Here is a 144,179-nt window from a genome sequence, read left to right as displayed (position 1 = left end):
TTTTTTATTGTATATATTTTGTAAATATTGTTTTCTTTGTTCTTCTTGGTTGGTGCATCTTTTTATTTTTATTTTTTGTATAATGCACTTTTGGTTTGTTTGAATTGGTCTTGGTTGTGTTATTCTTGTTTACTGGGTTTTAAAGCACACGGACACGAATATAAACCTTGATCTCTGGAAAGGCCCTTCTGTAGCATCTTTAAGTTGTACACCTTTAACAAACAGGCTGTTGATAATTGTGTGACTGGTAGGGCTCTGGTAAAAACTTTGCAGAAAGATGTGGATAACTGTAAAGTGGGTTAATTGGCTTTTTCTAAGGATGTTAACATGCTAGAGCTTGCTTTTAAAGAATCGGCTACCAGTAACATCAGTAAGAAAATTAGTTCGGCAAGAGGTGGACGCTAGCTTGGCAGGGTTGGAGAACAACGTCCAGGAGGCCCTAGAAAAGCTGGAGAGAGCATTCACAGATTGTTTTCTGCAGAGAGATGCGATGGGGCAGAAGCAACTGGAGAAGCTACGTCTCACTAGCTGTCTTCCTCTCGCTGACCACAGGCGAGCTCCCCTACATCATCAGCCCCTTCTGCACAGCCCATGCCTAGCACTTCAGTCAGGGCACCCGAGAAAAAGGGACCACTCCCAGGAAGTCAGGTCACTGCTGATGTTCTCCCATTTGTTGCAGCTCATTCATCCAAGCTGCATACATCATACAGCTGACTGCTACGTCCTCCTGTCCTCCACAACCACCCTTTTGCAGGGGGTTTCCACATTTCAGAGACTCTATAGAGACAACTGCCAATGCAGAGGATGCGACATTCTTAACAACAGAAACCCCAAGGTGGCTGACAGTCTCAGACCCACAGGGAGGGCAGTGGAACAGTAGGTGAAGAGGGGATCGAACATGGAAAAGGGGGGTAAAGCAGACAAGGGTGACGAGCAGGAGCTGAAGGCTCCGCACAGCAAGAAGGGGGTGAAGAAAGACCCTGAACGGTCGTCAACCTCATTCCTAGCAGGTCCAGCAGGACGATCACCAAATTCAATTCAATTCAATTCAATTTGTATAGCGCTTTTAACAATTGGCATTGTCCCAAAGCATTTACATTTACATTTAGGCATTTGGCTGACGCTCTTATCCAGAGCGACTTACATTTTTATCTCATTAAACATCTGAGCAGTTGAGGGTTAAGGGCCTTGCTCAAGGGCACAACAGTGGCAACTTGGTGGTTGTGGGGTTTGAACCTGGGATCTTCCGAACCGTAGTCCAATGCCTTAACCCCTGGCCCCCAGCTTTACACAATCAAAAGAATTATTTAATTTTGAATGGAATTTGAATGTGTATGAATCAAAATCGTCAGATAGTCCCTGGTGAGCAAGCCAAGGGCGACAGTGGCAAGGAAAAACTTCCTGGAATGGTACTAGGAAGAAACCTTGAGAGGAACCAGACTTAACAGGAAACCCATCTTCATTTGGGTGAAACAGAGAGCAGAAATTGATCTGCATTCATAGTGTGTTAGTTGGCAGGCAGTTCAGCGTAACAGTTAATGTTAATTGATGTTAATATGGAGTCCAATTAGTTATTGAAAACTCAGGTAGACTTGTATGAAGTTCCAGTCCTGAACTATCGAACAGTCAAGTCCTCAGAAAAACAGCTGCCAACACCAGTCGAGGCCAGAACTGTCTTCTAGGTAGAGAAAACCATCCCCAGAAACAAGACACATCCCAAAGAGACACACAGGGGATCCATGTGACGAGATCTCCAATCAGAAGCGGGGCACCAGGATGGGTCAGACCGGTCCGGAGGGCAGAGGGAGTCTGGATCACTGGCAGCTCAGGAACGACATGTGTAGCTCGACAGAGAGAGAGGGAAGGAGAGAGAGGGGGAGAGAGCAGAAGAGGAGAGATAACAGTTCGGTCTGGTCACAGACATATAATGTGTAATGTAAATGTATATTTACTGTAGAGTGCAAGCAGAGACTCCGGCAGGACTTACTATGACAGCATACCTAAAAGGGAGAACCAGAAGGAAACACAGACATGAGGGAGAACTGAGATGTAAAGCGACCAATCACCTCACCGCCAACAAACCTGAGTGATCAATGAGAGTGAGGAAGACAGCATCTAAACATACCAGTTCACCATAATACTCTACGTCCATAAGTCCCCCAGATCTGCTCCTTTACCTAAGGCAAATCTATTTATAAAAATGCTTGATTAAATAAATAGGTTTTTAGCCAGGACTTAAACACTGAGACTGTGTCTGAGTCCCGAACACTATTTGGAAAACTCTTCCATAATTTGGCGGCTTTGTAAGAAAAAGCTCTGCCCAACTGTAGTTTTCATAATACTGATAAGCAGCCTGCATCCTTTGATCGAAGTAGGCGTGGCGGTTCGTAAGACACTAGCAGTTCTCTCAGATACTGCGGCGCGAGACCATTTAATGCTTTATATTCAAGGATTCAAGGAGCTTTATTGTCATACCAGCACACTTCCATGTTCTGGTACGAAATTAGGTCCCATTTAAGCCACAGAGATAGCATAGTAATATAAATATGAGGGTGTAAATATGTATATACATGAATATAAATAAGAGCAGTCAGAGATATATTATGCAGGAAATTAGACATAAACTATACATAGTGTATTGCACATTTTCAGAGGCTGTATTGCACACATTGTATATTCGACTTATAGGTTTATATATGTATTTCACCATAGAGTTATATATTACACTAAATGTTTGATTGTGTTTAATGGGAGAGGACCTACAGAGCACGGCTAGAGTTCAGCAGTCTAATTGCTTTAGGGTAAAAGCTGTTTTTGAGCCTGGTGGTCTTGCACTGAAGGCTCCTCAGCCTTCTGCCCGAGGGAAGAGGTTGAAATAGAGCATGTGCAGGGAGGGTGGAGTCCTTAATAATGCGGAGGGCTCTTCCTCTGCATCTTGCAGTGTACAGTTCAGTGATAAAGGGGAGCCTGCTCCCCACTGTCCTCTGTGCAGCCTTAACTACTCTCTGCAGGGCTTTCCTCTCAGCTACGGTGCTATTGCCATGCCACACAGTGATGTAGGAGCTGATGATGCTTTCAACCACTCCTCGATAGAAACTCTTCAGAACCAGGCTTCCAAGCCCAGCTCGTTTTAGCTTCCTGAGGAAGTAGAGGCACTGGTGGGCCTTTTTAATCAGGCCCGAGGTGTTGACGCTCCAGTTTAAGTCCTTAGCTATATGGACGCCTAGATATTAAAGCTGGAGACCACTTCCACAGCTGCTCCATCAATGTGTAGGGGAGAGGAGTTCGCTTGTCCTTTCTAAAGTCCACCACCATCTCTTTGGTCTTTTTTACATTGATGCAGAGGTTATTTCCCCTACACCACTGTACCAGTTGTTCTACCTCCTCTCTGTAATAGGATTCATCGTTGTCAGTGATGCGTCCCACTACTGCTGTGTCATCTGCGAATTTGACTATATGACAGCTGGAGTGTTAACAGAGTGAACAGGAGGGGGCTCAGCACACAACCTTGAGGCGAGCCTGTGCTGATGGTGATGGTGGAGGAGATGGTGTCATGGATCCTGACAGTTTGAGATCTGTTGGTCAGCAAGTCTAGGACCCAGTTCCCTACTAAAGGGCTTAAGCCAAGAGAGGAAAGCTTTAGAATTAATGTCTGTGGAGAGATGGTGTTGAAGGCAGAGGAAAAGTCCAGGAAAAGCAGGCGGACGTAGGAATTCTTATTTTCCAGGTGTGTAAGGGCTGTGTGGATCACTGATGAGATGGCGTCATCTGCAGAGCGATTTGTCTTGTATGCATACTGATGGGGGTCTACAGTGGCATCGATGGAGGCTTTGATGTGAGTCATGACCAGCCTCTCAAAGCACTTCATGACTACCGGGGTAAGAGCTATGGGGTGGTAATCATTCAGACAAGTCACTGTTGAACACTTTGGGACTGGAACAATGGTGGCAGTCTTCAGGCAGGTAGGAACAGTCGCAGTTGACAAAGAGGTGTTTAATGTAGCTCTAAATGAAGCTAGTCCTCCTGGATACAGCTACATACACCAGCCTCGGTTAACTGGTAGAGGAGGAGGCGTCGCAGTTATTCACAATGATAATTTGACTATTGTACAAAAACACGGACACAAATTTAATTCATTTGAAATTCTTTATAGTAACATAAGTGTATTTAACTATATTAAGTCAGCTCAGTCGATCCCGCTAATTGTCATTTACAGACCTCCAGGGCCGTACTCGCAATTTCTTAGTGAATTTGCAGATTTCCTCTCAAACCTAGTCGTTTCTGTAGACAAAATGTTAATTGCTGGAGATTTTAATATTCATTTTGAAAACCCAGAAGACCCTCTGAGAACTGCATTTATGTCTATACTGGACTCGGTAGGAGTAAATCAGTGTGTAGTAGGACCCACTCATAAAGCAGGTCACACTTTAGATTTAATAATATTATTTGGATTAAGTATAAAACATTTATTCACAATACCACTATCTGAAGTTATCTCAGATCACTATCTTGTCACTATCCGCTCGGAAATTAGAACGTAAATGGCGTCAAACTAAATTACTAGTATTTCAAATAGCATGGAAGGAGAGCATCCTGAACTATAGAAAAGCTCTTAGTGTAGCTAGATCAACATATCTCTCCACTCTTATAGAAAATAACAAAAATAATCCTAGATTCTTATTTAATGCTGTAGCCAAATTAACCAGAAATAAGACCACTGCAGAAATCTCCACAACAACATCATGCAATAGTGAGGACTTCATGAACTTTTTTAATAATAAAATTGTAAATATTAGGCATACAATTGAGGTTTTGAAACCGAACAATGTAATTGATGCAGATGTTAATCTAGCCATGTCAGACCAGAACCTAGAATACTTTACTCCCCTTGAAGAGAATGAACTAATTTCACTCATCTCTTCTTCAAATTCATCAACCTGTATATTAGATCCTGTACCGACACATTTTCTTAAACAGATAGTACCAGCAATAATAGAACCCCTGTTGAGAATAATTAATTCTTCACTTAGCATTGGATATGTTCCAAAATCTTTTAAATTAGCAGTTATCAAACCAATAATTAAGAAACCTGACCTCGACCCCTGTCAGCTGTCCAGTTACAGACCAATATCAAACCTCCCCTTTATCTCTAAGATCCTGGAAAAGATAGTAGCGGAGCAGCTATGCTCATATATACATAGAAATGGCATACATGAACTGTATCAGTCAGGATTTAGGCCTCATCACAGTACAGAGACAGCGCTCGTTAAAGTAGTAAATGACATTCTATTGGCCTCTGATCAGGGTTGTGTAACTATGCTTGTATTACTTGACCTCAGTGCAGCTTTTGACACTGTTGATCACGCTATTCTTCTTCACAGATTAGAAAATGTAGTGGGAATTAAGGGTACAGCCCTCTCCTGGCTCAGATCCTATCTGACCCATCGTTATCAGTATGTAGACTTAAATGGTGATTATTCTGCATGTTCTCTAGTGGAGTTTGGCGTTCCGCAGGGTTCAGTTTTAGGTCCACTGCTTTTTTCCCTTTACATGCTTCCTCTGGGCAACATAATCCGTAAGCATGGTATTAGTTTTCATTGTTATGCTGACGATACACAGTTATATGTCTCAGCAAAACCTGATGAGAAAAAACAGCTTACTAAAATTGAGCAATGTGTGCAGGACATAAGAAATTGGATGCTAATTAACTTCCTTCTGCTAAATCCGGATAAGACAGAAGTTCTAGTCATAGGACCGCATACAGCTAGGAGTAAAATTTTAGATCACACCGTAACTTTAGATGGCCTTTCTGTTCCATCAAATGCAACAGTGAAAGACCTTGGTGTGATTATTGATTCCAGCCTTTCATTTGGAGCACATGTAGATAATAGTACCAGGATAGCATTCTTTCACCTCAGAAATATTGCCAGAATAAGAAATTTATTGTCGCCAAACGACGCAGAAAAACTAGTTCATGCTTTTATCACCTCTAGGTTGGACTATTGTAATGCCTTACTGTCTGGTTGTTCAGCTAGATGCATAAATAAGCTTCAGCTAGTCCAGAATGCAGCAGCGAGAGTCCTCACTAGAACCAGAAGATATGAGCACATCACCCCTATCTTATCTTCACTCCATTGGCTCCCTGTGAAATTTCGCATTGATTTTAAAATACTACTCTTGACATATAAAGCATTAAATGGTCTCGCGCCGCAGTACCTGAGCGAAATGCTAGTGTCTTACGATCCGCCACGCCTACTTCGATCAAAGGATGCAGGCTGCTTGTCAGTACCGCGTATTATGAAAAATACAGCTGGGGGCAGAGCTTTTTCTTATAAAGCCCCAAAGTTATGGAATAGTCTTCCAAATAGTGTTCGGGACTCAGACACAGTCTCAGTGTTTAAGTCCAGGCTAAAAACCTATTTATTTAGCCAAGCATTTTTATAAATAGATTTGCCATAGGTAAAGGAGCAGATCTGGGGGACTCATGGACGTAGAGTATTATGGTGAACTGGTATGTTTAGATGCTGTCTTCCTCACTCTCATTGATCACTCAGGTTTGCTGACGGTGAGGTGATTGTTTGCTTTACATGTCAGGAAGCCCTCATGTTTGTGTTTCCTTCTGGCTCTCCCTTTTAGTTATGCTGTCATAGTTAGTCCTGCCGGAGTCTCTGCTTGCACTCTACAGTTAATATTAGTGCTGTCAATCGATTAAAAAAAATTAACTAATTAATCGCACAATTTTTTGCAATTAATCGCGATTAATCACAATTAAAAGACTGAAACTTTTTGGATATTTAAATGTAAATAATTAATGTAAACTCAAGACAATTAAACTATTTAAATTCAAATATGATTGTTTATTGGAATTTTTGTTTAACTTGTAACACAGATTTTCTCATGTAAACAACATACCTGCAATAAACCATCAATATTTTCCAAATTAAATGTTGGCTTGAAAGCCATATTTATTACAGAAATAAAAACACAGGTATGTGCCATTTGTGTCATTTGAATTTCAAAACAATCAATGCAATTTACATTGGCGAGGCCCTGTAGAGATTGTTTCGGTGGGGTGTTTTGCTTTTAAGTGATATGTCAAAGACGAATTACTTCTCTGGTATTTAAATTCGGCTTTGCAAAATGTACAGATTACTTTTGTTTTATCCACAGAACCATCCGGCAGAGTTTTATACTGAAACTTTCCGTCTAAAAGTCCTTCCTTGGTCTTATCCATACTTCTTTGCACGTTGAACACACGTCGGCCACAACAGGAAATAAAAAAACTGCAACCGCGTTAATTGCGTTAATTTTTTTTAATGCGTTAAATATTTCAAATTAATCGCATGCGTTAACGCACTAATTTTGACAGCACTAGTTAATATACATTCACATTATACATTGTGTGACTGTGACCATACCTAACTGCCATCTCTCCTCTTCTTCTCTTTCCCCCCCTCTTTCTTTTTCCTCTCTCCTCCTGTCCCCCCCTTTCACTCTTTCTCTCTCTCTCTGTCGAGCTACACATGTCGTTCCTGAGCTGCCAGTGATCCAGACTCCCTCTGCCCTCCGGACCTGTCTGACCCATCCTGGTGCCCCACTTCTGGCTGAAGATCTCGTCACATGGATGCCCCGTGTGTCTCTCTGGGATGCGTCTGGTGTCTGGGAATGATTCTCTCTACCTAGAAAATGGTTCTGGCCTTGACTGGTGTTGGCAACTGTTTCTCTGGGGACTTGACAGTTCGATAGTTCATGACTGGAACTTCTTACAAGTCTACCTGGGTCTTCAATAACTACCTGGACTCCATATTAACATCAATTAACATCAGCTATTATAGCTGAACTGCCTCCCACCCTACACACTGTATAAATGCAGATCATTTACTCTTTCTGTCTCACCCAAATGAGGATGGGTTCCCTGTTGAGTCTGGTTCCTCTCAAGGTTTCTTCCTATTACCATCTCAGGGAGTTTTTCCTTGCCACTGTCGCCCTCGGCTTGCTCACCAGGGACAAACTGACCATTTTGATTCATACAAATTCACATTTCATACAAACTTAAATAATTCTTTTGACTATGTAAAGCTGCTTTGCGGCAATGAAAATTGCTAAAAGCGCTATACAAATAAAATTGAATTGAATTGAATAATATGTCAGTTAACACTTCTGACAGCTGGTGAGCACAGTCCTTAAGTACCCTTCCTGGTATGTTATCAGGGCCTGCAGCTTTGCGGGGGTTAATTCTTTTTAGAATCCTCTCTATGTCGGCTGTTGTTACTTTAATAGAATGAGTTTAGTATATTAGGCAGGGCATTGTGCATCTTTGGTGTTGTAGTCTGTGATGCATTTAATGCCCTTCCACATACTTCGCGGATCGTTGGACGTAAGGTGACCCTGGATTTTTTGAGCGTATGTGGATGTGATGTTTGTATACACAGAGTCCAGAATGTTTTCTCCCCGTGTTGGAATTTCCACATGCTGGTGGAATTTGGGAAGAGTGTCCGTCAGTTTCACGTGATTGAAGTCCCCCGCAACCACGTAAAATGCCTCCGGGTGTTTAGTCTGCAGCGAGCTGATGGTATCATGAAGCTCCTGCAACGCTACGCTAGCATTAGCACCCGGCGGGATGTAAACAATGGTGACGTACACAACATTAAACTCCTGCGGCAGATAGAATGGCCGACACTTTGTTGTCATGAACTCTATCGACTCGGAGCAGTGACTTTTAACTAAATTACTGCTTGTACACCAACCTTCATATGTCAAAAGTAGTATTATAAACTCAATGAGAAATTTCACAGGGAGCTAATGAAGTGAAGATAAGATAAGTGTGATGTGCTCGTATCTTCTGGTTCTAGTGAGGACTCTCGCTGCTGCATTCTGGACTAGCTGAAACTTGTTTATCTAGGATCTTACTTCTAGATGTCCTGCACACATTGCTCAACTTTAGTAAGATTGTTTATCTCATCAGGTTTTGCTGGGACATATAACTGTGTGTCGTCAGCATAACAGTGAAAACTAATACCATGCTTACGGATTATGTTGCCTAGAGGTAGTATGTAAAAGGGAAAAAAGCAGTGAGCCTAAAACTGAACCCTGTGGAACACCAAACTCCACTAGAAAACATGCAGAATAATCACCATTTAAGTCTACATACTGATACCGATCGGTCAAATAGGATCTGAGCCAGGAGAGGGCTGTACCTTTAATTCCTTCTACATTTTCTAATCTGTGAAGAAGAATACTATGATCAATGGTGTCAAAAGCTGCACTGAGTCGAGTAATACAAGCATGGTTACACAACCCTGATCAGAGGCCAATAGGATGTCATTTACTACTTTAACGAGTGCTGTATCTGTACTGTGATGAGGCCTAAATCCTGACTGATACAGTTTATGTATGTCATTTCTATGTAGATATGAGCATAGCTGCTCTGCTACTATCTTTTCCAGAATCTTAGAGATAAAGGGGAGGTTTGATATTGGCCTGTAATTGGACAGCTGATAGGGGTCAAGGTCAGGTTTCTTAATAATCGGTTTAATAACTGCTAATTTAAAAGTCTTTGGAACATACCCAATGCTGAATGAAGAATTAATTATTCTCAACAAGGTTTCTGTTATTGCTGGTACTATCTGTTTAAGAAAATGTGTCGGTACAGGATCTAATATACAGGTTGATGAATTTGCAGAAAAGATGAGTGAAATTTGTTCATTCTCTTCAAGGGGATTCTCTTCAGAACCTAGAATCATAAAGTATTCTAGGTTCTGATCTGACATGGCTAGTTTAACATCTGCATAACTTACATTGTTTGGTTTCAAAGCCTTCAAATTTTTATGCCTAATATTTACAATTTGATTATTAAAAAAGTTCATGAATTCCTCACTATTACACAATGTTGTTGTGGAGATTTCTGTTCTAAAAGTGTGAGCCATGCTGTAAGCTCCTGAGCTTACCTACTTTTTCTGTTACAATTGGGGTGTTAAAACCCAAACATCTGCTAGAATAGACCACTATTAAGCAACCTTTAACCAACTGTTCTACCTCAACAACCAAACATCATGAACAAAAGCATTAAAAAATCCACCTCTCCTGAGCTTCCCTACTTTTTCTGTTACAATTGGGGTGTTAAAACCCAAGCATCTGCTAGAATAGACCACTATTAAGCAACCTTTAACCAACTGTTCTACCTCAACAACCAAACATCGTGAATAAAAGCATTAAAAAATCCACCTTCTCATATTTTGACACACTGACATGAAAATTCCACAGTCAGTTCTAAAAGTGTGAGCCATTCTGTAAGCTCCTGAGCTCCCCTACTGTTTCTGTTACAACTGGGGTGTCAAAACCCAAGCATCTGCTAGAATAGACCACTATTAAGCAACCTTTAACCAACGGTTCTACCTCAACAACCAAACATCAAATTGCTGCAACTGAAGAGGGTGTTGAAGGGCATGCAGTTAGATGAGGTCATTTGTAGGACTCAAATTTGAGTGAACATGTAATCTTAGTCCTAAACTTGAGTATGAAAGTCGCATCATCCGCTCTTGAAGAGCACTGTTAACCTTGTCTAATGCACTGCTTGTCTAATGCATAGAATGAAAAATAATACGATCCATAGGGCCAGCGCACTAAGGGGAATTAACTCAAGTGGTAGAGCGCTTGCTTAGCATGCAAGAGGTAGTGGGATCGATGCCTGCATTCTCCAGTGTGACCACACAGCCAGATGCTGAGAGCTGTTTATTGATTCCAGCAGTGACTGGGTTATAGCTCTCCTCTTAGGAAGCAAAAACATATCTTTAACTGCAGTTTAGGTCAGAAGCACCATCTTTCTTGCTAACATGGAAAACTGTTGCAATGGCCCGTGCGGGGATCGAACCTGCAACCTTGGCGTTATTAGCACCACGCTCTAACCAGCTGAGCTGACCCCTGCATTTTCACAAGGGGATCAAATGACCACCAATATTAACATAACTGCTCTATGAACCACACTAGAAGTAATTGACCTTACCTGCTAGAATAGTCCACTATTAAGCAACCTTGAAACAACTGTTCTACCTCAACAACCAAACATCATGAACAAAACTAGAACATCATGAACTACACTAGAAGTAATTGACCTTACCTGCTAGAATAGTCCACTATTACATTATTTCTTGAGATCAATCAAACACCAGGGATGTCCTCTTCAACTATATGGGAGTCACTTAAGGCATATTTACGAGGCCAGATAATTACATATTACGCAAGGAAGAATAAAAATGACACTGCTCGTTTTAAAGAGCTGGCTGATGAGATACTGGAGCTAGATAGACTATATAGTTATGTACCCTCTGCAGACATAATGAAAAAGCGTATACTTTTGCAGACTGAGTTTGATCTCCTGTCAACGAGGCAGGCTGAAAATCTCACGGTGGAAGAAATAGCCTCAGCAATTGGATCTATGCAGAGTGGCAAGTCACCAAGACCGGATGGCTTCCCAACAGATTTCTTTTCAGAGCAGCTTTCTCCTTTACTGTTATCAGTTTTTGAAGAGTCACTTTCAGTAAAATCCCTACCACCAACCATGCGTCAGGCAGTTATTTCATTAATCCTTAAAAAAGACAAGAACCCTCTTGAGTGTAGCTCATTCCGTCCAATCTCCCTACTTAATACCGATGCCAAAGTGCTTGCTAAAGTCCTTGCGCGACGTTTAGAGGGGGTGTTGCCCTCCATCATATCACCTGACCAAACGGGTTTATTAAGAATCGTTATTCTTTTTTTAACATCAGACGACTTTTAAATATTCTTTATGGCCCCTCCCCACCTGGCACACCGGAGGTAGTTCTCTCATTGGATGCAGAAAAGGCATTTGACCGTGTGGAATGGGGTTATCTTTTTAATACTCTGGAGAGGTTTGGATTTGGTCAAAAGCTTATATCATGAATAAAACTTTTATACACATCTCCGATAGCCGCTGTGCGTACTAATAACAGCATATCTGCTTATTTTGAGCTTCAATGTGGCACGAGGCAGGGATGCCCTCTGTCTCCACTTCTATTTGCAGTCGCAATGGAACCACTTGCTTTAACTTTGAGACAAAGAGCTGATATCCGCTGGATGTCCAGGTGGTGCTCCGAAAACAACGTGGGCTTTATTGATAATTGGAAGACCTTTGAGGGCAAAGCTGGCCTGTTAGGGCGGGACGGTGTCCATCCCACTCGGGAAGGTGCTGCTCTCATTTCTTGTAGTATAGCTCATAGTCTTAGAAAAGGCCTAGTTAATCGGTGACAATCCAGAGCCCAGGCCAGGGAGCAGACAGACAGGCTAAACCAACCGTCTGCTAGCTGCATAGAGTCGTCACTCAGGGTTCACTGTATTGAGACTGTGTCTGTTCCCCGAGCTAAAATCAAATTTAGAAAGACTCAGAAAGTCTGTTTTAGTAATTTAATTAGCATAAAGACCACAAACTTGGATCAGACTGAATGCGCAGCCGGCACCTCTGATCTGAAGCTAGGACTGTTAAATATTAGATCTCTCGCATCTAAAGCAGTTATAGTTAATGAAATTATCACAGATCAGGAGTTTGATATACTCTGTTTAACAGAAACCTGGATTAAACAGGACGAGTATGTAGCTCTAAATGAAGCTAGTCCTCCTGGATACAGCTACATACACCAGCCTCGGTTAACTGGTAGAGGAGGAGGCGTCGCAGTTATTCACAATGATAATTTGACTATTGTACAAAAACACGGACACAAATTTAATTCATTTGAAATTCTTTATAGTAACATAAGTGTATTTAACTATATTAAGTCAGCTCAGTCGATCCCGCTAATTGTCATTTACAGACCTCCAGGGCCGTACTCGGAATTTCTTAGTGAATTTGCAGATTTCCTCTCAAACCTAGTCGTTTCTGTAGACAAAGTGTTAATTGCTGGAGATTTTAATATTCATTTTGAAAACCCAGAAGACCCTCTGAGAACTGCATTTATGTCTATACTGGACTTGGTAGGAGTAAATCAGTGTGTAGTAGGACCCACTCATAAAGCAGGTCACACTTTAGATTTAATAATATTATTTGGATTAAGTATAAGAAATTTATTCACAATACCACTATCTGAAGTTATCTCAGATCACTATCTTGTCTCAATTCAAGTGTGTCACAATAATAATGTACACACAGCGCCGCGCTACCGTATGAAACGTACATTCACATCAACTACCAAACAGAGTTTTATCAGTAATCTCCCAGAGTTCCCAACTTCGATTAGATCACCGTCTGACCCCACAGAACTCGATCAGGCGACTGAATATTTAGAGTCGACATTTCGCTATACCCTAGATAATGTAGCTCCAGTCAAAAGAAAAATTATTAGAGATAAAAAACTTGCTCCCTGGTATAACGATCACACGCGCACTTTAAAACAGACCGCTCGGAAATTAGAACGTAAATGGCGTCAAACTAAATTACTAGTATTTCAAATAGCATGGAAGGAGAGCATCCTGAACTATAGAAAAGCTCTTAGTGTAGCTAGATCAACATATCTCTCCACTCTTATAGAAAATAACAAAAATAATCCTAGATTCTTATTTAATGCTGTAGCCAAATTAACCAGAAATAAGACCACTGCAGAAATCTCCACAACAACATCATGCAATAGTGAGGACTTCATGAACTTTTTTAATAATAAAATTGTAAATATTAGGCATAAAATTGAGGTTTTGAAACCGAACAATGTAATTGATGCAGATGTTAATCTAGCCATGTCAGACCAGAACCTAGAATACTTTACTCCCCTTGAAGAGAATGAACTAATTTCACTCATCTCTTCTTCAAATTCATCAACCTGTATATTAGATCCTGTACCGACACATTTTCTTAAACAGATAGTACCAGCAATAATAGAACCCCTGTTGAGAATAATTAATTCTTCACTCAGCATTGGATATGTTCCAAAATCTTTTAAATTAGCAGTTATCAAACCAATAATTAAGAAACCTGACCTCGACCCCTGTCAGCTGTCCAGTTACAGACCAATATCAAACCTCCCCTTTATCTCTAAGATCCTGGAAAAGATAGTAGCGGAGCAGCTATGCTCATATATACATAGAAATGGCATACATGAACTGTATCAGTCAGGATTTAGGCCTCATCACAGTACAGAGACAGCGCTCGTTAAAGTAGTAAATGACATTCTATTGGCCTCTGATCAGGGTTGTGTAACTATGCTTGTATTACTTGACCTCAGTGCAGCTTTTGACACTGTTGATCACGCTATTCTTCTTCACAGATTAGAAAATGTAGTGGGAATTAAGGGTACAGCCCTCTCCTGGCTCAGATCCTATCTGACCCATCGTTATCAGTATGTAGACTTAAATGGTGATTATTCTGCATGTTCTCTAGTGGAGTTTGGCGTTCCGCAGGGTTCAGTTTTAGGTCCACTGCTTTTTTCCCTTTACATGCTTCCTCTGGGCAACATAATCCGTAAGCATGGTATTAGTTTTCATTGTTATGCTGACGATACACAGTTATATGTCTCAGCAAAACCAGATGAGAAAAAACAGCTTACTAAAATTGAGCAATGTGTGCAGGACATAAGAAATTGGATGCTAATTAACTTCCTTCTGCTAAATCCGGATAAGACAGAAGTTCTAGTCATAGGACCGCATACAGCTAGGAGTAAAATTTTAGATCACACCGTAACTTTAGATGGCCTTTCTGTTCCATCAAATGCAACAGTGAAAGACCTTGGTGTGATTATTGATTCCAGCCTTTCATTTGAAGCACATGTAGATAATATAACCAGGATAGCATTCTTTCACCTCAGAAATATTGCCAGAATAAGAAATTTATTGTCGCTAAACGACGCAGAAAAACTAGTTCATGCTTTTATCACCTCTAGGTTGGACTATTGTAATGCCTTACTGTCTGGTTGTTCAGCTAGATGCATAAATAAGCTTCAGCTAGTCCAGAATGCAGCAGCGAGAGTCCTCACCAGAACCAGAAGATATGAGCACATCACCCCTATCTTATCTTCACTCCATTGGCTCCCTGTGAAATTTCGCATTGATTTTAAAATACTACTCTTGACATATAAAGCATTAAATGGTCTTGCGCCGCAGTACCTGAGCGAACTGCTAGTGTCTTACGATCCGCCACGCCTACTTCGATCAAAGGATGCAGGCTGCTTGTCAGTACCGCGTATTATGAAAAATACAGCTGGGGGCAGAGCTTTTTCTTACAAAGCCCCAAAGTTATGGAATAGTCTTCCAAATAGTGTTCGGGACTCAGACACAGTCTCAGTGTTTAAGTCCAGGCTAAAAACCTATTTATTTAGCCAAGCATTTTTATAAATAGATTTGCCATAGGTAAAGGAGCAGATCTGGGGGACTCATGGACGTAGAGTATTATGGTGAACTGGTATGTTTGGATGCTGTCTCCCTCACTCTCACTGATCACTCAGGTTTGCTGACGGTGAGGTGATTGTTTGCTTTACATCTCAGGAAGCCCTCATGTTTGTGTTTCCTTCTGGCTCTCCCTTTTAGTTATGCTGTCATAGTTAGTCCTGCCGGAGTCTCTGCTTGCACTCTACAGTTAATATACATTCACATTATACATTGTGTGACTGTGACCATACCTAACTGCCATCTCTCCTCTTCTTCTCTTTCCCCCCCTCTTTCTTTTTCCTCTCTCCTCCTGTCCCCCCTTTCACTCTTTCTCTCTCTCTCTGTCGAGCTACACATGTCGTTCCTGAGCTGCCAGTGATCCAGACTCCCTCTGCCCTCCGGACCTGTCTGACCCATCCTGGTGCCCCGCTTCTGGCTGAAGATCTCGTCACATGGATGCCCCGTGTGTCTCTCTGGGATGCGTCTGGTGTCTGGGAATGATTCTCTCTACCTAGAAAATGGTTCTGGCCTTGACTGGTGTTGGCAACTGTTTCTCTGGGGACTTGACAGTTCGATAGTTCATGACTGGAACTTCTTACAAGTCTACCTGGGTCTTCAATAACTACCTGGACTCCATATTAACATCAATTAACATCAGCTATTATAGCTGAACTGCCTCCCACCCTACACACTGTATAAATGCAGATTATTTACTGCTTTCTGTTTCACCCAAATGAGGATGGGTTCCCTGTTGAGTCTGGTTCCTCTCAAGGTTTCTTCCTATTACCATCTCAGGGAGTTTTTCCTTGCCACTGTCGCCCTCGGCTTGCTCACCAGGGACAAACTGACCATTTTGATTCATACAAATTCACATTTCATACAAACCTAAATAATTCTTTTGACTATGTAAAGCTGCTTTGCGGCAATGAAAATTGCTAAAAGCGCTATACAAATAAAATTGAATTGAATATATCCATGGTATTTAACGGGCAGGATTGGAACATAAGGTTTCGCTTTATGCAGACGACATGTTATTGTACTTGTCACAACCCCTGACAAACTTACCTAAGTTAGTGACCCTACTTACAGAGTTTGGCAAAATATCTGGCTATAAAGTTAATATCCAGAAAAGTGAACTAATGACTATTGGTGATGGGGTCAGTCTGTCATCTTTAAGCTCAATTCCCTTTAAGATTAGCCCTAAAAAATTTAAATACCTTGGGATTTGGGTTACGCATGATCATAAAGACTTGTTCGGAGCCAATTATCCACCTCTCTTATCCAATCTTAAACAAGATCTTGAGCGTTGGGACCACCTCCATCTTTCATAGGGTGGAAGAATTAATACAATAAAAATGAATGTATTGCCCAAGTTTTTGTATATTTTTCAGTGCCTTCCGTTATTTTTAACAAAGTCTTTCTTCTCCAAATTAAATAATCAGATCTCAACCTTTATTTGGAATGAAAAAACACCAAGAATTAAAAGAAGTATACTGCAGAGACCTCGTGCAAAAGGAGGGATGGCACTTCCAAATTTCATGTATTATTACTGGGCAGCCAATATAAGAGCGCTGTTGTTCTGGTTAAATAATGACATTAATCCCCCTGTTTGGACAATTCTGGAGGGGGCCTCAGTTAGGCCCACTTCTCTAATAGCATTATTGTGTTCTAAAATACCATTTATTCAACCAATCTCTAGTTTGATCTCTAATCCAGTTATTATACATTCAGTTAAAATCTGGAATCAATTCAGACTATCGTTTTCCCTTAAGGAGTTACCACAGGCTGCCCCAATTGCTAAAAATTACATGTTTGTTCCATCTATGATGGATGATGCCTTTAAAGTTTGGGCTAGAAAGGGTTTGGTCTCATTGTCTGAACTCTATATTGATGGAAATTTTGCATCCTTCGAACAGTTGGTGCAGAAATACGACATTCCCAAATCACGTTTTTATAGGTACTTGCAGCTTCGGAACTTTGTGGCATTGAATTCTAATAATTTCCCATCATGCCCTCCACTTTCTTTATTAGATTCAATATTTGAATGTAAATCAGTCCAAAAACAAACTATACGCAGGATTTATGAAATACTCAATATGTATGATTTAACACCCTTAGCCTTACTTAGGAATAAATGGGAGACAGATTTAGATGAGCAAATTTCAGAGGAAATCTGGCACAAAATAATACAGGGAATTTTCTCATCATCCATTTGCCTTAGACATGCTGTAATACAATTTAAGATTGTGCATCGTCTACATTGGTCAAAAGTCAGACTCTCTAAGATTAAGACTGATATAGACACCACGTGTGACAGATGCAGACAGGCTCCTGCAACTCTGCTGCATATGTTCTGGACTTGTCCAAGACTCTACATGTTCTGGACCAATATTTTTGAGACTATTTCTGAAGTATTTGGAGAGATAGTAGAGCCAACTCCATTTGTTGCATTGTTTGGTGTGCCTCCAGAAAACACCAGTTTTAACCAAAGGGAAATAAAAATATTGGCCTTCTGTTCCCTTTTGGCTAGGAGATTAATCTTGACTAAATGGAATGACCCTGATCCACAAACATTTAGCCACTGGATAAGGGAAGTGATGCACTGTCTTAGACTGGAGAAAATTAGGTATACAGTTAGAGGGTCTACTGACACATTTTATAGTATTTGGCAGCCTTTTTTAACTTTTGCTGAGGTTATAAACGCAGATAAGATAGTACCGTAAAGGAAGTGTGTGTGAAGATTACTTATTATTATTTTATTTATGGACATCTGATTGTTATGGCATCTTTGTGTTTGTCTGGTGTTGGGGGGGGGGCATCTGCTAGAATAGACTACTATTTAGCAACCTTTAACCAACTGTTCTACCTCAACAACCAAACATCATGAACAAAAGCATTAAAAAATCCACCTTCTCATATTTTGACACACTGACATAAAAAATTCCACAGTCAGTTCTAAAAGTGTGAGCCATGCTGTAAGCTCCTGAGCTTACCTACTTTTTCTGTTACAATTGGGGTGTTAAAACCCAAGCATCTGCTAAAATAGACCACTATTAAGCAACCTTTAACCAACTGTTCTACCTCAACAACCAAACATCATGAACAAAAGCATTAAAAAATCCACCTTCTCCTAAACTTCCCTACTTTTTCTGTTACAATTGGGGTGTTAAAACCCAAGCATCTGCTAGAATAGACCACTATTAAGCAACCTTTAACCAACTGTTCTACCTCAACAACCAAACATCAGGAACAAAAGCATTAAAAAACCCACCTTCTCCTGAGCTTTCCTACTTTTTCTGTTACAATTGGGGTGTTAAAAACCAAGCATCTGCTAGAATAGACCACTATTAAGCAACCTTTAACCAACTGTTCTACCTCAACAACCAAACATCATGAATAAAAGCATTAAAAAATCCACCTTCTCCTGAGCTTCCCTACTGTTTCTGTTACAATTGGGGTGTTAAAACCCAAGCATCTGCTAGAATAGACCTTTAAGCAACTATTAAGCAACCTTTAACCAACTGTTCTCAGATCAGAACCTAGAATACTTTACTCCCCTTGAAGAGAATGAACTAATTTCATGCATCTTTTCTGCAAATTCATCAACCTGTATATTAGATCCTGTACCGACACATTTTCTTAAACAGATAGTACCAGCAATAACAGAACCCCTGTTGAGAATAATAAATTCTTCACTCAGCATTGGTTATGTTCCAAAATCTTTTAAATTAGCAGTTATCAAACCAATAATTAAGAAACCTGACCTTGACCCCTGTCAGCTGTCCAGTTACAGGCCAATATCAAACCTCCCCTTTATCTCTAAGATTCTGGAAAAGATAGTGGCGGAGCAGCTATGCTCATATCTACATAGAAATGGCATACATGAACTGTATCAGTCAGGATTTAGGCCTCATCACAGTACAGAGACAGCACTCGTTAAAGAAGTAAATGACATCCTACTGGCCTCTGATCAGGGTTGTGTAACTATGCTTGTATTACTCGACCTCAGTGCAGCTTTCGACACCGTTGATCACGCTATTCTTCCTTAAAATGCCAGGCTAAAAACCTAAGCATTTTTATAAATAGATTTGCCATAGGTAAAGGAGCAGATCTGGGGGTCTCATGGACGTAGAGTATTATGGTGAAATGGTATGTTTGGATGCTCTCTTCCTCACTCTCATCAATCACTCAGGTTTGCTGACGGTGAGGTGATTGTTTGCTTTACATCTCAGGAAGCCCTCATGTTTGTGTTTCCTTCTGGCTCCTCCCTTTTAGTTATGCTGTCATAGTTAGTCCTGCCGGAGTCACTGCTTGCACTCTACAGTTAATATACATTCACATTATACATTGTGTGACTGTGACCATACCTAACTGCCATCTCTCCTCTTCTTCTCTCCCCCCTCTTTCTCTTTCCTCTCTCCTCTTGTCTCCCCCTTTCACTCTTTCTCTCTCTCTCTGTCGAGCTACACATGTCGTTCCCGAGCTGCCAGCAATCCAGACTCCCTCTGCCCTCCAGACCTGTCTGACCCATCCTGGTGCCCCGCTTTTGGCTGAAGATCACATGGATGCCCCGTGTGTCTCTCTGGGATGCGTCTGGTGTCTGGGGATGATTCTCTCTACCTAGAAAATGGTTCTGGCCTTGACTGGTGTTGGCAACTGTTTCTCTGGGGACTTGACAGTTCGATAGTTCAGGACTGGAACTTCTTACAAGTTGTCTTGGGTTACTTTGCTGTAACCCTGTTCCCTGAAAAAGCGGGAACGAGATGCTGCGCGAAAGCGCTATGGAAACGATTCCTCGTGACCGGTTGTGAAGCACGTCTGTGTCAAACACGCCAAACACTTTGGCATCTATAACCTCAGGCAGGTGACGTCAACCGATGAGGTGCACCTGGAGGTTATAAATAGGCATGAACCGGAAACACCCTCAGGTCAATTTTGACTGAAGGATGTCCAGTCACGCATGCAGTGTGGCATTGTAGTGCAGCATTTCGTTCCCACTTTTTTAGGGAACAGGGTTACAGCAAAGTAACCTGAGACGTTCCCTTTCAAAAGCTACACTCGATGCTGCGCGAAAGCGCTATGGGAACGAGAATACCCACTCCGCCGCACTGCAAGTGTCTGGACCCCCAGGGTTGTGTCGTGTGCGCACAGTACCCCCAAGGAGTCCTAGACCCCGCGAGCCTGGCATCCAACCATGACGCCTGACCGATGTCTAGCGGAAAGGCAGCCTGCTGCATGCCATGTTTGGAAGCCCCTCTTGCCGGAGCAATAGATAAGGCAAGCTTCCTGATCGGACGGCCCTAATCACTAGAGGCGAAGTATGCCACGCGCCTCATAGGCTAGAGCACGAGCATCTTTAACCCGACTCGTCTAATGGCGCCCAATGACCCTTGGGCCGCGGCCCCACGACATATGAAACCCTGCTCTAATTTACGGCCCTGGCTCAATGCAGAGGTGCGCTGTAAATTGAAGAGCATGAGCTGGACACAACGAATGAAGACTTACTGCTCCGGAGCTAAAGGCGGTGGACCGAAGGCTTCAACTGTGGGAGATAGTTGGGTAAGAATGCAGAACGGCTTTTTTTTTTTTTTTTGCAGAAACTTCCAGCACTGTAACAGTTTTGCAGTGGACTGGGTCTACATGTTTTAGGTCCTGGAATGTAAAAGATCCTGAAGGACAGAATTTGTCCTGTCCTTCTAGGCAAGGGCACTAGCATCTCCAACCCAACTCGTCTAATGGCGGCTGCCCTTCGGCCGCGCCCCCAAGACGTATGAAACCCTGCTCTAATTTACGGCCCTGGCTTAATGCAGAGGTGCGCTATAAATTGAAGAGCATGAGCTGGACACAGCGAATGAAGTCTTTACTGCTCCGGAGCTAACGGCGGAGGACAGAAGGCTTCGACAGTGGAAGATAGTTGGGCTGGAATGTAAAAGATCCCGAGGGACAGAATTTCTCCTGTCCTCCTAGGCTAGGGCACTAGCATCTCTAACCCGACTCGTCTAATGGCGGCTGCCCTCCGGCTGCGGCCCCAAGACATATGAAATCTGCTCTGATTCACGCCACTGGCTAGTGCGGTGGTGTACTGTAAATCCTAAGGAGCATGAACTAGACGCAGTTAATGAAGTTTTACTGCCCCGTAGCTGTAACGGTGGAGAACAGAAGCTTCGAAGACAACTGCAGGAGATAGTTGGGTGAGGATGCAGAATAGCTCTAGCTAGCCAATGGTAAAGCCCAAGCACAATAAGTAGGCTGATGAGGCCCGTGAATAAGCCTGCAACTAAGGGGTGCTTTTCACCAGCCCCATCAGTCAGGACGTAGGCGAGGAGCGGCTACGTATGTTCTGAGTGCTAGGGCAAAAGCCTGAGGTAAATTTTCTTGCAGAAGCTCCAGCACTGAAGCAGTTCGGCAGTGGACTGGGTCTGCATGTTTTGCCATGTCCTAGTGTAGTTTTCCACGCTAGGACATGTTAACCTCCTGACTGCTGGAGGGAGTATTTCAGGGCCAGAAATAGAGTCATCATTTTGGGGCAATTGATGTGCCACACGAGCAGATGACCTCTCCAGATCCCTTGGGCTGGGCGGCCATCTAAGGCCGCACTCCGGCCCCTAAGGGAAAAACGTCTGCCGTTAGCAACTTGCGACGACAGGACGGACCTAGAGTGGGACCCAGGGTCAAGGACGAGGGTCTGAACCACATAAAAAGGGTACAAAGCTCCAGGCGCGTAACCCTTATTACCTCTGGGGATTGGCCCTTGGATGAAATCCCCAGGCACTTGGGAAAGTTACTTCCTGCTTAGCTTGAACTTCTTTAGAGTGTTCAGAATGGACTCGACGCGCGCAGGAGACAGCTGTGCCCGTATTGCGGTCGGATCTCACATGACACTCAATGTATGCTTTGTGTAGGAAAAAGAATGCTTTCCGTGGCGTTGAGACTCGATCCTAAAGAAAACGAGGTGAGCTACAATGACATGTTGATGCCAAGGCGCTAGCTCCATGCTCTCCGAAACACCAATGGTGGCGGAGATTGAACCACGGCCTCCTAAGGATGCTGGTCCTCTTCATAGCTTCGTACCTAAAGAGACAGAGCTGGCAGTAGGTTCCCCGCTGCCAGCCTCTCTAAAAGGTGCAGCTCTCAGTAGGTCAGTCTGGTCTGCCTGCAAAGCCATCGTGTGCAGGGCTGCACCAGGCTGACCCGCTGCCTGAAAAATCTTCTCCCACCAACGAAGATGTTAGTCTACACGCTTGGTAGGGAGTGTGGATTTTTCCCAAGAGGATGAGCTCCCAGGGGAGAGATAGCCCGTGAGCGTCTCTCTGATCTGGGACATCATCATAAAGGACCGCGCTTTCATTCATGACATTGGAACAAATCAAATGTCAATAGCACAAAAACACAGGATAAATATGGCTTATTCCATGAAAGAGTTAAATCATGCAGGTCGCCAGGAGGGGAGGAGCCATCATTGAGGCCCCTCCTCCTCCGGCCACCCGACAGACACCTGTCGGCTGACCGTGAGCGTTTGGGGGATTTATTTAATTAATTTATTTTAATTTTTACCGCGAATCGAGGTGTACGCGTCGGACCGCGCGTTACCACCTCTAACACAAACTAGCTCATCACTAGAGGAGTGCTCTGGAGTGATAGTTTCCATCTCCGCGGAAGCGAGAGAGAAAGTTCTTCCCCCCTTCACAAGAAGCGCCGAAGCGCACTGGAGAAGTGGAAGGTAAAAGACTCATAATCCGGCAGGAGAGCGAGAGAAAAGGAAAATCCTGTCTCGCGCACCTCGGCCAGACTGCACGCCAGAAATGCGCTGCGGGTCGTGGTTTCACTTTAAGACGGCGAACCCGAGCGCGCGGGACTTTAATAGGGAGAAAATCGCAATACTTACCTGCTCCCTGAAGCCCGAGATAGCGTGCTCCTCCCCCAAACACTCAGACAGAAACGCGAAGATCGCCCTCAGCGAGATATTCTTCTACACGGAGGGACGGACTCGTTTCTAACTCGGCCATCTTTCTGGTGAGTAGTAAGACACTTCTATTTTCGCTTTCTGTTAAAATGCTTGCACACACGCACACACACAACATGGATCCTGAAGAGAAAATGATCTGAGGGTGTTTCCGGTTCATGCCTATTTATAACCTCCAGGTGCACCTCATCGGTTGACGTCACCTGCCTGAGGTTATAGATGCCAAAATGTTTGGCGTGTTTGACACACAAGTGCTTCACAACCGGTCACGAGGAATCGTTTCCATAGCGCTTTCGCGCAGCATCGAGTGTAGCTTTTGAAAGGGAACTACAGTGGAACCTCGGATTACGAGCTTAATTCGTTCCGGAAGTGGGCTCGTATTCCAAAACACTCGTAAACCAAATTTAGTTTTTCCATAGGAAATAATGGAAACTTAAGTTATTCGTTCTACAGCCCAAAAAAATAAATACATAAATATAATTAATACAAAATATAAAGTAAAAATAAAACAAAATAACCTGTACTTTACCTTAAAAAAATTTAAAATTAAACCCCGACAGATAAGGGTTTTCGTTTGTGCATGCAGAGTGTATGTGTGTAAAATGTGCGCGCGCGCGCACACACACACACACACACACACACACATTAACGGATAGACCGTTTTTAAAACCATTTAAAAATTAGCAAGGAACATTCCTAGTCACACTCACGTGAGCGCATACTAACAGGATCACTGCTGTAAGTAAAACAACAACAACAAAAAACAAATTAAACAGCTCCTCACCTTTGAAAACAATCGCGACAGAGAGAAGTTTGTGTGTTTATTTGGCAACCTGAGAGGAGGGGGGATGAAGGGGGGCTCGCTCGCGTTTACGGCCCCCTTCTCTCAGGTTGCCAAACAAACACACAAACTCTCTGCCTTACACAGACACACACACGCACACTCAAAAACACTGCAGGCACTAAGACCCAGCAGGGGAGACGATAGGTCTCGGCTTTACAGCTCCCCTTCTCTCAGGTTGCCAAATAAACACACAAACTCTTCTCTGTCGCGACTGTTTTCAAAGGTGAGGAGCTGTTTAATTTTTGTTGTTGTTGTTGTTGTTTTACTTTACAGTAGTAATCCCGTTAGTATGCACTAACGCGAGTTTGACTAGCGATGTTCCTTGCTAATTTTTAAACGGTTTTAAAAACGGTCTCTCCGTTAATGTGTGTGTGTGTGTGTGTGCGCGCGCACATGCACATCTCACACACACACACACACACAGCGCGTGTGTGTATTCACCCAGCAGGAGAGACGATTACCTACAATTCTGCTGCAAGAGAGAGAAAAACCGTTGGCTCACTTGTAATGACGTAATGCTCGTTGTTAAAACAAGAAGCGCATGCGTGAAACATGATACTCGGTGCTCGTTAACTAAGACAATGCTCGTTTTTCAAGTAAAAATTTATTAAAAATTGTTGCTCGTCTTGCAAAACACTCGTAAACCACGTTACTCGTAATCCGAGGTTCCACTGTACCTTGGTCTTTAATAACTACCTGGACTCCATATTAACATCAATTAACATCAGCTATTACAGCTGAACTGCCTCCCACCCTACACACTGTATAAATGCAGATCATTTACAGCTTTCTGTTTCACCCAAATGAGGATGGTTCCCTGTTGAGTCTGGTTTCTCTCAAGGTTTCTTCCTATTACCATCTTAGGGAGTTTTTCCTTGCCACTGTCGCCCTCGGCTTGCTCACCAGGGACTATCTGACCATTTTGATTCATACAAATTCACATTTCATACAAACTTAAATTATTCTTTTGATTATGTAAAGCTGCTTTGCGGCAATGAAAATTGCTAAAAGCGCTATACAAATAAAATTGAATTGAATTGAATTGAATTGAACTAAACGTCCCAGCACTAAACATGCTCTCATGGCTTTCCTGGGACTGATCAACTACTGTCGTCAGTGGACTCCTGACTGCTCATTTTATGATAAACGCATCAGGACAGCCATCTCACACAACGATCCGCTTCAACAACCTCTGATATGGACTGCTGACATGATTGAGGCATACAAGGAACTGAAAAAGGCCCTTTGTTCCGCTCCAGCACTGGGCCATCTATACGTGTGTGAGCATGGGGGCACCGCTTCTGCTGTATTGGCACAGAAGCATGGGGGGGCAGGGGTGAGACCATGTGCTTTCTTATCTAAAACTTTAGATGCTGTGGCACAAGGTTTGCCTGCCTGTCTCAGGGCTGTGGCCGCCTGTGCGGTGATGTTACAAGATGCTGAGAAGATTGTTTTTTCTCATCCTTTAATTTTGTATTCTCCACATCAGGTTAAACAAGTGCTACAGAACTTTCAAACACAACATATGACGGCACAGAGACGGTCTGGGTATGAGATTATCCTTTGTTCTACAAGTAACTTAGATATAAAATCCACCTCTTCTTTTGACACCCTTGGATATGCTCTGGCACGATTGATCAATGCACAGGATGACTCGCTAGTAGATACAGATCATGACTGCTGTTCAGAGATCATTCACTCCACTAGTATACGCCCTGATCTGTCTTCTACCCCATTACCAACTGGTGACACTCTGTTTGTAGATGGTTCCTGTTCAAAACCGTATGATGTGAAATTTCTCTGTGGTTATGCTGTGTGTGCATTGCCAGATATAACCATTGAAGCTTACTCTCTCCCTTTCTGCTCAGGCGGCTGAACTTTTTGCTCTTACTTGTGCGTGTGTTTCTAAGGGAAAAGATGTCACTATATACACTGATTCTCATTACGCTTTTGGTATCGCACACGACTTTGGCCGCATCTGGCAATCCAGGGGTTTTCGTTCTGCTGAGGGTAAGCCAATTTCTCATTCTTCTCTAGTTCAGGATTTGATAGACGCATGCCATCTACCTAGTACTCTCGCTATTGTAAAAACTAAGGGTCATTCTTCTGCTGACTCTATGGAAGTGCGAGGTAATTCGCTAGCTTATTGTATTGCTATAAGGGCAGCTCAAAAACAGATTTTCTTTCCTGACTCTGGTCCTGATTTGATCAATACATCCTTCCTTGCTAGCTCTTTGATTCCTGATGTAGATTTATGGTCTTTGCAAGCTTCAGCCACACCAAATTATTCCTCTTTTTGGCAAGCTCAAGGTGCCTACGTTGCTTCTGATGGTTTATGGTATTGTGCTGATGGTCGTTTGTGCTTGGCATCTCATTGTCTTTCGTTCCTCGTGCGCGAGTTCCACGGTGTTACACATCGTGCGCGAAGAGGGGTTAAGGATGATATGAAAAAACTCTTTTGCATAGCCAACATGCTTGGAACAATTGATTCATTAATATCTAGATGTTTGGTGTGTGCTCAGAATAATGTGACAAAGGGTTTAGGTAACCACGAAAGTCTTCCATTACCTACTGCCCCGTTTGCAGAGTGGTAAATTGATTTTACGCATATGCCTGCATGTGGCACATTCAAATATCTTCTGGTTTTGGTCGACATGTTTTCTAGGTGGGTGGAAGCTTTCCCGTGTGCTTGTGAGAATGCAAAGGTGGTGACCCGAGTCCTAGCGAAAGAAATAATACCTCGTTATGGCGTGCCTCATGCTATTGATTTAGATAAAGGAACACCTTTTACATCTCAGGTAACACAGAATTTGTGTAAATATTGTGACGGGGGCGGGGTTTCGCTTGGGAACCATCATGCTTTGCGGGGGGGGGCTGTTATGTGTTCACCCTGTTGGGGAAAGGTATTTGGTTTAGTGGCTTCAGCCAGGATATGTGTGATGTGTGTGTGTTGTTATGCTGCTGGTTACCTTGTGTGAGTCAATAAAGTACTCCCAGCCATTTGCATTGGGCAGCAAATTAATAACTCGTCTCTCCACCATCCTTTCGGGCGTAAAAACGCCACAATTGGTGTCAGAAGTGGGATGGAGAGTCGCGAGTTAGAGCGCACCCCGGAGGAAATCCGGAGGATCCAAAGAGGCCGCCGAGTGGCGGAGCAGCTGAGGAGGAAGACCCTCCCTGACGGGGCCAGCGCGGGCAAGGAGCGGCGACCGGAGCGGAGCGGCGAGTTCCAGGTTCCGGCATTAGACCTCGGAGCGGATTCCTCCAGTGACATGGCGCCGACGCCGGAGCAAGCTACAGCTCCGTGTTCCGTCCGCCAGCGAAGCGACCTGCAGCTACGCCTGCCGGCCTACAACGGCGCCGGCGACCCCCACGCGTTCATCGCCCAGGTAGAGCTAGCCGCCAAATTCGCGGGCTGGTCCCCGGCGGAAACAGCTGTCCGGGTGGCCCTCTCGTTGGAGGGTGACGCGCTGCGGGCGTTGCAAGATCTCCGGGCTGATGAGCGGGGGGATTGGGTGAAGCTGCAGCAGTCGCTCTGTTTCCGCTTCGGCGCAGGGGATCGTAACGAGGCCGCGGGCGAGGAGTTGGCAACCCGCGTGCGGAGCGCCTCTGAGCCACTAGGGGCGTTCGCCATGGACCTGCGATCTCTCGCGCGCCAGGGCTATCCGGATTTCGGACACGGCCAGCAGGAGGAGCTAGCTCGTCGCGCGTTCCTTCGGGGAGTCCGGCCGTACCGGCTTCGCGAGCACCTCCGGTTAGCGGCACCGGCGTCCCTGTCCGAGGCGCTGCGTGAGGCCGAGCGCGCCGAGCCCATCTTGGGTGAACACCGCGGCGAGAGAGCCGAGCGATCTTCGGTGGCTCGCGGCCGCTGGGTAGGTGAACCTAGCCGGGGACAGGGCTACCCGTCACGGCTAGGCCTCGACCCAGCCTCCGAGTTTCCGCGACGACGCCGAGGCCAGGGACCGCCAGACCACCGCTGCAACGTTCTCCGGCCGGAGGACAGCGTACCCCAGCAGCCGTTAAACTAGCTTCGGGGGGCGCCGAGGGGAAACCGCCTCCCACAGCCATCTTTGTTTCCCCAACTGCCGGATTTAACTTCCGGTCGGGACGTGTCGGAAATCGCGCCGGGGTCTATGTGGACTGCGGCCTGGACAACGTTTCGCTGCGGGCGCTCGTGGACACCGGCTCTACAGTTTCGCTGCTGCGCAGGGGATTGTTGGAGCATGGAGAGCGCGGTCGTGTGCTGCCGGACCCGGCCGTGAACATTCGCACCGTGTCGGGGAGTTATCTGAGGATACGGGCCTGTCGCACAGTGCGAATACAAGTAGGTGCAATCATTCTTTTTCACCCATTCTTTGTGGCGGATATAGAGGATGATTGTATCTTGGCATTAGACATTTTGGAAAGGTGGGGTGCGGTACTAAATCTCGCGGACGGGACTCTGCGTGGTAGTTTCGGCTTAGCTAGGTTGCTAGTGCCCAAAGCGCAGCCGGACGGGTTAGTAGCACGCACCAAGGGGGCGGAACTTCCGGTGGACGCGCCGTGTAAACATCCGGTAGCTGTCCGAGCGAGAATAATGGCCGAGCTGATGCAGCGTAGCAGTGTGGGGCTAAATCAGACGCAGACCGACGCTGTGAAGTCCCTTTTGCACGAGTTCGCAGATATTTTCGCAGTGGATGAGCGCGAGTGCACGCATACCGATCTGGTGCAGCACCACATCGATACAGGTAACGCAGCTCCTGTTCGGTTACATCCGAGACGCCTCCCGTTAGCTAAACGAGCTATAGCCGAGCAGCAGCTGCGTGAGATGGCCGACTCGGGCGTCATAGAGCCAGCATCCGGACCGTGGTCTTCACCCGTTGTACTCGTGCGTAAAAAGGACGAATCGTGGCGGTTTTGTGTGGACTACCGGCGGTTAAACGAGGTGACGCGTAAAGATTCTTATCCGTTGCCGCGAATAGATGATGCGTTGGAACACGTTGCGGGCTCGGCGTGGTTTAGCTCGTTGGATTTGCGTAGCGGGTACTGGCAAGTAGAGCTCGCCCCGGAAGCACGACCCAAAACCGCGTTTTCTATCGGACAAGGGCTATGGCAATTTCGGCGCATGCCGTTCGGCCTCTGCAACGCTCCCGCTACGTTCGAACGGCTGATGGAGAGAGTATTGGCAGAGATCCCTCGCAACCGTTGTGTCGTCTACTTAGACGATTTATTGGTGCACGGCAAGGATTTTGCGGTCGCGCTAGCTAACCTACGGGAGGTGTTTCTAGCTATCCGGCGGGCGAATTTGCGGCTCAATCCCAAAAAGTGCCAGTTGTTGCGGCAAGAAACTGTCTTTCTGGGACACGTCATTAGCGCTCGAGGGATTGCCACCGATCCAGCCAAAATTGCCGCGGTACGGAATTGGCCTGAGCCGTCAAATGTGTCGCAGCTGCGCACTTTTCTCGGGTTAGCGTCGTACTATCGCCGATTCGTGAGGGATTTTGCTACGATCGCCAGCCCGCTGCACGCGCTCACGAGAAAGAACCAGCCGTTTCGCTGGGACAGGGAGCACGCGCGTGCGTTTACTCGGTTACGGGAAGCTCTGGTTACGTCGCCCGTTCTCGAGTATCCTGATATAGCTCGTACGTTTATTCTCGACACGGACGCGAGCGATGTAGGGCTGGGAGCCGTCCTGTCTCAGGTTGCCGGGGGCGAAGAGCGTGTTGTCACTTACTTCAGCCGCGCGTTGTCTGGACCGGAGAAGAATTACTGCGTCACGCGGCGCGAGCTGCTAGCGGTCGTCGCGGCTCTAAAACATTTTAGGCCATATTTATACGGGCAATCCTTCTCGCTGCGGACCGATCACGCTTCGTTGGTGTGGCTACTTAGTTTTAAAGAGCCCGAGGGGCAGTTGGCGCGCTGGTTAGAGCGGTTGCAGGACTATGACTTTACCGTCCAGCACCGAGCTGGGAAACTGCATGGTAACGCGGACGCTTTATCCCGCCGGCCGTGTAGCAAGGAGCGTTGTCGACACTGCGAGCGGGCTGAAGAGCGTGTGGGTGGTCACGACAGCGAACACACCCCGACCCCCGTGAACCAGAACATTCTCCCTGCGCAGTCTTCCGAAGCCCCCGTCGGTAATCGGCCGTCCGAGCCGGCGTGCAGCCGAGTCACTGCGGCACCTAAACCATCGCCGGTGGTCGTTTCGCCTGTGCCACAGATGGACTGCGAGCAGCTAATGGTCGAACAGGAGAAGGACCCGGCGCTGCAGCGGGTATTAGGTTGGGTTAACGCGGGCCAGAGACCGGATTATGCCGCCATTGCCCACCTGGGTCCAGAAGAAAAAGCTCTCCACTCGCAGTTTCCCCGACTAGCGTTGCGGGGGGGCTTACTCTACCGCCAGTGGGAACGGCCGTGTGGCGCTGGCGAATCTTTTCAGCTGCTGGTGCCGCGGACTTTGCGGGCATGTGTGCTGGGGATGGTTCATGGGCACGCAGGTTCGGGACACTTTGGGGTAACCAAGACACTGCGGCGGTTGCGTGCTCGGTTCTACTGGCCGGGTTGTCATACTGATAGCGAACTTTTTGTTCACAGATGCGATGTCTGCACGGCAAAGAAGGGCCCTACCCAGCGCTCACGAGCACCCTTGCAAGACTTTCGGGTGGGGGCGCCCATGGAACGTATGGGCGTGGACATTCTGGGGCCGTTTCCCGTCTCTGATCGCGGGAATCGTTATGTGCTGGTGGCCATGGATTATTTTACGAAGTGGCCGGAGGCGTTCGCTGTTCCAGATCAGAGCGCTTCCACCACGGCTCGAGTGCTGGTGGACGAGGTGTTCAGTCGATTCGGCGTCCCGGAGCAGTTGCACAGCGATCAGGGGCGTAACTTCGAGGCGGAGGTGTTTGCGGCGGTGTGCGAGCGCCTCGGAGTAAAAAAGACCCGCACCACGCCCCTGCATCCACAAAGTGACGGCCTCGTGGAACGGTTCAACCGAACACTCACCACCCAACTCGCCGTGCTTACCAGCGACCGGCAAAAAGATTGGGACGAGCATTTGCCTCTCGTGCTTTGGGCGTATCGTACAGCGGTGCAGGAGTCCTCGCAGCTGACGCCAGCTGCGTTGATGTTCGGTCGCGAGTTGCGCACGCCTGTGGATCTAGTGTTCGGGTCCCCCCCACAAGTGGATTTACCCACGAAACCAGGTGTGGAGTATTTTTGTTTATTAAAAGACAAACTGTTCCGTGTCCACGAATTGGCGCGTAGACACTTGGCGGACGCCGGGGTTAAGCAGCGCCGTGTGTACGATACGCACAGCCGGGGGCGAGACTTTGCTGCTGGGGAGCAAGTTTGGGTGTATTCCCCCGGAAGGAAAAGGGGGCTCTCACCTAAGCTTATGTCGCACTGGGTGGGCCCCTGCACGGTCGTCGCACAGCTCTCTGACGTGGTCTACCGGGTGCGGTTGGCGGGGCGGTCGCGACTGGTCGTGCTCCACCGGGATCGTCTGGCTCCTTATCAGCCCCACGCCAGGGCATCGTCGAATGCTGTGGAGGCCAGTCCGCCTCAGGAGGAGGGCGACGGGCCCTCTTCCTCCGCAACCAGACTCCGGCGTTCCCAACGCCGGCGCCGACCACCGTCACGTCTGTTGGACTGAGCCATGGTGACCGGGGACGGTCACAGCTCGGGTGGGGGCAGTGTGACGGGGGCGGGGTTTCGCTTGGGAACCATCATGCTTTGCGGGGGGGGGCTGTTATGTGTTCACCCTGTTGGGGAAAGGTATTTGGTTTAGTGGCTTCAGCCAGGATATGTGTGATGTGTGTGTGTTGTTATGCTGCTGGTTACCTTGTGTGAGTCAATAAAGTACTCCCAGCCATTTGCATTGGGCAGCAAATTAATAACTCGTCTCTCCACCATCCTTTCGGGCGTAAAAACGCCACAATATCTTTCACTGTCCTGGTATTTTCACATTCCTTATCATCCACAGTCATCAGTATAGTAGAAAGAACAAATAGGACACTGAAAGAAAAATTGACTAAAGCAATGCAAACCATGGGGAGTAAAAACTGGGTTGATCTGTTACCTGCTGTTCTAGCTGAAATGAGAATGACACCAAGAAAAGACGTGCACATGTCACCATACACAGTAAAATAAGCAGTGTTAATACGGCAGTGTTGCTTTGTCTTTACTCTTAAGGAGTTAATTCAACAACAAATAGTGAAAGATACCCCCTAGTGTTGGTGATAACTAGCAGAGTTAATTTCTGCGTCGTTAACTTTACTCTGTGAAGCTCCGCCCCTCAATCTACCCCCTGCGAAGATCTGAACTGGACAGGAGTGTTCTGGTCGCCATTTTATTTTAGCTCCAATCGACAGGTAAGCTTGTTTAAGTAACGTACTAAAACACAGTTTTAATATTTCATCTAAATAAATGTGCTAATGTTACTGTATATGTTGTATTTTGATGCAATTTTTGTAGTTTTGTCGATTTAATTTCGGAACTTCCGATTAGGTAACGTCGTGGCAAGTTCATGCGTTTTCGTCATGCAATGCTAAAACAAATTATGACAATAATCTAACTTAATTTGTTTGTTTGTTTTCCGTTGCAATTGGCATTATATCCCATGAATATGGTTTAGTTGTTTTAATGTTGAATTATCTAACGTCCCAATGGGGCATCGGCATTTTTATATGTTGGATAACGTTAGTTGAAATTGTGAAGTTTCAGCTTGGACTGTAACTTTAAATTAGATATTTGCATCATGTAAGTTGTGTCAATGTTTAACGTATAATTCATGTAATATCGGTGCTGATGTACGTTAGATTTAGTTGATTTTCCACATGTATTACGACGTTAGATACAGTATTCTGTTTTAACGTTAGGCGCGCTATGGGCTTAGCGATGGTTTAAAGCTGTGCAACGAAGGAATAAAACGCCCGCTAAATCGTTTACCTTTTATAATGTTATGGTTATTAATGTTAGTCACAGAATTAACCGACATGATCAGAACGTTACATGTTAGTGCTAGTATCCTGTTTGTAAGAAGTGGCAGTGTTTAAACGCTGTATATTAGAAAAATAACGAAAATGTGCTTTAATCTTGACAATGAAACTGAGTTGCGCAATATAATTGACATATTGTCGCTGTTTTACATTCTCAATTTAAGGCAACTTCGATCAGAAACTGTATGGCATCACTAGATAAAAAGTGACTGTAAGTATTTACTGAACTATTTGACATTTCTTTTGCTATTTAGTATGACCAATTCTTAGATCCAACTGAGGTGACTATGTAAATTATTGCAACAGTATTACTTTGGGCATATTTATTTATATGTTGGGCATGAAATCTTTTTACACTATAATTTGTGTGATACTCTTGTCACTTCTCAGATCATGCTAGTTAAGGTGAAACTTGGGGATGCCCAAAAATTTGTCAAGATAACTGAGCTGAGCCTGGAGGAATTTTAGACTGCTGGTAAAAAAAAAAAAACATATATACTTCCATTACATTCATTTTTCTATTTTTATTTATTTATGTTACTTGATGAGTGTCTAGTAATTTTACATGAGACTATATATAGTCACATGTTGCTTGTTCCCTGATGTTCAAAGTTAATCATTGCTGTGTAAAACCTTGTAAGTCCGTATACTTTCTCATAAAATTGCATGCTTTTTTTTTTTTTTTTTTTTTTTAAGCATTTTTAAAGTTTAGTGTTCCATCTGTACCAGAGAATGTGAAGGTTTTTGATGAATCAGGGACTGAGGTGGATGATGATGTTTTTGAGGATGTAGTCAGATCTTCAGTCGGAGTCCTTACCATAAAACATGGAGCAGGTTTGTATTTATTACATTACACATTAGAAATTTAATACTACTAATTAACAACAATTCCCCATAAATATTCATCTGCAAACAGACTTGGGCTCTGCCTCTCCACAAGCCTCTCATGGGCAGTCAAATCAGTCCCTGTCTTCCATTGACTCCAGTGACTCACAGGATACAGTCATTATTGAAGAAAGCTCCTCCAGTAAACGAATGAGGTTAGACGATGAAGCTAAAAAGGTAGGTATAATAATTTTTTTTCTGTACTTTTACATTTTGGTGTTAAAAAGAGAGAAAAAAGAATGGAAAAGACTGTTAAAACTCATAAATGTATTTTTAAAAATTAAATTTATTTAAATAAAATTATAAAATTAAGGCTTACTGATATGTATGTATGTATATGTGTGTGTGTGTGTATATATATATATATATATATATATATATATATATATATATATATATATACTCACATACATATATATATATATATATATATATATATACAGTGGTGTGAAAAACTATTTGCCCCCTTCCTGATTTCTTATTCTTTTGCATGTTTGTCACACTTAAATGTTTCTGATCATCAAACACATTTAACTATTAGTCAAAGATAACACAAGTAAACACAAAATGCAGTTTTTAAATGATGGTTTTTATTATTTAGGGAGAAAAAAAATCCAAACTTACATGGCCCTGTGTGAAAAAGTAATTGCCCCCTGAACCTAATAACTGGTTGGGCCACCCTTAGCAGCAATAACTGCAATCAAGTGTTTGCGATAACTTGCAATGAGTCTTTTACAGCGCTCTGGAGGAATTTTGGCCCACTCATCTTTGCAGAATTGTTGTAATTCAGCTTTATTTGAGAGTTTTCTAGCATGAACCGCCTTTTTAAGGTCATGCCACAACATCTCAATAGGATTCAGGTCAGGACTTTGACTGGGCCACTCCAAAGTCTTCATTTTGTTTTTCTTCAGCCATTCAGAGGTGGATTTGCTGGTGTGTTTTGGGTCATTGTCCTGCTGCAGCACCCAAGATCGCTTCAGCTTGAGTTGACGAACAGATGGCCGGACATTCTCCTTCAGGATTTTTTGGTAGACAGTAGAATTCATGGTTCCATCTATCACAGCAAGCCATCCAGGTCCTGAAGCAGCAAAACAACCCCAGACCATCACACTACCACCCCCATATTTTACTGTTGGTATGGTGTTCTTTTTCTGAAATGCTGTGTTACTTTTACGCCAGATGTGACGGGACACGCACCTTCCAAAAAGTTCAACTTTTGTCTCGTCGGTCCACAAGGTATTTTCCCAAAAGTCTTGGCAATCATTGAGATGTTTTTTAGCAAAATTGAGACGAGCCTTAATGTTCTTTTTGCTTAAGTGGTTTGCGCCTTGGAAATCTGCCATGCAGGCCGTTTTTGCCCAGTCTCTTTCTTTTGGTGGAGTCGTGAACACTGACCTTAATTGAGGCAAGTGAGGCCTGCAGTTCTTTAGTTGTTGTCCTGGGGTCTTTTGTGGCCTCTCGGATGAGTTGTCTCTGCGCTCTTGGGGTAATTTTGGTCGGCTGGCCACTCCTGGGAAGGTTCACCACTGTTCCATGTTTTTGCCATTTGTGGATAATGGCTCTCACTGTGGTTCGCTGGAGTCCCAAGGCTTTGGAAATGGCTTTATAACCTTTACCAGCCTGATAGATCTCAATTACTTTTGTTCTCATTTTTTTCTGAATTTCTTTGGATTTTGGCATAATGTCTAGCTTTTGAGGTGCTTTTGGTCTACTTCTCTGTGTCAGGTAGCTCCTATTTAAGTGATTTTTTGATTGAAACAGGTGTGGCAGTAATCAGGCCTGGGGGTGACTACAGAAATTGAACTTTTAACTGTGATAAACCACAGTTAAGTTATTTTTTAACAAGGGGGGGCAATTACTTTTTCACACAGGGCCATGTAGATTTGGAGTTTTTTTTCTCCCTTAATAACATAATCTTCATTTAAAAACTGCATTTTGTGTTCAATTATGTTATCTTTGACTAATAGTTAACAGTTTTTGATGAGCAGAAACATTTAAGTGTGACAAACATGCAAAAGAATAAGAAATCAGGAAGGGGGCAAATAGTTTTTCACACCACTGTATATATATACACACATACATATACATATACATACAAATATTTATTCATTTTATTATTTGTTTAAGTTGGTAGAAACCATTCTTGTCCAAAAACCTGGTGGGGAGCATATAATAAATGAATACAACCGAACCAAGTCTCTGGGGGACGAAACAAGGAGGAAAATGGTTAACATCTTAACAGCTGACATGACAGAAAAGAATGGGTAATCTTCATAATCATTACCTGGTGTATATATGATCTCTATAGTTTTACATTGTTGTTGTTGTTTAAATTCATGCAAAGGACACTAAAAATCTCTTTTTTTACTGCAGTACATCACCACCAAAGCAGGTGAAAGAAAAATATGCCAGAGGAATTGTGGCTTTGTTCCCTTACCTGAGTGACCCCTTTTCTAAAAATGGCTACGTAAGTGTCAGCTTTGAATTCTAATTCTTTGTTGGCATGTTAAATGTTGCTGATCTCACATACCCATAGGTGGTGTATTTTGCTGTTGAATTTAAAGACTTTACCTTTATTTTTGTTTTCCTAAGGAACATTATTATGATGGCGAAAGCGGTACTGGGTACTTAGCATGGAGACTCAAAACTATACAGAGAGGCTTAGCTAAGGAACGACGTGCGTCATTTGAAGGTACATGATGAAATTCTGAAATCTACCTTTTTTGATTATGTAGCTCATTCTGCAATCTTTTACAGGAGTTCTCTTGCGAAGTTGCCTGTTTTAAGGATTAATTTCATTTATCGTTCATTGAGCAGTGTTGAAGCTTTTAAAATGTTTTGTGGTTCATCATCAGGACAAGGAACTTCTGCTGAAGCGGGGTCTGGTGGACCAACTGTAAGACGGCAGTCAGAGTTTAATCCAGAGACCACCCTGAATGAGGATGAATGCAAGGAAGCAATTGCATTCATGAGCCATTCCTCTGATGAGGACACCATCAAGAAGAAAATGAAATTGACATTCGATTATCGCCGTAACATGGTTCTTGACCCCATGCAGTCCAGTGATATATTGACAGTCTTTCCACGATTCAAAGATATTAAAGGCTTGGTAAAGTGTTTATAATCATACTTTTTAACAAATTAACAATACAATAAATTGTACTGATGTTTAAATGGAAGTTTATTTACTGCTTGCTTGAGTTTATATCCATAATGATTTGTCTGGTACTTAGAAAAAGAAATTGTCTCATCCTTTTCTGCCTCTTCTTAGATTGAGCAAGACTTTGTTCTGATGTTTGGAGAAGGAGTGTCAGGCAAGCTACTGGAGAAGTGGACCACTGCATTCAAGAAAAAAGTGATTCAGCAGTGCAAAAAGCTTCCAAGCACCAGTGATTTGGAAGAACTACTGCTCGCAGCTGCATCTCCTACTGGTGACTCAGAAGAGGGTGTTAACTTTGGTAAGATGTTTAAGATCAGGTTTTTACATTAAATATTATTTAGAAATATTAAGATAAAAATTTGGTACCCATACATTTTTAATGTTCTTTCTATTTTTTTACTTTTTTATTTTTTTATATCTTTTACTTCACTTCCAGTTTGCATTATTGATCAGATTTTGCTGACATAATGTATGTGTGTAAACAGGCTGGGACAGCGACCTCTCTTCTATAATACTTCTGTTGCATCTGATCCCACCTTCTGCCCAAGGCCGGAAAAGACCAGGAAAGGTGTCTGCCTCTCAAGCAGAAAAACACCTTGTTGTCTTCAAGAAGGTTTGTTTTTTTTCTTGTTTTATTTTCCTGTTTTATATTTAACATATTTTTGATAGCTTTCTCCAATTTGCTTGGCCTTCTCAGAGTGGAACAAACATTGAGGAGCATCTTCGAGAAATTACAGCTGTTGCTCAACCCTACCTCCTGGCCGTGGGACCTCAGAAGAATTCAGTTCACAACTACTTCATCGTTCTTGATCGGCATGCCATTCCATGCAAGTCAACCTCTTCTCTTGGTGCCGTTGACGAACTGTTTAAGGCACACTTTGTTTTTGGAACATCTTACAACCTTATGCTACACAACATGTACACTTTCATTCAGACCACTGTGTACAACATAGATGTTGGCAAAGTGAAAGAGAGTCCTCGTGTTGCTGAGGTTAGAGCACGGCTGCTTAGCTAGGTGCTAGGTGCTAAGTTTAAGTAGTTTAAGTTTTTCTGTGTTCATGAAGTGTTTTGTTTGTCAGGCTGAGTTATATGGTTCTAAATTGCTTCTTAGGCACTTCAGATTAGTTCATGGTTTTGTTCCTGGAAAGAATCTTCGCCTTAAATGTGTAGAGGCAGGGTGTTGTTCTGTGTTTGGGACTTTTTCAGGGTTTAGAAAACATTTGAATTCAAAACATCCTGAGGAAAATGACCAGCATTTTGACACCATTGACAACTGTGAGACTGCTGAGGCAGAAGGACAAAGTAGTGCTCAAACATTTGATCAGGTTGACTCCGAGAGGTGGCCACGACATCTGTATTGGTAAAGTCAAAAAAGAGCACTTTGGATATGTGTGCATCTGCTGTTGCACAACTAAAATTTGCTGGGTTAAGTCAATCTGCTGTAAGTGGTTTTGTTTCATCTATGGAGGAAATAGTTTGTGAGATTCCCAGTCAGGCCCAGGATACAGCTTTGCTCTGTCTGTCTCCACATGACATTGCAACTAAAAGGAAAATAGAAAGTTCATTTCAACATTTGGAAAATCCATTTACTTTGTTAAATTCGGAAGCCAAACGAAAGAGACTATTTACAGAGAAATGGGGAACTGTTGAACCAACCGAAATAGTGCTTGGCACAAGATTTGATAGCAGGAGAAATAAAACCACTGGAACATTTGATCAAGTTGTTGTAACAGATAAGTTTTCTTATGTTCCCATTTTAGAAACTCTGAAGTCAATTTTACAAAATCCGCATCTTACTGATTTGTTTAAACCCAGGCATGTTCCAAAGGAAGGTGTTTATGTTGATTTAAGTGATGCGGCCCATTTTAAAAGTAATCCTTTATTTTGCACAGAAAAAGATGCTTTACAAATTCAGTTATTTTATGATGATTTCGAGACTGCTAACCCTTTGGGTTCTAAAAAAGGTATACACAAATTGGGTGATATCTATTTTACATTAAGGAATTTCCCCCCCATTTTTAACTCCTCACTGGATAACATTCATTTATGTGCCCTCTTTCATGCACAGGATATTAGACGGTATGGTTTTAATTCTATAATTGAGCCTCTAGTAAATGATCTAAAAGTGCTTGAGATTGAGGGGGTTAAGAATCCGGTATCTAGAAATTGTGTAAGGGGTACAGTTGTTCAAGTCACAGGGGATAACCTTGGCTTACACAGTTTATTAGGATTTCTGGAGTCATTTGGGGCTCAATATTGCTGTCGTTTCTGTGTTCTTGAGAAAGATCGCTTTCAATTTGTATTTTCTGAAGATAACCCTGAAGTTAGACTAAGAACAACTGAGATGCATGCTCTGCACTGTAAAAGGTTACAAGATGACTCTACACTACCACATGTTTATGGCGTCAAACGGGTGTGTTTGTTAAATTCACTCAAGTATTTCAACACAGCAAACAATTTTGCTGTGGATATAATGCACGACATTTTAGAAGGTGTCGCACAGCTTGAGGTAAAACTTGTTCTGCAGTACATTGAGCATAATTTTTTGAGTGCTGATGATCTTGCTGGTAGAATACATGCTTTTGATTATGGTTACAATCAGCAGAGGAACCGTCCTCCAATGGTCAAATTGTTTGGTGGAAGCAACGATTTGGGTTTAAATGCCATCCAATCTTGGTGCTTGTTACTCAACATGCCTCTGTTATTTGGCGATTTAGTGCAGAGAGATGATAAACACTGGTATCTTTTGCTTTTACTTCTACAGATTGTTAACATCGTATTTTCACCAGTCATAACAGAAGGCATGACCATTTATCTTAAACATTTAATAACTGAACATCACCAGCTATTCAAAAAATTATTTCCCGAAAAAAATCTGTTGCCAAAGCATCACATAATGATACATTACCCACAGTGTATAAGGAAAATTGGACCAATTCTGCACATGTGGTGTATGCGTTATGAAGCGAAACACAAATTCTTTAAAACACAATTAAAAAGCTTCAAAAACATCACCAAAACGCTAGCCAAAAAGCACCAGAGTTGTATGGCAATTCACTGGGAGTCTTTTAGCCAGTACAGATTGACTCTTGGTCCAGGGAAGATGATGGAACTCAGTGGACTTAAAGGTGGCATGGACATTGCTTCCAAACTAGGGGTGGAAATATCAGAACTTGTCTATTCTGTAAAGTGGATCAAACATCATGGCACAGAGTATCGCCCTGACTTTATTATCTGTACAGAAGTAGCATGTGAGATGCCAGTGTTTTGTAAGATCAAGACTATTGCTGTGAAAGATGAAAATGTACTGCTCTGTGGAACACTGATGGAAACAGTCTGTTTTGATGACCATTACCATGCATTTACAGTCAGAGTGCATCCAGATCGAGTTTTAAAGGTAGTGAATGTTAACGAACTGTTTTATTTCAAACCATTTGATCTTCAAATTAAGTATGGCACAACAGATTCTGCACTGCATATAGTGCCCTATTGCCATTTTATGCAGATGTGATGTTTTTTAGATGTCATGTATGTGTTTAAGCCTGACAGTGTTTTAATAAATGTTTTAATGGTACATTGCGGTTGTTTTCTGTTCTATTCCATGTATTCAATGTAAAAAAAAAAAAAAACACTGTAAGAGTTGACTTTGCACTGGTGCAGAGAAAAGTAGGGACACCAGAGAGTGAAATAATGACACTTATGGAGTTATTTGATCAGCATTTTAACCCATTACAACACAAAATGGGTTTTCAAAATTGTACTCTCTAAGTGGGATTTTTTTTACTAATAAAAATTTAAATAAACTCTACAAAAGTGAAATATTAACACCATGTGGTGTTAATTTTCCCTTAAGGTTAAATTGTCGTAACACTATTTAGAGTTAATTTTCGTTAGTGTTAAATTGTAGTAACACTATCCAGTGTTGAGCAGTGTTAATTATTTACTCCAAACAGAGTTAATTTTACTCTGAAAATTGAACACTATGACAAAAGTCAATTTATCACCAATTCTGAGTGGGACCAAATACACTCGGGTCCAGTGTTAAATTTAACTCCTAAAGAGTTATTTTAACACTGCAAAATTTACTGTGTATGAAATTATATTTGGCAGACCCTTTCCCGTGCCATGGAGGAAAGGTAAACCCGCGATAGGAACAACTGATCTTGATGTACATATTGCTGAATATTCTGCTGCTCTAATAGATACTCTAACTAAACATTATGAACAAATGTGCCGATGTGACTCCAATACCCTCAACAAAACCCACACATCCTTTTAATGTGGGAGATACTGTTCTGGTAAAATCTTTGACCCCCTGTTACATGCCCGTGTGTGTGGCATGTAAGTGTAGATGCGCGGATGCTGGTGGCGGCGTGCACGCGCGCTCTTTCCTCTCTCTCTCTCTTGCTTTCCCTTTCATGTAGGTGGCTCCGCCCTGATTGGACGTGCGTGACGTGCGCCAGGATTGGCCGTCTTTGGACCTGCGCGTCTTTTTAAGATCGCAGAGGAAAGCCGGAAGCGCGCGCTGTGTGATGTTGTTTTGGAGATTGTTGCTTGTGTTTGTTTGTGTATTGAAAATAGAGCTGTTGGGTCGCGCCTGTGTTGTGAGCTTGTGTGGTGTGAGTGTGTGGTGTGTGTTTTGGTCTCTTTTGTGTTTATGTTAATGTTGTAGATATTGTTAATAGTTATCTTTTTGTTTGTTTATGCATATTTCTGTTATGGAAGCAGTAGGGGTTGGGTGCCATTTTAGTTAGACCCGTTTTCTCCTGTGTTGAATGTTTAGTTAGGGAGTTAGTTTAGCCCTGTGTTTTTGGTTTAGTTTTTCTTTGTAGTTTAGTTAGTTTCTGGGAGGAGATTAGGGCAGGGTTTTTGTTTATTATTTTGGCCTTGGCCCAACCCTGAAGCCGAGAGCTTCCGGTGTGTGCGTGTGTAAAAAAAATAAAAGAAAACAAAGACCAAGTTGGTTGTTCAAGATTTTATTATTTATTACGCCCTGGGACCCTAGACCTGGGGACGTAACACCCCAGAAAGGAGATTGTAAATATGACGGACCAGCAGAAATAATCGCAATTACTCGTACTGCTGTCTTAACTGATCTTTTTCCACAGTGGATCCATGCTACTAGGCTGAAGAGATGTCCTGTCGGCGTGAGACCAAAGAATGAATAAGTGCGTGTGTATTATTTTCTTTCTGTCTCTGTGATTTTTGTTTCCTAGACTAAAGACGTGCTGCAGTGATGTCCAACCCGTGATGTCACATAGAGAGAGTGACATGACACAGAGGGATCGTCTGGGGTTGCCACTGAACGACTTTACTTCTGCTATTAGTTTAGCATTACTGGTGGTGTCTTAGCGCCTCGTGAGGTGGGATGAGTGCAGAATGGGCGTGCCCGCACTCTGAGCACTGTATCGTCAAGAAAGGCAATAGTTCACCACTAGTAGTTATTTATGAGTTTGCACTCAACCTGTTATATTTCTGTGTATTTTTCACTGTGTGCAAAATCTTTTGTATAAGTATGTTTCAGGTTATGTTCCTGCGCCGCGTCCGATGACCTATTATCCGCCCGCGACTTCTTGAAAGCTCTGAGTTTTATCCAACGATATTTCTTACGAATAAAAGGGGGGAATTGTAGGGAATATTTGATTTTAAGTGTGTTTCATCATATTCTGTGTGCGTGAGAACAGAGTGATTTTCTTCCTGTTCTCACGACACGAGCTGCACTTTCAATAAACACATTCTATAGTAGTTTATGTTAAAGGTCGTAAAACTGTTAAACGCTCGTAAATGCAGAGCTACTCCAAAATTTATGTTTTTCTTTACCTTATTTTTTAAAAGCATTCCAGACTGGATGTAAACACTCCTGCATCCACCTTTTCTTTGGTTCTTTGTGTGTGTGCGTATATTCAATTTAATTCAATTCAATTTTATTTGTATAGCGCTTTTAGCAATTTTTATTGCCGCAAAGCAGCTTTACACAATCAAAAGAATTATTTATTTATTTTTTAATAATAAAATTGTAAATATTAGGCATAAAATTGAGGTTTTGAAACCGAACAATGTAATTGATGCAGATGTTAATCTAGCCATGTCAGACCAGAACCTAGAATACTTTACTCCCCTTGAAGAGAATGAACTAATTTCACTCATCTCTTCTTCAAATTCATCAACCTGTATATTAGATCCTGTACCGACACATTTTCTTAAACAGATAGTACCAGCAATAATAGAACCCCTGTTGAGAATAATTAATTCTTCACTCAGCATTGGATATGTTCCAAAATCTTTTAAATTAGCAGTTATCAAACCAATAATTAAGAAACCTGACCTCGACCCCTGTCAGCTGTCCAGTTACAGACCAATATCAAACCTCCCCTTTATCTCTAAGATCCTGGAAAAGATAGTAGCGGAGCAGCTATGCTCATATATACATAGGAATGGCATACATGAACTGTATCAGTCAGGATTTAGGCCTCATCACAGTACAGAGACAGCGCTCGTTAAAGTAGTAAATGACATTCTATTGGCCTCTGATCAGGGTTGTGTAACTATGCTTGTATTACTTGACCTCAGTGCAGCTTTTGACACTGTTGATCACGCTATTCTTCTTCACAGATTAGAAAATGTAGTGGGAATTAAGGGTACAGCCCTCTCCTGGCTCAGATCCTATCTGACCCATCGTTATCAGTATGTAGACTTAAATGGTGATTATTCTGCATGTTCTCTAGTGGAGTTTGGCGTTCCGCAGGGTTCAGTTTTAGGTCCACTGCTTTTTTCCCTTTACATGCTTCCTCTGGGCAACATAATCCGTAAGCATGGTATTAGTTTTCATTGTTATGCTGATGATACACAGTTATATGTCTCAGCAAAACCTGATGAGAAAAAACAGCTTACTAAAATTGAGCAATGTGTGCAGGACATAAGAAATTGGATGCTAATTAACTTCCTTCTGCTAAATCCGGATAAGACAGAAGTTCTAGTCATAGGACCGCATACAGCTAGGAGTAAAATTTTAGATCATACCGTAACTTTAGATGGCCTTTCTGTTCCATCAAATGCAACAGTGAAAGACCTTGGTGTGATTATTGATTCCAGCCTTTCATTTGAAGCACATGTAGATAATATTACCAGGATAGCATTCTTTCACCTCAGAAATATTGCCAGAATAAGAAATTTATTGTCGCTAAACGACGCAGAAAAACTAGTTCATGCTTTTATCACCTCTAGGTTGGACTATTGTAATGCCTTACTGTCTGGTTGTTCAGCTAGATGCATAAATAAGCTTCAGCTAGTCCAGAATGCAGCAGCGAGAGTCCTCACCAGAACCAGAAGATATGAGCACATCACCCCTATCTTATCTTCACTCCATTGGCTCCCTGTGAAATTTCGCATTGATTTTAAAATACTACTCTTGACATATAAAGCATTAAATGGTCTCGCGCCGCAGTACCTGAGCGAACTGCTAGTGTCTTACGATCCGCCACGCCTACTTCGATCAAAGGATGCAGGCTGCTTGTCAGTACCGCGTATTATGAAAAATACAGCTGGGGGCAGAGCTTTTTCTTACAAAGCCCCAAAGTTATGGAATAGTCTTCCAAATAGTGTTCGGGACTCAGACACAGTCTCAGTGTTTAAGTCCAGGCTAAAAACCTATTTATTTAGCCGAGCATTTTTATAAATAGATTTGCCATAGGTAAAGGAGCAGATCTGGGGGACTCATGGACGTAGAGTATTATGGTGAACTGGTATGTTTGGATGCTGTCTTCCTCACTCTCGTTGATCACTCAGGTTTGCTGACGGTGAGGTGATTGTTTGCTTTACATGTCAGGAAGCCCTCATGTTTGTGTTTCCTTCTGGCTCTCCCTTTTAGTTATGCTGTCATAGTTAGTCCTGCCGGAGTCTCTGCTTGCACTCTACAGTTAATATACATTCACACTATACATTGTGTGACTGTGACCATACCTAACTGCCATCTCTCCTCTTCTTCTCTTTCCCCCCCTCTTTCTTTTTCCTCTCTCCTCCTGTCCCCCCCTTTCACTCTTTCTCTCTCTCTCTGTCGAGCTACACATGTCGTTCCTGAGCTGCCAGTGATCCAGACTCCCTCTGCCCTCCGGACCTGTCTGACCCATCCTGGTGCCCCGCTTCTGGCTGAAGATCTCGTCACATGGATGCCCCGTGTGTCTCTCTGGGATGCGTCTGGTGTCTGGGAATGATTCTCTCTACCTAGAAAATGGTTCTGGCCTTGACTGGTGTTGGCAACTGTTTCTCTGGGGACTTGACAGTTCGATAGTTCATGACTGGAACTTCTTACAAGTCTACCTGGGTCTTCAATAACTACCTGGACTCCATATTAACATCAATTAACATCAATTAACATCAGCTATTATAGCTGAACTGCCTCCCACCCTACACACTGTATAAATGCAGATCATTTACTGCTTTTTGTTTCACCCAAATGAGGATGGGTTCCCTGTTGAGTCTGGTTCCTCTCAAGGTTTCTTCCTCTTACCATCTCAGGGAGTTTTTCCTTGCCACTGTCGCCCTCGGCTTGCTCACCAGGGACAAACTGACCATTTTGATTCATACAAATTCACATTTCATACAAACCTAAATAATTCTTTTGACTATGTAAAGCTGCTTTGCGGCAATGAAAATTGCTAAAAGCGCTATACAAATAAAATTGAATTGAATTGAATTGAATTTAAGTCTGTATGAAATGTGAATTTGTATGAATCAAAATGTGTATATATATATATATATATATATACTCCTGTCTCCCACAATAAACTTTGAACGTTTCACTGAGCACTGACTTGTGTGTATCATTGAGGGGTTCCCTGGTACCAGGCGGGACAAGCAGAATACAGGCTGAGCACTGAGTAGACAAAAGGAGGTCTACCAAAATTCAAGAAATCCTTACATATCCCCTTAGACTTTGGCTGATGGGGTTAGAATAAGCCATTTGCTTATTATTAAATTTTTCTGTTTCATAAGAATGAACAGTTATTGTGCACAAACAAACACATTGTAAATAAGTTTTACAGAAAACTTTTAGTTTCTTTAACAAACAAAAAGGTACATTTAAAATAATTACATTATAAATTAAGTGAGCAATAAAAGTTTTCATTCCATTTTAACCTGGTGCATCTGTTATAATTATATTGCTATGTAATCTTTTTATATATCCTAGGTCACTGTAACAGAAGTGAACACAACAGGTGTGTAAAAAATCAGAGCCAGACCGTGAAGCTCCAGCAGGAAGCTGCTACTGAGGCGTGTCGATTTTCATGTTTGAGCAGCAGGAAATCGTGTGTGTGTGTGTTCCTGGGCAAGCTGACTGAGGAACAATATATCCGCTCCAGAAACCTGGTGGTCAGAGGTGGTGACTCATACCATGTGTAGCTATGCGTGTGAGTGTGTGTGTGTGTGTTCATGGTATGCGAATAATCATATCATCTTTGTCAAATTTTATTGAATGAGAATTTATTCTAAAACATTTTTACACGTGAATCATTTATTGAAAAAAGGATTCATTATTTTGCATGATACATTGATTTACACATCTTTGCTTTGCTAAAGCTTTATTAATTAATTTCTTTTTTTTACATATTTGTACAATTAGTTTTAAATCAAAAGTGAATAAGTTATATTTTAAATTATTTGCTTTATACATGTGATTGTTTTACACATAATTCCTTTATCTTTTATTTCCTTTATCTATATCTTTAATTTATTTTCAGATTTATTGAAAAAAAGTAAGATTTTCTTTCAAATGAATCACTTACACTTTACTATTTTACACGTTTCATTAATTTTAACATGTGATTATTTTTTACCTACATATTTTTAAAATGTTTGTTGCATGATTCATTTATTCTTAAAATGTTTCACATATTATATACACTTGTCATGTGTTTACTTGCATTCAGATAGTTTACAGTTTCTGGAAATAATGTTGAAATGACTCTCATACCCACATGTAAATATATGTATGTAGTTTTCCAATAATTATGCTATTGTGAACACTTTATATCACTCCACATTTTATTATCAGTATATCCCAGTTATAGCTATCAATGCGTTTTCCGTACCACTTATCCTGTGTAGGGTTGCAGGGGGTCCGGAGCCTATCCCAGGGAACTTAGGGCACAAGGCAGGGTACCTCCGGATAGGATACCAACACTAATAAGCACATATTAGTACATACACTAAGACATTAGGAGAACATGCAAACTCCACACACACAAAAAGAAGACGAGAGATTCAAACCCCGAAGATGTGAGCGACAGCATGAGGCTAGCCAGAAATTCACCATCCCATTGCCCATTTTTAATAATTAATCAGCTTTAATTACATTAAAACTGAATCCAGGTAAAAATGAATTAAAGACACATTTCCTGGTTTGTCTATTTTATTAGATATGTCTGAACATCATTTGTTTGGCAAAGTAGCGTAAAAAACATAGTTGCTTTATCTTATCTAAATATTTCATACACACTTGATACACGATAAAAACGGAAACATATTTACATCTTGATTTAATATTACATGATTTATAAACATTGTTCATTTACAGATTCAGGAAAAAAAATCAAATACGTTGTTCCTTTAAACAAAACATTTCAGTGCAGTAGGGACAACACACAGAGATGACATTTGAACATCATTAAACCCTAAATTAGATTAGTTGATAGACTATTTTCACACATTTTTTACTGAAGATTGCAGACTGAATTGAAAGTTTTCAGTGTTTTTTGTCATAGCAGTGAGTCAAGGTAACGACTTGTGTTTTTTCATTTTTCACAGGTTCAGCGTCAGTTAATACACCAAAATGTGTCATGACTTAACCTATGATGGCATCATTATTTTAGGAAATTTTATAATTGTCAGACATGTATATACTTTAATACGAATATATGTACAACACTTGTGCAGTTATCTTATCAGCAAATTTTGTGGCAGCAGTGCAATCCGACAACAAATAAACAACTAACTGACTGACTAACTATTGTAACTAACTAACAGGATTCAGGTCATGAGCATCAGTTAATGCTCACATTAAAAACCTGAATGCAGAAGAAATGTTTATTCTAACATAGTGGATGGTGAATGTAGATGGCTTCCTCAATTTCTCATTCTGGACTGTGATTGGTCAGAACATGTTGATAAAATTTATATAACAGCAGCTTTGACAGTAGTGAAGTTTCAAATCACAGATTTATATTAAAGTACTTGATCTAAAACATATAGTGTTATTTAAATAAAAAGAGCTTATTCACAGGTTTACATTTTATGGGCAGTTCATGGCGCATTATGGTCCTGTCATGGTCCTAAGTTTAAAATGTACTTTCACTGACGAGTCCTTTCACAAACTGCACATAGAAGCTTGGGTGCACGAAAAAGACAACTATCTGCATTATTTGTGACACTGTTGGTCTGGGTGATGAGGAGATGACAGCTTGGGGCCACCCTGTGATATTCTGCCTACAGCTAGTGTTTGATTATTAAGTCAACCATATGTACGCAGTGACAATGTGACAAGTGATCATTTGTTTCTTTTAAGCATGAGTGACCTGGAGTCCACAAGTGCATTAATGATAATTTCTGAAAAAAAAAAAACTGAAGTGAGATTTTCTCACTTGTCTGCAAATTAGTTTAAATGGTTTGTTTAAATGATTCCTTGCATAAAATCTAATTTCACTTCAGTTTCTTGGTCATAACTTTAGTTCCCACCTGAAAGTAGTTATTATCTAATGTTTAATAAATACAAATAATGGATGAAAACAATTGAGCTCACCAATTTATCCTATATTAATTATAGAATTGTAAATAGAAAAAAAATCAAAGGAAATGAGAAACTTAATAATTGTTGATGTGAAAAAATATGCAAGCTATTAATAGTTATTCCTTTCCTTTTTTTTTTCTAAAGAAAGCTACTCTTTTAAAATTAAATACATACAGCTGAGGATTTAAGAATATGCTTCCAAGAACATTCCCAGTGGATAACATGATCATTTTCTCATCATTTTATTTTTATTATGGAATTACAGTGTAGTTATACAGATATTTTGAGAGTGAAATAAAACCTTTTTTGAGAAATTAAGGACAAACATCGCCTTAAGATTCTAAACTATCTCACATAATTTTGAAACTTTTTAAAAAACTGCATGTCTCTATTTTCAATTGAGTTCATGTATCAACATCTGCTTCTGGTCTCAGATAGCAATGCACAAACCTGGGAAGAAAATCCATGCAACTTTCTGAAATCTATGATCAGAAACAAACATCATCTGGACACATTTTACTCCCTGTTCAAACAATAATCTAAACCAATAAAGCGATCAATAACAACTTCTTGCATTCTACCTAATGCAATTTCACCATCAAGCATCTCACCTGCTCAGACTTTCTGCAGTAAGCAATCGAATATGATGTTACAGCACTTGTGGCCACCAGAGGGCATCGCAGACTCAGGATGAAGCGCAAGCTGCATTATTTAAAATCCTGAACAAGTCCATCTTAAATAGTTCTTACGGTTATTTAAGTAATGGTTTTTCTCATGTCAGTGCTCAGGCTGTTGGTAACATCAAGATTATGTTTTGGTTGCTAATTTATGTTAAACAATGTAACCTTAATCTGTCCACCTTAAGTGGAAACAACACATTAAATTAAAACTTTTCAAATCTGCAAGCATCTACCAAAACATTTTATGGCCAGGGGTACAAAAGACAGAGACTAATTTGACTCTTTTAGTTCTGTATTGGAAACTTCCTAGTTTACTCGAGAAAATGTACCATATTCAAAATGTAGCATTTGTTCCAACAGGGTTATTAACAAATAAATACCCTTCAACACTAGACAAAGCTTTATGTGTTTAATTGGTGATGATTTTGCCACAGTTCTCGTTCTTTTACTTGTATACTGTCCATCCCCTGAATGGGACCACATGCCCTTAAAGGACGTCCCATAACTTGCTATGAGATCTAGATCTCTGTTTTTTTTATGTTGCATCTCCAGTCATTAAGCTCAACATGTAAACAGTGATTTTTAATAATGCTGTTGCAGAAAAATCTGCATTCCGAAACCAGCAGTTATTACTGGTGGTAATCACAAAATTTAATCAACCATTGTGTTTAGCTCTGATAAGTTCACTACTGTATCAGACGTAAAATTGTTTATTGTGGTAATTCTTGTGGTGTGCAATGCACACCTGAGACAGCTAGCATATAAATCCTTGAATTAATAAAATATTTAACTCAGTGAAATTAAAGGTCTAACTGGAAAGTAAAAGCAGTTTATGGGAGAATGGATGGAAGCTCTTAAGTGTGGACCTGAGGCGTTCATTCAAAGACAATAATGTGTATATCCTGTCAAGAGAAGGTATTACTGACTATTTACTGCTTCTGTCTATTTCAGAAACCGGAGATCAAACATCATCAAGAATAAAACACAAGTCCATTATACCAAGAGTCACTACTACAAGAAGCTTAGCATGGCCATGATGATCAAGAACCTCAACATCACATTTTGAATTAGTTTGGCATTAACAAGAGCTTTATTCTCAGATTTAGGACTCCTTAATGGTGCATATTTAATAGAGGGAGGTAATGTTCCATTTACCACTTCTGATCCTAACACATCAAAATAAACACAAATAACAAATAATAATAATAATAATAATAATTCAAGCAACTTCTAACAAGACATATCTACTGAAATTACAGTTGTTTCATCACTGGCTTAATCCCAGTCTTCTTCATACATCATAGAAGGAGACAAAACCTTGTTCAAGTATACTACGTAGTGCGTCTAAATATGGAGTAGAAGGTAGCTAATTATCACATAGTGCTTTGTATATCGCATCAGATGACAAATGTGATGACAATATTTCCGTATTTAATATATCATACATTTTAGACAGATCTGTGGGTACAAAAATCCCTTTGCATTCCTGTCAGCCTGTTTTAGATGCTAATTGATATTTAGGCAATTAGCTCAGGTTTAGCCTGCAATGTATTTTATATTTAAACAGTATCTTTGTAGTGTGCTTTTTTACATTTGGAATTAGCCACATAAATTTAGTGTGATTATAATTTGGAAATTATTAAATGTTCATAATCTGATTTTCTAAAACACTTTCCTACATTTTCAACAGACTTAATTTTTTTTAAACAGTTTGTGCTTTTTCTATCATAATGCCATAAAACTTCAGTTGAGGTCAGTGGTGGTAAAATAAATATATTATGCATCATGTCAGTTTAATAAGCAACCGATGGCACATGTTTTTCAAATACATGTATGCTTTGTGTTGCTTACTCATTCACTCTCACTCATCTTCTATACTGCTTTATCCTGTATTCAGTGTTGCAGGGACCTGGAGCCTATCCCAGGAGGCTTAAGGCACGAGGCAGGGTGCCATTCGATCGCAGGGCACACACACATACTATGGGCAATTTGGGAATGCCAATTATCCTAACTGTAGGAGGAAACCAGAGTACCCAGAGGAAACCCACCAAGCACTGGAAGAACATGCAAACTCCATGCCCACAGAGACGGGACTCGACCCTGGCCGGGAAACGAACCCAGACCCTGAAGGTAAAAGGCGACAGTGCTAACCACTACACCACCATGCCGCCAGTTTATGTTGCTTAGTTTATTGTAAATGCATGTCTGCAGGCATTCTTGCTTTCCTGTGCTCTGTGGAGATTTAAATTTCAGATAAATACTTTTAAAACACTTGTTAAAGAATATTTCACTGTACATGATTCATAATACACACATAAATGTTTCAGCATACGTCCACTAATGTTGCCATGATCACTGAGCGAAATAAAATAATATGAATTTGTAATGGAAAACTTCACTCCGAATGAAATATTTATAGTGAAATATTAGTGATGTGTGTGATTCTGGGGCTAATTTGTTGATTGATGCTGTATGTGAGAAAATCGCAACCATTTTGATGTTGCTTTTAGGTGCTAAATAGAAGATTTTTTTTTCTCAATTACCTTTTTTTATTTTATTTTCCAATGACATTTAACCTAATATTAATGACAACTACAGCATATATTGAAGATGGTGCAAATAGTGGATTCGAACTGCAATAGGATGCAGATAGAGACTCGGAACAGGCAATTTGCAATCTTTGAGCTAATGAGAGCAATGGCATTGATGATGGTAATAACATGAGGGTAAAGCTTTGTAAGTTGGTCTGTTTGCGTATAGTGTAGAGATGAGGAAGTAATAGAGCTGAACGGACTAAAGCCCTGCTGCATGACTTTGTAATGTTGCGATGTAGCAAGGGCTAAACTTTACTGTACCCCTTTCAGCAGGCTTTTGATTTTGGTTAAATTAAGAAGTCAAAGCCTTCAAAAATTCATTTAAAAATAAATCTTGTATGGCACTTAAATTTACATTTTAGCAATTTAAATGATAAAGACTTTCATGGTGGAGTTTTCCTTTAATGATTGCTTACAACTGAGAGATTTCCACTGATATCTCATGAGAATTTTTTTTTTTTAATAATCTTTAAAAAAGTGATCTTGCTTGTTTTTGCTATGTGGCCATTACCATTACCTAACCAATTGTTGTTTATTTTTAGTAAAAAGCTCTAACATCTGCAATGTCCTATCCATCTACACACAAACACATTTGGTTAAAAAAAATGGCATAGACACTAGTTTGCTCCACCATTGGTTTGTTTATGTCAATTACTGCTTTGTCTGTAATTTCAAAATGTACTTTTTAACCACTATTTTAACTATTTTACCAGGTTGTAGTATTTTTAGTATAGAGTCTGAAGAGGGATGACAGTAGTGTGAGGAGGTAATAAGGGTGTAAAAGGAGCAGGAGGGTGTAGGAGTGGCCGAAAGACTTGAGGACGGGGTAAAGTGTGGAATGTCACGGCCGTTGTGTGGATAGTGGGTGGAGCAACCATTGAAACTTGAGACGAATTTATAAAGGGTGTGATTTCAGGGGCAAGGGGAAGTCTTGTAACAGGCATGACCTGGGTGAAGACTGAAGGCTGAGCAGGCAGAAATGTGGAATGGTGCTGAAGGACAGTGATGGAACTGGATGGAATGGCAGATGGTAAGTGGACAGGGTGAAGGATAGGTGACGAGATGGGAAGCACTGATCTGAGCTTAGCAGAAAACACCTTCTGGTGCATAACCTTTTTGTGGGTGTGGCTCTGAAGAAGACCATGCCTCTCCACACCACTGAGTTGAGATGTAAAACACAGCATTGGGTTAAATGGTCTCCGGATTGTACAGTTCTGCCGTTCCTTATCTAGAAGTTGAAAGCCTGGCAAAGGTGGGGTGTGCTGGCAGGATTTATCATGGCTGACTTTCGCTTTGTCTTTGACATGAGATGTAATGGCACACTTCTTACACTCATTCTCAGATTCTTGCCCTTTTGCGGAGTCACCATTTTGGATGACAAAAATCTGATTTGTGTTTTTAGGCTGTAGATCCCGCTCAGGTAGTGCCAGAGGATTTATCTCTGAGGTGGAAATGGGGTTTTTATCGGTGGATGTGTCACCTACTGCATTAGTTCCTTCTTCTGCATCGCCTGTAGCTGATTCTTTTAAATTGAAGATATTCCATGTTGATTCCATGTCCACTATTCCTTCTGATTGTTTTAAAACAAAAGCAGGATGTTTTTCAGTGAGATGCATGTTAAAACTTTGGTCCAATTTCTGTCTTTTTCGTCTATGATTTGGACACAAAACATCTTCTTGTTTATCATCTGCTTTATCTAGCTCCTTAATCATACCACACTCAGTATGATTTGTCCAAACAGTATCCTCTTTTCTCTGGGGGTCACTTTGTCGTTTCTTTGGTATATTTGGGCTGCAGTGATCTGAGGCTGATGTTTCATGATCAGAAGAAATCTCTCTGAGATGGTGCAAGTAATTTTGTGTAATCGTTGTCTGCCCTAAAACAGGGATGTCTACAGTTCCCCCATTGTTATCAAGTACCTTTTCAGCTTCAACAGAGCCTCCCACTGAGGAAACAACACTGTTGTTCTCTGCCTGATTCTGAGCTGATTGCTTTGACTTTTCTAATGGCTGCCCTTGCTGTGCAGCACAGCCTCCAAATTGGTGCTCAAATCTTTCTCGTTTGTGAAGTTTAGTTCGTTTTTTTATGTTTTCACTTTGCTCTGGCTTACTGTAATCCTTCTCCCACCTACTTCTTCTCTTGTGCCTTTTTTTGTGCCGACTCTTGTAATGGCGGCGATCTCTGCCATGCAATTTGTCCTCTGCTCGCTTACTGCTCTGAGCCCAATTTTTCAAATGCTTAAATTTACTCTGTGCATTGCTGCAATACAGGTGACACTTTCTGTTTTTTCTTTCCACTCTACATGTGGCTACTTTTGTGGATATTTCACTGGAAGAAGATATCTTGGGTCTTTTTTTAGGAATGAATGAAAGTTCTTGGTCATTTTTGTTCTCTAAGTCTTCAGGAGACTTCCTGAACTGGGAGCCTCTGAAGTCAAAATGTAGAGGGTTGCAGCTAAATGAAATGGAGGGCTCTGTTCTTGTAAAGCACACCATTTCTGATGGCCATTGGAAGATAGTTTTCTTATCTCGACTGACAACAGAGAGAAAAGGTTGACTCGGTCTTCGGAGACAAATGTTGTCCTTTTCTTGGCTTTGCAATGAATTAACATCACATGATGTTTGAGAAGCATCACTTCTGGTGCCCTCTTTCTGACCACTGTTTTCTTTATTTTCAGCTAAATAGTTCTCCTCCAAATCCAGACTAAGATCTGAGGATCCGTGAGCAGTTGGAAAGTGGCTAATTGGAGACACTGATGTGTCCTCTGAATAAACAAGGAAAGCACACAAATCTGAGGCAGACATTGCATTATTCAGGGAACTTTTTGTGGAACTCTTTTGATGTGTCATCGTCTCTGTATCATATTTAATCAGCTTCTTTTCCTCAGTACTCTCAAAAAAGACTGCAGCTGAAGACTCAAGCTTTAGTGAGGCTCTCTTTGGAAAGGAAATGGAGAATGCAATTTTGCGGCGTAGAGTTTGTTTCTTTGCTTTACCTCGATGTGGCCATGGGATTTGAGATTCTGTCTCATGTTCTGCAATGCTCTGGTTTTCCTCCTTATCCATAAAGCAGGACTTATTGAAGCTTTCCACTGCGACAGTGGTGGATTTAAACATCGGGCCACTTCCTGGGGCACTACTACACAGAAAGAAAAAGAATGGTAAAACGGATAGTATACTGCAGACCAGAGAGAAACCTAGCACAAGAGAGACTTTGTGTGCTTGTTACAAGTGTACTGCAATTAAATCTACATTGATCCTTTGGGTCAGGGTACTCACCATTGCACCTCTCTCCTCTGTTCGGCCAATTTGTGTAGCCGCCGAAGTGCCCGCTCCTGCTTCTGCTCATCCTTCCTTAATTTGGAGGCCACATTACGGGCAAATTCCCTCTGCTTCAGCTCCTTTAACCTCTGTACACACACACACACACACACACACACACACACACACAGTTCTACATCTGTACTGTTAAAATGTTGTACTATTTTAACTACTACTACAACTAGTACTACCACTAATAATAATAAGAATAACACAATGTAACATATTTTTTGTCCCCGAATAGTAGTTGTTATTTCTGATTAGCTTACAGCTAGAAAGGTTGTAAAATGGGTACAATTTCCTTCATTCTGTTTTTGAAACATTGAGTTCACATTATTTGTATGTATCCTGCTATAAATGTTTTAGAAAGTAAAGAAATTCAAGAAAATTCTAAAAAGCTCTTAAATGTTTTGATTCTTCTGAACTTCCTCTTAGATGACCATACAGCTGAGTCTATGGCAATCTTTAAACATGACTTAACACATCTGTTTCTTCAGTACTTGGGCTAAAAAAAATAAAATAAAACACTTTCTAGCAGTGTTTGACTGATAGTACTTAGTTAGTAACCTAGTAACCAAGTGTAAGGATTTATCCAGTGATGGAAACTACAGTCATCATAATACAATCATAATAACCACTACCAAAATATATTATTATTATTATTTGTGTTGTTGTTTAGTGTAAAACAAGTTTGCTCTATGAATCTCACTGAATCTACCCTACAGATGCACCAACTTTTTTTTTACGACTTAACAGGGTAATAAACTTGTCTGTACACCAATGATAATCTTAATCAAATCCATTTTCCATGTAAAGGAAAAATGATAATGAATAATCTGCATAAAAACAACATCTTATTTTAGACACAAGCAAGACATATCACTTGTTCACAAAGGTGGAAATCCTACAACAAATATTTGTACTTTCTACATAACCAATTTTTTTGCATGGTGTTGTAGTGTCTGTAAAGAGTCTGTCATCTAGCTAAGGTTATAGGAAGGTTGAGTCATGTTATCTGCACTTTTTTCTTGTTAGGTCAGAATGTTTCCCTTCTCATCCAAGTAGTCTGTTCAGTCTAAGGGAAGTAGGATTCCAGAGTGAAGGATCCTCACCTGCCTGAATGAGCTAGTCAGGTGAACAGTGAAGAAGGTGAGAGTAGAAGAGAGAGTCATTACAGTAATGCAGATTATCGACAGTCATTAAGATGTAATGACTAGAGACTGTGAAAGTAAAAGCAGTCCTTACATCTGGCGTTACTGGTGGGTGTTTGATTACTAGTTCTTCTTATCGATTCTTCCCCTTCCCTACTCTTTAATGACTTTCTTTCCTATGCTCACCTTCTTAATTGTCGCCCAATGAGCTCTTCCAAGCAGGGGAACTGCTTTACCCAAGAGGAGACAAGTTTGTGGAATCCTACCAACATCCCTCAGACTGAAGAAGCTACATGGATGAATAGTGAAACAATCCATCCTAACAAGAAAGAAGTCCAGTTGATATAACTCAACTTCTAGATAAGTACATTGGTGTGCTGTATTTGGAGCGGTAATATTGCCATCAACTGTCTGTAATCCATAACTGCAAGATACAGTATGCCTTTCTCTGTAAATCATGTAGCAAGTGTTAAAAATGATGAAGACAGATGATTAGACAGTGATGAAAACAGCAGAGAAAGAGTGAATTGCTACTGTGAGCTAGTACAAGTTTATGATACTTTATTAAATTTGAAGGTGAGTACTTTTGTACCTTTTCTGCTTTTACGTGAATAATATTTTACATGTGGTATCTCTATTTGTACTCAAGAACAGGATTTGTGAGCTTTGCCCACCACTCCTTGTTCATCCAATTGCATGTAAATGAATTGTTTTGTTGTTAGTCTAAGCAAAAAGAATACTTTACAGGTTGGTCAGGGATTGTTAGACTGCACCTTGAAAAAATATTTCTGTGACATATTTAAATTAAGGGCAGAATTTCCATGCAAGTAAAATATAAGTTGAAGAAAAATAAATAACAGTATGTAATGGTAGAACTTTGTGTTTGTTAAACTCTTTACGTTTATTAAGACACTTACAGACTTTAAGTAAAATTACCATAATACATCAATGTGCAAAAGCTATATGAAGCCAATATTTGCAAATGATGTAAATAAAAAATTTTTAAAACATGTTTAATAATTAATAAGGTAAGTGTATCTGTGGTACCTTTAACTAATATTTATGCACTGAAGTATCAGTCGAAAAAAATATAAACTTTACACTTTTGGACATCTTTAGAACAGAAAAGTTTCTCTTGAACAAAAGGGGTAGCTGGAGAAGGAACAACTGTTTATTAACTGTTAAAATGTAAGTGAAAACAAGATAAAATGGATAACTTGTCATTTTTGAGATAGAAAAAAATCAATTACTGTGGTAAAAAGAAGGATAAAACATTCAGGAATGTGCTGTAAGAATAAATAATCTTAACATCTTGTTGGAAACAGACTTAAGGTAAATTCAATTCAATTTTATTTTATTTATATAGCGCTTTTAACAATGGTCATTGTCCCAAAGCAGCTTCACAAAAATGGAGAAAAAAAATCTTTTTTTTTTTTTTTAAAGAAAATACTTGGAAGTGTGTATTTGTGAGAAAAATGTGTCTAGATAATAATGAGATTAATGCATGATGAATGAAATGTCTCAATGAGCAAGCCAGGGTGACGGCGACAGTGGCAAGAAAAAACTCCCTGAGATGGCAATAGAAAGAAACCTTGAGAGGAACCAGACTCAACAGGGAACCCATCCTCATTTGGGTGATAACAGATAGAAATAACATCATGTGTGTTATGCAGGTGAAAGTTCAATATAACAAAAGTTCTTTAAATTAACATGAAGTCCAGTTCAGCGCAGAGATGAGTCAGTGGGTGCAAAGGGCAGATGGGGTCTGGATCACTGGGAGCACAGGAGCAGCATGTGTAGCTCCAACCATCATAAAGCGGAATAAACACATGTCTGACATAGAAAGAAAACAATAAGTCATGGTACTCATGGTTTATAACGCTGCCTTAAAATATGTGATATGAAAGTTGTATGAGTTGAAATCTGAAGAAGAATGAGGGTAAGACTGAAGATGAAATAAAGTTGAGAAGATAGTGGGAGATGTTTTTTTTTCTTTAGGATGTCTGAGGTTGCAAACAGCATGGCCTCGGATTTGTTATTGCTTAGCCTTAGGAAGTTTGCAGGCATTGAGGTCGTTATATGAGTCAGTCAGTGTGGGAGGAGGACACTGTGTGCGTGTGTGTGTGTAAGGACTCAGTGTGTATGTAAATGTGTGTCATCAGCATAGCAATGGAACAGCAGGCCATGTGTTTGATCATACTGCCAAGGGGAGGTATGTATTTAATGAATAACAATGGGCTGAGTACTGAGCCTTGGGGAACATTGAGAAAGACAAGAAAAAGTATCACCTAAATGACTTAATTCAGGAAAAAAAAGGCTTGCAGGTGAGACTAAAACATAATCAGCATTTGTTGTATGAGTATTTCATGACTAATTATTTTTGTTACTCATTTTTGTACCAGGATCGATCAAAATACTGATACTCAGAATAAACATCAGGTATCAATATTATGAAACATTAGAGTAGAATGTGTACCTGGGTCTGGACTAGTGTAGTGTAGCAGTTTTTTTAGAAGAATAAAAGGCCATGAAGCACACATAGGTTTATATTTTGTTTCTTTCTTTGCTGCTCTCCATGTCCTCTTTCCAAGCTCAATGCTGGCTTTTTATCCTGCACAGCACTACTCCAAAAGCAAGATGTTTTGTCAGTTTGTTTTTTGGTTGTAAGTCCAGCTATCAGTCAGCCAGCATGAGAAATGCCTCCTATCTGCTTTAGTCAATATGACTGGTTTCTCTGTGCAGAACCTTTTTTTTCTTCAGCTATGAGATTGTAAACATTACCTAACCACAGTCTGCATATGTATCCATCATGAATATAACTCTACTGTGGAGTCTTGCATAGATGGAAATATTTGCAGATTACTTTTCTGCCTTTTAATTGTTAATGATTATAAATGTAAACACCACTCTTATCTTTATTGTTTTGCTTAAGCAGATATATTTCTTTCCTGAGATTACCAGACCTTTTTATTTACCACGGGAATTCACCACTGTTTTCATTATCGGAGTGTACATTCCACCTAGTGCTAATGCTAAGTAAGCGCTATGGGAACTGTATGATCAATGAACTGCAAAAATACCCGCCCGGATGGACTGTTCATTGTTGCTGGAGATTTCAACCATGCAAATCTCAAGTCAGTGCTTCCTAGAGTCCATCACTATGTGGACTTTGCAACGAGAGGGGAAAACACGCTGGATCTTGTTTACACAAACATCCCAACATCACATATCGGACAGAGCTCCGTCCCCACCTCGGCTACTCAGACCACATCTCTGTTATGCTAAGTCCAGCATACAGACCACTCTTCAGGCGTTCAAAACCGGTTCTAAAGCAGGTGAAAACCTGGCCAGCAGGAGCAATCTCTGCTCTTCAGGACTGTTTCGAGAACACTGACTGGAACATGTTTAGGGAGGCTGCAACTTGCGGCGACTTAACGACTTGGAGGAGTACACATCATCAGTGACCAGCTACATCAACATTTGCACCTATGTTGTCACTGACACTCCAAAAGCATCATCTCACGACTCAACCAGAAACTGTGGATTACTGCGGAAGTGCGAGCACTTCTGAGGACCCGAGACTCTGCCTTCAAAGCCGTAGATAAGGTGGCCCTGAGAAGTGCAAGGGACAAACTTTCTTGGGCCATTAGAGGGGCAAAGTGTGCACACGCCCAACAGCGGCGACACACGGCGCATGTGGCAGGGCTTACAAGCTACTGGGCGACATCACCTGTCTGTGACAGTGATGGCTTCCTCCCAGATGCGGTGAACAACTTCTACGCTCGGTTCGACAGGCAAAACGAAGTGACAGCAAGGAAGCCCACCCCTCTTTCGAACAACCAGCTACTGTGTCTCACTACAGCTGATGTGAGAAGAGAGAGTGCTCAGAGAATGTGCAGAACAGGTGGCAGATTTTCTCACCGACATCTTCAACATCTCTCTGAGCAGCGCTGTCGTTCCCACGTGCTTTAAGGCTACCATCATCGCCCCCATGCCGAAGAAGTCTTCTGTGTCCTGTCTTAATGACTACCATCCCGTTGCACTTACACCCACCATTATGAAGTCTTTCGAGTGGCTCGTCATGAGACACATCAAGACCTTGCTGCCTCCCTCACTGGACCCACTGCAATTTGCGTATCGTCCTAACCGCTCAACGGACGATGCCATCTCCACACTCCATCTTGCCCTCACACACTTGGACAATAAGGACACATACTTTCGAATGCTGTACATAGATTTCAGTGTGTTGATTTTCAGAATTCAACACTATCATCCCCCAACAACTGATCGGGAAGCTAAGCCTGTTGGGCCTAAACACCTCCCTCTGTAACTGGATCCTGGACTTTCTGACCGGAAGGCCTCAGTCAGTATGGATCAGGAACTGCACCTCCAGCACCACCACACTGAGCACTGGGGCCCCACAAGGCTGTGTGCTTAGTCCCCTGCTGTTCACACTGCTGACTCACGACTGTGTAGCGACACACCGTTCGAATCACTTCATCAAGTTCGCTGATGACACGACCGTGGTGGGTCTCATTAGCAAGAACGACAACGCTAAATTGTTAGCGTACAGAGAGGAAGTACAGAGGCTAACGGACTGGTGTGAAGACAACAACCTGTCTCTGAATGTTGACAAGACAAAGGAGATGGTTATTGTCTTTAGGAGGACATGAAGCGACCATTGTCCGCCGAGCATCAACAGCATCTCTGTGGAGACCGTTGAAAGCACAAATTCCTGGGTGTCCATCTGTAGAAGGACCCCACCTGGTCCCTCAACACCAGCTCCCTGCACAAGGAAGCCCAACAGCGTCTCTTCTTTCTGAGAAGACTGAGAAAGGCCCATCTTCCACCACCGATCCTGACCACCTTCTATAGAGGAACTATCGAGAGCATCCTGAACGGCTGTATTACTGTCTGGTTTGGAAATTGTGCCATATTGGACCTCAAGATCCTACAGTGGATAGTGAGTGACGATCATACACGCTCTTTAAAACAGACTGCTCGGAAATTAGAAAGTAAATGGCGTCAAACTAAATTGTTAGTATTTCAAATAGCATGGAAGAAGAGCATCCTGAACTATAGAAAAGCTATTAGTGTAGCTAGATCAACGTATCTCTCCACTCTTATAGAAAATAAGACCACAGCAGAAATCTCCACAGCAACATTGTGTAATAGTGCAGACTTCATGACTTTTTTAATAATAAAATTGTAAATATTAGGCATAAAATTGAGGCTTTGAAACCAAACAATGTATTTTATGCAGATGTTAAACTAGCCATGTCAGATCGGAACTTAGAATACTTTACTCCCCTTGAAGAGAATGAACTAATTTCACACATCTCTTCTGCAAATTCATCAACCTGTATATTAGATGCTGTACCGACACATTTTCTTAAACAGATAGAACCAGTAATAACAAAACCATGGTTGAGAATAATTAATTCTTCACTCAGCATTGGGTCTTTTAAATTGGCAGTTATTAAAGCGATTATTAAGAAACCTGACCTTGACCCCTGTCAGCTGTCGCTAAGATTCTGGAAAAGATAGTAACGGAGCAGCAATGCTCATATCTACATAGAAATAGCATACATGAACTGTATGAGTCAGGATTTAAGCCTCATCACAGCACAGAGACAGCACTCGTTAAAGTAGTAAATGACCTCCTATTGGCCTCTGATCAAGGTTGTGTAACCATGCCTGTATTACTAGACCTCAGTGCAGTATGTAGACTTAAATGGTGATTATTCTGCATTCTCTAGTGGAGTTTGGTGTTCCACAGGGTTTAGTTTTAGGCCCACTGCTTTTTTCCCTTTACATGCTTCCTCTGGGCAACATAATCAGTAAGCATGGTATTAGTTTTCACTGTTATGCTGATGACACACAGTTATATGTCTCAACAAAATCTGATGAGATAAACCAGCTTACTAAAGTTGAGCAATGTGTGCATGACATAAGAAATTGGATGCTAATTAACTTCCTTCTGCTTAATCCAGATCAGACAGAAGTTCTAGTCATAGGACCACATACAGCTAAAAGTAAGATTCTAGATCACTCTGTAACTTTAGATGGCCTTTCTGTTCCATTAAGTGCAACAGTAAAAGACCTTGGTGTGATTATAGATTCTAGCCTTTTATTTAAAGCTCATGTAGATAATATTACCAGGATAGCATTCTTTCACCTCAGAAATATTGCCAAGATAAGAAATATATTGTCGCTAAACGATGCAGAAAAAACTAGTTCATGCTTTTATCACCTCTAGGTTAGACTATTGTAATGCCTTACTGTCTGGTTGTTCAGCTAGGTTCATAAACAAGCTTCAGCTAGTCCAGAATGTAGCAGCGAGAGTCCTCACAAGAACCAGAAGATACGAGCACATCACCCCTATCTTATCTTCACTTCATTGGCTCCCTGTGAAATTTCGTATTGATTTTAAAATACTACTCTGACATATAAAGCATTAAATGGTCTCGCACTGCAGTATCTGAGTGAACTGCTAGTGTCTTACGATCCACCACGCCTACTTCGATCAAAGGATGCAGGCTGCTTATCAGTACCGCGTATTATGAAAACTACAGCTGGGGGCAGAACTTTTTCTTACAAAGCCCCAAAATTATTTAATAGTCTTCCAAATAGTGTTCTGGACTCAGACACAGTCCAGGATAAAAACCTATTTATTTAATCAAGCATTTTTATAAATAAATTTGCCATAGGTAAAGGAGCAGATCTGGGGGACTCATGGACGTAGAGTATTATGGTGAACTGGTATGTTTAGATGTTGTCCTCCCCACTCTCATTAATCACTCAGGTTTGTTGACGGTGAGGTGATTGGTTGCTTTACATCTCAGGGAGCCCTCATGTCTGTGTTTCCTTCTGGCTCTCCCTTTTAGTTGGTTCTGCTGGAGTCTCTGCTTGCACTCTACAGTAAATATACGTCTACATTATACATTATATGACTGTGACCAGACCTAACTGTTATCCCTTCTCTTCTGCTCTCTCTTCCCTCTTTCCCCCTCTCTCTCCTTTCCTCTCTCTGTCGAGCTACACATGTCATTCCTGAGCTGCCACTGATCCAGACTCCCTCTGCCCTTTGGACCGGTCTGACCCATCCTGGTGCCCCGCTTCTGGTTGGAGATCTCGTCACATGGATGCCCTGTGTGTTTCTTTGGGATGCGTCTTGTGTTTGGGGATGGTTCTCTCTACCTAGAAGACGGTTCTGGCCTCGACTGGTGTTGGTAGCTGTTTCTCTGAGAACTTGACCGTTAGATAGTTCAGGACTGGAACTTCATACAAGTCTACATGAGTTTTTAATGACTAACTGGACTCCATATTAACATCAATTAACATCAACTGTTATACTGAACTGCCTGCCACCTAACACAAAGTATGAATGCAGATCAATTCCTGCTCTGTTTTACCCAAATGAGGATAGGTTCCCTGTTGAGTCTGGTTTCTCTCAAGGTTTCTTCCTACTACCATCTCAGGGAGTTTTTCCTTGCCACTATCGCCCTCGGCTTGCTCACCAGGGACTATCTGACCATTTTGATTCATACACATTCAAATTCCATACGAACTTAATAATTCTTTTAATTGTGTAAAGCTGCTTTGGGACAATGGCAATTGTTAAAAGCGCTATACAAATAAAATAAAATTGAATTTAATTAATGTATTTAGGTCCTAGGCCATTAAGTGATTTATAAATGAGTAAAAGTACTATCTAATCTATCCTAAATGTTACAGGAAGCCAGTGTAAGGTCCTGAGGACTGGTGTGATGTGCTCTGATTTTCTGGTTTTAGTCAGAATCCTGGCAGCAGCGTTCTGGATGAGCTGCAGCTGTCTAATGGTCTTCTTGGGAAGGCCGGTGAGGAGACCATTACAATAATCCACCCTGCTGGTAATAAAGGCATAGACAAGTATCTCCAAGTCTTGATTTCTTGATTGGAAGATGATAGTATGCTGATTTAGTTACTGCTTTGACATGACTACTGAAACTAACGTCTGTCTCCAGAATCACTCCAAGATTCTTGACTTAATTTTTGTCTGATTGACCGCTAGAGTGAAGGTATGCATTCACCTTTAGAGCTTCATCTTTTTTTCCAAATGCAATATCTTCAATTTTTCTTCTTGTTCAACTAGAGGAAATGTTGGCACATTCAACTGTTAATTCAATCAATGCATTTGCAGAGAAAGTCTATGAGGCTATAATCATTTGGAGATATGGCTAGGTAAAGCGTATCATCAGCATAGCTGTGATAGGCAATTTAGTTATTTTTCATTATCTGACTTAATGGGAGCATATACAGGCGGAACAGGACCGGTGCAAGAATTGTGCCTTGTGGGACTCCGCATGTCATGGACGTCCACGTAAACATGTGCTCTCCTATACCCACATAATAACCTCTTCCTTCTTAGTATGACCTGAACCATTTGAGTACCATCCCTGAAAGCCCGACCCAGTTTTCCAGTCTTTTTATTAGTATGTTATGATCGACAGTGTCAAACGCAGCGCTAATATCTATCAGTACCAACACTGATATTTTGCCAGAGTCATAATTTAAACAAATATCATTTATTATATTTATAAGCGCTGTCTCTATACTGTACTGCGCTCCGAAAAACAGATTGAAAACTGTCTAGGTATCCATTTAAGTTTAAGTGGTTGTTCACCTGATGAAAAACAACCTTTTTAATAATCTTGCTTATAAAAGGAAGATTTGATATTGGTCTATAGTTATTTAATATGGAATTATCAAGATTATTCTTTTTCAGAAGTGGCTTAACAACTGCACACCACACGCTGCATCCGCAAAGCCACCAGCATAGTGGCTGATCGTACACACCTCTCTCACACACACTTCTGCCATCTGGAAAAAGTTACCGAAGCATCCAGACTGTGCAACAGCTTTTTTCCACTGAGGCACTGTATAGCTGAGGCATTGCTCTATCCAACTCCATGTCTTTAAATAACACCAAAAAATCACACATCTTACCCCTGCTCCCCTGTAAGTCATGATCAGAATATAGTACTTGAAGGTCATATCTCAGTCTCCCTGAGTCAAAGAAATAGCCATAACTTTTCAGCACATTTTCAAATGCCTCCTCTGGAAATGCTTGTCTCATTTCATCAAATTTTAGGATAGCCATGTACAAATTTTTGTAGCGGTCCTGGGGATCCTGTAATTGTGACAGACAGCGCTTTCTAATAGGTTCATCTCGAGGGCCTGATGTGATATTTGCTGCTTTTGAATAAACTGCTTGATAAGCCTCCTCTGACCTCTTCACCTTGACAAAAGGAGAGAACCAATTCTTTTTTTGCAGTAAAGGACATCCATAGCCCTTTGCTGGACAATATCTAAGACAACATCTGTCTCAGAGAATATTTCTTCATATGTGTACAACATGCACACAAACTCAAAATCCTCCAGTTTCATTATGAAGCCTTTGGCAGCATCTAATGTGTCATCATCCATGCTCTTATCCTGGGTCATCTTGTCAAAAGTCTGCAGGAGCCCATCATAATTGTTTGCCAAAGTGCTCACTATCCGTGATGTAAAATTCCATCGAGTAGGAGCATTTCTGGCCAATCTTGAAGATTCTGCAGACTCAAGTAAAGACATCCTTTTTTGTGGACTTGTGGTGAACCCAGAGAGAGATGCAAAAAATATTCTTGATTCAGGCAAGCATTTAGCACCCTGGGACAACAGCAGGTTCAGTCTGTGCGCATAGCAATGCACAAACACTGCACTGGGGGTTATTATTTTAACTTTGGCCTGTAGGCCATTGAGAGATGAAGCAAAGACAGCAGCCTCATCGTAGGTTTGTGCCACAAGTTTTTCTCTAAAACTGTAGCTTTACATGTTCTCGTTTAAAACTTCAAACACAGACTGAGCATCTCGACCCCCTGACACAGTTATGAAGCACTCTTGAATTTTACCTGCACTATCACATATCTAACTATGACAGACAGTTGGGCATGGCAAGATGCAAAAAAAGGAGCAGTCTGAATTTCACCTTTTATATGATCAGAAACAGAGATCAAGTCATTTTGGAATAAGTGGGACATCCCAGAAAACACAGCTGATGACTGGAATTGTGTGGCCAAGACAGAGTCATATTTAGCTAATGTTTCTGTAAATTCCCTATAATTTAAATTATTTGCTGATTCACTACTCTCATCATGCCCCCTGAATGCCAGCTCCTGACGGCCAAGCAAGGAAGTCACATCAATTAGACAGTTTAGGAAGGTCCTGTTTTTTTTTTTTACTGTTTTATTATGTTTTGCCACCTGAATGCGAAGACCTTCAATGATTGCATGTTCAAACTTGACCCTGCCCAGACAACTTAACCTTGCACATGAACTCACATGTTCTTTGCACTTTTTATGCCTTTTGTATACCCTGTCAAAGTTACCCAGATCCCCAAAACCCACGTTTGACCAAACACATCCAATTTCCTGAGAAGGTTTCTTCTTCAGTACATTTTCTTTGTCACAGCCTTCGAGTCAGCCAGTTCACCTTGTCATACCAGGTGAGCTGAATTTCCACGAGCTACTTTAATTATATGAACGAACTAACTTTACAATGCTAAAACAAGGAGCAAGGTCAAGAAATTATCGTTTTTTTTATTATTTAAAGAATGATTTGTACGAACAAAAATTTTTATATCACCAGCAAACACTACAGAGTGAAGCAGTTTGTCGTACTACTTCACCTGCAAAAGCGCAGATGTATACTTAAGACATGCTGTCAATCAAAAATGGGGTTCCGCCTTTTAAACAGCTCCTCCAATCATCATGCAGCAGCCCAGCGTCCTGGCCCGCCCACTGCTCCATTCACTCCCAGAGAAGCTGAGCTTTCCTGGAAGGGACGATTTTGGTGCATTTATCCAATTACCGTCCAGCTTTGCTGCAGTGAAAAAAGCTCCTCTGTGCTGCCCATAGAGCTCTAGTGAAGCTGGGCTTCAGAAGGGTTTAATGCACTGTGCTGCATGGAAATGTATGACAAGAAAATTGCGTCAAACAATCTACAATAAATACCTGATTCTGAACGAGCTAGTCATGAAGTTTAACGTGTTCAAGCTCACTTTTATTAAAACCAATATAAATACAACATAGTGCATATATGAGCATTTATTTTCTGACATAGTAGAGGAAGCAAATTCAAATTCAAAATTCTAATTAAAATTTTATTTGTCATGTACACAGTCATACACAGTACGATATGCAGTGAAATGCTTTTTCGACTACCAGTGACCTTAAAATAAAAGCTTAAACATAAGAAATAAATATGAGTAAAGGAAATATGGTAGAAAATAAAGTTAACTGGTAAAATATACTTTACAAGTAAAAATAAAGATATATTGCAGTAAAAGAAATATGGTAGAAAAATGAAATTAACTAGTAAAATATACTGTGCCAAGTTAAAGTCCTGTATTGTGTTGTGGTTAAGAGACCTTATGGCCTGCGGGAAGAAGCTCCGCCTCAATCTCTCTGTATTGGTCTTCAGGGAGCGTTATCGCTTCCCAGACTGCAACAGAGAGAACAGTCCATTGTTGAGATGGGTGAGGTCCTTTACCATCTTCCTGGCCTTAGTCCAGCACCATTTGCTGTAGATCGAGTGCAGGTCAGGGAGCTCGGTGCGGATGATTTGTTCAGCTGAACGCACCACCCTCTGTAGAGCTCGTCTGTCCTGCAAGGTGCTCTTCCCGAACCAGGTTGTGATGTTTCCCGTCAGGACGCTCTCTATGGTGCAGAAGTAGAAATTCCTGAGCACTTTGGAGGGCAGTCTAAAGTCTCTCAAGCGTCTGAGGTGGTAGAGACGCTACGGTGTTGATGTGACAGGACCGTGACAGGTCCTGCGTGATGTGAACACCGAAGTATCGAAAGCTGTCCACTCTCTCCACTGGGCTGCTGTTGATAATGGGGGTCTGGTAGTTCCTCTCCTGCTTTGTACAACAGTCCACAATCAGCTTCTTTGTCTTGCTGACGTTCAGGAGGAGATTGTTCCTCTGGCACCATTTCTCCAGATTTTCAATCTCCTCTAGGTAAGCCGACTCATCGTTGTTCGTGATCAGGCCCACCACGACAGTGTCGTCAGCAAACTTGATGACGGCGGTGGAGTTGGTAGTGGCCCCGCAGTCAAATGTGTACAAAGAGTACAGCAGGGGGCTCAGAACACAACCCTGGGGGGCTCCAGTGCTGAGCGTGAGGGAGGCTGAGACATGACCGCCCATCCTTACTGCCTGTGGTCTGCCAGTTAGGAAGTTGGAGATCCACTGACACATAGATGAGCTGAGTCTCAGGTGCTCCAGCTTGGTGGTGAGTCTGGAGGGAATTATGGTTACATGCAGAGCTGTAGTCGATGAAGAGCATTTTAACATAATTCCCTTTCCTAGTGTCCAGGTGAGTGATGGGGGTCTGGTAGTTCCTCTCCTGCTTTGTACAATAGTCCACAATCAGCTTCTTTGTCTTGCTGACGTTCAGGAGGAGATTGTTCCTCTGGCACCATTTCTCCAGATTTCCAATCTCCTCTAGGTAGGCCGACTCATCGTTGTTCGTGATCAGGCCCACCACGACAGTGTCGTCAGCAAACTTGATGACGGCGGTGGAGTTGGTAGTGGCCCCGCAGTCAAATGTGTACAAAGAGTACAGCAGGGGGCTCAGAACACAACCCTGGGGGGCTCCAGTGCTGAGAGTGAGGGAGGCTGAGACATGACCGCCCATCCTTACTGCCTGTGGTCTGCCAGTTAGGAAGTTGGAGATCCACTGACACATAGATGAGTCCCAGGTGCTCCAGCTTGGTGGTGAGTCTGGAGGGAATTATGGTTACATGCAGAGCTGTAGTCGATGAAGAGCATTTTAACATAATTCCCTTTCCTAGTGTCCAGGTGAGTGAGTGATGTGTGGAGAAGGTGAGAGATGGCATCATCAGTAGAACGGTTTGGGAGGTATGCAAACTGTAGTGGGTCGAGTGTGTCTGGTAGTGAAGAAATGATGAAGTCTCTGACCAGGCGTTCAAAGCACTTCATCACTACTGAGGTGAGGGCTACAGGGCGATAGTCATTAAGAGAAGCAGGATGAGGTTTCTTTGGGACAGGAACAATGATGGACTCTTTGAAGCATGTGGGGATCACCGACTGAGATAAAGAGATGTTGAATATCTCAGTGAACACAGGTACTAGCTGGTCTGCGCAGGCTTTGAGAATACGGCCTGAGATGCCATCTGGTCCTGCTGCTTTCCTGGTGTTTACTCTCTTGAAGGCTCTTCTCACGTCGTGCTCGGTGATGATGAACGCATTTCCGGTGCCGGCAGTATCTTCCTGTCTGCAGCCGTTAGCGCCGCTAGCATTAGCATCGCTAGCGTCTTTAGCTGCAGCCTCGAAGCGAGCATAGAAAGTGTTCAGCTCATCTGCCAGAGTCGCGTCCGCGTTCGTCATACCGGATGTTGGTGCTTTGTAGTCCATTATAGTCCTTAGTCCCTGCCACAGGCTCCTAGAGTCACTTTGTTGGAGCTGTGACTCTAGCTTTCTCCTGTAGCACTGCTTCGCCTCTTTCACCACCTTCCAGACGCTGTATGACGCAGCCTTGTACGGTTCGATGTCCCCGGACGCGAGTCCCGTGTTGTAGGCAGCGGTGCGAGATCTCAGAGCGTTGCGGATGGTTTTATCCACCCACGGCTTCTGGTTGGGAAAGTTCTGATAGTCTTTTTCCCCACGGTATCATCCGCTAGTTTCCCCAGTGTGTGCTTCCCTTGCAGTCTTAGAGCAGCCGCCACTGCCACACACACACAAACATTATTACTTAGCTTAACTCAACTACCTCAACACATATCGTACACACCAACCTGTAAATGCTCTTATGCACATATTCTTTACTGGATTACCTTTGCACTAACTTCTTAATTCTTGCTGCTACTTTAAACTTTTTTTACTGTTTTCGTTTCACTGTGTACCAATTGTATATGGTTGAAGTGACAATAAAGCCTATTTGAACTTGAACTTGAACAGTGTCAGTGCACAGCTCTCATATTATTTGTTCAAAGATGTTTTGATGTATATATCTGTTCTAGCTTTTGTCATGTTTCCACCTGATTTATCCATTATTTAATAACGCGCATGTCTTCCCTGTCCTGTTTACTGTTCCAAGTTCAGTGACTTTCGATGCTTTCCTGTTTTGTTTCTGATTTACGGATAATAGTGATTTGATGGCAACATTGCAGGATGGCCTTCAACATGGACATGAACAGTTTGGCAGTCATGATGTCGATCAGCACCTCTTAGACCATGGTTCTTTCCCAGGAAAAGATGGCATGCTCCCCCTGGATGAACCTCCAAACAAGTTTGTTTACAATCTTTCACACCGGTTATCTCCGTTTCTATACAGCATGTCAGTTGTGTCTCTGCCTCTGTGTGCAGGTGAGGAGACATTGGAGCTGGAATCATCACGGACCAACGCTCACCTGTCCCAGGTAAATTCTCGGCGTGAGAATTCTCCTAAAATCTCAACCCTGCGTGTTTCTCTGCCCAGGTCCAACGCACCGAGAATGCAGCCCGCCCAGGTTTCCTTCACCCCGGCGCCGGGATACCACTAGGCCTGGATACTGCAGCAGTGGAAGAAGCGTGCCAAGCCCCGGGCGAAGACCTCTCAGACGGAGATCCTAAAGAAGGACTTCAGGAGCCTGGTTGAGAAGGTCCGCACATCACCCACGACAAAGATCGTTGTATCTGGACCACTTCCGACATTTCAGCAAGGAATCGAGAGGTTCAGTAGATTATTGGCTTTTAATGAATGGTTACAATATTGGTGTCAACAACAAAGATTACCCTTTGTTGATAACTGGAATGTTTTCTGGGAGCGTCCTAGGCTCTACCACACAGATGGCCTGCACCTTAGCAGAGCTGGAGCAGCGGTCCTCTCTGACAATCTGACTGGCGGTAAGTCATACCTTAGATTTTTAGATATTAGTTACAATACAACTTACCATACTAATAGACGCACACACATAGCTTGTCCTATAGAAATTGTGTCTGTTTCCCAAATAGTGAGAAAAAAGAATAAATTCGTTAAATCCAGCCGAAACAATCTGATAACCATTAAACCAGAAAAAGGCCAAATAAGTAATCGAAATCTACCTTTAAACCTCTGAAGACTTCTCAACATTAGATCTCTTGCGCCTAAAGCACTTATTGTTAATTAAATGATATCTTATAGTGATGATATCACAGATCATCACCTCCTGATATATACCCTACCCGTAGAACAGATTAACTGTGTCTCCCCACATTATCGATTTGTTAAAAATATGAATCCGACTACTAAAGACAGATTCACAAGTAATCTGCCTTTAAAAACGCACGTTTTCGGAAAAGGCATCCCACGACTTGCCGCGCGCTGTGAAAATGCCCTTCATTACCTGTCGTGTTTCAGTCTAAAGTATTGTGTGTCTACTGAAGCCGAAAAATGTTATGTCTCTTAGGCGCCCATGACAGCAAACGACAGAGCTCATAAACATGTCAAGTGAAGTGCTTTGAACGCCTGGTCAGGGACTTCATCATTTCTTCACTACCAGAAACACTGGACCCACTACAGTTTGCATACCGTCCAAACCGTTCCACGGACGATGCAATCTCACATCTCCTCCATACATCTCTCACTCACCTGGACACTCGGAGGGGGAATTATGTGAAAATGCTCTTCATCGACTACAGCTCTGCATTTAATACCATAATTCCCTCCACACTCACCACCAAGGTGCTCAGTAATTTCTACTCCTGCACCACAGAGAGCGTCCTGATGGGAAACCTCACAACCTGGTTCGGGAACAGCACCATGCAGGACAGACGAGCTCTACAGAGGGTGGTGCGTTCAGCTGAACGAATCATCCGCACCGAGCTCCCTGACCTGCACTCGATCTACAGCAAGCGGTGCTGGACCAAGGCCAGGAAGATGGTGAAGGACCTCAGCCATCTCAACAATGGACTGTTCTCTCTGTTGCGGCCTGGGAAGCGATTCCGCTCCCTGAAGACCAATACAGAGAGATTGAGGAGGAGCTTCTTCCCGCAGGCCATAAGGTCTCTCAACCACCCAATACAGGACTAATATCATCTCTTTTACATCCAACACTGGGCATTCATGGACACTATGGACACATTCATGCACACTTTTTGCACTATATACTTATACTTTCATTATGGACCACTGCACAAATCACTTTAATAATAAGACACTTTAAGAAGTCACTTTATGCATATTTTCACACCTCAGCCATTTTTACATTACTTATATGGACAAATTTCTATTTTCTTCTTTCATATTTCTATATTATATATATTTTGTTCTTATTTGTACAGTATATATATATATATATACATTTTACTAGTTAACTTTATTTTCTACCGTATTACCTTTTATTTATATTTATTTCTTATGTTTAAGCTTTTATTTTAAGGTCACTGGTAGTCGAAAAAGCATTTCACTGCATATCGTACTGTGTATGACTGTGTACGTGACAAATACAATTTTAATTTGAATTTAGATCCAAGTTCTGGATCCAGGAAATTCTAAACCATGAAACTTTATAAACACTGTGCAGTTATTGATCTGAAAAGATCTCATTTAGCTCTGTGTTAATATGTTAATATTTCTGTTTTAAAACAGATCACACATTGCATATGCTCACACTGTCACACACACACAAACACACACACACACACATATTATACAGTGGTGTGAAAAACTATTTGCCCCCTTCCTGATTTCTTATTCTTTTGCATGTTTGTCACACTTAAATGTTTCTGATCATCAAACACATTTAACTATTAGTCAAAGATAACACAAGTAAACACAAAATGCAGTTTTTAAATGATGGTTTTTATTATTTAGGGAGAAAAAAAATCCAAACTTACATGGCCCTGTGTGAAAAAGTAATTGCCCCCTGAACCTAATAACTGATTGGGCCACCCTTAGCAGCAATAACTGCAATCAAGTGTTTGCGATAACTTGCAACGAGTCTTCTACAGCGCTCTGGAGGAATTTTGGCCCACTCATCTTTGCAGAATTGTTGTAATTCAGCTTTATTTGAGAGTTTTCTAGCATGAACCGCCTTTTTAAGGTCATGCCACAACATCTCAATAGGATTCAGGTCAGGACTTTGACTGGGCCACTCCAAAGTCTTCATTTTGTTTTTCTTCAGCCATTCAGAGGTGGATTTGCTGGTGTGTTTTGGGTCATTGTCCTGCTGCAGCACCCAAGATCGCTTCAGCTTGAGTTGACGAACAGATGGCCAGACATTCTCCTTCAGGATTTTTTGGTAGACAGTAGAATTCATGATTCCATCTATCACAGCAAGCCTTCCAGGTCCTGAAGCAGCAAAACAACCCCAGACCATCACACTACCACCCCCATATTTTACTGTTGGTATGATGTTCTTTTTCTGAAATGCTGTGTTACTTTTACGCCAGATGTAACGGGACACGCACCTTCCAAAAAGTTAAACTTTTGTCTCGTCGGTCCACAAGGTATTTTCCCAAAAGTCTTGGCAATCATTGAGATGTTTTTTAGCAAAATTGAGACGAGCCTTGATGTTCTTTTTGCTTAAGTGGTTTGCGCCTTGGAAATCTGCCATGCAGGCCGTTTTTGCCCAGTCTCTTTCTTTTGGTGGAGTCGTGAACACTGACCTTAATTGAGGCGAGTGAGGCCTGCAGTTCTTTAGATGTTGTCCTGGGGTCTTTTGTGGCCTCTCGGATGAGTTGTCTCTGCGCTCTTGGGGTAATTTTGGTCGGCTGGCCACTCCTGGGAAGGTTCACCACTGTTCCATGTTTTTGCCATTTGTGGATGATGGCTCTCACTGTGGTTCGCTGGAGTCCCAAGGCTTTGGAAATGGCTTTATAACCTTTACCAGCCTGATAGATCTCAATTACTTTTGTTCTCATTTTTTTCTGAATTTCTTTGGATCTTGGCATAATGTCTAGCTTTTGAGGTGCTTTTGGTCTACTTCTCTGTGTCAGGTAGCTCCTATTTAAGTGATTTTTTGATTGAAACAGGTGTGGCAGTAATCAGGCCTGGGGGTGACTACAGAAATTGAACTTTTAACTGTGATAAACCACAGTTAAGTTATTTTTTAACAAGGGGGGGCAATTACTTTTTCACACAGGGCCATGTAGATTTGGAGTTTTTTTTCTCCCTTAATAACATAATCTTCATTTAAAAACTGCATTTTGTGTTCAATTATGTTATCTTTGACTAATAGTTAACGGTGTTTGATGAGCAGAAACATTTAAGTGTGACAAACATGCAAAAGAATAAGAAATCAGGAAGGGGGCAAATAGTTTTTCACACCACTGTATATATATATATATATATATATATATATATATATATATATGCGGTTTTGGCAGGAAGACAACCCAGAATGAGTGTGTGAGCTTGATGTTAATGGTGTGGTGTTTTAAGATAGTAACAGTTCAGGATAAAAATAGCATGATGTTCAGTATTCAGTTCAGGTCGCGACACTCTATTGTGTGGTTCAGCGCCGCTGTAACCTTTTCTATTTGAGAAAGCGACAGTGATTGTATTCACTGCAGCAAGGGCACTTGGGTAAGGGGGAAGTGAACATCAGGTCAGATATAATTTAGTGATTTTAAAGGGTATGTTCACACCGAGTGTGGATAGATCTCACTGTTTTCCATTTTAATTCTCTCTCTCTCTCTTTCAGTTCTCCTTCTGTCTGGCAGAAACAGCAAATAGGCTGATTTTTATGGGTGTGGGTGTAGAGTATGTACAATACCTCTCAAAAGTATTTACACCCCTCCTAATTCAAAGTTTTTTTGTTCTTTGATTTATTCTCTGCATTCTAGAACAATACTGGAAAGTATTGTTCTAGAAAAGCAAGACAAGAAAACAAGACCAAAACTTACCTCTGCTGCAGAGGATGAGTGTATTTTGAGTTACCAGCTTCAGAAATCACCCATTAACAAACAGCACCTCCGATTAGAGCTGTTATGAAGCTTTACAGAGCAGAAGTGGCAGATATACATCTCAATATCAACTGTTCAGAGGAGATTATTGTGTGTTTTGGATAATAAATGCCTTCAGTATTGTTTTACAGTGTAGAAAGAAATAAAAATGGAGTTAGAAGGGGTGTACAAACTTTTAACTCGTAGTTTATTTACATAGATTAGCTGTAAAACTTGCATCATTGTCAGGTAGTGGCATGCCCACGGGGACCAAGGCTAGCTCATCTGGTCCGATCCCACAGAAAAGCCAATCCAACACTAAACACTATAAAAGTCAGTGTTGCAGTAATAGAAAGACACCAGAACACCCAGTGCACCACAGCCCACCGCATGGAGGGCCCAGCAGACAAAGAGCCCAAGGCAAAGAGCCCAAGGCTCCTGAGCCGGCCTCCAAACTCCCCAGATCCCAGTCCGATCAAGCCCCCTGGGATGCACCAGACCAACAAGCCCAATCCACAGAGGCCCCGTCCCACAACCCACAGCACTATCCACATATAAATAAATATTTATATTGTATTTTTACATAAATATTTAACACAGACTTTATGTGAAATGAGAACAAAGAAAAATTTATAAATCTTCTGCTTTGTTTTGTGAAAAAAAGAATTTTTTTGTGGTCAAAGGCAAATTTGTCCCAGATGACAACTATTTTTTTCCCTCACATTTAAAGAGGATTTTGAGAGAAAATGCTGATCAGAGAGGAGGAATGTCAGAGGAGTGGAGTGTGTGGGAGGCCTGAGGAGATGGTTTAGTGTTTGTGTGTGTGTGTGTGTGTGTGTGTGTGTGTGCGTGCATGTGTGTGTGCGTGTAAGTGTTGCGTTACCTGTTTGTGCGCATGGTCATATGAGTTAATGTGATTGTCAAACTCCTGATGTTTGTAGTACTGTTTATCGCACAGCTGGCAGTAAAAATTAGCCCTCAGGTCTTCCAGGGCTTTGGCCAAAGTTTTCTCCTTTTCTGCATAATCCTGAAACACACACACACACACACACACACACACATACACACACAATTACAATTGCACAATTACACCTGACGTTAACCTTTATACACATACCAGCAGGCATCAGGGTCCTAAACACCTCCATCAGTTATCATGTGAAGTCAGATGTTTGTTAAAAACAGCTTGATTGTGGAACTTTCTTTTTTTTTGTGTTATAAAATCATTATTACTGAATTTTAAGCTTAAAAGGTCGGAGAAAATTAAACAATGTAGGATCGACCTCATTTTGCACAAATTCTGGCAGTATCTTTATTGTTATTTTATAATAAAAGAATAACAATAAAAAAAATAAGTAAAAAAAACATAAATAATCATGTCTTATTATAATACTGTATAAGTATCCACAAATTACTTCTACAAATTACACTTTACTTTTCAGAGGAAAATTATATATGTAGCAATGCCTTTATAACAATAATCTAACAATAATCTTTGTAATGTTTGAATATTGTTGTCCACTTTTATTTAGAAATTTTCTCACTTTATATGTTTATCAGTAAAACATGGACTTCTTCTGTTTAATCACTTTCAATTCCTTTCTCTTGTTTCTTGCTCCTCTGATGTTGTTTTTTTCAGCATATTGATCATGTTTTTGACCTTCACTATGGATTTGCTAGTGTTTGTCCGAGTCAATAAAGGATGTGTGTTGACATCAAAATGGTTCTCACTTCCTCTTGATACAGAACCATGAATGTGCACAAACAGGTTTCTTTACAGGTTACATGCTGTGCTCATGTCCTCACATCCTCACCTGGACATTTTTTTACTTTCTCTATTTGAAAAATATTTCCTCCTGCAAAAATGTTTTTTTATGTCACATGTCCATGTCAGTTCAGTAGGGATCAATAGTCTGTCAACTGTTAAGTCTAATGTTTAGAGCTGTTTATTGAGTGTACAGTATGTGAGAGCGCTGGAGAATGCAGAAAAACCAACACCAATGGGACAAATGATTTAAACTGATTGATGTTCTCCATGGTCTGATCCCAAACCTGGGGTCTTAGTGTGGTTTGTAGCAAAAGAGCAGTAGATTCCCGAGAGATATGATGCTGATCAGATTCCGTCTCCTCCACATGAGGGCATAATAATAACACGGAGAGAAATTAAACTGCCAAGATGTTTGCAAATTAGAGAAATTACAGAGCACAAAGTAACAACCTGATGAGCAGTGATTATCCAGGCGTTGATAACACAAGTTGAACCTCTGCTCAGTAACTGCTACTTCCTTCCTTGTTTTTACACCTTTTCTAAATCTTTGTTTATAATTTGTATAACCTCGAGTAGAGCTGTTATTATTTTGTTAATTCTATCTATCTATCTATTTATGTCTGGGGGAAAAATCATATCATGAGGACAGTTTGTACAACGTCGATGCCACCTGGAGATGCTAACCCTAGAGAGTGAACTGGAATGCTGATGTGTGAACAATGATGACTTTTGAGTTTGAACTAAAAGCATAAACACACACACACACACACACACACACACACACACACACACACACACACACACACACACACACACTATATGTGTATATGTGTAATCTGTTAGCTTCAGGGTCTGCTCAGTTACTCTAACTTTGCAATTTACACACAGAGTGAATTTCATTGTCACTTTCATGCTGCTCCTTTCACAATTACTACTGTTTGCACGGTTGTCACTTTGCCACATCAAGACTGAACTTCAATTAATCTAATTTCTCTTATTGTTTTTTGTTTGTTTACTTTTGATTCATATGCTTAACTATATACTCCTTATATATCTGTCAGTGTTCTTAGATCTTCATTGCACTAGTAACTTCTGGTCAGTTCTGGCATCACCCTGTGTGTACTGACTGTATGTGAGATATACAGTGTGCACAATCTACAACCTGTCTTTGTCTTACTGTCGCTATGGCTGCTGGATATCTGGAATTTCCTTCGGGATCAAAAAAGTATCTGTCTGTCTGTCTGTCTGTCTGTCTGTCTGTCTATCTATCTATCTATCTATCTATCTATCTATCTATCTATCTATCATTTTTCCAGAGGTAGCACGGTGACATAGTATTTATGCCTGTAGTGTGTGTGTGTGGGTAACAGAGAACAAGAGTGTGTGTGTGTGTGCCCTGCATTAGATTGGCAAAGGTTTCTCTTGCATGCTATGGCATATAGCATTTAGCGTCACAATTTATTGTCATAATCATTTATTTTATTTATTCTTTTTCATGCACACTTTTCCCATTGTCAATGGCTCTTCAGCTTTCGTCATCATTTAGTGTGTACAAATGTACGAGTATCAGTACCTGTACTTTAACCCTCCTAAAGAATTGGACCATCGACCCTGGAGGTGCGAGGCCACAGCGCTAACCGATACGCCGCTTAATCAAACTTTAGACAGATAAACTTACACTGATAAAAATATCCATATAAAATTACATTTTTTTATGTAAAAACTATTTTTTGCTAGTTAAGTCTATTTAATTTCGCAAGTATGCCCTACTTAATTTAATAATTTCACTAGTCATTCTTTTTGTGTCCATGCTCTACTTAACTTTAAGAGCTTCAAATATGTATTTTTAATTGAAATTTAACTACTAAGTTATTTTTTATTTTTTTAACTATTTTTAAATTTTTAATTCCCTGGAGTGGGGCCTATACTTTGTTTTATTAAATGTCCTAGTCTCATTTTAAAGTTTTAAAGTTACACTCACATTATCTAGTTAGTAACTAGGCATTTCTTATATATTACAGTTAAAATACCAGTTGGGTAATTTTTTGTACTTTGAAATGTAACTTCCACAGGTTTGTCTTCTGCTTGTTAAAACTTTTAGCACACGAGGTGAACAGAACGCTCCAAAGAGTTGTTTCCTACCGCGATGAGGCTTTGGAACACTTTTAATTTGATACGGGGTTTCCCGTGCTTTTTCCATGGGGAGGCAGTTTTATTGTGTGTGTGCACTTAATAAGATTGTCAGGGATTACGTAAAAAAAAATTGTTAAGGAAAAAATGCACATTGTCTTGTATTCGTAACAAATGCAGATTAAGTTCTAACTTAGATATATTTATGTAAAGGTAGAAACTTGGTCATTTATTGTTAATTACACAGATTTAATAATGCTACATTTACAACATCTCAGATAAATTTTTTAGTGTATGCTCATTTAATTATTTAATCAAAATAATTTTTTGTCGTTTTGCTATCTTCTACATGCAGTAATACAGATATCTGGACTCCATGTCTATGATTTATTTATTTTTTATTATTATTTTGTAAAAATCCAGTAAAAGTGAATTTACACCCAAATCGATGTCTCAGAGTAGATGAATCATCGCAGCAGCTCCACAGCATGTACGGTGTGATGTGTGTTATGATAACCAGTAGACACACTTTTGTATTTCTTTTTGATGTACAGGTACAATTAATTTTGAATGAATGTGTATGTTGAGATCGTTGAAAATAATGTTTCAGCAACCGAACTGAGCCTTAGCTCATCCTGCTTGGGGTTTTATACCATTTATTATATATTGATTTACAGTAAATCTTGGATGAGAAAAGTTTTTTTTATCACAGGCAGATATATATATATATATTTTTTTGATTATGATTTTATTTCAAATTGTCCTTTACTGTTCCACCTTTTACCGATAAAACGAAACGATGGATAAAAACAGCAATTCATCAACGTTTACAAAAAATAAACACTATGGGACACAGGAGGAGCCTCTTTACATGCGGTTGTTCAGGACTGGATCTGGATTAGGATAATAATTTAATTTAAAAGCAGATTTAAATCTGTTCAGTCATTTCAATAAACCTATACGTTACAGCATAGATTACATTTTTTTACATCACAAGGACATGGTTAAGGAGTGACATGGTAGTAATAAATACTCTGAGTGTGTTTCATAGTAAAATGCTGAGAGATAACGTCATTGCGACGTGTAATGAAGCAGAGTTATGGTCAACACCCTGAGCTTAATTATTTTTCCTTAAACAGCACATCTTCAAAGGTTCACGTGCACATGACCAATTACAATTTCTTTATTTATTTAGCACGAACACTTCATTAATCCATTTGTAGTGACATTTAATGTTATGGAATGTCGGATAAACGAGTTCCTGTCAACTCTTCAGTTACAGCAGCTATAAACACTTATTCCTTCATCAGCCTCTCTTAACGCTGAAAAGATAAAATCGCTGAGATAAAAATAATTCATATTTTTGGCCTAGTTTATTCAGAATGAATCTTCCTGAGCTGAAATATGAGATCATGTTAAACTGAGATTATGCAGATGATTTGATGCTATTTACACAATTTATATCCGACACTATGCATATAAACCTAAGGTACACTGATGGAATTTTTATAGACGTGCATTTTTCCATCTCCACTGATCATGAATGCATTTACACATCGTTCAGCCTGGAGATAGAGACACAGCATACACACCACACCACGCACACCCCTCGCTCAGCTCTCCTGGGAAGCTTTTTGTTTCCTGTAATTTCCTTCTTTTGAAAAATATCTGAACCTCCACCTCTCCTAAAGAAAGAAGGAAAAACGTTTTCTCCTTCACTGCCATTTACTCTGATCCTTTCTTTCCTGAAGCGAAACTCCGCCAGTGGATAATAATTTACTTTCTGCATAATAAATAATCAAAGTAGCTTTTAATGACGCGATTATACATCGCACCATTCCAACACGGTTATTAATGTACAGGCCCTTAACTGGCCCTTAACCTGCTTGTATAGTGTGCGGCTATTAGCATGGCTTTAAATGCAAAAAAGATAATGAAATAAACAAATGATTAAGAGAATTTTGACATAGAAATGTTTAAAAAAAAATAAATATTGAAATATCGTAATGAAAATGCCATCTTACAAAACTACATTACATAAAATGACCAAAGTAATAAATAACTATCATCTGCTAGTAAAAATATCAAAACCAGCGTGAGTTATTTTGAAAGAAGTAGCTTCAAATATAATATTATATAATATTTTGACATTTATATAAAGTTAAGTTAAACTTGTATTTATTACATGTACATTACAGCACAGTGGACCTCTTTCTTTGCATATCCCAGTGTAACTGGGGTCAGAGCGCAGGGTCAGCCATGATACGGCGCCCCTGGAGCAGTCAGGGTTAAGGGCCTCGCTCCAACCTGGTGGAGCTGTGGGTTTGAACCGCTGACCTTCCGATCAGTAACTCAGTGCCTTAGCCCTCTCAGCCGCTGGGGCCAATTAAACATAATTTTTTAAGATTAATCAATAGTCTTTTAATAGATGACGGGATTTTAATCCTAATTTAAGGAAATAAATGTTCAGGTCTTTTTGCTTTCTTCCTTGATTTCACAGTTTTTTAGCTTCATTATATGCTTCGTTCCTGTTTTCTCACACGTACCACTGAACTCTGTGAAAAGCTTAATTGTGACTGAGACGTGATTAAACGTCAGTGAAGGATGACACTCAGCTTTGAGAAAGCTCATATTCTGATTGGGGGATTAATTAATTTGTCACATTGCATGCCAGCTTACTAGCTTGTTAGCATGACTGATTGAGATTCAGTCTTTGTGTGTAAGAGAGAAGGAGAATCAAATGAGCTTTGTGCCGTGTGATATAAATTGCGAAAGTAGAATGAATATATTTCCGTGGTTAATTAAACACGAGCTCTAGACTGTAACGGTAATTACGGAACCAGTGCTGTCTGTACATATTTATCTCCACCTTTTCCCAGATTCAATGCCATATGTCTTTTACTGTGAAAGCTTAGGAAATTAAAGAACATTCTACAATTAAAATATGAAAAAACATATGATATAGCACATTGTTAAACAACAAACCGCAATTATTATTTAAGTGACATTAGTGACTGAAAGCAGGAAACTATCATGTTTTTCCGAGGCTCTCCGTATGAACTCTGCGCTCTGATTGGTCAGACAGTGTTGATTAATTCTCTATAACAGCAGCTCTGACAGTAGCGCAGGCTTATTTTCATGCTAAATTTTTCTACAGTACCAGGAACTTATTTTTATTGCAGGAACTAACTTGTTTTACAACATTAAATGTCATTTTCCAAAGTATATGACAAGTCATTCTATAATACATATAAAAGTTTGTAAAAAGTGGAGAAATAACACCTCCTGGTATTTGCGGCTGTTATAAAATAGTAATCTATCTGCAAGCAGTTTTTAGACTTTTTCAGTTTGTTATGTTGTACAATACAATTAAAAAAAGTTTTTTTTAAAATTAACAAAACGAAATAATATTGCTGCAGAATTTTTATTATATAATAAAATGTCTCATAACTTCATGAAGAAAAAAAGTGTTTTCAGGTACATCGCATTAATGTGGCAAATATTGAATGAATATGATATGGTCTGGTACAGTTCTCTGATGCTGGAAACTACTTTTATCAGGTCCAGATGTAGGTACATTATGAGGCACAGATGCAAAACACCATGAGTGTGAGATTAACACTCAATTTACTACTGTTGTAGCTCATCAGTGAAACTGGGACACATTTACTATGCCAACTATTTTCTATAAATAGCTTATTTAATCATTTCCTGTGTATCAGAGTTTGATTATAATAACATTTCTCTGTTCGGATTGCTTTAAAACATCTCCCCCGATCAGCAGTTTCTAATTTCTCTTTAAATAGAAACTAAAACTGAGTGCACATGAATAAATCACCCACAGTTCCTCTAGGTGGTGTTTAAGTATGTCATCCATATGGTCACTCATTACTCAAGGTTCTGGCAAAAAAGGAAAAAAAAAAGAAAGAAAGAAAGTAACGTTTTCCCTTTATATGAGAAATATTTCTCGAGTGACCTTCAACAAATGGCACAGTCTCAGGAAACAGCTGCTGGACAGATGGAGAAAGGAAAAATCACCACTTGCCCTCTGACGATGTCCCCAATGTCTCTAAATCCCTACAGCCTTCATATGCTGAATAAGAAAAGGAGGAAAATGTGTGTGTGTGTGTGTGTGAGTCTGTTAAGCAATAAAATATGAAATGTCGTATTTTTTGCGCTTCATCTTTGCACACAGCGGTGAAGGAAATTCTCATGAGGCGTTACCACACAGTCATTAGATACATTTATGATAACGACTCATGTGTGTTAGTTTGCATACCATCATATGAGCAGTTTTAATGTAAAAGCTCTCAAATGGTGTCTTTAACACTGTACAAAGTCATACTGGACTTCAACAGTTCCTTTTATTATTGATTAGATAACTGAACTTTGGAAACTGCACCAGATTACAGCGCCTCCTGCCTAAACTGTGCTCCAGCCCATCTACAGTGATCTAACTGCACAATCTGGCCAAAGGGATTGATGAAATATCATTTCAGAGGGTGTTGTATTACATTTAATAACTTCATTAAAAACAGACCTCCATAGTGAAATATTAATATAAAACTTCTTAAGAAACTGTTTTTTCTTATTATTGATGACCTGATGAGTGGTTACATGTTCATCCACCCCACAGGGAAGCTGGTTTCTGGTTTGCTAACCTTTACACACAAACAGTTGTTTTAAATGTTATGGATCAGTCACCTTTTTGATTTCTTCCTTTGACGAGTGATGGACTGCTTACTATTGCTAATATTGCTTCTTGCTCTTGAAGTACCTACAGTAGTTTAAATGATAACATTTCTAGAGATAAACCGGAGACAAGCAGGTAAATTGCATTAAACTTCATATTAGAAGGTGCCAAGATTTATGAATTATCCATAGCATTTATGAATCTTCACATGTTGTTATGACAAGGCCATAAAGAGTGCATGAACGCCACAGCTCCTGGTGATGAGGGATTGATGATTAAGCAGGGACATGGTTTTAGTTGAGAAAAGTGCAGGGTCTTACATTTTATCCTTTATGCCGCTAACCACCAGCATCTCGTACACTAACATCCACTAAAGGTTTGTCTTTATTTTCTATAAGGGCAGCTCGACAGTGGTGCAGCAGCAAGTCACAGGTTTATATTAATGTGCTTGTTGTAAATTGTTTTCATTTCCATAGCAACAATTATTTATATATGAGGATCATTTTTTTTTATTTCATGTTTCACAGCATTAAATGCAACTGTAAATAGATTTGATATTTCATTCTTTACTAAAATTTTAAATAAACATATTTTTTCAAATTGCTGTGATATAAATGGAATAAAACAATTCCGGATATATGTTGTTGTTATATAATAATTCACTTGCTATTTATTATTATACATTTTATTATTTAGATAACGTTACTACATCTGGTAGTTAGCAAAACTTTTGATCAATATTATAATCCTAGTACCTTTTAATCTGCCACATTTTATGATTTATGGAAAAAGGCTGGGCTGCTAATCAACTCTTTTCCAGCATGTGCCTTAATTCTTACGTCACCAACATTAAAAGCCCCCTGAACAAAATCGAGGCCTAGACAATGACTCCGCCATGCACCTTCGATGTGCTAGTCCTCCCAAAGGGAAAACATATCCTCTCTGTCTCTCTCTGTCCCTGAAACAGACGCCTTTGATCGATACATAGAGGAAGCTTTTCAGCATAGCAAAATCTGCTTCATATCACCCATAGGTTACGTCTTTTACAGATAATAGAAGTATGAAGAATGTGAAAGCCTTAGATAAATATCCTCTTCTGTTGATCTCTCCAAAAAGGATTAACTCTCCTCACACCATCAGCGCTGTTAGATAAGAGCTTAAGTATAATTAGCCTCCATTAGCTCTTGGGTACATACTTGGACATGTCATATGTTCTGGTCTCAAATGTGTGTAAATATACTGTATGTTTGGGGACATTAGTGCAGATTTAAATGTTATTCTGCCAGGCTGCAATAACACCTTAGGCATGTTCATAAACCCTCAAGAGTACAATCTGTGTGCAAGCCTGAGATGTGACACCTTGTCTTCAGGTCTTCTAGATTTCCTTAATTTCTGCTGCTAATTCTAAAATGCTTTTTTAAGAGATTCATCTTTGTCTTTTCAGATCTGATAAGAAATACTATGGCTGCATACAGAACAAAAAGATGGCTTCTAAACTTGGAGGACATCCAAAGACCATGATCAATGTTCTTCGCTAGATAAAATCCCAGATAAAATGGATTTTGTGGCAGACTGCTGATGTTCACACATTTTGCCTGAGAGCTCTGCAGTTTTACATCAGAGTACACCTGAAAGCAAAATTAATTATACCAAAAGTGCAATAAAAACAACAGTTGAGCTAATTGACGTATGAATCTGGAATGATTAACAGTTGCGTAGGTGTTTGAGATTCTTCAGTCTTCACTAACCCCTCATGAAATCCCACTCCTTTGACACATCTATCATCATTAATGTTTCAGATGGTACTCTCATCCTGACTAGGCTTGTCTTTTCCACTGTAAACATTGAACTTCTTGCATGAACTGGAAGTGGAACTGGAAGTGGAGGATAATTAAGTGCATGTACATTATTACTGTACTTACGTACTTAAACAGAAGTCACTTCCTGGTTTAGTTAAGGCTGGAAAATAAAGACAACGCATTCCAGAGACAAAGTGTACACTTCAGCAATATAAAAATAAAAAGATGAACAACGTCCTGATGTTTCATTCAGGCTGTCTGGATTATAACGTATGTAGCAGTTTTATCCTTTTATTGTTATTGATCCATACCTAAAAATTTGGACAGATGTTTTGATCAGCCTATTGCAACATGAGACTTGGTTTGCTTGTGTGAAAAAAATATAGAACAAAAATAAAAACAAATGTATAGAAATAGTATAATTCTAGCCCCATATCCCAGTTTCATTCAGTACTGGAGTGTAAATCATTCGGAGTCTCTGCAGCAAAAGTAGGTTTGTGCTGTTTTCACCTTATTGTTTTCATCCAGGATTAATCTTTAAATATTACTATTGCACCAGGAAGGAGAGATGTGAAATAAATCTGGTTTAGAGTTTCCCCTTGTTCCTGTTCCAGAGTGATGAAGGCTGTAGGATTTTCAGCAGGCATGTAGTTATTGAGACTGCGCTGAGATCGATTCTGAGAGTCACGTTTCTGGCTAATCATTAAATGCTTTGTTATGGAGGAGAAGAACTCCTCTTGTTTAGTTTTAATATCTCATTTATCAGTGTTCACATTTACTTACAAACTTCTGAGGATTCTCTAGAAAGATGTCAAGAAGACACCACCAGAAAAATCATTCCTTCATGAATGTCATCGTTTTCTCCAAGTGCTGACATTTCTTTCTTCTGTATCATCCGCGCCATGAACACAACGTGACAGATCATTTTCTTTGTACATGTGCAACACAGAGCTGGGATTTCAGCAGCATTTGAGTTGAGTTTTTGTCAGTCTTTTGCAAATTAGGTATTACTCGAAAGGAATCAAATCCAAATGATTGGCAGAAATGATCCCTTGGACCAACTCTGTTGTGCATGTGGTCTGACGCTTATTCGGTTTCCCACTTGCATCTTTAGTTCCTACCTGCAATTAGAGTATATTTATCTTTTTGATGCAAAAATAGCACCACAACGTATAATGTATAATTGGTCTAGGTGTGATTTTTGTTTCTTCTCCAGGGTCATTTCAAGATTGTTCTCTTGTTCAGTGTCATCCCGAACCTCTGGTTTCTCTCGTGTGCCATTCCAAAACCTTTCCTCATTATCTCGTACTGCCACTGATCATGAACACATCTTAGATAGATATACTTTATTGATCCTGTAAGGGAAATTATTAGTGTTATTCTTTCACTTTTTTGCTAAAGCTCAGATTTTGGTCCATGTGCTGGTCAAGTGTGCGAGCTCCAGCCTTATTTTCTAACCTGGAATGATTTCTAAGTTTGTTCCAGTGTTCTTGTCAGATCTGGGCCTAGTCATGCTCCTATCTTTCAGTCCTAAGTCATGCTTTTGCTTTAGGTCCTAAATGCCGACTAAGGCTTATTCTACCTGCTGAATTGACCCCTGATATTTTTGAATACTTGACCTCGTCTGGGTGTCTGCCTGTTCTCAGACTGCCGCCATGGAATATGACTACGATCCGAAGTGTGAGAAGAAATTGCTACTAAAATTATATCCTAAGAGAAAAGATTCAGACTCTTGTGACATATTATGGGTTTAACCACATTCTTTTACAAGCCACTTACTGCAGTTGAATGAATTTGAGTAATATGAGTTTTATGACCTTTTTTTCTCTCTTCCTTTTTTATAGCTTATGTAATTGTGCTTCAGAATAAAACAGTGAAACAATATTACATCATATTGCAACATTGTTAAAATTTAGTCCAATAAAATGAGTTTGAATAAGATCAAGATTTCAGAAACCCAGCTTGAAAGCAGCAACATTAATTAAAACTCCATCAAGCTCAGGAATCCATCAGCATTAGTGTATTTTCGGCTTCACGTAACGTCCCACATCTTCTTATTTTAGAGCAATAACAGTGATTTTAAAATCTCTAAAATCATCTACATCTGTGTCACTGATGATTACGTAGGGAGTTTTTTCCCTGCCACAGTTGCCTTCGCTTGCTCATTAGGGATAAATACAGCTATAAAAATAATAAAGTTCTAAAGCTATAATTTTTTTTTTTTTACATTTTCCTAATTTTTTCTTCTTGTAAAGCTGCTTTGTGACAATGTCCATCATTTTGTTTGTACTAAACAAATCAAATTGAACTGAGCTGATGTATAAAAAATATATTTCTCATGCTAATTAAATAGAAATGTTAAATAACAACTGAATGTTAGGACATGTAGAGTTTATGTTACAGAGATAATAAAAATTAAGGTTTTTTTCTGTTTCATTGATTTATTATGAGAATAAATTCATTAACAAGATCAAAATCCGAAATAGTAGGCTTGGTAACGACACTGGGACAAGTTCACAGGGAGCGTATACTTCACGAGGACCAGAAGTATGCGAGTCCTTTTATAAGTGTCCTGTAATTAGTTTTAAGGGTGCTAGTACTCAGGTGAGCCAGGGCATTACTATTGGGAGTTGTAGTTCTGGTTTGTAGTTCTGACACATTATGAATTGTCAGCGTTGAGCACTGCAGTGATCCTCAGTTCTGGATTCTGATTGGTCAGAAGGTGTTGATCAGTTCTCCATAACAGCAGCTCTGACAGTAGTAGTTTATGCTTCTTTGCAGTTTCTCAGTAACATACGGGTTTATTTATAGCTGCTATAATATAAGTGACAACAGGAACTAACTTGTTTTAAAGAGGTTAACTGTAACCATAAAATAATATATAAAAACTCACTTTTTATTTCTGTATGTGTGTGTGTGTGTGTGTGTGTGCGTGCATTTTGTGTAGTTGTGTATGCAAAAAAATAAAATTTGGATTTGATGTATAATAGGGGTATCTCAGCATCTCACAGTATCTCAGCTTTAGCACAAATTTCTTGGACACCTTTTTCCTATAAAGTTGAGCTTTTGCTCCCTGTTTCCATGGTTCTGACTCTTCCTGCATCAGAAAAATTCTATCTATCTATCTATCTATCTATCTATCTATCTATCTATCTATCTATCTATCTATCTATCTATCCATCTATCTATCTATCTATCTATCTATCTATCTATCTATCTATCTATCGTCTGTTCTCACCCTCTCTACTCATTCTTGTATCATTTTGTTGTTCATTTTTGGGGGGGATTTTTCATTTCTTTTTTGCAACCCTCCAATTAAGAGCCTCTCAGTGTCACAGCTCCAGTGCCTCCTTCTGGAGTGCACACACACACACACACACACACACACAGTGAGAATTCGCCCACACATGGGAGTGCAACAAACGGCACTTCCAGGCAATGAAACCGAATGAAAAAGCCTGAAAAGAGCAGAAAAACATTCAAAGGGGTGAAGACAGAATAAATACTGGGGAGAGAGAGAGAGAGAGAGAGAGAGAGAGAGCAAGTGGGAGAGAGAGAGATGGTTCCTGATCCAGTATGTCACATGACTACTACCACCTGATATAATGCTAGGATATGCTGTCATGCTAATCAACACAAGACTGTAGATGAGGATGATCTGATTTTGAAACCCCAGTATTATTTGTTCTGTAGATTAAACAGCATTAAAACATCTCAATGTCACGCTGCACCTCAGAATTAACTTTATAGTTATTTAACTTAGATGAACTATATTTAAAGGTCTGATAGAACATCCGTACACATGCGGGCATGGATCTGCAAGGCACCAGGACATTTGCAGCAGATCTTTTGGGTGGCATGGGTTGTGGGGCGAGGCCTCTGTGGATCAGATTACTCTGTCCGGTGCATGCCATGGGGCTCGATCGGATTGGGATCTGGGGAGTTTGGAGGCCAGGTCGGGGGCCTTGGGCTCTGGTGCACTGGGTGTTCTGGTGCCTTTCTATCGTGACCAGTATAAACCTTTTTTTTGGTGATTTGTGCTGCGCTGGCATTTTTGTGGAATGGGACTGGATGGGATCGCCTTTGGTCCCCAGGGCAAGGGATGAACCTCGCCCATGACGCTTTTACTAGTTTACTGGGGTATAAATGGTGGGAAATGCTGCTGGGTTCACCTGGCGGTGTTAGTGTTATGGCTAATTGGTTTAGAGTTTCACTTTTTTAAAGGTTTTTCCCTGCATGTTTTCAGGAATCGAGCTCACAGCAGGGGCTCTAAAATCCAAATGAGAACTCTGCATAGCAAAAGGTTCTTCTTTATCAACCCCAGAATACCTTCCACAACTAGTGTTACTTTAGTGATGGTGTTTAAGGATTTGCTGATGATGATTTAGAGGTTCTTGTACATGGGTACCTTTCTGTCAACATACAGTATCATTACTCCATGTGTTCTCTGTAAATAATCAATAATGTTAAATGGTAATGTAACCTTTACCTTAATAACCAAAACAAAACAATCTCTCTTATTCAAATAAACCATGTATTGTTTTACATTATTATTATTATTATTATTATTATTATTATTATTTATTAGCACATTATTTTTAAGGACCAGGTGATTATCAGGGCATTTCACATTGTCTACCACTGAGAGGATTTGTAGTCCTTTATGGTATTCTTGGCTAAAACAAACACACACACACACACACACACACACACACACACACACACACACACACACACACACACACACACTTTCTCTCTCTCTCTAGATCAATGTTTAGTGCAGACCAGCTATCTTCTCAATGTTTTGGGTTTCAGAATGCAGAATGTCTTCAGATCTCTGCAGCATGTTTTATTCATCACACACACACACACACACACACACACACACACACACACACACACACACACACACATAGAGCTTTGTTGCATTGCCCACGCTACTTGGGTCCCCCTCCACCCACTCTCTTCCTCCTTGCTCTCTCTCTCTCTTTCACACACACACACACACACACACACACACACACACACACACACACACACACACACACACACACACACAGCCGCCTGATCAAATTCATTAGCTGCTGCATCTTAATCTTAATAGCTAGAAGACTAATTAATCTTTTTATTTTTTGAAGTGCAAAATAAGCAAGAGTGTTGCCTGAAGCATTACACACACACACACACACACACACACACACTCATCTGTATCCCATAATGCACTCTGTCAGTAGGGAGAGAAAAAGAGAGGACCGGGAGAGTAGAGCAGTGAGATCTCTCACTCTCAGATGTGTGTGTGCTGAGTTAGCGTGTGGGTGTGTGGAGCTGATCCGAGGTTTGATTTTCATTTCTGAGACTAGAAGCCAGGCTTTGTACCGTCTTTGTAAAGTCTAGAACGGCCCAGAACTTATAAAGAACTGGCTCTTAGTCATTTCTTAGCCAGTGACCCCAATCTTCCAGGCCAGAATGTTTGTTAATCGCAGCCCCTTAATGGTGATTAGTAGACATTTGAGCTGCACTAACCTCACGGACTTACCCGAGGGACCAACAGCCAATGCTAATTCCTTCCAAGCTTTACTTTCCTGTGCCGTGGATGAAACCATGCTTAAAATGTCAAACGGTAAATGTGGTGTCTGACATCAGGACGTTGGCAGTGGGTGCTGTGGGTTGCAAAATGGAGCATTGGTGGGTCAGACTACTTTGTCAGGTGCATCAAATGAGGCTCATTCAGATTGGGATCTGGGGATCTTAAGGGGGGATCAGGGGCCTTAGGCTGTTTGCGTGCTCTGGGGCCCTGGGTGTTCTGGTGCCTTTCACTGATTTCTACTGCATTGGGCTGAACAGACTGGCCTTTGGTCTATGCAGGCATGAGTGAGCCTCGAGTGCCCATGATGCTTTGACCAGTTTACTGAGATATAACTGATAATCAGATTATTCAATTTAAGTAAGTCGAAACTATAAGTGACCAATATTAAGATTAAAAGGGGAGATTTGTAATCCATGAGCATGCTTTATGTTATTTGAGCTTTAAATTTGCTATTGGAACATAGTGCAGACATAGTGCAGACATAGTGCAGGCATAGGGCAAACATAGTGCAGACATAGGGCAGACATAGTGCAGACATAGGGCAGACATAGTGCAGACATAGTGCAGGCATAGGGCAGACATAGTGCAGACATAGTGCAGACATAGGGCAGGCATAGGGCAGACATAGGGCAGACATAGTGCAGACATAGTGCAGACATAGGGCAGGCATAGGGCAGACATAGGGCAGACATAGTGCAGACATAGTGCAGACATAGGGCAGACATAGTGCAGGCATAGGGCAGACATAGGGCAGACATAGTGCAGACATAGTGCAGACATAGGGCAGACATAGGGCAGACATAGTGCAGGCATAGTGCAGACATAGTGCAGACATAGGGCAGACATAGGGCAGACATAGTGCAGACATAGTGCAGGCATAGTGCAGACATAGGGCAGACATAGTGCAGACATAGGGCAGACATAGTGCAGACATAGTGCAGACATAGTGCAGACATAGTGCAGACATAGTGCAGACATAGCCCTATTTACAGGAAATGCAGAAATAAAGTGGAAAAAAAATACAGTGCAACAGAAATGTGGCTTTATTGTATAGCTAACACATGGGGAATGAGTTGCATAATCAGACAATTATTTTTAGGGATCTATTTTCCTGCTCTTTGCTGCTCTATGGCTTTAGAGCTGTAAGTGCTTTGCTGAATGATTAGGACCTCGTTCACATCTGGCATGAACTTACACCAGTGATATGAATGTGTCACTCATGATCGGATTTTATACATCATTTAGATTCCTGCTGCATTTTTTAGGGAGAAATGGCCAGTGAATCTTATCTCATAACCTGCACAGAATGCTTTGCATGTTTAAATTGCATGGTCTGCTAATGAAACATTTGAGTGAATAAGAGATGAGATGACGAATGATGCTATGAAAAGCAGCTGCTTTCAGACATTTCAGCTGCTTCGTCTAGCAGCAGCAAGCTCTCCTGTTCAGTAGGATTTCCAAACAGTCTGGCGTTGATTATGTATTTTCAGGCGAGGGCAATGATAGTCGATTAGCTGGTCCTTTGTTGCTGTCTAAGACATATTGAGATGGATTTGCTTTGGGATGTGGCCATAGGCATCCCAAGCCTCCAACATGGTTTGTGTTATTAGATCACAATGCTTCTTCAAGATGGATATACCTTGCTCCCACCTGCACTTATCGCTGATTACTTGTCAGTTGATGACCTAGGATGAGGTATGAATGGACCCAGATGTTCACATCAAAAACTCCGGCCTCCTATGAACTCCTTTAATAACTTTAACGAATATGTGGAAATGGCTTGCAGTGATGTCAGGGCTGTACAGGGAATGTAGCAATAACTTCCAGTCTGAGTTCCTGTAAGGTGCAAGTGGTGTTGGAATGTGTCTCTTCTGATGGAGGCCCCATGTGTTCTGTTTGGGACCCAATGTGGAGACTTGGGATGGTGGCATTTTACAGTGATGATAGTCTTGGTCTTGGCCGATGCTGACAGCTATTCTCTGATGATGGATGGCCTTGCTCTGACTGAAACTTACCAGCTCACTTTCCACCTGGTTTGCAGTGACAGCTGAGGGAACCACACTAAACCTTCCAGCCTGTGATCTGGAGGTACTCGTAATCTGCTTACTGGGGAGCAGGTGGATTTCTTTGTAATGAAGAGAGCAGTGATGACCGGCCCCTGGCATGGTAACCAGGATTTTTTTTATTATTATTAAATAAATAAACAGTATTTAATTTACATACATGATCTGTTTTATGAGTAATCAGTATTCCATCCTTTCCCTTTTGAGAACATTCTTGTCTCATGCTCTATTCACTAACAATGGCTTTTATTTATGTTCCAAAACAACCTCCTCAACTCCCACCTCACTCTAGACAATACACCCTACACCCTACTGTAGAGTTACCTCACTATAGGGAATACTGCAGGGTTAATAATGAAATAGCACACACTCTCTCATGCCAACTGCAGAGGAAAAAAATAAAAAAGGTACAAAATATTTTGTAAAAAACAAACAAACAAATCAACTCATTACTCACATCAACACACCAGACAATCAAATCTGCACCAAACCATTCCAGAGTGAGGATAGTGCAGTATTTAGCAAACCATTAAGGTTCTGATTTAAATCTTTCATATTTAGTCTTGCTTTCTAAGGGTTGTCTCTAATGCCTGGAGAGTTTCATTAACCCCCTACTGTGTGTATATATGTCCAATTGGACACAAATAAAAAGTGTTAAATCAGCACTGTGTGGGTGCTTTCACACTTGGCATTGCTTGGTTTTAGTCCCCCCCCCCCGCCCCCCCACCCCCCTGCTGGCCAGATCTCACATTAGTAATACTGTTCTGTACCTGAGTACACTTGTGTATTTTACATTCTTTTTGCAACCTCCTTTTCCCTTCCATAAGATAAAGAAAAGGCGGGTGGCGATGAAGAAGTGGCGGTGTGACCACGTCATCATGCATTCTTCTTGCTCCCAAAACTCTGGACCTTGAGCTAAGCTTCACACCTCGCTTTTATAGAGCGGAGCAAGCCTAAGATCACCTAACACTTATGTTATGACAAACCTAGTGGCCATGTCCCTTCACACACCAGCAGAAGGTGAGGCCGCGTACCTAGGGAGCTTTTGGAGTGAACCTATTTATTTTCATTATGGGCCATGTGGCTAGTTTTTTTAAACTAATCTGTGCAAAAGTCATTTTAAATTTTAAGAGAGTATCTTAAAGAGGTCATCTGCTGAAGCTTTAGTACCTCAAGGTTGCATAGTGCTGCTTTAAAATGATATTTAACCACATTTAAAATGTGGTGGCGTAGCGGTTAGCACTGTGGCCGAGGGTTCGAGGACTGTGTTTGCATGATTCCTCCAGGTACTCGGGTTTCCTCCCACAGTCCGAAGATAATTGCCATTCCTAAATCGCTTGGTGTGTTTGTGTGTGTGTGTGTGTGTGTGTGTTGTTATTTATCGGCATCTGCACTGACATTCTCCAGGCTTCAGACAACCACGAGCCCTGTACTGGACTAGGTGGTATAGAACATAAATGTAGATATACACCTTAACAATAAATATTATCACTTTAAAAGTTTGATGTTTTTTATGTAACTCTGCTCATTAATTTCACTGTCTGCAGATAAAGCATCAAATCTTTTGAAGATTTAAAATGTTGGGTTTATCAGCATTAGCTTCTGGGATCTGTCTGAATCGTTTGGTGTTCAGGAGCACTTTACAGATCCATTTGAGAGGGCAGATAGAATCGCCGGCTGCACAAGCTGTGTGTGTGTTTCTTGCTTAATAATTAATGTGTGGTTAGCCTTGCTGTAGCACTAGCGGCAAAGCTGAGTAAAAAAGTGGATTTGATTTGCTGTTGTGGATCGTAGAGGGAGCCAGACACATTTACTGTAGAAACACACACACACACACACACACACACACAGTGTGAGTGAGTGTGATGCATGAGAGAGTGTGTTAAGAGTGGCGGCTGGCTGGCTGTAACCCTAATGTAATTTCTCATTGAAAAACGGTGACAATAACGGCAGCACACACTCAATGAACTCACGCCTGACTTACAGTCATGAACATACGATAAAAAAAACAATAAAGGCAATAAAACCACGAGGAGTAATAAAGGTCTCAATGACAAATGAACTGTTCGGCCTGTGATTAGATACTGAATATCAAAAGGAATATACAGTACTCAGAGACTCGGGTGTTCAATTTAACTTCATTTCATTCCACAATGCTTCACCAGCAAAAATATAACAAATCACATCACTGTCAAAGCGGCTGAATAAGAGAACACATGCCTAGCAACATCTGTGCATGTGTAGCTCTGTCTCGTACACACACACACACACACACACACACACACACAGTAACTAAGCACTGTACAATGATCTGAGTGATCATTCCACTAACAGTCCTTATGGAGGATCCCATCGTACCCATGAGTGATGTAACATGTCCCGTTAGCGTCGTTACATTTGTATTTTTTGTACATTTTTCTGCACTGAACATACAGCTAGGGGTGGGGGGGTGGGGGGCACAGGAGGGGAGCTGCTTACATTTCTATTGTCGCTGGTCCATTGAGCCCAATTCAGCTAAATATATTACATAAATAAGCGTGAATAGATAAACAATAAATCTGATCTGCTCCAGAAGCTGAGCTGGATGACGGATCATGTATTTGACCCCACCGTCTTCTTAATCATCATTTACTACTCCGACAATGTCATCTAAGACACAGACCTCCCGCTGAAGGATTCCTCTTTTCTACTAAGACTTCAGGCGAGACTTAAACCCATTGAAACTAATCTCCAACATCCTTACTGCGATTCGGGACAACGTCATTCCAACATGGCACTAATTTATTGGTCAAAAGTCAAAGAAAGTGGTGCCACTCATCCTCTCCCACGTTCCTTCTTTAAGGAACGAAGTCTATCCGGGGGAAGTTAGCCCTGATACAGGAGCGCAGGAAAAGCTTACTGTATACTGAGTTCTGGAACGACTCACACGATTCACGCCTTGCGAATGATTCCCAAGATACAGGACCTCGGAAAGGACTCGCCATGACAAACGGGTTTGGAAAAGTTCTTGCTGAGATACACGGCCTCAGAGTTTTCCTTTTGTACGATGCAGGGTCTCATACAAGACCTACATTTATAGAACCTTGGCCATGGATTACAAAATACAAAACCTGAGTAGTGACTCAAAAGATACAGGATTTCAGAAAGAGGAAAGCAAAATACACGAGCTCAGGAAAGACGGATGATTATACAAGGTCTTGGAGGAGACGTGCCAGGATCCAGGATGGTACTTTTGTAGATACAGATACAGGGTGGGTCTTATAAAGGACTTGAATTTGCTGAACCCTATCTATGGATTACAATGAACAAGAGCTCAGCAGTAGGGCTGCATGATTTGATCAATGATCTGATTGATTATTTAGACACTAATCGAGATTAGGATTTAAACTGTAACATGTAACTAATAAATGTACCGTGTTACAGTCACTCGCATTTCTCTAAACTAACAGCAAATAACTGGACGAAATCTCATCAAGATGTTTTTAAATATGATATTAGTTTATCAACTCAAAAACGAACAAATACTTCAGAAATAATAAACTCTACTCTGAATTCCTGACGGTGTGAACATCACCTGGAATTAATTACAGCCTTAAATAGTACGCAACATTATCCACTTTAAATTTGATTAGCATTTTAATGTGTTTTTATCTGTTTCTTTAACAGACTCCAGGTGTAACTCAGTGCCTGCTGTATGACTCTAAAGGACAGATGATAGTATGATACTGACAAAAGACAGATGTAGAAGAAGTGAGATTTAAAGTGAACACATGATTGCTCTAGAATCAACTGCAGCGTGTGACTCAGGTGGAGCTGTTCCCTTCCAGCATATACACAGAGGGTGTGTGTGTGTGTGTGTGTGTGTGTGTGTGATAGGATCGCACACCTAGCCAGATGCTTCGATCCATGGATTCTAGACAGATAGATTCTCGAAAACGACCTTCTGTTCCATGTCCTCTCTCTCTCTCTCTTTCAGTCTCTCTCTCTCTCTCTCTTTCCCTCTCTGTCTCACTTTTCCATTGATTTCAGATCTCAGTTCTAACGAATTGCCTGTTTTTGCAACCACACACACACACACACACACACACACACCGGTCTGGTAATTCATGCCTTATGAGTGTGTACCTGACAGCATGATGTATTATTGATCATAGAGCTTATTAATGTTGATTTCTGTGTCTTGTGACATTTACCATCTCTGTTACTTTCTTCTTCAGTGTGACTCGCTGACATTTCATCTCTCATTTAAACGTAAAAATTCACTCAGGTCTGATTAAAACACACACACACACACAACAAAAAAAACCAGACTGTGTGGATTTATGGAATAATGCACAGTAGAGCTGGAGAGAGAACATCACTCAGGGCTTATTAACCCTGAAAAGCTTTGTGTGTCTGGAGAACCTTAAAGTATTTACAGGTTTCCTCTCATGGTGCAACTCCTTTTATAAGAACCCTATCAAGACTAGGAGTTCTGGCCAGATAACTATTTAGAGTGGCTTTATGCACCTTTGCCTTGTGTTATCTTTGTAGTCATCGCCATAGTAACAGCTACAAGCTTCACCTGAAACACATGATGGTACCCTTCTTTGTTTTTACTATACAACAGTTAGTTTTTATTAAGTAATCTGATTGGACGAGAAACGTTATTCCATAAGTCCTGATAACAGACAGTAACGGCACTGTGATGTGTGACTATATGTATGACCGTTTGTGTCCCAGGTGTTGTCCAGTGGTTAAAGACACTGTGTGTCTCAGTGTGGGTGACAGTAGGTCTGTACGGTCCGAAGGAGGAGAGGAGAGAGCAGCTGCTATATACAGTATAAATGGTTTTATATTATTATATTTATATTCTATTATTATACTATTTAAAAAGAAAAAAAAAAAAATAATTATATATATATAATAAGCACTGTTGGTGGTTTGTTAGACCAAATTTATTTAGAATAAATGTAATCACATTTAGAGCACTTTATCATCTGCATGATTTTTATTTATTTGTGTACAATTTCCATTTTTACAAATTTACACTTTAAATGATGCCACAGTTTGGTTCTTGCAATTGGCAAAATATGAAAGCACATTCTGGTATTATAGTTACAGATAAACACACACACACACACATTTTCCTCCTACATGTAACAGTATAAATGATTATTACCTGTTAATGGCTGTATAATTTGCCTCCTCTGCGTGCCCGTGTGTGAGCCCCGCTGCTCTCAGCCAATCAGGATCATCGTCTCAGTATGTTGTTCGTGATGAAACATGGCATGTGGTTTGAGAAACAGAAGTTGTGAAAAGGTTTAATAAGGAGTGGACTGAGATGTGTGGGTCGATAGTGTATCTCGTCGCACCCCCAATCCCCCCCCCCCCCAACCTACCCCCACCCCTACCCCCTTTTATTTCACATTGGGCAGAAAAGCGTCGTAATTTACTGATTAAACCGGGGGGAAGTGACAGCGCTCAGTCGGCGGCAGGAAGATGAATGAGTGCAGCCGAGGAAGGAGGACGTCTTTGATATCGATCAGCTCAGAGACGTGGATTCGTCCTGCCAGCAGTGTGACACATCAGCCACACTCAGATTCCCATTACACATCACCTTGGCTTAGACACCTCAGAAATGTTCAAGAGCCTCACTTCTAAACACACACACACACACACACACACACACACACAAGCAACTACTACAGTACATAAAGCGTGATATTTAAGTGTTGTGTTTTTTAACCAACATTAAAAGCATGTGTTAAACCAACATTTTATGTTCAGTTTGTATATTTAGTAAAGAGCTGCTTCGTGGCACGTGAGTGCTGTACGGGGAGTTTATACGTCTCTAAAACACACAAAAACACAGTAAAAACACTGAACCACTTCGTTCTAGAATTTACATGCTGTCTACCACTCGATCCTGTCTTCACTGGCTCTCAACTGGAAGGAGGAACTTTTTTTGATAATTATTGAATTGACTCATTGTGATCTACTACCAACTGATCTGTCATGTTGGTAATGTTTTCCATCAATTTATTTTTTCTGCCGTGGGTGGCTGCCAAGGGTCTGGAGCCTATACCCGAGAACAAGGAGGGGTACACTCTGGCAGGGATGCCAACTCATCACTTGGCACAAGCACACACTCATACACTACGGGCGATTTGGAGAGAAGGAGGAAACCCGAGCCCCCAGAGGAAACCCACCAAGCACAGCCAGAACATACAAACCCTGTAGCAGTTTAGAACTTTTGCCTCAAATCTCTTCTTATGTATGTGGAGTTTACCATCATGCATTATGTTCATAATTTAATTATAAGCTGCTTTGTTCCATTTTTTTTTGGCCATTTGTTAATATATTAAAAAGAAAGGTAACATTTCTTGAGAATCAAAAAAAAGTATCTCTCAATATTCTGTTGGATGGTTCTGTTAAGAACCTTTAAATGTTCCAGTAGAGCAGACCCTCAAAAACTTAATTATCTATAGATTCAATCAGTCTCGACTTTCAGCCGGGGCAGACATGTCTCTCCCTCATTCACCCTAAGCACTGGAGACCCCCAGGGACGTGTCCTGAGCCACCTACTGTTCACTCACTACTGCATGGCCACTTCCAACTCTGTAGTGTGCTGATGACACTGAGTCTGATCCCTGATAAAGATGCCTGGAGACCTGGTGCCAGGAGAACAACCGGCTCCTGAACGTCAACATGACAAGGACGTTTTTTTGTGGTTCCTTGATTCAACACGAGACAGGGGAGGAGTTCCAAGCCCCTTATGATCAACAGGACCCCAGTGCACAGTTTCTCTGTGTTACCATTAAACAAGATCTGTCATGGACCGGTCAAATCAAGACTGTGGTGAAGAACGCCCGAACGGTATACCACCTTAGATGTCTGAGGGACTTTAAACTGCCCTTTGAGGCGCTAAAGAACGTCTATACCTGCAACAGTAAGAACATCTTGACAGAAAACATCACCTCACAGCACCATGCAGGACAGACGGCTCTACAGAGGGTGGTCCGAACAGCTGAGTGCTCCATCTGCACCGAGCTCCCTGACCTGCACTCTGTCTACAGCGAGTGCTGCTGGACCAAGGCCAGGAAGATAGTGATGGACCTCAGACATCTGAACAGCAGACTCTTCATCATGTAAATTCTAATTTTATATCCCAGGGAGTCATATCAAGCATTTCTCTGCACATCTTACAGTGTATGGCTGTGTGTGTGACAAACAAAACTTTTTGTATTCTGACCCGTAGTTATGTTAGTTCAGGTTTCATACATAAACACAAAACAATAAACTAATGGGAATCATTGAACAAAACATGCTTCATAAAATATACATGTGATGCACTCAGCCACTATATTATCACCACTAGTAAACCAGTGACAGAATCACAGGGACCTGAGGCTCACCCATGCCTGTGGGTAGCAAACGCCAGCCCGTCCAGTCCGATCCCACAGAAACACCAATGTAGCACAAATCACTGAAAAAATTATTGATTGAAAGGCACCAGAACACCTACTGCACCACATCCTGCCACCCGCAGTGGGCAGGGCCAGAGGTTCTCCAAGCTACCAAGCTGACCCCAATTGAAATGAGCCCCATGGGATGCATTGGACAAACAAGTCTGATCGCTCGAGTACCCACTGCACAACCCACAGCACCGAAAAGATCCACTGTAAATGCCCTGGTGCCAGACACCACAGCACCCCCCGGAGTCATGCTCCAGTAGCACAAGGGGAACCCAAAAGCTAGGTGGCTGATCATCTATGAATGTGATATGGTTTTATGGCATTTGGCAGACAGCCTTATCTCTGTTTAGTTAAGGATTAAGGGCCCAACAGTTAAAGCATGGTAGTGGTAGTGTAACCTGTAGATCTGTGGTCCAACACCTTAACCGCTGAGCTACCAGTGTCATTTGGTAGTGTACCTGAAGAGTTATTTGAAATGTAAATTGTCCTTAACTGTTGTTTATTCTGTACTGAACTTGTGTAATTATTGCTTATTAATGTGTTTTACCTCTCTGTTTAATTTAGTGAATTTAATTTTTTGTTTCTGTATAGACTGGATATCATTGTTTAGGACATACGTAACCAATAACCGTTTGCAGCACGTTTGTGGGATTTGATCAGTGCACTAGATGTACTAGGGTTACTTATGCCACCAGGATACCATGATATTTATATGTGTTTATTACTTATATTTACCAATGTTTATAGTATTTGCTGTTATTGAAGAATAAAACATAATACTTTTGATCTTTTTTGTCATATTTAATGTTCTGAAAAATTACTTTTCGATGAGTTTCTGTTGCTGCTTTTGTATAAATGTTACATTTAGTCTTATCCAGAGCGACTTACACTTTTATCTTATTACACATCTGAGCAGTTGAGGGTTAAGGGCCGCGCTCAAGGACCCAACAGTGGTAACCTGGTGGTTGTGGGGTTTGAACCTGGGATCTTCTAAACCGTAGTCCAACACCTTAACCACTGAGCTACCCCTGGCCCTAGTTCCCCCACAGCTTCTCTTTATTCTCTCTCTTCATGTTAATAAGACACAAAAAAACAAATCACAGCTTGTCATGTGACTGAGAAACCCCCAAGAAGCCCAAACATCTCTGTCCTGACGCTGTGTGAAAACCTAAACCTATCTAATGAACTATCTCCCTAAATCTTTCCCTCGATTGCAAGGCATTCTGGGTAATCTGTTTTCCCAAATAATGAAACAGCCCAGGATAAATGAAGGTGAGAGGGACTGTTTAAGAGCACGAAGAACACATGCAGGGGTACTGGGGTCCAAGGGCAGAGATGTTTATCTCAGGTCAAATATCTGAAATCAATAATCCAGTCAATACTAAAATTAAAAACTCCACATCAATAATTCATTACAGCTTTTACACACAGAGGCGGGAAATGTAATCATCCCAAACATCAGCGCTAATCACCCAATAACGAGGGGGGGGAGGGGGGGGGGGCTTTTATCTCTTATTCAATTGTTGTTTCCTATAAAACCTTTAAAGATTTAAGCATTGTCTTTTGTCAGTTTGTAACACCGCAAAACTAAAGATTTTGTTTGTTTTCTTAATTGCTTGATTAATTAGTAATTTTGTTTTTTGGATTTTTAGACTTTAGATGTAAAAGAAAAGGAGAAAAACATGAGAATATATCACACTGTAATCTTATTAATAAATAAAGTGTCCATTAGATTGCACATTTAATAATAAAAAGCTTTAAAATTATTGTACATATATTGCTCAGCTTGGCTAAATTAAATAATTATATATTTTTTATCCACAGAACTTGTTGTTGAATATTTTAATTATTTATTCATAAAATTAACCAAACTATTTAAAGTATTCTATGTATATTTAATGTTAAAATAATTATTTTGATTGTGATTTATTTCTGTTGTTGTATTTTTCTCCTACAGAGGGTTTCTTCCATATTAAGGAACCGTGTGGGAATGTTGGTTTATGGTTTATTTACCTCGTAGTTTCCACACAAGCGCTTTATAAATATAATAATATTGGATTCCTCTTCATTAACTGTTACAGGCTTCTACACCTACATTAATTAAAATACAATCATCATTTTAGGAAATAAACATGAGAATATGAACCAGCACTACGGTGGCGCTCCTCTCAGGAGCTGGGTTTGGTGCGGCGGTGTTACGAGGGGACGTGCCGTAGTGATGAGAACATGATGTAAAGTGTATTTAAAAAGAACAGAGCGGAAATGTCAGAGCCACAGCCGCGCCTGAAATGTCACGGACCGAGGGCCATTTCACAGCTCTGAACCATGACCTTCATCTCACCTTTCTAAATAGCACAGCTCAGACCTCTGGCATGCACTCTCTCTCTCTCGCTCACACACACACACACACACACACACACACACACACACGGAACTCCTCAGCTAATTAACTCGATGTAGCTTATCACGATGACCTAAAGCCTGTGCAATGCATTTAAAGTTCATCTGGGCACAAACACAGATTACAATGCCTTTCAATACTGATAACACACACACACACACACACACACACACACACACACACACAACAGGGATTGTTTCCCAAACAAAGAATGGACCCTTTTTGAGTTTCTATGAGGAATGTGTTTATTGATCAGAGGAAATAAATCGTGGAGTTTAACTCCGTCTCGCTCCTGTATTGTTATAAAACTCTAGCAGATGGTGTACAGTGATGAGCTGGAACACTGCTGAGTACGGAACACTACAGGAGGGCTAAAACACACTAACGTTGATAAATCGCTGAGCTCGTTGGCTTTTTAATTAATGATGGAGTTTTAATTAATCAGCCTAACTGATTGGCGAGCTGACGTCTCAATCCTCCACGCGCTTTATTAGACCAGCTGACGTTAGCAAAATGTTAATGCTAATTCATCCTAAAGCTTAATTACACAACCTGCTTAAAAGTTACAATTTTTTCTCTCTCTCTAATTCGAACATCACACACACACACACACACACACACACACACACACACACACACACACACACACACACACACACACAAATTAAAGTATTAAGTGCAGACATTCACACACAGCTGATCCACAAAAAAAGACCTGAATTCAATTAAATAATTACTGAAGCCCAGCACATAATACAGCCTTGTTTAACGTCACTGTGACCAAAGACAGGCGATGAAAAGTCGTGTGAGTGTTAGAAGATTTCCAGAACATAAAAGATACTGTAGCAGCGATGAAACATGTTAAATATAACCTGCTGTAAACTGTCCTTGGATCCCACACCTTCCACATGACACATGATGGTGTAGATAGAACGCTGACCTTTTCTTCATGAGTCCGTCATTAAAGGAGATACAGTGTGGAGTCGGACGCTGAGACACGTGTCTCTGTGGGAATAATAGCTCAAGTGTGTGACGTGGTGTGTCATGGGTTTATAAGGAGCGCCACTCATAGTGAAGCTTTGGGCTCGTTTGTGCAGTGACTGAGTCGAGCATCAGCTCCTGTCTTTACTAAAGTATTGTTGAGACACATGTGTGGACATCTCTCTGACAGACAGCTGGAGGCGGGTGGAAAGTGGGTCATGCAGCAGGACAATGGGTTGGAGCACAGCAGTAACTCAACATCTCAAAATGACACCAACTCAAATACAAACACACTGTCAGTGGAGCAATACATGAATCACACACACACACACACACACACACACACACACACACACACACACACACACACACACACACACACACTGATCTAGATACCATAACACTGAGCTCAGTACAGTAAATCCTCCAGGGTGCGGCTTAGCCATTGCAACATGTCTGTCTTTTACCTTTCTCTTAATTGCACAGGTGATTTAATTAATCATAATTCCAGCCATTAATATGAAATGACTTCTAACTAAATGAAATCCCTCAGTGTTTTAAACCTCTGTGTGATCCTTAAATGAAACTCATTAACAACGCTACACTCTGAAGCCGATCGAGTCTCATGCTGGAGTCCACTTGTCTAAATCTTTGCGAAACCTTAATAAGCCTTAATGCACCATCCTGCTGACAAACCCGAGTGTTATTTCTGGTAGAAAAGCTCCTGCGAGTGATTTATATAAAGAAAATGTTCATATCCAGCTGGGAAACAACACAGCAACTTTTTTTTAATCAAGTCTTTTCTATTAAATGATCACATACACAACCTGAGCACCGTGAAAGACATGCAGAATCCCAACCAGGATGATCACACACACTGCAAGACATGTTGGAATGTGTGATGCCATGTGGCGGGTGACAGAGAAGTGTGTATGAGTGTTTGTGAGTGTGTATGTGTGTGAAAGATAAAGAGATAAAAATGAGGAAGAAAGAGAAAGTCTAGCACAGAAAAACTAGTTCATGCTTTTATCACCTCTAGGTTGGACTATTGTAATGCCTTACTGTCTGGTTGTTCAGCTAGATGCATAAATAAGCTTCAGCTAGTCCAGAATGCAGCAGCGAGAGTCCTCACTAGAACCAGAAGATATGAGCACATCACCCCTATCTTATCTTCACTCCATTGGCTCCCTGTGAAATTTCGCATTGATTTTAAAATACTACTCTTGACATATAAAGCATTAAATGGTCTCGCGCCGCAGTACCTGAGCGAACTGCTAGTGTCTTACGATCCGCCACGCCTACTTCGATCAAAGGATGCAGGCTGCTTGTCAGTACCGCGTATTATTAAAACTACAGCTGGGGGCGGAGCTTTTTCTTACAAAGCCCCAAAGTTATGGAATAGTCTTCCAAATAGTGTTCGGGACTCAGACACAGTCTCAGTGTTTAAGTCCAGGCTAAAAACCTATTTATTTAGCCAAGCATTTTTATAAATAGATTAGCCTTAGGTAAAGGAGCAGATCTGGGGGACTCATGGACGTAGAGTATTATGGTGAACTGGTATGTTTGGATGCTGTCTTCCTCACTCTCATTGATCACCCAGGTTTGCTGACGGTGAGGTGATTGTTACATCTCAGTTCCCCCTCATGTTTGTGTTTCCTTCTGGCTCCTCCCCTTTAGTTATGATGTCATAGTTAGTCCTGCCAAAGATAATAGCTGCTTTGCCTTCGATTGTTAAAAGTGCTATAAAATAAATAAATAATTCTATTGAATTGAATAGCTGTGAAGACAAAACTGTAACTGAGCTGTTCTTCTACTGTTCAAGACCCCTCTCTGCTGGGTAAGTGTGTGTGTGTGTGTGTGTGTGTGTGTGTGTGTGTGTGTAGGAGGTTTGGAGAACACCCACACACTTCACTCGCAGTACTTCAGAAAGACTCGTCTCTCCTCTCGCTCTTCATCCGTGTTCAATCCTGCTGAGAGGGTTTTACTTCATGTTCTCCAGCCGTACTGCTCTCTCCTCAGACTCGTATAAAAAGGAATGCAGGAGAGATGTAGGGAAGAAATGAATACACCTTAATCTTAAAAAAAAGGACAAGGGATATGACTCAAGCTCAAGGATTTCTCAGCTTGTTTCTGCTCCTTTGCTGACTACATACTCAACATCTCAGTAAAGGAGAAGAGGCTGTGTCACTCCCAATCTTCACTGGTATGCCAGTAACTCAGAAAAGTACTTGACTAGTGATTTCTTCTGTTATTTCCTTTATAGAATAACAGAACACAGTTCGGAGAGTAAAAACTCCCTTTATTTCTCTAGATCAGGGGTCATCAAATCTCGTCCTGGAGGGCCAGTGACCAGCACAGTTTGTAATTCACCAACACGTGAACACATTTACATTTAGTCATTTGGCAGACTCTCTTATCCAGAGCGACTTACATTTTTATCTCATTACACATCTGAGCAGTTGAGGGTTAAGGGCCGCGCTCAAGGGCCCAACAGTGGCAACATGGTGGTTGTGGGGTTTAAACCTGGGATCTTCCGAAACGTAGTCCAATGCCTTAACCACTGAGCTACTCCTGGCCCACCCCCATGGAACCCCCACGAAACACACCCACGGAACCTAGTAATGAACAGATTAGTTAAATCAGCTGTGTTTGAGAAGAAGAATCACCACACTGTGTTGGACACTGGTCCTCCAGGACTGGATTTGGAGACCCGTGATCTATATAATCCCCTGATACACTAATGCACTTATCCCAGTGTCTCTCTAGTGCTTGGACACCATCAAGGTAGAACGTTTTCTCAGTTTAATGGAGCCATGATCGGACTTTCCTGCCTGCTTCACGCTGAAATGCTGGCCTCCCAGGAACTCCTTCTGGAAATGGTTGGAGTGAGGTCAGGTCTGTACGGGGGACATGGCGATAACTCCAGTCGAGTTCCCGTTCCGGGTTCCGGGTCTTTATTGGACAGAGGGATCAGGATACTCAGTCTAGATCACTTTAGACACCCAAACACGCCTGAACTCTGGTGTACAGTCGCCCAGGGCTCAGTAACTAGCGTTAGTTTTGAAGGGTACGCTCCTGTGGTTTTTATTCAGTTAGTTTCCCAGTTTTTGTCCTGTGTCTGCTGTTTGTGTATGAGCTAGCCTGATATCTGATTCTGAACTCTGAAGCCTGGACTAGTTTGTACCGGTCGGAGACTGCCTTTAATACACACGTGTCTGATCTGATTGTCAGTTTCCATATTTTGGAAGAATCTTGTTTTACCTGCACTTGTGTCTAACGTGTGAAGGTGATAAATGCCTCCATCAGCACATGGGATTTTTTATCCAGCATCTAGATCATGGTGTTTGAGCTGGCGTGCATCACACATCCGACTCTGGAGAGGGATCAGAGAGTGATGTGTAACCCGTGGCCCGGGAAGCTCGCCTTCACACAGCTCTGACACGAGGAATCCCTTCAGGACTGAGATTAAACGCTACACACACATCTCTCACACACACATTAAAACTTCATTAAAACCGGTATCATAGTGTACACCGTCCAGTGAAACCAAATGAAATGTACTTTGTCCTGTCGCAATCATGTGGAGTTAAATGTTGTTGAATTAGTTAAACCCAGCAAAAACATTATTTTAATATTATTAATTATTTATCATTAACCTCGTTCTCCTTTCACTGATCAACATCCACACAGCGCCCACTAGTGGATGTGTCTATGCAACTCATAGCTAAAGCCAGATGTCAGTGTGGTGTGTCTAAAATTATATTTAATTCAATAATATTGAAACATCCTTACTAAACACACACACACACACACACACACACACACACACACACACACAGACACACACAGACAAATACAAAAGCTGCACGAGTCGCTAATTGCAGTTTATGAAAAGAACACATTATTAAACAGTGCAGGTTCTCTAAACCCTGACGGAAATAATGAAGGAAGGAAAGGATGAAGGGAATGAGGTAATTAAGGAAGGAAAAATAAACAAAGATTATACAAATAAAAAATGCAAACCTCTAAAAATCAATCGCTTCTTTTTCTTTCTTTCTACCGCTGGAGCCCGAGGTCAGATCAGGGCAGGAGTGTCACGCTCTGCAGAAGGAGAAGAGAAGCCTTCTGGGAAACACACACACACACACACACCAGGGTAGACCTAACACACTGCCCTTCACACACACACACACACACACACACACAGAGCAGTGGACGTTGGGATATTTTTAAACCCAGAGCAGTGTGATGACCTGGACTATGCTAATGCGCGAGAGTCGAACAGAAGAGTGCGGAATCTGCATAAACAAGTCGAAGGTTCTGACCAGAGCTGCACTCGCACATTTTATATACGTTTTATTTCTTTTGCTTTCCGGTCCAGGTCAATGCAGCTCTAACAGTGTATTTATAGCTGCTATAACATCTGCTCGTCCCGTCCTGCTGTCCAGGTTAAAGTCTGTGCTGTCGCGTTAAACATTAGTTCCAGGTTGCAGCTGTATTGTTATAAAACTCTGACAGATGGTGTGCAGTGATGAGACTGTGAGACTGTTACGGCGCGGACGCTACAGGGGGGCTAAGGCACGCTAACACTCGGTGATGACGTTTACGTTTTTCACCCTGACTGATCAAACTGAAAGAAAACAAACAAGCACTTTAACTAAGGAAAGTTTTTTCCACAAGGTGACTTGTCAGGATGCTAATGCTAATGCTAACAGTGTGTGTAATTGAGCCCCTGCTGTGTTTTTGTGTCATGCTGAAACGGCGCTTATTTATACACCATGTGTATCTTTTATTATCCGTGTTTATTTTTTCTTGCTGTGAAAGGAGGAAGTCACAGGATTAGCATATTCATAAACTGATCTTTCTTTTCAAGGCGAGAAATATTTCTCTCTCTCTCTCTCACACACACACACACACACACACACACACAGCATCTTGGCATGCATTTTAGCGCCGTGCTACACTTAACAAGCGTATACGACACGGTTGGAGCGGCGCTGGAAGCTAAGCACCATTTTATTGCGATGCAAATGAAGCCAGATGTGTTAGTGTGTATGTGTGTGTGTGTGTGTGTGTGTGTGCAACTGAGCATGTTGCACACTTCTCCCCAAACGCTCGTACGTGTACAGTTGGACAAACACAGCGTTCTCTTTGTGCATAAATCTATCATGTGAGCCGAACACCTGACACGCCCCCTGCACAAACTGTCCAATCAGATTGCAGAGAAGGACAACCAATCAGCACTGACTGGCTAATGGATGGGTAATTAATTAATAGTGTTAGTTGGCCTGTGGAGCGGTTATTATGATTCAAATTTTTTTACTTTCCCCAAAGGGAGAACCCAAACTTTTGTGGTTCTAGAATACGTTACTGAATCAGCTTGTCACGGGATCACTGGATTGTTACGCGCTCCTCGCTTCCTCAGAACAGGAACTCTGTCTCAGGGTTCTAGACTGGGTTCTGCATAAAACCCAATGAAACTCTATGTTTTTACACTTTTATTTTTAGAGATTCCTGGTATTTTGAGGGTTTCTTCACTTATTTAAACAGGTTCCGTCCATTTCTGAAAGAGAGTCCAGGTTCTAGATTAGTTTGATATCTACAACTGACCATGGTACTTTTTAAACTTTGCCCGTCCTCAAAAGAAACTTTTGTTTCTAGAACGTTTAATGTTTACTTTGTCCAGAGGCAGAACCAACACTTTTAGGGTTCTAGATGGGTCAGTAGCTTTCAAGTAGAAAAGAAAAATAATTTGCTTCCGCGCAGTTAGTCGTAGTTAGATTTAGATTCCTTTTAATTTTGTTAAATTGTCAAACCTGAGCCAATAAAACATTTGGATTTGTAGTTAGAAGCAGTTACATTTAACTTTTTAAGTCAAGTGTGAACGGAATTTAACCTCAGTGAACCATGAGCGTGCTTCTTAGGGTGTTTTTCATGGATGAAGTCATGAATTCCATCTGATTAAACTCGTCTTGCTCATATTTCATAAATGAACTTCCAAAGTGGAAAAAGTTCCATCAGCTGCCATGTACAGATGGTCAAGTCTGTAAAAACAAAACCCTGCTTTTACCCTTTTATCTTTTAAAAAATAAATAATAAAATGAAATATGGAGAATGTTGTTGCTTGTGTTTTTCTAATGAAACTGTCAGATGTCCACAGTGAAGTCGACTTGTTCCCTCACATTACTCTGGAACATCCTCTGGAGAAAGTCGAGTGAGCTTATAGTGATGGAACGGCCTGTAAGAGGGCCTGAGGGATGTGACCGAGGTGCGCGGAGAGAGAAAAGTCAAGCAGACCGCTTTAAAAACGGTAATGGAGAGCAGGTCACAGAGTGCTCATGGAAATCTTCTGTCACCATAGCAACCTCCTGCCGACGCAGCATTTCTCTATCTCCATTCAGTCCCCTTAGAATAGGAGTCAATAGATGAGTGTGTGTGTGTGTGTGTGTGTGTATGTTGGATGAATCAGCCACAAAACACAATGACACGCCTGAAGTGGCTGAGAATGCTGGGAAACATCGGTCTGTGTGAAGAGGATATCGATACAGCAGCTGAAAATAAGTGCAGGCGCATGTAAATTCACTGATCCAATGAGGAACCATGGCCCAGCCCTGAGGGTTCCCGCTGTATTAATGGGACTGTTTTGTGCCCTACGGAGTGCATGCATGAGCACTGGCTTCTGTAATAACAATACTTAAAAAAATGACTGCATTTTTCAGAGACCGCGAAGGGATTTTATCTCACAACCTTGTGGTGTCTAAACCACAGATTTACCTGCTTCATTACACAAACCACTCATTTAGTGCGAATTGTTATCATTGTACTTCTGAAGTATGCAAGCAAGGGCGGGGATCAGGAACAGCCAGAAATATTATGAACTCAGAAGGCTGGCTTGTGCGCACACAGAGCGCATGGACACGCACTGATGTACGGGTCAAATGACAGCTGAGATTTAAAATCTCTTCAGACATGGTCCCCAGAACATAGCCTTACCATCTTGCTGAAACTTTCTCTAGTTCAATTTTAATCAGACATTTAAGAATTGCTAGTACTGTCGAGCAGAAGCCAGAATCAAGAAGTGATAGAAATGAGCTCGATAAACTCGAGGTCAAGGGTACTGGAGATTTGGGAAGAAGCCCTAGAAAACGAGATTTTAACACTTGATTATGGGGGTGGGCGATATACCGGTAGACACGGTTAACCGGTAGAAAGTTGTCAACCGATATAGATTTTGATCTATCGTCTTAATCGCGGTTGAGATCATGTGACGTTGCACGTTACGTAACCACGCAATACACATTCACTTCTATGGGAAGCCAAACACATCTAAAGTGGGACGAAACCGTGGTAAAGTTCTGAGCTAAAGTTCATGTAAAGTTCAAGATTATCCCAGTGGGGGATAAATGTAATCTCGATAATTTTTCCCCATATATTTCCATATGTAAGCTGTTAATGCTGCCAGCTTTAAAAGAGTATCCCAACAATGACTGAAGCCACAAAAATAAAAGGGTTCATTAAATTACACTATAAAGTAAAGTAAAGATTATTAACAAAAACAGATGACAAATTCGGCCTTAAAAATTAAGATACTATAGGCACATGCTCAGAATCTTTATGAGGCAAAGATTTTTATTAAAAAATACTTGTTTGTGATGATAAAAAGTATTTTGTGATGATAAATTACAATGTTTTGAGATTTTCAAACACAAAGGAGAAACAACACACACACTAGGGCTTTTTATCCCACAATTCGGAGTTAAATAAAGGCTATTTCACACTGCCCCAATAAACTGACATAACGGCTTAAGAATGCAATGACAACAAAAATGGAATGAATTATGAGAAAATATCACATTATTATTGTAGAACAGATTTATTACTCACTTTTTAAAACAATAACGCCATGTAACATGCTTAATATATATTTATATTTATTAAGTAGTGTCAAGCAGTTCTAGACGATCATTTATTTATTTATTTATTTATTTATATATATTTGCCTTTACAGCGCACAATCACACGCAAGTTGGTGTTTGTTAGGGAAGTGTGAATACAACAGCATTTTTTAAATTTTGCAGTCAAACCTGATAGCCTTAAATGCTGTAAAATCGTAGGATATGTTATAAATCCTCATATGCTGTTTTAGCACTGAAAACTTTAACTTTAGTAGATGCTTAACTTACCAATGGCTAGATGCAGCCGTCTTGTTCTACTGTGCTTAGGGGCATCATATCTTCACTAGAAGGTTAGAAACAGCCCTGGTTATATCCTCGCTCCTTTTGGAACATCTTTCATAAGGTGTAATGGTCACGAAACACAACACGAGCGATTTCTGCTTTGGTACAGCCCCACTGCTAGCTCGCTAGTTGACGGAGTAGCATCAGCCCTCATTTTCATGCTTTCAGTGTTGTCGTTTGGGTGATGCTTTTTTAGGGGATGGAATAGGTTGGTTGTGTTGCCAGTCTTGTTTTTTACAAACCGACGACATATTTTACAGGTCGTTTTAATCTGTGCCTCGTTATTTTTCAGATAGCCAAACCACTTCCATATAACGGAATTCATGCTACCTTTTTTGTCGACAATTTCAACATCTTTGGATAATAACTCGAGGTTAGATTCACTTTCAATTATTTTTTTTGTCGTCCTGGGGTCAAGTTTGCTTCGCAAAGTGCGGTAGGACATTAACTTTGACGTGCTTGGCACACGCAGGTTGCACGCTGATTGGCTGTTGTCGTATTGTTCTGTTGTGTGATTGGCTTTTAGATTAATCATATCAAGCAAAAAATGTCTAGAGCTTATCATCGTTATTAAAATAAAATTAATCGCGGTTCGATATGATATCGTTTATCAGCCCAGGCCTAATGGGAGCATCGCTTCATGTCCTTCCCTTCTTACCCTGACACGCCCATCACTCTGGAATAGGCTCAGTCTGGACTCATCAGGTCACATGACCTTTCTCCATCACTCCAAAGTCCAGTCTTTATGATCCCTAACAAACTGAAGCCTTTCTTTGTGTGTGCGTGTGTGTGCGTGTGTGTGTGTGTGTGTGTGTGTGTGTGTGTGTATGAAAATGCTCTTACTTTCACCATGAAACACAGCTCTGATTTTCCACTGGACATTTTTTCCCATGCGACTTCACCAAGCGTTTAAGTGATCTCACATTTATGTTTTATGCTTTATGTTAATTGTTCAATAAAAACAAAAAATGTGTCATTAACATGCTACCTTTATACTGAAACACTCGGTTTCTTCACCGACTGAAGCTCCACTGCAGTGAGGAAGACAGCCAGTCCAGTACATTCTGCTTTAACCCTGGAAAACCCTCCGCATGTTTTTGAGAGATTTTTTTTTTACTTCCAGTTAACAGATACAGTCGTGCATTTCCATCTGCTTTTCAACAAGTTTATAACACTAAGTATCCAGTGTTCTAAGTGATTAGCTCATGTCTGATGCACTAAATGAAAGAACTTCAATCAGTTTTTATGTACAGATGGACAAGTCTGAGTGAAACACTTGGAGCGCGAAGCAGGTCGGCCCGTCGTCTTAGCTCATCGTTAGTTTACAACAGAGGAAAACGCACAGCATGAGACCAAAACTTATCTAATTAACATAACATTCCAGAGTTTGGTCAATGAGAGTGCGTTCTGATGAAACGTCGCTGTTCTGTTGCTCACATTTTACTGAGACTGGGAAGCCACGGCATCTGCTTCTGGTCTTACAGGTAACATTAAAGGAGTAAAAGAAATATCCACTTATTTTCTGATGCATAATTCAGTTCTTCCTGGCGTCAATCGTCATGGATTTGTTGCTTAGTGACTTTGATTTCCATCACCACAGCATTAATGCAGATCTGTTTCTGCTCACAGCTACAGTGGAGCAGTCGATGCTTAAAGTCCCTTACAGAACAGAGCAGGATATACACCAGCGTTCCTCAATCGGCTCCACACATCAACATCTCCACATCTGCCTCTCAGGCGCAAAAAAACAAGAGAGAGAAGACGAAAAAATACTGAACTGAGTATTCAGGTCTGATGATCGCTTGGTTCGAGGGGAAAGCAAAAAAAAAAAATACCCAAAAAAACAAATCAAAATAAAACGTAGTGTGTTTTACTAGGATGTAGTGACACAATTAAACTGTAGTGATGTTAAGAAACGTTTTCTGCGTTCGAGCCATTTTTCAGTATCATTCGTATTCAAACACAAACTGAAGACAATCAGATCATACGGCAGCTGGAATAAGGCTGGACGCTTCTGTCACACTCAGGAGTAGTACTGCCATCAGGGATCCAAACACTTATCACATAAACCAAAAATCCGAATTATAAACGGAAAAAGACAAAAGTGCACACTATGACAAATAGAGAGGGATTTATATGCGTTCATAATGAGTCCAGCGCAGGAGACGTGAGTGCGTAATCAGATATTGATTCAATTTATTCCTCCTGCCTTCTTAAAATGAACCCCCCCCCCCCCCCCCCCATGATAGCAATTAAATGTCTAACAGTGTGATAAATTGAAAGCATGATAATGGCCCAGGCCCATATTGTGGGTTTCAGCACATCATATTATCTGCTTACTGGTTCTTATTAGGAAAGTGAATAAATTTAAATGCTGTACATCGGCACGGGGATGAGCCTGCTAGATTTCACCTGTTTATCATAAAACAAAGCAGCGTGTGTATTAACTGCAGCGAGCAGACGAGGGTTACAGCTTAACCCTACTACAGTTAATCTGTCTCTAGTTGTTTCATGAAACACACTCCGGTTCTCCCCAGTCTCTCCTTATTCTCTCTCTTAATAAGTTAATAAGACAAAAAAAAAAATCACTGTGTCATGTGACTGAGACACTGCAGAGCATCGTAAACTCCTCTGTCCTGAAGCTCCAGCTTACCTCTGACTGTCACACAGCACTGACACTGGAGACTCCTTCCATATGTGCTATTATTGTACATCTTCCACTCAGACACACATAAATATGGGCCGACATTTAAAATATAAAATGTGCAAAAAAAGCACATACACTACACAGTTCACAAGTCACTCAAGTTACCGAGGTTGATTTTAAGATAATGTTACATTTCAGTTTACTCCTAATGTATCAGTAGACAATTCGTATGATTGTTGCTATGGTTACAGATTAGTGAGCGTTATCCTGTTTTACGTGCTGTAGCACAACATTAATTGTTGTTTTGTTGACAGTTTAAACAATTTATTTAGCTGAGTTCGTGAAGGCGACACAAGCATGCAGTATATACAAACAGTGTTAATGTAAATGATCATGAATGAATATGATGTTGCCATGGTTACCCGCTAATGCAGGTCCAAAACATTGATTTAAACCTGACCAGATCATCATTAGACCATTAAACGTGTCCCGATAACGTCGGGCAGATGGTTAGCGTTGACGTTTAATATTCTGAAGAAAAGCAATAAGACGAGATGAATCTCTGCAGTCCTGAGAACATGTTGTGTGCTGTAGCAACTGGTGGATTTTCTCGCCGCACAGTACTCAGTGCTAATTGCACAGATGGATTTCACAGAGTGGAGCAGAAGGGTGACCACAGGACCTCTCTCTCTCTCTCTCTCTCTCTCATCCTGATATTTCTTTCTATCTCCCGTGGTCCTCCCCTTTTCCCTCTATTCCTTAAAATATATTTTAAAAATATTAGCAATAATAATAATAATAATAATAATAATAATAATAATCACAGTTTCAATGGAAATGACACTTCCTTATGTTCAGCATTTTGTTACTCTCATTGTTCTTTAATATGTTTATTTTAAATCATGATTTAAAAAACGTCCATATTTATTCTTTATCAAATGAATACATTTTTCCATCACTGATGATTCGGACACTCTGCATTATTACGGTGTTGTTGTGCTGCACTGCTCGTCTCTCCGCTGTGCCTAAGCTGCGCTCAACAAATGTCGTAGGGAGCGGAGATTTCTGTTTGCGCTGAAATAACACTGCGCCTGGAGAGAGGACCAGATGGCACTTCACCAGGACATCCAGAGCCTTCATTCCCGTACACAGTGTGTGTGAGTGTGTGTGTGTGGTCAATGTAGGGTTTATGCTTTTAAACAGCTACATTATATAATTTACATCTAGTATACACACACACACACACACACATACACACAGTGTTTATATATATATATATATATATATATATATATATATATATATATATATATATATACTGTATATATACATATAAATCTATAAGGATTTAGGTGACTTTGACTTTGGACCGTGTCATATCTAGACCACTGCGTCAGAGCGTCTTTAAAACTGCAGCTCTTGAGTGTGTTCCCATTCTGCAGTGGTCAGAACCTACCGAAAGCAGTCCAAGGAAGGAGAACAGGTGACCCGGCAACAGGGTGATGGTCGGTCAGGGTTTACTGATGCGCCTGGGGAGCGAAGCCTGATCCGTGTAGTCCCATCCAATAAAACAGCACTTCTTACACGATTCCTAAAGTGTAATACTTGAGCTATAACCATTGTATTAATGGTGATGAGTTCAGATCCCACAGCCCTTAAATGCCCATCACATGGTTGCTGGATACAGCCACAAAATGGCCGGCTATATCTATGCTACCCATCAGCGCTAGCACCTCACTTATAGAAGTCACATGACTTCCTGATCATGCCACACCTCACTTAGTGTTGCACTAATTACCAGCTCCATTAAAGTAGATTTTTTTTGCCCAGCCTTTGTCACGTGTCACTTCTATATACATGATTATATTATATCATGTTGAGCGTGCTGCTGCTGCTACTCGGATCGCACATCCAAATCCCTGACACTCATCAGTTTTAAATTCACTTTCCGTAAATGAGGGCAAAATGAGTTTCTTGTTAAAACTGCTGCCACAATCAATCAATCAATCAATCAATCAATCAATCAATCAATCAATCAATTAATCAACCAATCAATTTATTAATCAATCAAAGCAACAGACAAACAAATAACAATTTGCAAAATCAAACAGGTTTCCAAAATAAGTAAGAGTTACATGATTGGATTAAATTGGACTGGATTTTCATTTCACGCAAATGAATTGAAAGAGAACTGTATAGAATTTAACTCCCCCCCTAATGCTAATATCCTAAGGGGTTTAATTACAAGCTCCTGAAAATGAACAGCGCCTGGTCCATCACGTATGTGTCGTGTTACAAGAAACGTAACTAAAACAATGACTGCAGCTTCGACGTCTCTAACACATCACTTAGGGCTCCTTTAACACGCACACACACACACACACACACACACACACACACACACACACACACACACAAGCTCCAAAACACTCCAGACCCGAATAACATACACACTTCACACCAAGCAGTCAGTCATGTTGTTGCAGTCTCCTCCATCTTCACTTCAGTCTTTCATCCTCCATCGTTTCTGATTCGCTCCGAAAGAAGAGAATCGCTCTGTTCTGCCGACGGGAGCGGAATCGAGAACCCTAAGACGGAAAGATGGCGAGACGGGATAGAAGACTTTCCTTGTCAACCTTAAACTCTTATCTGTCACTCGCATAACTTTGGTATTTCAGACGATAACCGTGAACGAGAGGGAGCGTGTAGGATCTGGAAATGTTTTGTTCAGTTCCAATTCAGGTGAAGAAGCTGAAACACTTCCTGCAGCGACGGAGATTAAAAACTCCGGCAAACAACAACAACACTTCAGATTTCTCCAGCAAATCCCGAGAGTCTCTCAGATACATGACTTTTGTTCATGAAGGCAGTCGACTTTAATACGCAGCAAATAAACCTTAAAGAGAAGAAGGAGAAGAAGAGGAAAGTGATGGAGAGATTTCTGATCATCGTGTGATTTAAACTAAAGGTTTTAATTTGGTTTCACCTGAGAGCTTCATGACGCACTCCTGGAAACACACCAGACCTATTAGAGACTAACTGTGGATATTTTTCATCCCGATACATTAGGTTATTTTTTATTTCCCCGTCGAGTTGGCCCAGATTCCTCTAACGTTACTGCGGAGGCAGAGAGGAGCAGGAGGATTACTCTGAAACTGCTAATGTAATCGCTGCGATTGAGCTAAACCCCGAGCCATCACTTATGACTATGTGTAGAGATTAGAGCTGTCCCCATCCATCTGTCACACTGCTGATCAATCTGTGTGTGTGTGTGTGTGTGTGTAATGTTCTTGCACTAAGTCCTCACTTATAGCATCAGATGCCATCAAAACCAAACTTTTACAGATGAACAAACCACACACACACACACACACACACACACACACACACACACACACACAAAACACCTGCAATAACATATTACCAATAATATACTGAAGTGATCATTCCTAAAAAATAAATAAATAAATAAATAAAACCTTTTACTTATATATACTTTTATATATTTATAAATATTTTTCCCTATTTATAATCTGATACGATTATGGACAGTGTGTTAAAATCCCTAGTTTTATATACATTTAATATATAAAAAGTAACCTGTGCAAATTTTTACAGATTTTCACATGTCAGATAATTCAGATAATAAGTTCTATTACATATTTATATTTCATAAATAAATGAAATATATGTTCAAACCCCTGACTATTAAATCATATTTATTTTGTGTAGTTTTGTAAAATAATGTTTTTTATTTACCTATCATGGTTTTAAAATAGTTTCACAAAGTAATATAAAATAATGCTTTTTTATTTTATGTTAATATAAATTTTAAATTATTATTGTTAATTGATTGTAATAATAATAATAATAATAATAATAATAATAAACATCATCAATTACTTAAAGACATCTTTTTATCAATTTTATTAATTTTAAAATTATTTAAAATTTTATAACAGTTGAACAAATTTTAACATGTAAGTTCAGAATTATTTGACTTAATATTATTGAATAAATGTTAGGTATAATTATTTAAATGTTTACTATATAACTTTTGGAACAGTGTAGTAATTAATAATGAGAATTTTAAGCAGTATTTATTATTTATTTATTTATTAACACATTATAAAAGTTTCCCGGTAATGAAAGTGCTGAAACTTGTGAGTTGTTCATTTTGTTTGATGTGAGCGCGCGCGCACACACACACACACACGCACGCTCGCGCACACACACACACACACACACACACACAGGCTCGCGCGCACACACACAGGCTCGCGCACACACTCACCGAGTTGCCGTTTCTGCACAGCGGTCCTCTGAAGACTCCCTTGATGTTGCGGAAGTGTCCGTTACTGAGGTGTGTGGAGCTGATCACAATGTAGTAGCACGCCATGTGGGAACACGTACACACACACACACTCACTCACTCACACACTCACACACACACACACACCAGGACAGGTCGAGTCCCTGCAGTCTGTCTGCGCTGCTTTTTGTTGAGGTTAAAATCCCTTGTGTTCTGTAGGAGAGCCGCAGACCCCCTCACACACACACACACACACACACCCCTCTCTCACACACACACACACACACACCCCTCTCTCACACACACACACACACACCCCTCTCACACACACACACACCCCTCACCCCCCCGTCAGCAGCCCGGCATCCGGCAGATCAAAGCGCCTTCTTTATCTTCTTCTCTTCTCTCTCCGGGATGGACTGAGCGCTACTCCTTTATCTCCGGATGTGTGTGTGTGTGTGTGTGTGTGAGAGAGAGAGAGAGAGAGCTCCGTGTCTCACTGGCGGCTCTGCGCCACGTGCGGACTGTGTGTGGTGTGTTCATCTGCTCCGCTCGCTGCCTGAGGAGTGTGTGTTCCAGGCATGATGTCAGAGAGAGAGAGAGTGTGTGTGAGAGAGTGTGTGTGTGAGAGAGAAAGTATGTGTGTGTGTGTGTGTGTGTGTGTGTGTGAGAGAGAAAGAGTGTGTGTGTGTAAGAGAGAGAGAGAGAGTGTGAGTGTGTGTGAGAGAGAAAGTGTGTGTGTGTGTGTGTGTGTGTGTGAGTGAGAGAGAATGTGTGTGTGTGTGTGTGTGAGAGAGAGAGTGTGTGTGTGAGAAAGAGAGAGTGTGTGTGAGAGAGAAAGTGTGTGTGTGTGTGTGTGTGAGTGAGAGAGAATGTGTGTGTGTGTGTGTGTGTGTGAGAGAGAGAGTGTGTGTGAGAGAGAGAGAGTGTGTGTGTGAGAGAGAGAGAGTGTGTGTGTGTGTGAGAGAGAGAGTGTGTGAGAGAGAGAGTGTGTGTGTGTGAGAGAGAGAGTGTGTGTGAGAGAGAGAGAGTGTGTGTGTGAGAGAGAGAGTGTGTGTGTGAGAGAGAGAGAGTGTGTGTGTGAGAAAGAGAGAGTGTGTGTGTGAGAAAGGGAGAGTGTGTGTGTGAGAGAGAGAGTGTGTGTGTGAGAAAGAGAGAGTGTGTGTGTGAGAAAGGGAGAGTGTGTGTGTGAGAGAGAGAGTGTGTGTGTGAGAGAGAGAGAGTGTGTGTGTGAGAAAGAGAGAGTGTGTGTGTGAGAAAGGGAGAGTGTGTGTGTGAGAGAGAGAGTGTGTGTGTGAGAGAGAGAGTGTGTGTGTGAGAAAGAGAGAGTGTGTGTGTGAGAAAGGGAGAGTGTGTGTGTGAGAGAGAGAGTGTGTGTGTGTGAGAAAGAGAGAGTGTGTGTGTGTGTGTGTGTTTAGTGAGCGCTGCGGTGAAGAGTGAATCTATTGCTCGCTGCTTTTACAGTTCCACTGAGTCAGCCACTGTTTCGTCTCAGTCAGCCTACCAGCTCACAACACACACACACACACACACACACACACACACACACACACACACACACACACACACACACACACACACACACACTTCCTCTATCACTCTCTCTCCTCAGCATCAGGTTCAAGTCTCTCTCTGATGTGTTTCATTAAGTTTAATGAGTGCAGTTACATTGTTATACAGGAAGTGATATCGAGAGAGACAGGAAACAGAAACAGAGAAACGACCTGCAAAACAGAGAGAGAGAGAGAGAGAGAGAGAGAGAGAGAAAGTAAATGAAGAAATAAAAGAAAGGGGGGAGGAATAACAGAATAAAAGAAGGGAACCAGGAGGAAAGAGGGAATAAATAAAGAGTGGAAGGAGAAAAGGAAGAAATGATGGAAAGTTGAGTTTTGTCACAAAATAAAGGAGACGAGTCAGAAAAAGAAACTAAAATACAGACTGGGGGGGGGGGGTGTAATGTGATAATGTTCAAATTCTTAATTTATCTATTTAATTAAATATTATAGAGCATTATAGACGAACTAAGAGACTCAGAAAGTGAGACAGAGTTTAGACAAATTGAGACAAACACAGTGGGGCAGACAGAGGATGAGGCAGATTTTGAGTAAGACAGAGTGAGACAGACAGTGAGAAAGTGAAAGAGTGAGGCAGAGGGTGAGACAGACAGTGAGATGTTAAAACAGAGTGAATTGAGTGAGACAGAGTGAGAGGTTTAGACAGTGAGAGGGGTAGACAGAGAGTGAGACATTGTAAAACAGAAAGAAAAGGGCTAGAAAGTGAGAGTGAAAAAAACAGAGAAGTGAGACAGAGTGTGTGGCAAACAGTAAGACAGACAGAAGATAAGACAGACAGTGAAAGTGTGAGCCAAAGTGTGAGACAGTGGGAATGAGACATAAAATGAGATGAACGAAAGGGTGATACATAAATGGTTGGGGAGTGAGACACAGAGTGAGACTGATAGTAAAGAGGTGCGACAGAAATGGTTATGGAGTGAGACAGAGAGTGAGACAGACCATGAGATGGTAAGGCAGTGTAAGAGAGAGAGAGAGAGACAGAGTGTAAGACATAGTGGGCTAGACATTGAGAGTGAGAAAAATGGAGAGAGAGACAGAAGAAAACAGAAAGAGAAAAACCCCAATCTGTCAGTGAGCATGTCGCGCTGCTGCTGGAGGAGTGAAATCCCTCGTTCCTCCTCCTCTTTTCCACTTTGAGAGAAGTGATAACGCCTCGTAACTAAGCAACTGAGTTTCTGAATCAATTCTAAATGGAGTACAGTAGAGCGGAAAGAAAGCTGTGGAGAGAGAGATAGAGAGCGGGAGGGAGAGGGAGAGAGATGGAAGGATGGACTTCCATCAGCAGCAATTTGGTTAATAAGTATTTAAAACACTTTCAGGATCACGAACAATAAACAAACAAAAAGATAAATGAGATAATAAGATATTTATTAAGAGTGTGTTTGAGCTGCAGCTCGTCTCAGAGGTTTCCTCAAGCAACTCAGCAATATAACAAATATGCCTTTAATCAGTTCAGTTCTCTTTCCTTAATTCTGGACAACACCATGTCCTCCGAGGTGTCACGCACCTGTCTCGTGATTGGATGAAGCTGTCAAGCTGCACTTATTAATTATTCATGAGTTTGAAATAAACCTGCACATTAATAAGATTTAGTAGCTTAGATTAGATTAGCTTTTATATTATTATTATTATTATTATTAATTTGCACTTGCATTTGTTTTTTAGTGTTTAAAAATTCCTAAATCTTACCCTCTTTTGCCTCACAGTTGCTCTCATTTTCCTTCATGTTGTTCCATCTTCTCCGAGGTGTAGCAGTACTTTTCTCCCATGATGCTCTTCTCTCATTTCTCTGCCTGCATCGTCTGGTTCGGAGTTTAGATCTGTCAGAACAGTGCAGCTTTTGACAGAAAGTGCTCGTTTAAGAGAAACTCAGTGTTTTCCTCTTGGACTTTTGTCTCCTGCTCTGTGTTCAGATGAAAAGAAGCAAAACAAAGACACGTCTCCTTGCACTCCAGAAACTACACTACCTCACAAAAGTTACACGATTCGCTGGACCTTTTGGTTTAAATGTTTTTTTTTTTTGGTTTAAATGTTTTTATCTGTTCCAGTTCCAGAAAAAGAAAAATATGTCACATTGTCTTCTCCCGTTGCTCGATGCTGTGTTGTTTTTCTTATCACGGTACCTGACCTATTTTAGTGTGAGAAAGCTTTTCTATAGTAGCGGCTCTTTCACAGGGGCGTGCGTTCCACATAAACAGTGAATGTAAAACAGTGTGTATTCGTTGACGGGGTGATGTGTTCTATAAGAAGATGTTTATGTAACATGTATGGAAGGAGTCTCCAGTGTCAGTACCTTGTAACATTTAGAGTGTACTGACATCTTAGTTAAAGAGGAGATTAAAGTTTTCATTTTGTTGTCTATCTATTATCACAGATGAATCAGTGCACTTAAATCTTTCTTTGCCTTTCACTTTCTCCGAAGGGCTCACTTGGCATGCAGCCTTCTCTTCAGTCCAATCCAAATTACTTTTATTTATATGGTGGTTTTAACAATAGTCATTGTCTCAGAGCAGTTTCACAAAAATGAAAGAAATAAAAAAAAAAAAGAAAATTTGTTGAAGTGTGTATGTGTGAGAAAAATCTCTAGATAATAATGAGATGAATGAATGAATGATGAATGAAATGTCTCTGATGAGCAAGCCAAGGGTGACGGCGACAGTGGCAAGGAAAAACTCCCTGAGATGGCAATAGGAAGAAACCTTGAGAGGAACCAGACTCAACAGGGAACCCATCCTCATCTGGGTGATAACAGATAGAGATGATATAACACCATGTGTGTTATGCAGCTGAAAGTTTAATATAACAAACACTGCTTTGTGATGATGTAAATCGTTAAAAGTGCTATACAAATAAAATTGAATTGAATTAAATCATTTGAATTTAAATTAACATGAAGTCCAGTTCAGCACAGGGACGAGTCTGGATCACTGGAAGCACAGGAGCAGAATGTGTACAGTAGCTCCAATCATCATGAAGCAGAATCCAGCTGGAGCTGGTTCTTCTGTAGATGCCTCAGGAACCTTGCAGGCTTTTTTGGAGATGGAGAGAATTAGCGTTCTATTCAGGATATTCCATTCCATTCAGGATAGATGTACTGAAGTATGAGGTTATGGGATGAGTTACGCGTATGCCAAATTAAAGAGATGCGTCTTAAGTCTACTTTTAAACTGAAAAACTGTGTCTGAGCCCCAAACACTGTCTGGAAGTCTATTCCAAAGCTTTGTAACAAAGCGGAGTAACACACTCGGAGGAAAGCGCTAGCCGCTCCTTCCGCGTGCGCGAGCTCACAGACGCCCCTGATTGGCTGTAGAGCCGTGATTAATGTGGGAGCATGAGTACCTCTCATCCCTCCCCCCTGAGAGAGCTCGGCCAATCAGCTCTCTCTGTGCCTCCGGCTGTGAGAGGAAAACAGCATCACCCGGGGTTAGAACCAGCGGTCTCCGGATGATAGGGCGAGCGCTTGACCACGTAATTATTTATTTTAAAAGCAAGGTGTGATCTTAGGGTCTGGAGTTCGAGAGCGAGAATGTTTGGTGGATGCTAAAAGCAAAAGTGCCATGTCAGTGGGGTGATGCCATGCACCCCAGAGACTTTAAAGGCAGGCGGACTTAATACCGCACAAGAGAGAGAGGCTAAAGGACTGCACAAGCTACTGTGGCACTTTCACTTTCACCAAGAGCCAGCCATCACAATGCTCCTATCAGCATTCAGCATTATGGCCCCTATTTTAGCTGGGATCGTCGCTGCCTCTAGCCATGTGCTGTGTTATCCGGCACCAGCGGATCCTTAGGGTGCTGTGGGTTGAGGGTGGGGCCTCAGACCTGTTTGTCCAGCGCATTTCATGGGGCTTGATCAGATTGGGATCTCAGGACCCTGAGGGACCATTGGGCTGCGCTGCACTGGGAACTTTCTGTCATATTTATCATTGATTTTTGCTTTTATTTTATCTTTTTTTTTTTATTGCTGCATTTGTTTTTTATGTGAGATCGGACCGGACGGACTGGTCTTTGGTTCTCTTGGGCATGCGTGAGACTCGGGTGCTGGTGATCCTGTTACCAGTTTACTGGGGTATAATTAATAATCAATGTCAATGTGTAAATGTTATTTGGTGTTCACTTTATGGCTGATTGATAAATGGATAAAGCATGCAGTAGCACCTTTTACCACAAGAGGCAGTTGACTAATTTGTCTTCTCTTTACAAACAGAGCAGGAACTAATAGAGAAGAGTAGACTACTATGACCAGAGTAAAACAGCACACAATACTTTAGTAAAAATGCTGAACAGGCCATGCGCTCAAATTCAGTATGACCCAGCTGTCTACGTTACAGAATCAATATGAAATAAAGAAGCTGAAGCTCTTCATCAGTCCAGGGATTTAAATTCATAATCCACAAATCACTCGGTCACGAGCTTCACCTCAGAGCCACCACTGCTCCTGCGGTTATTTAATATCCAATTAAGTGAAAAATTTAAAATCACACACACACACACACACACACACACACACACACACACACACACACACACACAGTCATGAACTGTCAAATACATTAATAAAGTAAAGGAAGAAAGGACAGTGCTATATTTGGGATACTTTTTTTATGAAATAAAGCAATATGAAGGAAAAAGGAACAACATGTGTGAGCAAAAAAATAAATGCAAGAAAGATATACAAAAGAGCATGAGACAAAAATAGAACAAGGTGGGGGAAAATAGGCACAAAGAGAACAGAGCATTGTGGGAGGAATGCTGGATGTAATCATGATATTTTCTTTATTGTTATTTAAGTTTTAGGGTTAAAGTAAGTAAACACTGAGTATTGTTTGATGTTACACACATTATCTTCATATTCATCAACTTCTTATTCGAAACAATTATTGAGATATTAAATACAGAGAAACCGTCTGTTGCAACTAACTTGTTCTAAAAGCGTTTTTTGCAAAAGGGAGCTTGAAAACAGGTAGTTTTATAGTATATTATAATTTGGTAAATGAGTGAGGTCTTGACTACTGTAGTACAGGTTAATTTGTTTTATTTTTTACTTTATAATTGAATTATATATATATATATATATATATATATATATATATATATATATATATATATATATATATATATATATATATATTAATTTTATATTAATATTTTTGAGTTGTGGAACGAATCCTCAGAGTTTCCATTAGTTTATACAGGGGAAATTTACTTTGATATACAAGCATGCTTCTGGAATGAATTATGCTCGCAATGCAGGATTTACCTGTATATATTTGTTTAGTTTGGGGGAAAAATATCCTAAGGAACTTTAGGTCTAAACTACTGTAAGTTATCTAAAGTAATACTTTTAAATAAATAAATAATTAATTAATCGACTATAATGACACCACAAAAATAAACATTTACAAGTATTTATTTACTATTTATTTAATAATCTGCTTAGTAGTTACATATTGATATAAACACTTTATCTGATAATTCCTCTTTTGTTGGAATGAATATATTCTTTCTGAGCATAACACTAAGTGATGTGATGAGCTTCCTGAAGAGAAATCTAGCTTCTGTTTCTAATCAGCAAACGCTACAACAAATACCTCTCTCCCTGCAATTTTTTTTCTTTTACCCACCGAGTCTCTGGCTGAGGAAGGAGCTCTGATTGACTAACATTTCACACACAGTGAAGAATCGAACCAATCATAAATGAGACTAAATTCTTATTACCAATCATAACTTGGGAATCAGAAGGTGGAATTTGTAGGAAAAGATGTGATCCCTGACCAAACCTCAAAAATAAGAGGGAAAATATCTTCTTCCATTATATTTGCAGCAGATTTTAACAAATAAAAAAAAAAGTTATATTCTTACATTTCTTACTTGCTATTTTATGCAAATAAACACATTTTATCAGATAAGCATCCAGTACGAGTGCATCACTCATAGGCAACACGTGTGTGGACATCCTTTTGTTATCTAGAAGTGGACAGGATCACTTCTACATGGCACTGACATTGTGAGTTGCAAGGTGTTCCTAATAAAGTGGACCTTAGCTCTCCTGTCTCTGTAGGTAAGATGCTCTCGAAATGTTCTCATTGCTAACATGGTGTTAAATGACCTCAGTGTTGCTGTTGCAGCTCGAATACACTATGAACATTATAATAATCTCCTTCATGGATCAGAAATAGAGCTGTACTGTATGTATGTGATACTATTACACATCCTCTCAGAGAAGCGCAAGAGTGTCTTATTATCAGCACAATTGCCACAGCAACTACAAAGGTGGATGATAAAAATACTCAGCGAGTGCAGTACAAAGTACACACAGCTCTGAGTCGAGAGAGAGAAATCGAGCTGAGTGACGTGTCAGTGCAGAAACGCTTTCAGCTCAGGGGCAGCTTTGGCATTTTTAATCATATTTATGGAGTTAAATGAAAATAAAAATCTACCAATGTTAATGTTGTCCTGCTAAAATCTATCATGCAGCTGCATAAGCTAAATAATAAGACGAATATATTACAATATGTATAAAACGACATATAAGTAAGTAAGTAGATGTTGGACTGTAAATTAATAAATGATTTCATTTAACCAGCTCATAAACCAAACTAATACCAGAATTAGTTATGACAGCATGATATCTATTAATGAAGTCTCTACAAAGTTATGCATGTTTAAATTTAACTTTAGATCAGAGAGTGGGTTTAACATGGAGCTGGAGTCTGGCCGTGGTCAGAGCACAACTCTTATTGATGAAATGTTTATCCTTTTAAGTCCAAACTCTGAGTAAGTAAATCCTATAAGCCTGGGATAAAGTACAGTTTAAAGCAGCTTTTTTTTTGGTGTTAAAAGAGATCTATAAACTGATGATCAACCCTATGCACTAACATAGCTCACATGTACACGCTTTATATGTACATAAAGATAGATAGATAGATAGATAGATAGATAGATAGATAGCCTTCACCCGCATGTGAACTTGAGTGACATTCAATTCTTAATCCATAGTGTTTAATATGATGTTGGCCCCGCCTCTTTCACAGCTATAACAGCTTTAACTCTTCTGTGAAGGCTTTCCACAAGGTTTAAGAGTGTGTTAATGGGACTTTTGACCGTTCTTCCAGAAGTGCATCTCTGAGGTCAGACACTGATGTTGGACGAGAAGGCCTGGCTCGCAATCTTCGCCCCTAATTTATCACGAAGGTGTTCTGTCGGGTTGATGTCAGGACAGGCCAGGCAAGTTCTTCCACACCAAAATTGCTCATTCATGTCTTTCTGGACTGCGCTTTGTGCCCTGGTGCACAGTCATGCAGGAACAGAAAGAGGCCGTCCCACAAAGTTGGGAGCATGAAATTGTCAAAAATGTCTTGCTATGCTAAAGCATTAAGACTTCCTTTCACTGGAACTAAGAGGCCGAGTCCAACTCCTATTTTTTCCAACATGACGTTACATCTCATGTGCTTGGACATTGCTAACAGTCCATATTACTATTAATATAATAAGTAGATCTAAAGGCCATATCAGATCCTACTTAAAGTAATAAAAATAAAAATAAAAATCCTATTATGCTTCAATTCCATTTAGGCTAGACTGACCTGGTGCTGTATATTCATATCTGTTTAATGTCCCTTTATATCTTATAAAGAAGCCCTATGTGCTAACACAGCTCATATCTGCATGCTGCTAAATGTGGGTCTTGTTTTCTACCCTGAGCAGACTATGATTAATGCTTAGCTAGGCTAATATCGAGTTATTGTCTCTAACCACATCAAACATATCCAGAGAATCCTCTTCACGGCAGAACTGGAATTCATCAGAACGTTCAGCTTTAATTCATCATGTTCTTTTATCTTGCCGTGTTCTGGATGATCAGGAAAACAGCACACACATATGCTAATGTGCAGCTCAAGCACTTCCAGCATTACACAATGTGACAACGGCCTGATTGGAACGAGCAGATACGAGCAGTGCAGTGCTGCGAGACACGAGAGCAGAGAACAAAGAGATCAACTTGGAGGAAACATGGCAAAAAGGAAAAGGCGTTCAAGTGTTATTAGCATCATGATGTACAAACTCTGTTAGCCTGCATCCTGTGTCCCCAAGTGTTTTATTCCTCTTATTATAAAAACAATCTACCAATGAGTCAACTTTTTGTTTTTTCAGGAGCTAATATAACAATAATAACTTTTAACTAGATTGAGCGGTGGATGAACATAAACCTGCATTAAATTAATCAACTCCTCCTGACCAATCAGAATGCAGAATTCAGTAGCAGCATTCTGTATAGTGTACAATCAGAACTCCAGTGTGTTTATTTAAATGAAGAGAACACCTTCTGCACTATAAAAGCAGACTGCCGGAGTCTCTCACTCCCACAATGTTTGTATTGCTTTGTTTTCTTGCAGTGTTGTGAACACATACTGATAGGTGTTACACACACACACACACACACACAAATAAAACACGTAGTGTAAGAACAGGACTGTTTATTGTGTTAATTTTTGTGTATGTTTAACTCTCGACATCTATTAAATTGCTGTCAATCAGTCTTTTATCACCACCACCACCACCAGCACTACTCTGAAGGTGAATGCATACCTTCACTCTAGGGCTCAAACAACTAAAAATCAAGTCAAGAATCTTAGAGTGATTCTGGAGACAGAGCTTAGTCTCAGTAGTCATGTCAAAGCAGTAACTAAATCAGCATACTATCATCTCAAAAACATTGCAAGAATTAGATGTTTTGTTTTGAATTAAGACTTGGAGAAACTTGTCCATGCCTTTATCACCAGCAGGGTGGATTATTGTAATGGTCTCCTCACCGGCCTTCCCAAGAAGACCATTAGACAGCTGCAGCTCATCCAGAACGCTGTCACACCAGTCCTCAGGTCCTTACACTGGCTTCCTGTAACATTTAGGATAGATTTTAAAGTACTTTTACTCATTTATAAATCACTTAATGACCTAGGACCTAAATACATTACAGATATGATCACTGAATATAAACCTAACAGACTCTCAGATCGTTAGGATCGAGTCAGTTAGTAATACCAAGGGTTCACACTAAACAAGGGGAGTCGGCTTTTAGCCGTTATGCTGCCCGCAGTTGGAACCAGCTTCCAGAAGAGATCAGATGTGCTAAAACATTAGTCTCGTTTAAATCTAGACTTAAAACTCATCTGTTCAGCTGTGCGTTTATTGAATGAGTACTGTGCTACGTCCGAACTGACTGCATTGTATTTTAGGTTTACTTTATTTTTTAACTGCTTTTAAATCTTCTTACTGTAACTGCGTTTAAGTAGTTGTAAAAGCATCATTACAAACTGTTTTTATTTTTTATCAAATTTAAATAATTTAAAAAGTTTTAGTGCTATTATTTTCTATTTCTTTTTATAATTATTTTCTTCTCTTTTATGTAAAGCACTTTGAATTACTATTGTGTATGAAATGTGCTATACAAATAAACTTGCCTTGCTACTACTAATAATAATGAAGAACTGCTTACAGTGGCACAGTGGTGCAGTGGTTGAGTTGTGTGTAACTCTTTCCTTGCACAGTACAAAGACATAGAGATTAGATGAAATGTTATTTCCAAAGTGTGTGACTTTGGGATTTTTTTTTGTTTTGCCCTGCAATGGATTGAAACCTCGTCCAGGAATACCACTGCACAAGAACTCTTTTTTATTTTTTATGCTAATTCATTAAGAAATGTTCATTATTTTTTATTTATCATCTCACAGACAATTTATTTGCACTGTTTAAACTCACAAATTTTATTGATACATTTGTTGGTTTCTGGTGTTCATTTGTTCTGTCTTAGCTAGTCAGCTAATTACTTATCTTAGTTAGCTAGTAAGTGTTGTTAATTTACTGTATATGATGTTACCATACATCAAGCTGTCAGACAGTGGTGCTGGTCTGCTCCTTGTTTGGGGCAGGATTGTGCATAACCGAGACATGTGTTTTCGCCCACATGAGTAACTTATGCACCTTCTGAATAGTACTTAATTCTGTAGTTACACCTGAGAGCTAAATAACAAATTGTAATTTGATAATCACTTTTCACTGAGCATTAGTTTCTGCAGTTCTCTTTCAAAAGCTACACGCAATGCTGCGTGAAAACGCTATGGGTACGCTCTTTGTGCGGTTGTTGAAGCATGTGTGTCAAACACGCCAATAATTTGGCATATATAATCTCGGTCAGGTGACTTCATTTGATTAGGTGCACCTGGAGGTTATAAATAAGCATGAAACGGAAACATCCTCAAGTCTTTTTGTCTTCAAGGACCGCATTGTGTGTGTGCATGTGTACAAGCACTTTTTCAAAGGAAAAAGAAAGCGAAAATAGACAGTGTCTTATTACTCACCAGAAAGATTCAATTCAATTCAATTCAATTTTATTTATATAGCGCTTTTACCAATGGTCATTGTCTCAAAGCAGCTTCAAAAAAAATTTACAGATTATTTTTTTAATTTTTTTTTTTAGAAAAGAAAAGAAAAGAAAATATTTGTAAGTGTGTGTGTGTGAGAAAAATGTGTCTGATAATAATTAGATGAATGAATGATGAATGAAATGTCTCTGATAAGCAAGCCAAGGGTGACGGCGACGGTGGCAAGGAAAAACTCCCTGAGATGGCAATAGGAAGAAACCTTGAGAGGAACCAGACTCAACAGGGAACCCATCCTCATCTGGGTGATAACAGATAGAAATAACATCATGTGTGTTGTGCAGGTGAAAGTTCAATATAACAGAAGTTGTGTAGATAAACATGAAGTCCAGTTCAGCATAGGAAGTCAGTAGGTGCAGAGGGCAGATGGGGTCTGGATCACTGGGAGCTCAGGAGCAGGATGTGTAGCTCCAACCATCATAAAGCAGAATTCAGCTGGAGCTGGTCTTTCTCTGGATGCCTCAGGATCCTCGCAGGGTTGGCCTTTGTCTACTAAAGCTGGCACAATCTCCAGATGCCTTGGGATGGGTAGAAAAATACAGAAAAGATGGAGAGAATTAGCGTAGTTGCCATTCAGAATAGATGTACTGGAGTATGAGGTTATGGGATGAGTTATGCGTATGCCAGATTAAAGAGATGCGTCTTGAGTCTACTTTTGAATTGGGAAACCGTGTCTGCTCCCCGAACAGTGTCTGGAAGGCTATTCCAAAGTTTTGGAGCTGAATATGAAAATGCCCTGCCCCCTTTTGTAGATTTTAAAATTCTGGGAATTACCAAAAGTCCGGAGTTTTGTGATCTTAAGGAACGTGGTGGATTATAGCGTATTATAAGACTGGTTAGGTATGAGGGAGCTAAACCATTTAAAGCCTTGTATGTAAGTAATACTATTTTGTAATTAATTCTAAACTGAACAGGTAGCCAGTGCAGGGATGATAATATAGGTGTTATATGATCATATTTTCTGGATCTAGTGAGAACCCTGGAGGCTGCATTTTTGACTAACTGTAGCTTGTTTAATGAGGATGCAGGACAACCACCTATGCATTACAATAGTCCAGTCTGGAGGTCATGAATGCATAAACTAGCTTTTCTGCATCAGATACGGATAGAATACTCCTAAGTTTGGCAATATTTCTAAGATGGAAAAAGGCTGTTTTTGTGATATTGGAAATATGATTTTCAAAAGACAAGTTACTGTCTAATATTGCGCCCACGTCTTTTACTGTTGAGCTGGTAGTAACAGTACATCCTTCTAAACGCAGGCTGAATTGTGAAAGCTGTTGTGTGCTGGTTTTTGGGCCGATGAGTAATATCTCTGTCTTATCTGAATTTAGTAAAAGAAAGTTATTGGTCATCCAATATTTTATGTCCTGGACACACTCGGTTAATCTAGACAACTTGGGTATTTCATCTGGTTTTGTTGAGATATATAATTGGGTATCATCAGCATAACAATGGAAACTAATCCCATGCCTTCTAATGATGTTTCCCAAGGGAAGCATGTATATTGAGAACAGCAGAGGTCCTAAAACTGACCCTTGTGGGACCCCATATTTCACTGGCATTACATCAGACGGTACTCCATTTAGATCTACAAAATGGTATCGATCAGACAGGTATGATCTAAACCATTTTAATGCCTGCCCCTGAATACCTATATGATTTTGTAGGCGATCTATGAGAATATTATGATCTATGGTGTCGAATGCAGCACTTAGATCAAGTAAGACTAGTATTGAGATGCAGCCTTGGTCTCAAGCTAAAAACAAGTCGTTCTCAATCTTAACTAGTGCAGTTTCTGTACTATGATGGGGCCTGAAACCTGACTGAAATTCTTCTAGGATGTTGTTTTCCTGCAAGAATGTGCATATTTGAGCTGATACTACTTTTTCTAATATTTTTTATATGAACGGAAGGTTTGAAATCGGTCTGTAATTTGTTATTTTATTCGCGTCCAAATTAGATTTTTTAAGAAGCGGCTTAATAACTGCCAACTTGAAAGGTTTAGGGACGTGACCTAGACATAATGAAGAATTAATAATGTTTAGAAGTGGCTCTCCAACCGTAAGAATCACTTCTTTTAAAAATCTGGTTGGTATTGGGTCTAACAGGCACGTTGTTGATTTAGCTGAGGTGATAAGTTTATACAGCTCTTCCTGTCCTATACCTGTAAAGCACTGAAAATCTAAATGTGAAGCTCTAGGCTGAACTTGATTGTGAGATACTATTAGAGGTTGAACCTCCGTTATTTTCTTCCTGATACTATTGGATTTTTTCAATGAAGAAGTCCATAAAGTCTTCACTTCTAAACTGTTATGGGATACTCTCTGCGGGCATCTTAGGTTTTGTTAGGCGAGCCACTGTACTAAATAAGAACCTGGGATTGTTTTGGTTTATTGCTATCAGTTGGCTAAGATGCTTGGTCCTAGCAGTTTTTAGGGCCTGTCTATAGCTGCACATACTGTCTTTATACGCAATTCAAAAAACTTCTAATTTAGTTTTCCTCCATTTTCGCTCGAGGTTACAGGTTGCTCTCTTTAGGGCGCGAGTATGACTATTGTACCACAGTGCAAGTGTTTTATCTCTGACTTTTTTTAATCTGATGGGAGCAACAGTGTCTAATGTACTGGTAAAAATAGTGCCCATGCTGCTAGTCACTTCATCTAGATCGTCTGCATTTAGGGGTCTAATAAGAATTGACAGATCCGGCAGATTACTTGTGAATCCGTCTTTAGTAGTCGGATTCATATTTCTAACAAATTGATAACGTGGGGAGACACAGCTAATCTGTTCTACGGGTAGGATATATATCAGGAGGTGATGATCTGTGATATCATCACTTTGAGGTAAGATCTCTATATTAGAGACATCTATACCATGGGATATAATTAAATCTAGCGTATAATTAAAGCGGTGAGTTGCTTCAGTTATATTTTGTTTAACTCCAAAGGAATTTAATAAATCCATAAATGCGAGTGCTAAAGCGTCGTTAGCATCATCTACATGAATGTTAAAGTCTCCTACTATTTACACTTTGTCAGAGTTAACCAGTAGGTCTGATAGCAGATGTCCAAATTCTTTAAGAAAATCGACATATGACCCCGGGGGTCTGTACACGGTGGCCAGAGTAAAATATAGCGCGGGTTTATTATGTATTTCATTAAGTGCAACATTAATGATGAGCACGTCAAATTAGTTAAACCTGGGCCTTATTTTCTGAGTAACAGTGAGTACATCATTGTAGATAGTGGCGACACCACCACCGCGACCAGTTAGATGGGGCTCGTGCTTATAGAAATATCCTAACGGAGTAGACTCATTCAGACCAATATATTCATTTGGTTTAAGCCAGGTTTTGATGAGGCAGAGTGCGTCAAGGCAATAATCCGAGATTATTTCATTAACAATAACTGCTTTAGGCGTAAGGGATCTAATGTTGAGAAGTCCAAACTTTAGAGGTAATTTTTGATTACTTATTTGGCCTTTTTCTGGTTTTATGGTTATCAGATTGTTTCGGGCAGATTTAACAAATTTATTCTTTTTTTCTCACTATTCGGGGGACAGACACAATTTCTATAGGACAAGCTATGTGTGTGCGTCTATCAGTATGGTGAGTTTTGATGTGGCTAATGTGATTGAAAATCTACGGTATGACTTACCGCCAGTCAGATGGTTCGTAATGTCCTGGAGATGTTGTCTGAAAGGACCGCTGCTCCAGCTCTGCTAGGGTGCAGGCCATCTGTGTGGTAGAGCCTAGGACGCTCCCAGAAAACATTCCAGTTATCAACAATGGGTAATCTCTGTTGTTGACACTAAGATTGTAACCATTCATTAAAGGCAAATAATCTACTGAACCTCTCGATTCTTTGCTGAAATGTCGGAAGTGGTGCAGATACGACGATCTTTGTCGTGGGACCTTTTCAACCAGGCTCCTGAAGTCCTTCTTTAGGATCTCCGTCTGCCTCAGCCTGATGTCGTTCGTGCCAGCATAAAGAACCACAGAACCACCGCAGCAACATCAAGAACACGTGCACCAGGTAATCAGCGTGTGTACGCCTTACCTTTAGCCATGGTAACACGCACATGCCGGACGATGGAGTCTCTGATGACCAACGCGTTGTGTGCCGTCTCGCGGAGAGGAGCGAAGCGGTTTCGGGTCGAGATCCCGAAGACTGGTGGTGGCGGAGGAGGAGAGATCCTCGCCCACTGCTGCAGTATCCAGGCCTCGTGGTATCCCGGCGCCGGGGTGAAGGAAACCTGGACGGGCTGCGTCCTCGGTGCGTTGGACCTGGGCAGAGAAGCACGCGGGGTTGAGATTGTAGACCCAGGACCTGAAGCAGGTAGACCCAGTCCACTGCCGAATTGTTTCAGTGCTGGAGTTCCTGCAAGATAAGTTGTCCTCAGCCTGCCACGTTTCAATCGAGGGGGTTACTGTGGGAAAACACCCTTTACTTGCCCGTTTTATTCGTGGAGCCACGACCCCTTTATGGGATTGATCTATCGTGCTCGAAGGTCTAATTGACACTCCTTTCAAACCGCTAGAGTCAGCGCCTGACAGGCTTCTGACTCTTAAGATGATTTTTCTTATGGCCATTACCTCTCTTAAAGGGGTCATACAGCACTACATGCACTATTTTAAGCTGTTTGGACTAAACTGTGTGTTAGGAGAGTGCGTACACAACCACTCTACGATGATAAAGAGCCGCCCAGTGGTTTTCTTTTCGTTTATTACAGTAACATCCCCCTTCTGAAATCAGGCCAATCGCAAAAGCCTGTCGATGTGACGCCAAACCGACAGAGGCCGCTCCTACACAAGTTGATTGACACTGGTGTTTTAGCAAAGACCCGCCCCGAGTGAGAAGACGCTGTCGGCCATTGTTTTTTCGCCGCTGGAGCAAAATGACGCCTAAGCGAGTGTTGTGTACAGTTGTTGGGTGTAATAGTGAACACAGCAGTCGTCATTCACTACCTAGGGTTAGTGACCTAGGGTACCTACCTAGGGTTAGGTATCTGAGCCACTGAGGACGCAGTGGCTGAATTTAGTTTTTAAAGCTAAAGTCCCCGCCGATTTACCTAAATGCGTTCATGTTTGCGATAATCATTTTTCACCAGACTGCTTTATAAACACGGGTCAATATAAAGCTGGTTTTACTAGGAAGCAGCTCCTAAAAAATGGATCTGTACTAACGCTTCGTGTTCCTGCTTCATCTTCACCAGGCTCGGTGAGTGTAATTTATTTTACTATGACTCTTTGCAGATCGCCTTTTCTAATAATCACGATGAATGCGGAGTGTAAGTTAACTTATACTCTCATAGAACATGGTTATGGCTTCTTCTCTGTGTATATCTGTCTCTATATAATCCCTAATCGCCCGTTTATAATAAACAATGCATTAAGGTGATTGTCTAGTTGCAAACTGTGTACGTAGTCGGAAAACTATATTATGCTTACCTTTGTTACGTTAGATGGTTTATAACGATGTCTGTCGAAGATTAAGAAGTCATGTAAACACATCAGTAAACACATCGCGTCCGTATCTCTCTCAGTAAGTTTCTCCGCTTTTCTTGTTGTTGCTCGCGGCAGCGCAACAGCCCGTTAATTCATGCACATGCAGTGATGAGAAAGACAAACGGGTCGATGCATGTCCATTCTTTTAATTTCTGCGTTGTCAGGCGATATTACAAACTTCCGCGTTGTGGCAATGCTTTGTGGGTAATGCAGTCCAAAGCATTGCCCGCACTGGACTACACTTCCGTCGCTATACCCGACGTGTCACGCCCCACACAACGGGGTGGGGGTGGGGGGGGGGGGGCTCCCATGAGCATTTAAAATTAGCATGTACTGAAACAGGTTGCTGAGAACAGAGCTAGTTTTTACCAGGTAAAAGTAGTGTTTTTTTTACACAATCCTTTTGAATTTTTAATTAACGTATAATACAAACTTTTCATTAGGACCCTAAAGATCATATTAAAATTTAATGAAAAATATAATGTGTAGGACCTTTAAGAGGATTGGAGAGCTGCGCGCCTTGTCAGTCTCCTGATTGGACTTTGACCCTGGGCTAGTCAAGGCCATTCTGCATCCTCACCCGAACTATCTTCCGAAAGTTCCATTTTCAATCATGCACCCTGTTGTTCTTGAAGCCTTCTGTCCTCCGCCTTTTACAGCTTCGGAGCAGGAGAAACTTTACCTACTGTGTCCAGTACGTGCTTTTCAGTCCAGTACGCACCAGCCAGTGGCGTAAATCAGACCAGCTCTTTATATGCTATGGAGTCTGCAATCAGAAGCCGGCCGCCACTACACAGACCTTGTCACACTAGGTAAGAGATTCTATTGCTCTTTCCTATGAGGCGCGTTGGATCACTTCGCCTCTAGGAATCAGGGCTCATTCAACCAGGGGGATTGCTTCATCTATTGCACTAGCAAGAGGTATTCCCCTACAACAAGTGTGTAACGCGGCGGGCTGGTCCTCTCCGCACACATTTGTTAGATTTTATAGTCTGGATGTTTCTGTCACTCCGGGCTCACGAGTCCTCGAGTCAGCTTCCCAGACATAGTTCTGAGACCTTCTCGGCCTTGTGCGCACATGCTACACAATGTGGGGTCCGACACTTGCGGCGGTGACGTTGGTACTCTCGTTCCCATAGCGTTTTCTTATTTTAGGGTAACTTTGCTGTAACCCTATTCCCTGAAAAGGCGGGAACGAGATGCTGCGTCCCAATGCCGCACTGCCCACGTGACCGGATGTCCGTGTAGACAAATCAATCTGAGGAATGTTGCCGGCTCACTCCTATTTATAACCTGCAGGTGCGTCCAATCAGATGACGTCACCTGACCGAGGTTATATAAGCCAAAATTTTGCGTGTTTGGTACACACATGCTTCACAACCGACAACATGAAAAGATATTCCCATAGCATTATCACGCAGCATCTCGTTCCCGCCTTTTCAGGGAACAGGGTTACAGCAAAGTAACCCGAGACGCTCTCTACTTTTCATGGTTACTCCAAACCTTATAGTTCCAGTTCCCCTGATTTCCTGAATATCTGTGAGTTTCATGATGTGATTCTGTAGAACATGTGGTTTGTCCTCAGCTTCAAAGATCTCTGGACTCTCTAAATCTAAGATGCAAAAGTCAACACATCCCAAATTAATTTCATCTTTAAACAGAAAAAATCAAACAAATAAAGATTTATGAGTATTTAAACACAGCTGCAGTTTGTTTGTGTGTGTGTGTGTGTGTGTGTATCACAGGTCAGTGTTTCAGTAACCTTGACTTCATGCTGGTGCCTTTCAGCTGGACCAACTCACACACACATGCACGCACACACACACACGCGCGCACGCGCACACACAAAAAAAAACACTTAGCTCTCTGGTGTCTAATTCAGCTCAAAGACCACGCAGCAGGAGTTTTTGACCTGCTCTCCTTTCTAAGTGTGTTTTTTTGTTTTGCTGCTATTAGTCACATTGAGCAGTAAAATACACGCACCCACACACACACACACACATGCACACTGGCACACAAAATGAAGAAATGTAGAGAAGTATAGCAACATATCGACCGTAACTGAGAAAATCAATACAAATTCACAGAGTGCAATGCTGAGAGATTTATTTATATTACTTCTTTTGCATGAATTCTATAAAACATATTGACCTGCATTTTAATGTGGGAATTAATAAGAAATAAATTTAAATATGCCTGGGTTTCTAATCATATGGGCTTCATGAGTTAAGGCAGTATATTAAACCTCAATTAGACAACAAAATTACAGAACAATATTTACAAATTACAGCTTTGCATAATGTTTCAATTTAGAATCAGATTTAAGAATCAAATAAAATTTTGTTAAATTACAAATAAACTCTTTGAGCTACAACTAGACAGATTTTTATTAACACATACTGTATATATATATTTTTTACATCAAATGTAAATGTTTTTGTGACCAAACAAAGTGAAGTCATTCCTTTACAAAAAGACTCATAAGTGTGTGCTGATGAATGCCATCAATTACACCATAAATTACCAAGCACATTCACAATGCAGATGATTTACATATAGCCACATCTACAAAAGGTATAAATGGCAAACCTCACAGAGAGCTAAAAATGATAAAAAAAAAGTGTCTAAACACTATCTGATATGCACTCTAGCCCTTTCTTCTTTTTTTAAAAGCGTGCCATTAGTCTTACTTGAATTGATAAATTGTTTTTGTTACCTGATGGATTTGTTTTAGAAGTGCTTTATTCCAGGTCAGTGATTCAATATCAGAGTTTCACGAAACAGTCACTGAATTGCTGCACGAATAAAAATTAGTGACTGATGAAAACTCGACAGTGTTAATCTGTATATAAAATCACATCAACAGTTAAACCATGTGAAGATGAATAAAATTTCGCATGAATATATTGTAGAGTTTTTCACGACTACAAAGGAGAAATGAATGAGCTTCCTTGCTGCCCAATGCAAATGGCTGGGAGTATTTTATTCAGCACAGCACGTAACTGACACAAACAGCACATTCAACAGGTCACACACATCAATAGAACACACATCTATCTCACACACACACAACCTGGCCGAAGCCACCAACCCAAACTCCTTTCCCCAACAGGGTGAACACATAACAACCCCTCCCGCAAAGCATGATGGTTGCTAATCGGAACCCCACCCACGCCACAATATGAATGGATAAATTCATTTTGGGAATTTTGAGAAAGAAAAAGAAATCTTATAAAGGAAGCAAGAAATTTTACCAACTGCTTAAGAATATTTTTTGTCTGTTTATTTTTGGTTTAAATCACACAGGTGCAAAAGCACCGCTTTTAAATATTAAGTCAAAATTGTTGAATTACAAGTTAGGATTTTGGAGGTATCTCGATATTAAGGATTTTTCTGACTAAACCCATAAATTAACTCACTAGGTATCCAAATAAATTCTCCTTAATTAACAATTGTGGTTTATATAAAGGTTTATAATGGGGATCCAGCTGATAATTTTATAGTAATAACATTTAAGGAATTTAAGAAAAATTTTAATTACTATACAAAAATATAATTCTGTTTTTTGCGATTAACTGATTTCTATTAGCATCATCTGTTATTTATTTAAATTCAGAATATTGTAGGCATGAGCCTTGTGTATTCTGTTAGATATGAAATTTGTGTGCATAATTTTCCCAAGTCATAATTAACAGTTGATTATTCCTGTATGACATATAAATGTAGCATGCCACCCACCCAGACACACACACACACACACACACACACACACACACACACATTTATGTTCACATCATCTTTGACCTTCATCTGTGTGACCTGCTGTTGATCCTCAAATCCTCCAAATCCCACAGAGTAGATTGGAAACTTTGAGAAAAACCTGGATGTGTGTGTGTGTGTGTGTGTGTGTGTGTGAAAGAGAGAGAGAGAGAGAGAGAGTGTGTGTGTGTTGGAGACAAACTGTCCTGGTCCAGACAGCCTTTTCATGTTCTTGTGTAATTTTAGTGAAAGCAGTTCCATTTCAAAAGCTACACTCAATGCTGGAAACGTTTCGTCATGACCGGTTGTGAAGCACGTGTGTGTCAAACACGCCAAAATCTTTGGCATATATAACCTCGGTCAGGTGACGTCATTCGATAAGGTGCACCTGGAGGTTATAAATAGGCATGAACCGGAAACATCCTCAGATCTTTTTGTCTTCAGGATCCGCTTATTATATCTTGCTGAGGGCGATCTCCTTGCTTTCTTTTTAAAAAAAAAATTTTAATAACGAAACCGCGAGCTGCATCGGTTGCGGTTTTGTTATTTTAATTTTTTTTAAAAAAGAAAGCAAGGAGATCGAATGACGATATCGAATTTTTTTTAAACGGTGAACGCGAGAGTGAGGGACTTTATTAGGGAGAAAATCCCTATACTTAAATGCTCCCTTAAGCCCAAAATAGTGTGCTCTTCCCCCAGCACTGAAAAAAGAAAGCAAGGAGATCGCCCTCAGCAAGATATTCTTCTACACGGAGGGACGGACTCGTGTCTAACTCTGCCATCTTTCTGGTGAGTAAGAAGACACTTTCTATTTTCGCTTTCTTTTTGAAAAAGTGCTTGCACACACACACACACAAATGCAGTCCTGAAGACAAAAAGAGCTGAGTATGTTTTCTGTTCATGCCTATTTATAACCTTCAGGTGCACCTAATCAAATGACGTCACCTGACCGAAGTTATATGTAGCTTTTGAAAGGGTAAGGGGTAATCCTGATAAGACAGAAGTTCTAGTCATGGGACCACAAGCAGCTAGAAGTAAGCTTTCTGGCCACACTGTGATTTTAAATGGCCCTTCTGTTCCATCAAGTGCAACAGTAAAAGACCTTGGTGCGATTATAGATTCCAGCCTTTCATTTAAAGCTCATGTAGATAATATAACCAGGATAGCATTCTTTCACTTCAGATATATTGCCAAGATAAGAAATATATTGTCACCAAATGATGCAGAAAAACTAGTACATGCTTTTATCACCTCTAGGTTGGATTATTGTAACGCCTTACTGTCTGGTTGTTCAACAAAGTGCATAAACAAGCTTCAGTTAGTCTAGAACACAGCAGCAAGAGTCCTCACTCGAATCAGAAGATACAACCACATCACCACTATCTTATCCACATTGCATTGGCTTCCTGTGAAATTTCGCATCGATTTTAAAATACTACTATTGACGTATAAAGAATTAAATGGTCTTGCGCCACAGTATCTAAGTGAACTGCTAGTGTCTTACAATCCGACATGCCTACTTTGATCAAAGGATGCAGGCTGCTTGTCAGTACCACGTATTATTAAAACTACAGCTTGTATAGTGCTTGAATGCTATGTATTTCCTGGTGCATTGTCGGTAAACAATATGTTCATTGTCATTATTTATGTCTATTCCTCTTGAAAGTCCATGATGCAGCTAAAACTGTCATGCACACTCAAGATGCGACCGGCACTAGGACCCGGAAGTAATGTGGTCGCGAACCAGGAAGTATAAAAGGAGTAAACAAACCACAGTACAACGCTCAGTCATTGAGTTGCCCGATGTCGTCTCGTACTCACTTTCTTGGCTTTGCTTTCTTACTGAGTGTGTATTTATAGGACGCGGGTTAGATTGTGTCTTTCCCTTACTCCCAAATCGTGAGAGTCCTTAGACTAAACAGCGTGATTATCCTGCCTATTCGTGTCACTCTGCGTTTGGGTTTACCATTCACGCTACACAGGGCTAACCGCTAAAGCTACGTCTTCTGGTCATCTCAGGTTAGTTCTTGACAGAATGACTGAGCCTTCCGCGGTGAACCCAGCGAAGTATGCGCGCCTATGCGATGTGGTGGATCAGCATGCCACGCTCATCAATTGGCTAACCGGAGAGCTCGATACTATGCGTCGGAGTGTCCAAGACATCGCAGACTTGCGCCACAGCGCCGAAACCCCCCCCCCCCCCCCCTTCACATGTCTTTCTAGCTCTACCTAATAAATGGGACAGCACGGACGGAAGATGTAGTGTGTTCTTGACAGCGCTAGATCTGGTGTTTGAGTTCAATGCCACCAGGTACTCCACCGATTGGCTTCGCATTGCTCTTCTCGTATCGTTGTTGTCCGAGCAGGCATCTGAGTGGGCCACGGCAGTTCTTCGAGCAGACACCGACACCGCCCATTCTTACAATGAGTTTACCAGCCAGCTTAGACTCACTTTTGAACATCGGCGAGGTGAGGCCGACACAAAGCTTTACTATCTGCAGCAGGGAGGATTGTCCGTGAGCCGCTACACCGCCGAATTCCGCACCCTCGCGGTACAGACTTCCTGGGGAGACGTCGCGCTCCGGACATCCTACTACGAGGGACTGGCTTCGGGCATCAAAGACGAACTGGCCGGACGAGAGCTCCCCGCCACACTGGAGGGGCTAATCCAGCTCGCCCTCCGCATTGACCAGCGCCTCCTCTCTCGTCCGAAGCCAGCCCCGAGGACCCTGCCGCCTGCTCCTACCTATGCCCACACGTCACCTCAACCACCCATCACCTTCACTCCCGCCATCACTGAACCCGTCGGATCTCCACCTCCTGCCATGGTTAACACCGGAGCCGGGGACCCCATGCAACTAGGACGTGCCTCCCTGACCGTGGAAGAACGAGTACGCCGGTTTTGAGAGGGTCTATGTGCCCATTGTGGGTCAGCGGCCCATCACTGGGCGATCTGCCCACTATGCCCAGGAAACGCGCAGCCCCGGTGAGCAGGAGGAGAGACTCACCGGGCACCATCCATCTCTCCATCACTACCAACGCTACCACTTCTCGCCTCACGGTTCAGGTAACCCTCCAATTTGGCCACAAACGGGTCCAAAGTACCGCGTTCATCGATTCTGGTGCCGCGGGGAACTTCATTGACTCCACTCATGCCAAAG

The 144,179-nt window shown here is 40.9% G+C and overlaps 2 protein-coding genes across 2 annotated transcripts; one reads left to right on the top strand and one right to left on the bottom strand.

Moving 5' to 3' along the window:
• Positions 1–36,995: 36,995 nt before the first annotated feature.
• LOC128516583 (uncharacterized) lies at positions 36,996–38,202 on the top strand. Its single transcript, XM_053490565.1, has 4 exons — positions 36,996–37,136; positions 37,299–37,485; positions 37,673–37,800; positions 37,885–38,202. The coding sequence occupies exons 1-4, from the start codon at positions 36,996–36,998 to the stop codon at positions 38,200–38,202; spliced, it is 774 nt and encodes a 257-aa protein (XP_053346540.1).
• Positions 38,203–52,737: 14,535 nt separating this feature from the next.
• Positions 52,738–119,825, bottom strand: znf804a (zinc finger protein 804A). The gene is made up of 4 exons (XM_053490576.1): positions 119,721–119,825; positions 76,547–76,690; positions 55,522–55,652; positions 52,738–55,381 (listed from the first exon to the last, which is right to left on the bottom strand). The coding sequence occupies exons 1-4, from the start codon at positions 119,823–119,825 to the stop codon at positions 52,969–52,971; spliced, it is 2,793 nt and encodes a 930-aa protein (XP_053346551.1). The 3' UTR covers positions 52,738–52,968.
• Positions 119,826–144,179: the final 24,354 nt, after the last annotated feature.

This window comes from Clarias gariepinus, unplaced genomic scaffold, assembly GCF_024256425.1.
Source record: "Clarias gariepinus isolate MV-2021 ecotype Netherlands unplaced genomic scaffold, CGAR_prim_01v2 scaffold_29, whole genome shotgun sequence".
Classification (NCBI taxonomy): domain Eukaryota; kingdom Metazoa; phylum Chordata; class Actinopteri; order Siluriformes; family Clariidae; genus Clarias; species Clarias gariepinus.
Note: the sequence above shows the minus strand (reverse complement) of the source record. Positions and strands in the feature narration are given on the sequence as shown.

What these genes read in the sequence shown, in the direction of transcription:
- LOC128516583 (XM_053490565.1), top strand. Translation starts at nt 36,996, where the DNA reads ATGAGCCATTCCTCTGATGAGGACACCATCAAGAAGAAAATGAAATTG. An exon ending in AGAAGAGGGTGTTAACTTTG is followed by an intron (nt 37,486 to 37,672) that starts GTAAGATGTTTA and finishes GTGTGTAAACAG; the next exon opens with GCTGGGACAGCGACCTCTCT. An exon ending in ACCTTGTTGTCTTCAAGAAG is followed by an intron (nt 37,801 to 37,884) that starts GTTTGTTTTTTT and finishes TGGCCTTCTCAG; the next exon opens with AGTGGAACAAACATTGAGGA.
- znf804a (XM_053490576.1), bottom strand. Translation starts at nt 119,825, where the DNA reads ATGGCGTGCTACTACATTGTGATCAGCTCCACACACCTCAGTAACGGA. An exon ending in ATGACCATGCGCACAAACAG is followed by an intron (nt 55,653 to 76,546) that starts GTAACGCAACAC and finishes GTGTGTGTACAG; the next exon opens with AGGTTAAAGGAGCTGAAGCA. An exon ending in CAGAGGAGAGAGGTGCAATG is followed by an intron (nt 55,382 to 55,521) that starts GTGAGTACCCTG and finishes CTTTCTGTGTAG; the next exon opens with TAGTGCCCCAGGAAGTGGCC.